Consider the following 144,179-nt stretch of genomic DNA (forward strand, 5'->3'; position numbering starts at 1 on the left):
TCACGGACGCGATCAGAATACAATCAGAATACGACCTACATATCAGAAGCACCGTGTGATGAAACCAACTTACGAAACGAAAACATGGAAGACTAAAAATCGAGCAATAAGAAAGCGGTTTGATAAACTTGTAGCGCTCCAGGTGGCCTGGCAGCGTATCGAGGTGGTATTACGGGAAGTCCCTATATGTTTCACCTCTGTACCTTCCAACACGTTTATTAGTAAACATCACTGTGAAGTAGAAACGAGATCGCAGTCGTAACAAAACATGGTTCGACTTCACTATCGATGTGTCGATGCTGGTACTGCCTGTAACTTCGTAATATCTTCTGCACATTTGGCCGAAGCATTTTTGATTTAGTACGCGAAATGCACTACGACACGAGAGAATATAAAATATTTGATATAACTAATGACAAGACAAAGCAGCTTGTCACAGCATCGTAAAAACGTAAATGCATCACGAGAAGATTAGCAGACTGAGTGATTACTTACTTTTTTTCTACCAACGAACCAGTAAACGATCTTCTCTGTTTTTTGCAGGCATGTCACAACATATGCCAAGCCAGAAACCTGCTACTTCAACTTCTGTGCGAATTCACGTTAATTTTTTTCCTACAGCCACTTGTTGCCTGATGATAAAGTTTACTTCGAAAATGCTGGACAATTAAATAATTTAAGCACGTGGCTGGTAGAAGTCTCTAAAACCTGTTTATAAACGTAATGAAATTCATATACCCTCTGATGTCTGGTGAGTTAGACCAGCTGAATATTTAATTTCTCTCTCTCTCTCTCTCTCCCTCTCTCTCACACACACACATACACACACGCAGATACCGGTACCCATATACATAAATTTGAAATGCTGGGTAGAGAGAGAACCGGAACAGGAGAGATAAAAATCGTTTAAAAACCAGAGTAACTGAACTGAATAAAGCATCACAAACAGACACTGTTTTTTAAATGTTTGTCACCACATTAACCACATGATCCTAACATACTTCAGCAAGCTCATCATCAAATGGTGATATTTTTACTAAATATTTATAGCTGGTTGCGTTTACTTCCACGTACACAATCCATGTACAGAGTCCACGTGTCAGTGTACAGCGCATGGCGGAGGTAACGTTGTACTAGGATGAGCCACTCCCTGTTTCATACCAATAGCGTCTTAAGTGAGGGTAGAACGATTGTCTGCCCCCGTATGCTCTAATATGTCACGTTACGTTCGTGATTCCTATGCGATATTAATAAGATAAACGGCAGACTTCGATGTGTTGGTATGCTACTGGGAAATTGCAATTTTTTTCTGTGAGAGAATTGCTTACAAAGCTCTTGTGCGTCATCTATTGTTATAGTGTGCGAAATAATATCAAGTTGGGCAACAAACATCGGCCACATACAAATAAGACGACAGGCTTACATGTCTCTTCATGAAGTTTAACAGACGCGGCGCAAAATCTCAATCGGTAGGCAGCCAGTAGGAGGACGCAGAAATCACAGAAACCTACTTACAGAATCCTAGGAACCTATTTTCAGGCTTAATAAATACGTATTTGTAAATAACTATCCTGAAGTGAAAACTCGCTGTCTGTCTGAAGACAAAATTATCCCTTTAAATTTTTTTTAAAAAACTTGAGACAAGTGAGTTTCTACAGGCAACAGCTAAACAAGTAATTACAATTCCTTGTAAATGATGCTTTTATATAAGACGATAAAGAATATACCTATACAAAGGATATGAGTATACCTGTGAGAGCCGTGCAAGAACTGACCATCATTGACACACTTTGTTGGGTGTTTAGAATAGAAATAAGCCAAGCTCTTAAAAGAAATCGCCTCTTGCCAAAAAGTGCGGAGGTACTGGAAACCTCTGTTCGCAAAATGTAGCATTCCTGCTACGTGTATCCTCGAAAAATGCGCATCACAATAAACAGATTTTGAAAACACTCGAATGATATTCGATAAAAATTTTCAGTCCGTCCTTTATACTCTGTAACCAGTTTGCTGAAAAGATTAGTTCCACCGTACGTTTCCCTATTCTGTAATACTGGACTTAACCACTATAATAGTTTTTCTTAAATAACTGTGCCGCGCAGTAAGCGAAGCACCTGCATTTATGGCTCACTCCGTCTTCGATCGTGCTCGCTGGCCAAATGGAACCAGCTGGCGCGTCAGGTGTCACCTGCCGCCGCTCTGCAAGGTATTCGACGTGTGGCTCTGGTAACCGTTATGCCCGATCACGCCACAGTCGCTAATTAGTTACTTGTTCCCATAAATGGTTCAAATGGCTCTGAGCACTACGGGACTTAACATCAGAGGTCATCAGTCCCCTAGAACGTAGAACTACTTAAACCTAACTAACCTAAGGACATCACACACATCCATGCTCGAGGCAGGATTGGAACCTGCGACCGTAGCGGTCGCGCGGTTCCAGACTGAAGCGCCTAGAACCGCTCGGCCACAATGGCCGGCTGTTCCCATGAATCATATTCACGATGAAATTTATGATATTAAATGTTTCAAGACAACAAACATAAAAATATACATGTACTTATAAAAATAGCAAAATGAATTAAATATTCATATGGCTACATGTTGCTCATTTACAGTTTTCTGTGAAAATGTCTAATATTTCTATTCAAGAATTCCTCTATAGCACGGAATGAGTTGTTAAGGAGAAACATCTTTAATCCATATTTGAAAACATTCAGACCCTATGCTATCTGTCAGACATTGTATTTCTGTGGATAGATTGTCAAAGAGTTTTATAGCTACATATTTCAACACTTTCAGTGGTAAAGTTAGATCCATTAAAGGATAATGCTGTCAATTTTAACTTCTACTGTTGTTCTTGGGAATATCTCTGTTACTCTCCGGTCTGTTCATAGGAAAACGTTCGTAAGTGCATGAATGTATTGTGAGACTGGGGTTAATATTCCCATGTGCTTACAGAGATGCCTGCGAGATGTACGTGTTTGAACCCCACACGTAATTCTAATTAATTTCTTTTGTTCAATGAATACTTTTCACATGTGTGAAGAGTAACTCCAAAGTATGAATGAAAATTTGCAGACATGTTACATTTCCCGAAATCGGCTATTATTCTTACGACAATATTAGCTCACCTAAAGTTTTTAGGTCTGCTATATGGTTCTTCCGCTTACAGTTTTCATCAGTATGTACACCTAAGAAATTTCTACCAAGTTTATTATTTTTTGTGGGTATTCTAGGTTAATAGGAGGTAGGATCTTTTTGACAGTACAAAACTGGATTAGCTAGGAGTCTTCGAAGTCTCAGTTAGCTCACTTGTGCAAAACCAGTCATTTACTATTTTCCCTGTTGACGCTTCTTTGCACGGCTTCACAACAATGCTTGTGTCATCTGCGGATAGGACTAATTCTGCCTCCTGATTCAAATAAAAATTAGTTCATTAACATATAGCAAAAGCGCTATGGGACTCCTGTTGTAATTTCTTCCCAACCAGATGATGTGGCGTTCCTTTTTGTTTTACTTGAGCGGTCTAGGATTATTCAGTATTATTCAGTATGAACCACTTGTCAGTGCACTTTTGATAGATGGAGGGTTTGGTAGGCTATTGCCCTGGGAAGGTGAGGTAGGCCTTCGAGTCCAAAATGGTTCAAATGGCTCTGAGCACTATGGGACTTAACTGCTGTGGTCATCAGTCCCCTAGAACTTAGAACTACGTAAACATAACTAACCTAAGGACATCACACACATCCATGCCCGAGGCAGGAGTCGAAGCAGCGACCGTAGCGGTCACGCGGCTCCAGACTGAAGCGCCTAGAAGCGCACGGCCACTCCGCCCGGCTTTCGAGTCCAGGTTCGACCATATTTTTAACCCATTATAAATGCTCTTTCCATCCAGTTCACCAGGCTACGGCGAGACATTTCATTCTAAGGAAAATTCTGGCTACAGCTGTTGTAAAGATGTATGGACTCCTATTTATTACAAAGCATGTGTTCTACATATGATCGTTGTTGTGTTTTAATTACAGTTTGCTCAGCCACATAAGTTGTGTATTGTGTTGTGTACTGTGCTTGTGCAGTAAAGTAAGTATTCACTCGTTTTATCTCTCGAAGACTTTCGTCTACATAGTGGTTAGAACTATTCACGTACATGATTACTCAACATAGTGGAAACAGGTTTTGCGTAATATACGTATAAATACCGGGATAAAGTCTTGCAGATCGTTATTACTGTGTAAAACAAGTTCAGTCAGAGGAAAAAAGTAAGTATGAGCAATGAAACACGCGTGACGCATTCACCAGGCTGCAACTAACAGCTCGGCGTCAAACCTTCGGTACTCGTCCCTTCTCAAAGTCTGTTATTACGAGATGCATTTCCTGTTGATGGAGCGTAACTGAACGCGATTAGACTTCTCCGCAACGCAATACGGCGACGAAACAATACCTGGCGTCTGACGAAGTTACGAGAATGTGTCTTCGAGCGGCATCTCGCGGAATAGGCAAAATTATCTGAAAATGTTTCATTGCATCCCGACATAATGTTCAAATAATTTTATCCCCTTGTCACAAAACGCAATTGCAACTGGCATCGAAGTACCCATTGAAACCTTATACCTTTTTGTAGTTCAGATTGCCGTAATAACAGCCTGGGAACGGAAAAATGCCAGTGTTTCCTATGGACGACTACGATTAGTATCTGAGAGATGTAATGTTATGTTTTCACTAACATGTTCGATTTGGCTTTCCTGTCCTGTTCTGCATAAGTAAAACATAGTGTTCATGATTATTGCATTGACGGTAACGCAGAGATCGTTGGGAGGAAAAGGCGGTTCCTGAGGTCGATGACGACAGAATTCACGAAGTGAACGGATAGCCAAAAACGACGTCCGGAGCGTGGCGAAGTCGTTGCTAGAGTGCACAAACAAGCCAGTGAGCAAACGTAAAGCAGGCAAGATTAGGCTTAACAGAATATCGAAAACTGACAGAAAAGCATCAGGCCGAGGTATTTACAGGTACTCTCGCATCAGTGGATGGCCCGAAACGAGATGCCAGTGACTGCTCGGTGCCCCTGTGAGAGGAAGAGAGGGCAGGAGTATGGAGCTCCAGTATCTCCGACCTATCCTCCATATCGAAACTCGTTCTGTGGAATGGTCCGGCGATATCAACATGCACTATGTCAGGTACTAAATCTCTCCCCCCTTTAATGGCACGTAGGGCCAGAAATGGTCAGGCCTGTGCCAACTTCTTCGACGAAAGGATGAAGTGGAGAGAGAGGTGCCGGAATATCCACCAGGGGCTTGCACGGTAGTGCCTCAAAGTGGTGGACCAAGGTGGATGCAGACTTTGCCCGTGGGAGTCCCAGTTGATCAGTGGGCTCTGGGGCTCAACTTGGTCGTGGCTTCAGGGCAGTGAATGCCAGCCATGGCCGTGATGAGGACAACGGTTCATCCTCTACGGGGAACTCAGTCCAAAAACGCTCCATCTCCGTCTATTCTGGGGTGGGGGCACTTCCAGCGTTGGATGTGCCAGAAGTGCCTTACGGGGTTCCATATCCGTCAGCTCCTATCATTGGTCATCGCCAGCCCCTATTGACGCCTAACACAAGGGAAGAGGTTGTAGTGGTAGTAAGCAGACCTGCACCTTGCATGTTTGCGTGGGTCGCGCTCCGTCGGCGGCTGAAGGGAAGGAGGGGCCGGTAGATCTCCTGGTGCCTGGAGCTCATTTCGATGCCTGACTACATACTTGAAGCAAACTGCAACCTTAAACGTTAGCCACCCCCTATTGCCAACAACGACGCCTTGGGTCGACCTGGGATTCCGGCTGTGCATGGTTATATGGCTATATGCATGGGTGGTGGGCCCTGAGATCGGACACAGCAGATCGAAAAGAGTATGTGGTCTGCACCTGGTGTAAAAATTCGTCTGAGCTATGTCCATTTACGGGGATGGACCGGTAAGGTTCAAATGGTTCAAATGGCTCTGAGCACTATGGGACTTAACATCTATGGTCATCAGTCCCCTAGAACTTAGAACTACTTAAATCTAACTAACCTAAGGACATCACACAACAGCCAGTCCTCACGAGGCAGAGAAAATCCCTGACCCCGCCGGGAATCGAGCCCGGGAACCCGGGCGTGGGAAGCGAGAACGCTACCGCACGACCACGAGCTGCAGACGGACCGGTAAGTGGCGAGGAGGCTAATGAGTGCTTCCCCAGAGTCGAATGTCATTGTTATGTCGTACATCTGTGTTTTGGAGGTTCTGACCATCTACTTGGCCTCTGAATTTGATGCGGAGAGGAAAGGGGCTGTGGTGACGTGCTCAGTGCTGTTACATTTACAAAAAGGCTGTAACACAGACGCTGTGAACTGAGGGCCATTCTCGGTAACCAGAGTGGAAGGTGTCCCCTATGTTGCAAATATGATGGCGGGAGCATGGGTTAGCTGCTGTGGCAGTGGTAGTCATTTGTTACAGAGAAAATCAGAGAGAAGGTCGGCAACTAACAACCACATTGCTCTGTGGAATGGTCCGGCGATATCAATATGCTCTCTTTGCTTAGCTCAAACTAGATTTATCGATGCGACAATGCAGACCACGGGTTTGGAACCATTCAGACAACATCTGTAGATCGCGGAGGTGCTACTTCCACGTGGTCCTTGTAATTATCAAGTCGTCTAAATAATTAACACAGTTGGGGATACCTTAGATGAGACGCTGAAGGTATTTATGAAATACCGTGGGAGTACTTGCGACCCAAAATGGCAACCTGTTATAATGATATACACCGAATGGCATATTAATAGCTAAAACTGTTTCATCAGATCATCTTCAGACAACTGCAAGGAGGAGTCAGCGAGAACTATCTTTGAAATATAATAGTCCTAGTCAATTTTACCACCTCCTCCACCCTACGAAATGTATATAGACGGACATTTGCTTGAACCTTAATGGTAGACTCAAAATCACCACAAATTCTAAGGGATCCATTTGGCTTCTTAACTACGACTAAGGACTTTGCCCGCTGGCTAGACGATACTGAGGATGCTACTCTTACACTTCACAAACTATATAGTTTCACTTTAACTTGGTTGTGCATAGCAAAAGGTGATGGACGTTCTCTACAAAACTTACGCTCCGTTGATTGCTTTAAGAAGATGTAGACTTGGAAAACTCTTGCATAACCTATTATAGGTCCAAACAGTCCCTAACACTGCGCACATATTGTATCAAATACTGTGAATGGTCTCGCAGCTGAAACTGGTTTCAGTTGGTACTGAATCTGAAGACGAAAAAGCGCAAGAGCATCTAAGCCAAAAAAGTTAGCTTTCCAAGAGTTTTCTGCTAGCAGTGTTAGTTGTCCAGCTGTATTGTTATACTTAGCTTGGACTGCAATGTGACCCTACAACAGGACCCACTGGCCATTGTGCATCACCACGCTGCACTGTGGGTACCATGCTGTGGAGTCCTGGTGCTCCGCTACGTGTCCAGAGCAATCAGGGACACGGTCACGCCAGTGTCCACCTGGAGTTCTGCCAGTATTCCTTTAAGTTCTGTATCTCATTTACTGCTGCTACTTGGCCACCGGCAAGGTAGCGTGCAGACAGTAGTAGCCGACCGAGACAGACGCTGCAACAGGCAATTAACCGCCTTTGTGTAATTTACGAGCTCCTAACCAGGAGCGAATTTTATTGTATCATCTGTGCGCTTTAATAGTTTAGTTTCTCGAGTTTCTGCGTGTGAATTTAATATCTAATAGTCACAGTTCTCGCGTTTTCGTTTGCGTCAGAAAGTAAACCGATTTTGTGACATATTAGAAGTTCCTAATCAGGGGCAAATTATTTAGTTTCACTTGAGTACATCGGTAGTTAGGTTTTTGAGTGTATGCATATTACTAGACACAGTTCGTGCGTTTTCGTCAGGGTCTACAGTAGAGTTGCGCTGCACGTTCCGAATGTCCGTTTATCTGAATAGTTTAGTTTTCCACGGTCTTTACTATGGACAGGGACTGTGATTGTTATGTGCGGATGCGAGTCGAGTTGGTGACACTTCGCTCTCAGCTTCAGGCTGTGATGGCACAGTTACACAGCTTAAGGCTTCAGTGGATGGGCGCTACTGTTGTGGGCCGGCTGTGGGGATCCAACGGACGTTCAGCACGTCAGTGTCCTCCGATCGGTTCCCACTGGTGGCAAACCCAGTTACTGCTCGCACTGAGGCGACCCCTCACCTATGGTCGAGTGGGAGGTCGCTCCGGAGCGAAGCAGGTGGCGAAAGACTTGCCAGGCGCCCACTCGTGAGGCCTCCCCGGTTTGTCTGACAAACAGGTTCCAGGTGCTGTCTGTGGCTGACACTGTCGCTGAGCCGGACGCTGTCGCCTGTCCTGTCTCAGAGGAAACCACTCAGCCTGCAAGATCCGGGCAATCACAGAGAGTGGGATTATTTGTAATTGGGAGGTCCTACGTTAGGCGCGTTATGGGGCCCCTTAGGGACTTGGCTGACAAGGAGGGTAAGAAAACCAATGTGCAGTCCGTGTGCATACCGGGTGGAGTCATTCCAGATGTGGAAAGGGTCCTCCCGGATGCCATGAAGAGCACAGGGTGCAGCCAACTGCAGGTGATTGCTCACTTCGGTACCAATGACGTGTGTCACTTTGGATCAGAAGAGATTCTGGTTTTGAGCGACTAACAGAAGTGGTAAAGGCTGCCAGTCTTGCTTGCAATATGAAAGCATAGCTGACCATTTGCACCATAGTTGATAGGACAGACTATGTACCTCTGATACAGAGCCGAGTGGAGGGTCTGAATCAGAGGCTCAGACGGTTCTGCGACCGTGTAGGCTGCAGATTCCTCGACTTGCGCCAAAGGGTAGTTGGGTTTCGGGTTCCGCTGAATAGGTCAGGTGTCCACAATACGCAGGAGGCGGCTACACGGGTAGCAGGGGCTATGTGGCGTGGACTGGGCGGTTTTTTAGGTTAAAGGGTCTCAGGAAAACATAAGAAAGGCTTCAGTCACAAAGGGTGCAGGCTGAACACAGGAAGAACGTAGATACAGGAACCATTGGTATAACAGTTGTAAATTGTCGTAGCTGTGTTGGGAAAGTACTATAGGTCCAAGCGCTAATAGAAAGCACTGATGCTCAAATCGTTATAGGCACTGAAAGCTGGCTATAGCGAGTATAAACTCAGCCGAAATTTTTGCGAAGAACCTAACGGTGTTCCGAAAAGATAGGCTAAACACGATTGGTGGTGGAGTGTTTGTTGCTGTCAGAAGTAGTTTAATTGTCACGAAATTGACGTAGATACTTCCTATGAGTCAGTATGGGCGGAGGTCATTGTTGGCAACCGGAATAAAATAATTGTATCCTTTTACCGACCTCCCAGTTCAGATGATACAGACCTACTACAGACCTACTAAGGACACTGCCTACACTACGCTTGTCCGTCCTCTTTTAGAATACTGCTGCAGATAAGACTGGTGGAGTACATCGGAAAAGTTCAAAGAAAGGCAGCACGTTTTGTATTATCGCGAAAGGTTCAAAGAAAACTTGAGTTTGATTTCAAACACGTACCCGATTCATACGATAATAGTTGGGAGTGACTTTAATTTACCCTCGATATGTTGGCGAAAATACATGTTTAATTCCGTAAGTACGCATAAAATATCATCCGAAATTGCGCTAAACACATTCTCTGAAAATTATTTCGAGCATTTAGTCCATGAGCCCACGCGAATAGTAAACGGTTGTGAAAACACACTTGACCTCTTAGCAACAAATAATCCTAAGTTACTAACGAGCATCAAAACCCATATAGGGATTAGTGAACACAGGGTTGTCGTAGCGAGATTGATTATTTTTATCCCCAAATCCTCTAAAAATAAGAGAAAAATATACCTATTCAAAAAAGCAGATAAAAATTCACTTGACGCCTTTCTGAGAGACAGTCTCCACTCAATCCAAATTAATAAGTGTAGACCAGATGTGGCTTAAATTCAAAGGAATAGTATCGGCAGCAATTGAGAGATTTATACCAAATAAATTAACAAACGACGGAGCTGATCCTCCATGGTACACAAAACGTTGCAGAAACAACGAAACAAACATGCCAAATTTAAACAGACGCAAAATCCCCAAGATTGGCGATCCTTTACAGAAGCTCAGAATTTAGTGCGGAGTTCATTGCGAGACGCTTATAACAGTTTCCACAACGAAACTTTCTCTCGAAACCTGGCAGAACATGCAAAGAGATTCTGGTCGTATGTGAAGTATGTTAGCGGCAAGAAACAATCAATGCCTTCTCTGCGCGATAATAATGGAGATACGATCGAAGACAGTGCTGCCAAAGCAGTTACTAAACACAGCCTTCCGAAATGCCTTCACAAAAGAAGAGGAAGTAAATATTCCAGAATTCGAATCGAGAACAGTTGTCAACATGAGTAACGTATCCTCGGAGTAATGAAGCAACTCAAATCACTTAATCCAGACAGTATACCAATTAGATTCCTTTCCGAGTATGCTGATGCATTAGCTCCATACTTAACAATCATATACGACCGTTCGCTCGACTAAAGATCCGTACCCAAAGTCTGGAAAGTTGCACAGGTCACACCAATATTCTTTCTGTATTAGTCTTTTGTTATATTCACATTTGTTGTTTATTAATACTGTTAATAATAGTAGTTGCTTCCCTTGTAGAGTAAGTTTGTGATTATTGTAGTCAGGTTTTTAACATCTTCTTATTGTAGTAGCGGAACTTAGAAAAAGTAAAATTTTACCATGAGTGAGAAGTGTGGGCTTTGCCGTAGGTTCGTGAGTAGTGGATTGCGGTGTGAGACTTGTTCGAAGTATTTTCACTGGGGGGAATGCAGTGGGGAAGCCAGTGGGCATTCTGGTGAGATCCTCTCCTGGAACTGCAGGTTATGTAGCAAGAGTAAATTGATAGAGGAGCAGGTGCGTAAGATCTGTGCCCTTCAGGTGCAGTTGAAAAACGCACAGGAGGAGCTAGATAGGATGAGGAGGGAGAAGGGGGTTGGGGAATGGAGCTGGCTGTTGGCAAGAGATCTGCTAGGAGAAGAAGATTTTCAGATAGTTTTACTACTGGTGTTTACAATAGATATGACCAACTGTCAGAGTCTAGTGGAGAGGAATCTCTAGTAGCTGGAGATGTAGGAAGTATGCAGCAGACCTCAGTAGTTACTGTGCCTAGAACAGTTGCAAAGTCGAAGAAGAAGAAGAAGGTTCTGCTGTTAGGTAGTTCTCATGGCAGAGGTGTAGGCCAGCAGTTGCAGGAAGTGCTGGGTAGTGAGTACCAGGTCACCAGCATTGTGAAGCCTAATGCAGGGTTGGCTCAGGTGACTGTTAACATAGGGGGGTTATGTAGGGATTTTACTAAAGAGGATCAGGTAGTGATTGTGGCTGGGGCTGGTAATAGTATTGATAGGGATGGGGAGTATAACATAGATGGTGACCTGGAAAAGATAGCCACTCAGACTGGCAACACGAATGTGCATTTCGTGGAACTGTTTCAGCGTCACGATCGACCTCATCTTAATACAGCCGTCAGGCGTAATAACATGAGACTTGGGGGTGCGCTGATGACAGAAAGCATGGGTCACATTTTAATGGTGTCGGTGGAGTCTATCAGCAGGACGGGTTTCACTAGACACGGCCTGCACCTCAACAGGTATGGGAAGGGGAGGTTGGCAAAGCTTATAGGTGACAGCATAGGTGGGGTTGGTGGGATCACTCATGGGAAAATTCCTGCAGTAGTGGGTGTTAGAGCTGCACATTTTTTAGATTGAAGTCAGCTGATAGGTATTCCTGCTTAAGGGAAGTCTCTCTAACAAGGGAATCACTTTTGACAAAGCTTAGGTATCCGAGTAATGAGGGAATTAGTATATTTCATCAAAATATACAAGGTATTAGAGATAAAGTTAGTGAACTGCTTATAGATGTTGACTCTGAAATTATTGGTATATCCGAACACTTCTTAAATAAGGAGATAATTCAGAGGCTTCCTTTACCAGGATACAGGTTGGATGGCTGCTTTTCGAGGAGCTCTTTGCGGTGTGGGGGAGTAGCCATGTATGTGAAAAACGGCATCGCATTTGAGTCAATTGATGTTTCAAAGTACTGCACTGAAAAGGTGTTTGAATGTTGTGCAGGTGTGGTTAAATTCAACGGAGCTAAACTTGTAACTGTTGTTATTTATAGATCCCCAGACTCCGATTTCACAACATTTTTGCTAAAGCTAGAGGAGGTTCTTGGTTCACTTTATAGGAAATACAAAAAGTTAGTTATATGTGGTGACTTCAATATTAATTGTATAAGTGATTGTGCAAGGAAGAGGATGCTGGTGGACCTATTTAATTCATATAATCTTATGCAAACCGTATTCTTTCCAACGAGAGTGCAAGGGAACAGTAGAACAACCATATACAACATTTTTGTTCATTCCGCATTACTAGAAGGGCATTCTGTTAGCAAAAAGGTGAATGGCCTTTCAGATCATGATGCGCAAATTTTAACTTTAAAAGATTTTTATGCTGCAACACGTGTTAAATATAGTCATCAGCTGTTCAGGAAAGCTGATCCAGTTGCTGTAGAGACCTTTGTAAACCTTATAAAGGAACAAGAGTGGCAAGATGTTTATAGCGCTGATACAGTAGACGATAAATATAATGCTTTTCTCAAGACTTTTCTCATGCTCTTTGAAAGTTACTTTCCGTTAGAACGTTTAAAACAGGGTACTAGCACAAACAGGCAGCCTGGGTGGCTGACTAGAGGGATAAGAATATCTTGTAGAACAAAGTGGCAATTATATCAAAACGTTAGAAACAGTCAAAATCTAAATGCAGCGGCCCATTACAAACAGTATTGTAAGGTGCTTAAAAATGTTATTAGGAAGGCAAAAAGTATGTGGTATGCAGATAGAATAGCTAAGTCTCAGGATAAAATTAAAACCATACGGTCAGTCGTAAAGGAAGTTGCTGGTCTGCAGAGACAGGTCGAGGATATAGAATCAGTGCGTAGTGGGAATGTCCGTGTTACTGATAAGTCGCATATATGTACAGTATTTAATAATCACTTTCTGAATATAGCAGGTGAACTAAATAGAAACCTAGTCCCAACAGGGAATCATATAGCGCTCTTAGAAAAACGTGTTCCGAGACTGTTACCTGAAATGCTCCTCCATGATACTGACAAGAGGGAGATTGAGTTAATAATTAAATCACTAAAGACCAAGAACTCTCATGGATATGACGAGGTATCTAGCAGAATACTGAAGTATTGTTCTATGTATGTTAGCCCAGTTCTCAGCCATATCTGTAACTTTTCCTTTAGGAGTGGTCGGTTTCCTGACCGATTAAAGTACTCGGTAGTGAAGCCACTTTATAAAAAGGGAGACATTGATAATGTTGACAATTTTAGACCTATTTCTATGCCATCGGTGTTTGCTAAAGTTATCGAGAAGGTTGTATATACAAGATTACTGGAGCATTTAAATTCACATAATTTGCTGTCAAATGTTCAGTTTGGTTTTAGAAATGGTTTAACAACTGAAAATGCTATATTCTCTTTTCTCTGTGAGGTTTTGGATGGATTAAATAAAAGGTTGCGAACGCTAGATGTTTTCTTTGATTTAACGAAGGCTTTTGACTGTGTTGACCACAAAATATTACTGCAGAAGTTGGACCATTATGGAGTAAGGGGAGTAGCTTACAATTGGTTCGCCTCTTACTTTAAGAACAGAAAGCAGAGGGTAATTCTCCGCAATATTGAGAGTGGTAGTGATGTTCAGTCCCAATGGGGCACTGTTAAGTGGGGCGTTCCCCAAGGGTAGGTGCTGAGGCCACTGCTATTTCTTATTTATATAAATGATATGCCTTCTAGTATTACAGCTGATTCAAAAATATTTCTGTTTGCTGATGACACCAGCTTGATAGTGAAGGATCTTGTGTGTAATATTGAAACAGTAACAAATAATGTAGATCATGAAATAAGTTCGTGGCTTGTGGAAAATAATTTGATGCTAAATCACAGTAAGACTCAGTTTTTACAGTTTCTAACTCACAATTCAACAAGAACCGATATTTTGATCAGACAGAATGGGCATATTATAAGCGAGACCGAACAGTTCAAATTCCTAGGCGTTCGGATAGATAGTAAGCTGTTGTGGAAAGCCCACGTCCAGGATCTTGTTCAAAAGCTAAATGCTGCTTTATTTACCATTAGAACAGTATCTGAAATAAGTGACACTTCAACACGAAAAGTAGTCTACTTCGCATATTTTCATACGCTTATGTCGTATGGTATTATTTTTTGGGGTAATTCTTCTGATTCAAAAAGGGTATTTTTGGCTCAAAAACGGGCTGCTCGAGCTATATGTGGTGTAAGTTCGAGGACCTCTTGTCGACCCCTATTCAAAAATCTGGGAATTCAGACATTGCCCTCACAGTATATATTTTCTTTAATGTCGTTTGTTGTTAGCAATATTAGCCTATTCCCAAGAGTTAGCAGCTTTCACTCAGTTAATGCTTGGCAGAAGTCAAATCTGCATGTAGAATGCACTTCCTTGATTCTTGTGCAGAAAGGAGTGAAGTATTCTGCTGCATCCATTTTCAATAAGCTACCACAAGAACTCAAAAATCTTAGCAGTAGCCCAAACTCTTTTAAGTCTAAACTGAAGAGTTTCCTCATGGCTCACTCCTTCTATTCTGTCGAGGAGCTCCTGGAAGAGCTAAAAAATGAAGCAAATTCCAGTGTTACATTGTTGATTGTCTTCATTTAAACTTACGACTTGTCACCTGAATATGTTTTTTTTTATATTTCATTTTATCTGTTTCTAATATAGTGTTATAATTTCATGTATTGACTCGTTCCATGACCATGGAGTCTTCTCCTTAATTTGGTCCCACGGAACAATAAATAAATAAAAAAATAAAAAGAAAGGTAGCAGGAGTAATCCACTGAATTACAAGCCCATGTCGTTAATGTCGGTATGCAGCAGGATTTTAGAACATATATTGTGTTCGAACGTTATGAATTACCACGAAGGAGACGGTCTATTGACACACAGTCAACATGGTTTTAGAAAACATCGTTCCTGTGAAATACAACTAGCTCTTTATTCACATGAAGTGCTGAGTGCTATTGACAAGGGATTTCAAATCGATTCCGTAATCCTGGATTTCCGGAAGGCTTTTGACATTGTACCACACAAGCGGCTCGTAGTGAAATTGCGTGCTTATGGAATATCGTCTGAATCATGTGACTGGATTTGCGATTTCCTGTCAGAGAGGTCACAGTTCGAATTGACGAAAAGTCATCGAGTAAAACAGAAGTGATTTCAGGCGTTCCCGCTGGTCGTTGTGGCCGTGCGGTTCTAGCCCCTTCAGTCTGGAAAAGCGTGACCGCTACGGTCGCAGGTTCGAATCCTGCATTGGGCATGGATGTGTGTGATGTCCTTAGGTTAGTTAGGTTTAAGTAGTTCTAAGTTCTAGGGGACTGATGACCACAGATGTTCAGTCCCATAGTGCTCAGAGCCATTTGAACCAATTGAACCATCAGGCGTTCCCCAAGGTAGTATTATAGGCCCTTTGCTGTTCCTAATCTATATAAACGATTTGGGAGACAATCTGAGCAGCCGTCTTCGGTTGTTTGCAGATGACGCTGTCGTTTATCGACTAATAAAGTCATCAGAGGATCAAAACAAACTGCAAAACGATTTAGAAAAAATATGTGAATGGTGCGAAAAGTGGCAGTTGACCCTAAATAACGAAAAGTATGGGGTCATCCTCATGAGTGCTAAAAGGAACTCGTTAAACTTCGGTTACACGATAAATCAGTCTAATCTAAAATCTTTAAATTCAGCTAAATACCTAGGTATTACACTTACGAACAACTTAAATTGGAAAGAACACACAGAAAATTTTGTGGGGAAGGCAAACCAAAGGCTGCGTTTTATTGGCAGGACACTTAGAAAATGTAACAGACCTACTAAGGACACTGTCTACACTACGATTGCCCGTCCTATTTTAGAATACTGCTACATGGTGTGGGATCCTTACCAGATAGGACTGATGGAGTGCATCGGAAAAGTTCAAAGAAAGGCAGCACGTTTTGTATTATCGCGAAATATGGGAGAGAGTGTCACAGCAATGATACTGGATTTGGGCTGGAAATCATTAAAAGAAAGGCGTTTTTCGGTGCGACGGAACCTTCTCACGAAATTCCAATCACCAAATTTCTCCTTCGAATGCGAAAATAGTTTGTTGACACCGAACTACATGGGGAGGAACGATCAGCACGATAAAATAAGGGAAATCAGAGCTCGTACGGAAAGATTATTTCCGCGCGCTATACGAGATTGGAATAATTAGAGAATTGTGAAGGTGGTCCGATGAACCCTCTGAAGGCACTTACATGTGATTTGCAGAGTATCCATGTAGATGTAGATGTAGAACACCGACGTCTGTTGTTGTAGCGTGCCAGCCGATGCAAACACTTGCTAGATCGCCCGGTTTGTGGCATGCAGAACGTGTGACATCGCGGGAAGTGGAGCGACGCCGTTGATGCCATTGGTATAATCTGAACATAATTTGATAGCTCGAACTTAACTCTTCTGGCACCCTCCAGCAATAATGGGGAGGAAACTGTTGTACGAGCTTCGGCTCGCCTTGGGACACGACAGCGGCGAACAAAACATTTCCGTTTATGTACAGCTACTAACGATGAGCTCTGTGGATTGCTGCTACTGCACTAACTACTAAATCCCATGTCACTGGGGTACCAGACAAAGGGGTGCTTGTTAAATTGGATGATGACGTTGACTGGATGTCATCAGTTGATTATAGAAAACAACAGCGACTAGTACTAAAGGAAATGAACATGAGAAGGATCATGAAACTTAGATTGGTCTGGTGCTGTTACTTCATGAGCTTTGGCCTTTTATCACATCATTCAGGTTTGGATCAGAGGACTCTAAAGCCTTAACAGTAATTGATGTATTCAGAAGCGAGACATGTAATAACAACATAGATTAATGATACCACATACAATGCACCACACTGTTTATGGGAAAAAATAACACTTTGGTGCCAAGCCTTGCAAGTAAGTAGCCCATACTGCTTAATATCGTTTACGTTGCTTGACACATGTTTAATTTGAGCCCAGTTGCCACTATGTGGGCTTGGTGACCGTAATAGCCAGTTAGAAAATCAGAATCACTATTAAAGCTCAAAGTACTGGGAGCTGAGAACGGGCATAGCTTTTGCACCACTCCGTATTGTTTATTACTGGAGTGGACCCTGACGACCTGGGTCAGTTATTTGGCTTGCCTTGTTGTGAAGAAAAAAATGACTCAAATAGACCTCCCAACCAATGTTTGCTTCCTCCAAGCAAGCGAATGGTGAAAGGGGAGGCGGTGAAGCTGCAGCTGCAGACACTTGCTGGTCTTACAGTAATTCTAGGATCAGTTTCTGCTGTTGCTGTTGAAATTTCCCACTGCTGTTTTTTCTGCCGTCATTGCTGCTGCTGGAAGGAGTATATAGAGGGTCTATACAAGGGCGATGTACTTGAGGACAATATTATGGAAATGGATGAGGATGTAGATGAAGATGAAATGGGAGATACGATACTGCGTGAAGAGTTTGACAGAGCAGTGAAAGACTTGAGTCGAAACAAAGCCGCCGGAGTAGACAACATTCCATTGGAACTACTGACGGCCTTGGGAGAGCCAGTCCTGACAAAACTCTACCATCTGGTGAGCAAGATGTGTGAAACAGGCGAAATACCCTCAGACTTCAGGAAGAATATAATAATTCCAATCCCAAAGAAAGCAGGTGTTGACAGAAGTGAAAATTACCGAACAATCAGTTTAATAAGCCACAGCTGCAAAATGCTAACACGACTTCTTTACAGACGAATGGAAAAACTAGTAGAAGCCAACGTCGGGGAAGATCAGTTTGGATTCCGTAGAAATGTTGGAACACGTGAGGCAATACTGACCCTACGACGTATCTTAGAAGAAAGATTAAGGAAAGGCAAACCTACATTTCTAGCATTTGTAGACTTAGAGAAAGCTTTTGACAATGTTGACTGGAATACTCTCTTTCAAATTCTAAAGGTGGCAGGGGTAAAATACAGGGAGCGAAAGGCTATTTATAATTTGTACAGAAACCAGATGGCAGCTATAAGAGTCGAGGGACATGAAAGGGAAGCAGTTGTTGGGAAGGGAGGAAGACAGGTTTGTAGCCTCTCCCTGATGTTATTCAATCTGTATATTGAGCAAGCAGTAAAGGAAACAAAAGAAAAATTTGGAGTAGGTATTAAAATCCATGGAGAAGAAATAAAAACTTTGAGGTTCGCTGATGACATTGTAATTCTGTCAGAGACAGCGAAGGACTTGGAAGAGCAGTTGAATGGAATGGATAGCGTCTTGAAAGGAGGATATAAGATGAACATCAACAAAAGCAAAACGAGGATAATGGAATGTAGTCGAATTAAGTCGGGTGATGCTGAGGGAATTAGATTAGGAAATGAGACACTTAAAGTAGTAAAGGAGTTTTGCTATTTGGGGAGCAAAATAACTGATGATGGTCGAAGTAGAGAGGATATAAAATGTAGACTGGCAATGGCAAGGAAAGCGTTTCTGAAGAAGAGAAATTTGTTAACATCCAGTATAGATTTAAGTGTCAGGAAGTCGTTGTTGGAAGTATTTGTATGGAGTGTAGCCATGTATGGTAGTGAAACATGGACGATAAATAGTTTGGACAGGAAGAGAATAGATGCTTTCGAACTGTGGTGCTACAGAAGAATGCTGAAGATTAGATGGGTAGATCACATAACTAATGATGAAGTATTTAATAGGATTGGGGAGAAGAGAAGTTTGTGGCGCAACTTGACCAGAAGAAGGGATCGGTTGGTAGGACATTTTCTGAGGCATCAAGGGATCACCAATTTAGTATTGGAGGGCAGCGTGGAGGGTAAAAATCGCAGAGGGAGACCAAGAGATGAATACACTAAGCAGACTCAGAAGGATGTAGGTTGCAGTAGGTACTGGGAGATGACGAAGCTTGCACAGGATAGAGTAGCATGGAGAGCTGCATCAAACCAGTCTCAGGACTGAAGACCACAACAACAACATTGCTGCTTCTGTAAATCCAACTGTTCTTCTTGTTATTACTGCTGTTTTCGTTGCTGTTGCAGCTGCAACTGCTGCAGCCACAGCTTTAGAAATCCAGGGTCGTTGCTTCACTGAAAAAAACTGGTATCCAAAATTAAAGCAACAAACCGCTATTTTTCCTTCCTGTCTCTAATTCAGAGTATAATCATACAAATTGTCAACAGATCTCCGTAGGATCGTGTTCTACACGGAAGACGGCATTCCGGTTGACGGACAACACGCCAGCGATGACGTCAGGGCACTCACCCATCCAACGGGATAGTATCGTCAAGTCAACATCCACCAACCGCTCCCCAGGACTTATTGCGTCAACATGAGATTGATGACATCATTCGCAGCATGCCCCGTCGTTGTCAGGCTTGTATAGCTGCCAGAGGTGATCACACCCGATAACGAGCACAGCAATCAGTTGTCGGAATGTGTGTGCAAATCTGTTCAGTTGGAGAAACGAAGAACGTTTTTATCTACCGTTATGCACTTTGCAGTCGTTTACGTTCTGTATTCTTTACACCGTTTCTACTTTACTATTACCTGTTCACACTGTTTTGTGGCAAAATGAAAGCAACCTTTCAAAATTTCCGATGGTTATTTTAATTTTGGATACTAGTGTAGCTGTCTGCGGAGAAAGTCGTCGTCGGCACCTTTCTGTCCAATTCTGTGTAAGTAGAACATAATTTATGATCACTCGCACTGGGAGTAATGCAAAGGACTAGACAGTTCCTGAAGTCGGTGATGGTGGAGTGCACGAAGTGAACCTGTACCCAAAAGCAAAGTCCAGAGCGTAGCGAAATTGTCGTAAGTGTGTACAAACAGTCCGACGAGCAATCCGATTCGAAAAGGTTAGACAGGCAAGGGCAGTTACCCTACTGACAAAATATGGGGCTGTAGTGTTTACAGGCTCTTTTACGTCAGCGGATGGCCCCGTGTGGCATGCCTACGGCTGTGGCGGCTACCCATTGGGAGCAAGATGCAGTCACAGTATGAAGCCCCGATGTCTCTGATCTGTCCCCCATGTCAGTGCTCAGGTTGGGCGGGTAAAACGAATCACTGTAGATACTAAAATGATCATAAGGGGGAGAGAGAAAATTAAAGCTGGGGTCAGTAAAGGGCCAAGTTCCCTGTGTCAAACTTGAGCTTTTACGGGCTTATCGAATGTTCAGGTAACCTATAGAAATGCAGCTAGGTACGTCAGTAGTAGGAATGGTTATCCCAGGCTGTATTGTTGTCAAATTTCTGATATCACCTGATTGTTCACATCCAGCTGCTCAACACTACAATAGCGAATATTACAACAATGCCACCCAGCCACAGACTGCACACAGGCCACAGCACAGCCAGTGATTTTCATACAGAGCGCTACGTGGCGTTACCAATATAAAAACCTAAACAGCCTACTTACAATCTGAGGTCATCAGTCCCCTAGAACTTAGAACTACTTAAACCTAACTAACCTAAGGACATCACACACATCCATGCCCGAGGCAGGATTCGAACCTGCGACCGTAGCAGTCGCGTGGTTCCGCACTGAAGCGCCTAGAACCGCTCGGCCACCACGGCCGGCTTACTTCGCCGTCAAATGAACCTACAATCCAAGACAACAGATATAGCCTAATTGCTCTATGTTTAAAATCGCGGGGCATTCAAAAAATGACAGTCGTGGAACTAGGCCAACTGTCCTAATGTAAAGAGGCTGGAAATTCAAAATAAACTACTGGCCATTAAATTTGCTCCACCAAGAAGAAATGCAGATGATAAACGGGTATTCATTGGACAAATATATTATACTAGAACTGACATGTGATTACATTTTCACGCAATTTGGGTGCATAGATCCTGAGAAATCAGTACCCAGAACAACCACCTCTGGCAGTAATAACGGCCTTGATACGCGTGGGAATTGAGTCAAACAGAGCTTGGATGGCGTGTACAGGTACAGCTGCCCATGCAGCTTCAACACGATACCACACTTCATCAAAAGTAGTGAGAGGCGTGTTGTGACGAGCCAGTTGCTCGGCCACCATTGACCAGACGTTTTCAGTTGGTGAGAGATCTGGAGAATGTGCTGGCCAGGGCAGTAGTCGAACATTTTCTGTATCCAGAAAGGCCCGTACAGGACTTGCAATATGCGGTCGTGCATTATCCTGCTGAAATGTAGGGTTTCGCAGGGATCGAATGAAGGGTAGAGCCACGGGTCGTAACATATCCGAAATGTAACGTGCACTGTTCAAAGTGCCGTCAGTGCGAACAAGAGTTGACCGAGACGTGTAACCAATGGCACCCCATACGATCACGCCGGGTGATACGCCAGTATGGCGATGACGAATACACGCTTCAAATGTACGTTCACCGCGATGTCGCCAAACACGGATGCGACTATCATGATGCTGTAAACAGAACCTGGATTCATCCGAAAAAATGACGTTTTGCCATTCGTGCACCCAGGTTCGTCGTTGAGTACAACTTCGCAGGCGCTCCTGTCTGTGATGCAGCGTCAAGGGAAACCGCAGCCATGGTCTCCGAGCTGATAGTCCGTGCTGCTGCAAACGTCGTCGAACTGTTCGTGCAGATGGTTGTTGTCTTGCAAACGTCCACATCTGTTGACTCGGGGATCGAGATGTGGCTGCACGATCCGTTACAGCCATGCGGATAAGATGCCTGTCATCTCGACTGGTAGTTATACGAGGCCGTTGGGATCCAGCACGGCGTTCCGTATTACCCTCCTGAACCCACCGATTCCATATACTGCCAACAGTTATTGGATCTCGACTAACGCGAGCAGCAATGTCGCGATACGATAAACCGCAATCGCGATAGGCTACAATCCGACCTTTATCAAAATCGGAAACGTGATGGTACGCATTTCTCCTCCTTTACACGAGGCATCACAACATCGTTTCACCAGGGAACGCCGGTCAACTGCTGTTTGTGTATGAGAAATCGGGTGGAAACTTTCCTCATGTCAGCACGTTGTCGGTGTCGCCACCGGCACCAACCTTGTGTGAATGCTCTGAAAAGCTAATCATTTGCATATCACAGCATCTTCTTCCTGTCGGCTAAATATCGCGTCTGTAGCAAGTCATCTTCTTGGTGTAGCAGTCTTAATGGCCAGTAGTGTAGTTCAATTGTGCTAAGTTTAAACTAGTTAGAAAATTAAAAAATCCCAGTTTAAAAATTGCTGCAGTCCACTTGTGCTATGCTTATGTTTAATTTTTAAACAATTTCTCCCTCACCAGTTGCCAGTCCATTTACGCTGTTTAAACAGTTGCCATCACTACTTAGATAGTATAGGCTAGAAAGTTGGCCTCCTCTGCACTGAGCTGGTTTCAGAAGCCACAAGGACTGCACACATGGTGTCTCAAGCTAGTGACGTCATGCTGGATCAGGCTGCTACTGTTGAGTGCTAGGACAGTGAGACGCTACCGCTGAAGCACATTATTCAAAAGTGAGTGCTTGGCAGTCCCCGGGCCACCTCCACCTCACTACACACTGCATGTTGTCACTGGTGCTCTGCAGGCTTCGTACAGAGTGACATTGGCTGCGTGCCACACCCGTTGCTGCTAAGTCAGATGTGACGTCTCTTCGGTCACCTGGAACGTTACAACTCGCGTGATGATGTTGCTTAAATTGCATGACATTTGTAAACATTCTAACACAAGAATGCGCTTAGGATATGCTATTTCCGAACCTACTTTCTCTGCTGTTTTCAGCTCATGCTATTAACAGTACAACACAGAAAAGCACTTATCAGAAGTGCGACATACGCTATTTCTAAGTAACGCTATATCTGACGTACTTTCTAACACCAGGATTTTTCCATACACACACACACACACACACACACACACACACACACACACACACACACATACAGCGTGTAAATTTGATACGAGGCGATCGAGGACAATTCGCCTAACTTTCCAAATAATAAATGAATCTCTATGCTTTGAAGGCTGCATTCTTTCGGATATTGGTTCAAATGGTTCAAATGGCTCTGAGCACTATGGGACTCAACTGCTGTGGTCATCAGTCCCCTAGAACTTAGAACTACTTAAACCTAACTAACCTAAGGACATCACACACACCCATACCCGAGGCAGGATTCGAACCTGCGACCGTAGCAGCAGCGCGGCTCCGGACTGGAGCGCATAGAACCGCACGGCCACCACGGCCGGCGGAAATTGGTGTAGCTGCAAATCTTGCAGACGTTGTAATGAAAGAATATATTGATTCAAAACTATTATGAGCTAATAAAGAAACCTGAAGCTGATAACCATACAGTAACTGCGTTCGTGTTAGATCATCACCCACTTTATCATCCCAATAAGATTTCATGAAGATGTGTGGTCATTGGTGTGCAGGTGATAGAGTAGTAGTAATAGTAGTAGTAGTAGTGCATCTACCCAAACTGCAACATGAAAAAAATATGTATAACCGGCAATAAAGAATGATTTAAGCCAAAAATTATCAATTGAAGAGTTACTACACCATAATGACAGAGTGTTAGCCTGCATCATCATGTAAGTATTTTCAGTGTGTGTATTATGCATATGTGTGTATGTCTGCATGTGTGTGTGTGTGTGTGTGTGTGTGTGTGTGTGTATGTGTGTGTGCGTGTGCATGGATGGTTTAACTTTTTTTTTTAATTTCCAGATGATTTGATGGAGTATCCACCAATGAAGATACCTTCACCAAACACGAGGATGTGTCAGTAATCAGTACCTTATCCACTTTAAATTCAAGCGAAAGTAAACTGCAGGTGTCAGGATGATGTCTGATCATGAATCCTACTCAACTGAAAATCTAAGATGTTGTGGCGATAAAATGGTATTGTCTCTGACAAAATGGTCTCAGTTATGAAATTCCTCAACGGGAATAGTGGGCATCTTTACTCAAAATAATAAAACTTCTACAGTGTTATTAAGTAATCATAAGATCATCACAGCCGATTTCCCACAAACTGTTAAACTTTATAATGCGTTGGAGACCACTCGTGTGAGGAGCAGACTTAGGTATTTCATGTACATTAGTTATACCATACAAAACGCACTCAATCAGAGGTTAAGTTGGCAGCCATATGTATACAGCATTTACGAAAATGTATGGACCACTTTAATATAACTATCTGGAAAACTCCACATCTCACTGAATTAGCTCATTGTAGCTCAATATTTCGACATGTGTTGCACAGCAACAAGCAGTGATACATAGGACTTCAGCAAATTAGATGTAGGTATATGCCTGCATTCGTAGTTGAGGATGTGCATATATCCAACTATACATAAGAGTTTGTAATGCAAATGAACCGGGTGGTAGATGCACATGCTTTTTTTCTCATTATGAAACTCCATGTATGTCGATGTAGTTTGTAGTCATCACCATAAGCATATGGATGAAACACCCACTTCACAAGGACTGTTAGTAACTGATTCCTCTAATAATACTAGAGGAAAAGAAAATAAGAAGAATGGTTTACTCCTGTCCGACAATATACACTGAAGAGCCAACGAAACTGATACACCTGCTTAATATCGTGTAGCCCCCCCCCCTCCCGAGCATGCAGTAAGAAGTGCCGCGACACGACGTGGCATGGACTTGACTAGTGGCTGAAGTAGTGCTGGAGGGAAGTGACACCATGAATCCCGCAGGGCTGTCCATAAATCCGTAAGAGTACGAGGGAGTGGAGATCTCTTCTGAACAGCACGTTGCAAGGTATTCCAGATGTACTCAATAATGTTCATGTCTTCATGTTAGGGGAGTCTTGTGGCCAGCGGATGTGTTTAAATTCGGAAGGGTGTTGCAGGTGCCACTCTGTAACATTTCTGGACGTATGGGTTGTTCCACTGTCTTATGTAGGAGTTCCCGACCGCAATGCCGTGTCCTGTCTGTTTACATATCTCTGTATTTGAACACGCATGCCTATACCAGTTTCTTTGGCGCTTCATTGCATGATCGATAATTGTAGGTCAATTGGAATACCACCGATATGCTCTGAACGTAGGTTTTAAATCACGGAATACATGAAACCAATGAAAACTCTAAAAAATACTTTATGTATAACAACAGTATTAAACAGACACTGCCCAGAAATCATGGAGAGCATTGCATTGTATCCAAAAGAACTTGTAACGCTCCGCCACTGCTGTTGTTTATGTTCGTCTTATCAGTAGATCAACATTGACGGCCTTCTGGTCGTGAATGTGGGTTTAGATTATTTTTTGTGTTGGAGAACAGCGTATAACTTACTGTCAACAGATTCAGAACTATCCTGTTGATCTGTTGCTAAGTCCCACGTGGCTTAGAGCAGAAATTCGTGGTAGATCCCACAATTTGGGTGTCAGACAGTGCCACAGTGATATTGTATATGTGAGTAATGGGGAGGAATTTTTTGTCATGTGAGCTACATGAGTTTTGATCATCACACTTGTAGCTCTGCATAACTGTGTAAGGTGGCAGAATACATGAAGGTCAATTTCGCACCTTACATAAGAGTCTTATACATCGTAACAGGAAGGTGAATATGACACCTAACTTACTTCGACGGTAAAGAGCAGATTTGCCTGTAAGTATGTAATGCAAAACGGATGACACTCAATCGACAGTATTAACACACTGATCCTATATAATGCATGCCAATGAGCAGAAGGTGAAACAAGCAGCGAGAGGAAACGCTTTTTATGGAAACTAGTGCAGGCAGATGCAGAGGCTGCGCCATGAAAGGCACCATGAAAAGCTCTTGAGGGGGGGGGGGGGGGTACCGCGAGGACTAAGGCGCTGCAGTCATGGACTGTGCGGCTGGTCCCGGCGGAGGTTCGAGTCCTCCCTCGGGCATGAGTGTGTGTGTTTGTCCTTAGGATAATTTAGGTTAAGTAGTGTGTAAGCTTAGGGACTGATGACCTAAGCAGTTAAGTCCCATAAGATTTCACACACATTTGAACATTTTATTTTGGTGTCCCGCGGCGGGAGTCAGCGACCGGACAGGTGACGCAGGCTGCAGAACAAGTAACGGGCCACCAGAAGTAGGAGGTCCGCAGCTCGTGGTCGTGCGGTAGCGTTCTCGCTTCCCACGCCCGGGTTCCCGGGTTCGATTCCCGGCGGGGTCAGGGACTTTCTCTGCCTCGTGATGACTGGGTGTTGTGTGATGTCCTTAGGTTAGTTAGGTTTAAGTAGTTCTAAGTTCTAGGGGACTGATGACCATAGATGTTAAGTCCCGTAGTGCTCAGAGCCACCAGAAGTAGGACAGAAAGAAGCTTTAGAAAACTGCGTTTCGGAGTTCCAAATGGATACGAACAAAATTAGTGATGCAGTTGATCACGTGAACAGTGAATAGTACACAGGTGAGAGGGCACGAGACGTCTGATTGGCGGAAACGTACTAGGAAAGAGTAAAGAGTCGAGATTTCAATGCAGTTCAATGGTAGGGCACTTGCGATTGTCAGAGAGAGGTTCCACAAAATAAGAGGAACGCTCCTATTGGTCGAAAAAAGCTGTGACGTGGAGAACGAAAGAACCCAGGTTGTGAGAATGTTCGGCAACGAGAAAGATGAGAGCGAAATTTTCGTGGACTCTTCTCTGAACTGGCGTCAAGTGCAGAACAGGGGTCATAATGCTCTTTACGGCACAGAGGAGAAATTTGAGTGAACGCTGCGTTCACTGTGGCTGACATTCAGCTAGGTATTAGGTGTAGCATCGTTGAGCTCCCACTGAGGAGAAACGAACCAGCCAGTTTGTTAATTGTCCTTGCGAGGACTGAGAGGGCATTTTAATATGCACGCTGCTCCAGCCATGCGCGTACATATCGCCATATTCCAAGACAAAGGATGAGTACATGTTTTCTTGCATAACGAGCAACATAGGGAGAGTTTCTGCTGAAAAAATCAGCAAAGGCTTAATTAGTTTTTATAGGAATTTCAGAGGACGAGAGCAGCCATGTAGACGACAACTCATCGCAGCTAAGGTAAATACCACGTGCAGAGACGTATACTTGTTGGTTCACCAGCTTGCGTCCACTGCAGACTCGAGCGACCTTGGGTAACCTTTTGCTCAGCTTGTCAGAAAACTAACCATCCTCCGTAGACTTGATGTGATCCTAAATAGTATCGGACTTTGAACTGTAATCGGATGCATTATCGTAGTACTGTCCAACATCATGACATGGTCATAAGAATAATTTTGTAAAGAAACTTCTAGTCAAAATTTACCATTGTGTGGTTGAGGATTATTTCACTTTCTGAGGACGAGATTCGTTCGTTTGACAAGTGCCGTAACATTGTCACATTGTAAACTGTGTAAATGAGTGTATTTCTGTGATAAGACTGCAACATTAAACCAAAGTTATTTACAGCTTACAAGTTGTTGTTCTGACCACCAAACCTTACAGAATGGCGAGCCTGCCAGGATGGCAATTGGTATGCCTGGATGGCAATTAGTCAAATTATAAAGGGAAATTAAAATTTTTGAATTGAAAAGAAAATTTTTGTTGTGTTGTTTTTGTGACGAAGTTACCCAATGTATGTGTATATATAGTGGTCAGAATACAGTGAATGTGTGATCCAAAGTTTAGAAAAGTTGTATTAATAAATAATACCATGTTTATGTTTGTGTAAAAATAGCTTGTGCACGACCTTGCTGGCGCGCGCGAAGTTTTTCACGGCGTTGTTGAGTGGGATGAAATGCTACGAACAGTGAACGGCGTTGTTTATGATGTGTCCATAGTCTAAGAAACTTTCTATGATTGTTTGGACATGTGTAAGATCATATAACTTGATGTTGACGAGAGCTCAGGCTCGCGCAATTCGAGGAAGACAGAGGTTTGTTAGACGATGTGAGAAGGCGGAAGAACGGAGATTATCGCAGATAGGGCAAACTGAAGTTCTTGACAGGACAGAGATTGATGTACAACAAAATATATCGAGTACGAGTCACGGTACGGAACGTAGTGGTAGTGCAGAGGGAATGGTGGTAATTTCGCGATTGGTATCAGTCTGAGAATTCACAAAAACAAATGACCGAGCTAGCGGGTCAGAAGTAGAATCAGAGAACGAACAACTTCAGTACGTTGAACCAAATATTGTGATTCAAAACCTTATGGGACAGTTTCCAACTGAAAGAATGTGTGTAAGTGCATCCGTACTACGAACCGAGTCGGTGAGACGCCACGTGAAAGACGCGAACGGCAAAATTTACATCAAATAGTGACAGGTGACAATAGCGAAGCGTCAGATAGTGTGTTCGCAATATTGAAGCTATGGTCGTAAAGCAGACAAATGCAGGGTTAGCAGACTTAAAATTTGAAACAAATGCGGGGTTAGCAGATCTGAAAACAGAGACAAATGCTGGCTTAAATAGTCTCAAAATTGATACCTAGGCTGGATTCGGAAAAGTCCGCGAAGATCAGCAAAAACTACGAACGGAAGTTAATGAACAGTTTACCAAAATCCGGAGAGAGGCGAATGACTCGCGCGAGCTTACACAATAGTTAATGGCTGACCAGAAAAAGATGCGTTCTGACGTTGACCAGGTGCAGGATGCAGTGTTTAATGTTAAGCAAAGAGTTGATAATTTAGCACGTAAGACGTCTGGTAAGGCGCAACAAATCGTGGAAGAGATCCATGTCAGAAAGCGTGTCACGCGGGCAGCATTAAAAAGATTCGAGACACGCACTGAAAACATCGTCTCGAAAAATCAGGAACAGTATGAACATCTTTGTACAGAACTGAAACAGTGTATCAACAGCCGTACAGAAAGCAGTAGTGAAGCAGCGGTATCGGTAGTATCATCCTACATAGTGATGGACAGAAATCCAGAAGTAAACAGGTCAGTTGTGGAGTCTTTCGTAGCAGTAGCGGAAACACACACACACAAAAAAGCTATGAGATTCCAGTCGTATATCCACAGGAGGTTGCGTCAATAATTACCGAAACGAAGCAAATAAATGGGAAGAGAACAGGTAACACAGGTGAGCGAAGCAGCTAATGTGCGGTCACAACAGACAATGCAGCGAGAAACGGTAAACGCGCGCATTCCAACAGAGCGGCAGCCGACCCTCCAAAAGTACGCGAGAACAGCAAGTTGCGACGATACATGTACCAATTTCTCAATTTCCAAATGATAGTACAACAGGTTATATACCGCAAGTCAATATGAATCATATAGGAAGACAAAACACTAACCAGTAACGGGAAATTTAGCCGAATCTTTCAGTCCGATACACGATGAACGGTACGGTTTAGATAACTGCAAACCACTGCGTAGATACGATGCTAGATAGGACGTAAATCTGTTATCTCAGGACCCAAATATGGTAGAACGAATACAAGAAAACATCACACAGTTGAAGGGAACGGAAAAGTTGAGAAAATACAAACGCTGTATAGTGGAACAGAAAAATTTGACAATGATCACTTTTTGACAGTCAGAAAATTCCAACATTACAAAGAAAGCGGGAACGGCTTACACCCACGCACGTTTATAAATTAATTCCTTATCGGTTTACCAGAGCATTGGCCACTTAGACATAAACTTGACTTCATTTGCGGGCATATGGACGGCGCAATAGCGGAAACCATGCAAAGAGCAGCTGCAATCTGTCAATCGTATGAGCAATTTAAATCCGCATTCTTGGAGCGATACTGGTCCACGGAAACCCAAAATAGAATAAAGTATGAATTGTCACAGGAAGAGTTATTCGAACATTCAGGAGAAAAGAAACCAGTTAGATTTTTCGAAGAAATAACAAAAAAGAATCAGTGTTTAAATAATCCATACAGTGATGGGGAACTCATACGCATGTGCACAATGACGTTACCGTTACGTTACCAGCAGTTATTGGTTGGTAGAGCAGGAGATAATACACAAGGATTTAAAGGGATGTTAAGAGAACTGAATTCATCTTCAGTGAAGATGACGCGATGAAACAACGTACAGTGAGAGAAAACAATGGTAGAGGGAATAATAGCAACCGAATAGGCTTTAATAATAGTTACAATGACAATAATAACGTAGGCTGGCTCTGAGCACTATGGGACTTAACATCTATGGTCATCAATCCCCTAGAACTTAGAACTACTTAATTCTAACTAACCTAAGGATATCAGTAATAACGTAGGAAGAGGTAATCGATTTGGAAAGAATGGTAATCGCCCATGGGATAACAACAATAACGATGGTTTTGGAAACTCACAGAGGGCGAATAATAATTATGGTTTTGGTGGACCGCAGAACTACAATAGTGGATTTGGTCCAAGAAACTACGGTGGTAACTATGATCCGAGATATAATCACCGTGCAAATGAGGCAGGAAGGTTTAGAGATTTTCAACAACAAAATCCAAGTTACTCAGGTGGAAATGGAATGGCCAGAACGCAGAACGGTTGGGAAAATCAAGCTTTAGTTGGACGAAACACGCGGAAAGAAGCGGTACAGGAAATCGAGTTGAGGCCACCAAACCCAGGTAAAAGACAGAATTGACGAGATGAACGATACGAAGACCAGTCACAAGTGATTTAATCGCGAAATGAAGTTAATTATATAATGAAACATGTAAATAGACCTAGTTTTGATCAGCAAGATTCTTAAGTAGGTTTAGCGAGTAATCGGATACAAATACCAGCATGCTGGGATTCAATTGACTGGGAATCGACCGATGATGAGGAACAGGAGCTATTACCGGTGAGTATAGACAGTACTACAAAAAGTGATGGTCACCAAATTGTAAAAGATGTAGCTCATTTATACGAAACGGAGAGAGAAATAGTATGCCAAGAGGACAGGGCCCCATTGATAACACCAATAGTGATACCCAAGTTAGAAGTGTATTCCCACCAGTACCCAGAGTACAACATCAGCATATAATAAAATAAACACTGAGCAATTTGAAGAATGCTGCGTTAAAGAGAAAGAACTGAACGGACAAAAGGGCAAACTAACGAGTGTTTTCACTAGGACAAAAGGTACTAGTAAAAAATCCACCCTCTCTCTAGCAGGAGGAAACACCAAAGCCACAAGTTATTTTCTATATACAAAGGCCCCATGGAAGTGAGTAAAGTAGTCCACGATAATGCATTTGAACTGATTAATCCAAAACCAGGAAAATCATTGGGTTTGCACCATGTGAGTCATTTGAAATAGTATAAAGGGTAAACACAAGAAAAAAAAGAGTAACTCTACACGAGAATTTAGTTGTATTTAAGGCACAGAAATTAAAGAAACATAATAAAATGCACACAAATAAAACTTTTAACTTGTACTTCTCCCAGTTGGATAAATAAAATAAAACAAATTGCATAGGAGGGTAAACGAATATTATGAAGACAGAAAAGTAACAACCAATGTAACTGTTCTACAAACGAAATGTGTTACAGGGAAAGAGTAGAAAGCAAGGAGGAAGACAGATATCAGCATGTGGATAGTTTGACGAAATAGTAGTAGATTCTCTCTTAAAGACGTAGTGTAAAGGAGAAGGAAGTTTATTTTTGTGGACGAAAGGAAGTAAACAAGTACAAAGGAAATAAAGAATTAGATAAGAAGGAGATAGTCATTTCTAATTTGTTCCGTCGACGACGGTGAACAAATAATTGAGGAAATATTCTGGGGGAATATTGCAAGCATTATGATTTGTGGAAGGTACCACAAACTGATATTGAAATAAAGATATGAGGGAAATAAATATAAGAAGTCGTTAGGAGGTAATAATTAGGAAAGAGAATTGAATTATTAAGCTAAGCAAGAAAAATGTTATTTCGTGGAAGGAGGTAAACAGTAGGAAGCGAGATTAACCCAGAAAAGATTTCAATAAGGAAGAGTATGATGGGGAAAGGAAGGAACATAAAAGTTTAGTATCGAGAAAAAGAAGGAAGGGGTAAGTACAGCAGAGAAAAGGACAACAGAGAAAATTTTTGAAAAGGAAAAAGCAAAGAGAAGAGATTTATTGTATTTTGAAGTTCTGGTACAGCTAATGCCAAAAAGAAGAGACTTCAGAGAAAAAGACGCGGGAGTCGGAGTCAAGGTGTTAAGTTTTCAAAATAAAATATGCTTGTAGTTAGAAAACTAAAATAAGGTAAAGGAAAGAATTCACTAACTTCCTAACTGTCATCACCATCAATTTCACTCTTACTACCCATCGTGATGAAGATGAGGAAACCATGACCTGTAGATTAAGAAAATCAAGTAGAATAGTATGGAAAGATGAATAAATAAAACAGTGATAAGAAAAACATTTTATAGAGTGAATGATAACTTGTGTAAAATTAAGTAAGAAAATTTTTATGTTTGTTAAGTTGTAAAGTAATTTAAGGGAGTAAGGGTTAGAATAAAATAGATAATGATGTCATGTGAAATAGAGAATAGGTGAGGATGTAAGAGGAGTAAGATAAGCAAATCAGGGAGAAACATTGTGCTGGATAGGAAGTCTGCAGACAAGGTGCACCATCATTACGGCAAGATCGACTGAGGAGAGCGGTTAGGCGTGAGACGAAGGGAAACTGAGTATGAGTGCCTGGTATGTCCCTTACAAGATGACGAATGAAGAGGCCTTGGTGGAAGCAACGGTCCAAGAGGATAACACCTCTGGGGGAAAAGTTTGGAGAGCTACAATGCATCCTGGATGCAATCAACATGTACCCTGACGTGAGCTTTATTCATACGAAAGCCACATACAAGCGTTATAACAATGGTTTTGCGAAAGTGTTAGATACTTTGCACTTCTATCGCTAACTGTTCAAAGCAGCATATGGAGAGATGATGGATGTCCTCCGAACCGGAATGGAGGTGGAAATATTACAGCGAGGAAGAGCAGGTGCTTAAATTCACCACAGGAAGAAGAAGAGACGTGTTTCTGTAACTCAACGTCCAGAATCGCTGAAACTGTTCTCAGACCATAAGGAATACAACAACTGCGAAACAACCCCTGAATACTCATGGGACGAAGCGGGAAAACGATGAACAACCGAATACAATAAAAAATACACAACAATTTCAAAGAAGACGCCATAAGAATGGATTAAACGATAACGAGGTTCAGCACGTCTTCAATCCCAATTCCGGGCCCAGAGAAGAACGAAGACACAAGTGAGAAGACAGCAAGATGCACCAAGAACAGAATATGCAACGCAGAAGATTTGGAAGAAAGAGGAGCCTGGACCAGAAGAGATCAAGAAACCTTTTCATATACCTTCTCATACAAGACCATTATTGCATTTAACTGTTCTGGCAGTACAAATATCCGATATTCCTTATGGCAAATTGTAACACCTTCAGATGTCATACCGAGAGATGGGAGATAACTACTCATATGAAAACCTGGAGACAAATAGACTATTGATGAACCGAAATAAAGATTCGTCAAATGAAGAAGATAAGTTTATGCTGCCAAGAATAGATCTCCAATACAACGACGTCATAGACACATGCCAAATCGAACAAAGTCAACCATACATTCATGACACGCACGGATCAACAGCAACCTTTCTCTCTGCCGACCGTCATTCCATGCTCAGCGGAGACGCGGCGAGACCCACGGCCGATCGTCATCCCATGTTCAACGGAGGCACGTTGAACCACATGAAAAACAAAGTGACGATTTCAATGAATCATGTTAAAGATGTAGGAGAAAGAACTGTCTGTGACAGACTAGTATCCGAACAAATGGAAATAAGAAAATTTTTGCGACTGTGTTTAAAAATATTTGCATTTGAAGTTTTTTATGTGTTAGCAACAGATACTTATTGGTGATACGTTTAAAATATTTCACACAACGATAGTATTTCCTTGTATTTCATATTTTTCAACATGTTTAAATTAAGAAAACCTAAAGTTAATATTTTTGGAGAGGTTAAGATTCTAATGTGTGACAGATTTTTCAAAAATAAAAGATAGATAAATATGAATGGGTTTAGGTATTCCATGATATCAGTTTAAATTTTGTAAAGTAATTAGTAGGATTAGAAATTTAATATATTTGTAAAAGTCAAATCTGAAAATTTTTGTAAACTTATAATGCATAGATTTAAGATTTTTGGGGAATATAAACATGTTCATGATTAGGATTATGCCTGTAAAGTCATGGGAATCATTTGGTTGATTTTAAAATAAATCATGAAGTTTTATTATAAGAAATGAAACTTTCTTAGATTATGATTCATATGAAAGCTGGAGATTTGAAATAAATTAGGTAATCAAAAAACAGATAAGTCTCAATGTTAAAATTTTTAGGGATGGTACAAATTTATAGATAAGCTCAAATTGTTAGAATTCAAATTAAAAGTAAAATGTAGACAACTATACTGAAAGAAAAGTATCTTAGCTTAATAAATAGAACCGTCCAAAAATCAGAAAATATTAAACTTTGAAAGAAAAAAGAACATTACTTAAGAGCTCAAATCTGTAAACATGAAATCAAATACAATTAATAATAACAAGGAGACTAGATCAAACCAATGTTTAAGGTATACAAAATATTAAAATAGGAAGTTGGTTAGTAAATATGTCAATTGCTATAGTTACCAGTTGCAAACAATTTTGCACTGACTCCAATCAATTTCTCAACAACTGATTGACCCACCATAAAACTGAACACAGAAGGAGAAGGATATGTAACATGGCAGAATAAATGAAGGTCAATTTCGCACCTTACATAAGAGTTTTGTACATTGTAATGGGAAGATGAATATGACACCTAACTTACTTCAGTGGTAATGAGCAGATTTGCCTATAAGTATGTAACACAAAAGGAATGACACTCAATCGACGGTTTTAACACACCGCTCCTATATAATGCATGCCAGTGAGCAGCGAGAGGAAACGTTTTGTGCGGAAGCCAGCGTGTACAGATGCAGAGGCCACACCACGGGAGGCACCACGAGAAGCTGTTAGGGAGGTGCCCTGCAGCTGGAGTCAGCGACTGGACGGGTGATGTACACTGCAGAACAAGTAACGGGACAGCAGAAGTAGGACAGAAAGAAGCTTTAGAAAACTGCGTTTCAGAATTCCAAATGGATACAAACAAAACCAGTGTCGAGTTGATCACGTGAACAGCGAATGGTACACATGTGAGCGGGCACGAGACATCCGATTGGCGGAAACGAACTAGGAAAGACTAAAGTGTTGAGATTTCAATGTACTTCAATGGTAGGGCTCTTGCGATTGGCAGAGAGAGTTTCCACAAAATAAGAGGAACGCTCCTATTGGTCGAAAAAACCAGTGACGTGGATGAGCCGTGCACGGCCCGTGTTCATGCCATTTATTGTTTGTCATCTCCTATTACGGTACTGCCACCTCGTTTTCTTATTCCATTTACTGGCGTTACTAACTTCCTGTCTTACTTGCCTGTGAGCGGCAGCAGCAGCTCGTATCAATAAGTGGACTGTTGGACCATCTCTGGAGCGACCGATAGTATTCCCAGGTCGTCGTATGTCTAGAAGTCAGTTGGAGACAGACCAGCAGTGCAGTCGGGATGCAGCAGCAGTGAAGTCGGGGACAGAGCGCTGGTGAGGCACGGCAGCCAGTGCTCGCCGATCGCCGGCGACACACATGAATTGTCCGATAGAGGGAGATTGGAGTAGGACGACCGTTGATTGGTCGTTCGGTTGGTCGTCGCATCGACCGACGTATATTTGGCCCTTTCACCGTTTCCGGGCCTGAGCAGTCGGTCGGTTGGCGTGGAGCAGCAAGGAAGTCTTAGTTGTGTGGACTCTGGCTGGGGCCACTGGCTGGTTGTTTGGAGTGGAACTGATTTTGTAGATTGATCGGTCGGCTGTCTGTCGGCTGGGTTGCCTTCAGATTAAGAAGTCGTTGGACAGACTGCCTGTCTCACCCAAATGGGAATTAGTGTTACAATCCCATGCCAACCCTTGGAAACTTCTGAGCGCCGTTCCTTGTGTGTTACATAGTAATTTCCCTGTTTGGGTTTTAGTTATTTGATTGATGTGTGGCCTTCAGTTGAGTATCAATATCTCTTAAATTAATGTTCTTGTCTTGCCCTTAAGGCATGAGATTGTTATTTTTTACAGGGGCCTTCAGCCGAATGTTTTTTGAAATGTTTTAAGATACGGCCTTCTGCCTTTTGATTGAAACACTTCTTATTGATTAATATGCGGCCTCCAGCCAAGTTCCATTAAACTTAAATTGCTAAGGCCTTCAGCCTGTTTAGATTGAAGATTTAGAAAATATTCTTGGGTGAAACCTCCAGAAGTACCTTGTATTTCAATGTCTTGCTTAGGCCTTGTGTTCTGGATTTTGAGTGTGGCCTGCAGCTGTTCTAAAGTTAATCAAAGGAGGTCGATTATAGTTTTGAGTATTTTGCATCCTTGTTGCGATATTGTGTATTGATGAATAAAGTTTGTATGTTGAGTGCAACTAACACCAACTTAATTTGGCCCCTTTCCACAACCTAATCTGCTCTGTCCTGCTAGCCCAGGCATTTCAGTGGAGAATGAAAGAACCCCGGTGGCGAGAAAGTTCGGCTACGAGAAAGACGAGAGCGAAATTTTCGTGGGATCTTCTCTGAACTGGCGTTAAGTGCAGAATGGGCTGCACAATGCTGTGTACGACGCAAAGGAGAAATTTGAGTGAACACTGCGATCACTGAGGATGACATTCAGCTAGATATTAGCTGAAGCGTCGTTGAGCTCACACTATGGAGACAGGAACCAGTCAGCTTGTTAATTGTCCCTGCGAGATCTGAGAGGGTATTTTAATATGCATGCTGCTCCAGCCATGCGCATCGATATCGCCATATTCCAAGACTAGGGATGAGTACATGTTTTCTTGCCTAACAAGAAATATACGGAGTGTTTCTGCTGAGACCGCTGCGGTCGCAGGTTCGAATCCTGCCTCGGGCATGGATGTGTGTGATGTCCTTAGGTTAGTTAGGTTTAATTAGTTCTAAGTTCTAGGGGACTGATGACCTTAGAAGTTAAGTCCCATAGTGCTCAGAGCCATTTGAACCATTTTTTGTTTCTGCTGAAAAAATCAGCAAAGGCTTAATTAGTTTTTATAGGAATTTCAGGCGATGAGAGCAGTCATATAGACGACAGCTCCTTGCAGATAAGGTAAATACCACGTGCAGACGCGTAAACTTGTTGGTTCACCTGCTTGCGTCCACTGCAAACTCTAGCGACCTTGGGTAATCTTTTGCTCAACTTGTCACAAAACTAACCATCGTCCGTAGACTTGAGTGTGATCCTAACTAGTACCGAACTTTGAACCGGAATCGGATGATTTATCGTAGTACTGGCCAACATCATGACATAGCCGTAACAATAATTTTGGAAAGAAACTTCTAGTTAAAATTTACCATTGCAGGGTTTAGGATTATATCACTTTATGAGGACGAGATGCGTTCGTTTGAAACTGTCACATTGTAAATGTGTAAATGCGTGTATTTCTATGATAATGTTGCAACATTAAACCAAAGTTATTTACAGCTTACACAGTTGTTGTTCTGACCACCAAACATTGCAACTGTGACATATGTATATAAGTGAAAGCGAAGTAACAGGGCCTAAACAATATATTCTGATTTTTCCAGTTCATTTGATGGTGTTCCATCCTCTTCCAGAGTATTGCAGTGTTAATGTTAAGTGGAATCACATTGTACATGTACGAGTCCAGTACGTGGAAAACTGCATAACATGTAAGGACAGGTACTACCTCTACTTCCCGACAGACCACTTACAAATATCTGCTTATAGTCATCAAAAAGATCTCAGTTCCAAGATTTAAGGGAATGTTTATGCAAGATATACTATCTAAGGCTATGTGGTAATCTAATGAAAATTTAATTGTAAATTTATATGTCAGGGAGGATCTGGATCTCTCTGGGTGGCATATGTTGTAAGACACTAAAGTAGCCAGGTGGCGCCTTCTCTCACTCCACTTTAGACACCTTATCTTCTCACCATCGTCGGCATAGTGGTTCCCAGAATACCGGCTTGCTGAAGGGTGCAGGGCATTCTGATACTTCACTCCCTGTCTTCACTCCCAGTTATTGTCAGCTCCTGATTCGTCTCGTTGGCAACAGCGGACTCCCCATGTTAAAAAAATACACAATCGCTTTCTGTCATTTATGGCGCAGAAACAGACGGTGCATCTTCAGCGGAGCTTGGCCCACACGCTGTACACTGATCCCAACTTCCACTTGGGTTCTCCTTTCACCCTCTGCAGTGGCCATACCAGTCCTTTGAAGAGAACACTGACTCGCTCTCCCCCGTTCATTTGGTCTCTCCTCAATATGCCGTTACTAGGGTTCTCAGCTACGGACTTAAACAATAGTACAGAATAAGAAATTACTTACAAATTTGGTAGTTAGATATACAGTTACTGACTTAACTTTAACTAAATTGTTCTCTAATTTATAGGTGGAAAGTAATTTAGATTAGCTGATAATTTTTACTTATGGACCGTCTGACAGCAACTGAATAAAACACAATTTTAGTGCCATACGCGTTTCGTCTTTATTTTCTGCAAGGCATCATCAGTGGCCTGGAATATGTACATATGTTAGCTATTTAATTTACATTTTTGTCATTGTGCCTATAGGTTATAAACAGTTCTGGTGGTTGGTATTTCCTATTAAGTAGTAATGTTTTGAATTGTACCTACAGGTTGCGTGGACAATTTCTTACATATTACGCTCCTGTTGCATTTTGTGTGTTGTTCTTCTTCTTATAAACGCCAATTTGCGTTTTTTTCACATTCGACAGCACTGTGAACTGATCGCTTGTTTTAATGCAATGTTTTGGTTTCTGTTGCCGACTGTCAAATGTTTTTGCCAAAGATCGAATGTAATAGCCAACCCTATGAGTGTAACTATTGAAGTATCTGTGGTCTGTTCGTGTATGCATATGTGTGTACGTTTCTGTGTGTGTGTGTCTGTCTGTTTTGGTGTGATATTAATTCTTTTTTGTGCTGTGTGTGTGTGTTTTGTTGTGATATATATTTTTCTGTGCTGTGCTGTGTGTGTGTCCAGATGGTGTGGGGAAGAGTCTTTTGGTTTTATGTTATCATTTCCTTTACTAAGTGTAGTAGGGAGCCTGTGCTGATGTGAGTTTGTTCATTTATCACATGTTTGTTTTCTGCTATGGCTTTCTGGATGTTGAAGTTTTCTTGCATTTGTATAAGATGTTTGTCATGGTTGCTTATTCTCAATATTTTCATTTCTTGTTCCATGTTTGTAGGATGATGGTTATAGTGTTTTAAATGCTCTGAAAATGTGGAATGGTTTGTTTCATACTTCCATCATCTGATATGTTCTTTGTATCTTGTTTCAAAATTCCTGCATGTCATGCCTATGTATACTGCATCACAACTTTGACATTCAAGTTTATATATTCCTGATTGTTGGAATTTGTCCCTCGTGGTAGCTGGCTGGCTTAGGTGTGATTGAAGGGTTTGCCCAGGCTTATATGCTATTTTGAAACCCTGTCTCTTTAGGATGTTTGCAACTCTGTGTGTTAGTTTATGTGTGTAGGTCATGGTGTACCACCTGGTTCTTTTCTGTGTGGTGTTGTCATTGTGTGTATTTGTTGAGTGTGTAAGTTTTCAGCTTGTGAGTTCATTTGTATTCTGGGAATGTTGTGTTTGTTTTGTATTTGTGTTTTTATTTTTTGATTGAGCCTGTGTACCACATCTGTGTCATACCTGTTGTTCCTAGAGATTTGTATGATTGTACTCATTTCTTGTTCATAGTTTCTCTTGCTGAGTGGGATTGTGTTTAATCTATGTAACATGTGTCTTAGTGCTGCAAATTTTTGGCTGTGGGGGTGGTTGGATGTGGAATGTATTATTGTGTCTGTGGCTGTTGGTTTTCTAAAGATGTTAAATGTATGTTTGCCATTTTCTTTTTTAATTGTAATGTCAAGAAAATTTATTTGATTTTCTTTTTCAAGTGTGCATTTTATGTTCTGATGAGCTTTGTTTATTTCTGGATGGAGTTCAAATTTAATAAAAATTAATATCATACCAAAACACACAGACACACACACACAGAAACGTACACACATATGCATACACGAACAGACCACAGATACTTCAATAGTTACACTCATAGGGTTGGCTATTACATTCGATCTTTGGCAAAAACAATTGACAATCGGCAACAGAAACCAAAACATTGCATTAAAACAAGCGATCAGTTCACAGTGCTGTCGAATGTGGAAAAAACCGCAAATTGGCGTTCATAAGAAGAAGAACAACACATAAAATGCAACAGGAGCGTAATATGTAAGAAATTGTCCACGCAACCTGTAAGTACAATTCAAAACATTACTACTTAATAGGAAATACCAACCACCAGAACTGTTTATAACCTATAGGCACAATGACAAAAATGTAAATTAAATAGCTAACATACGTACATCTTCCAGGCCACTGATGATGCCTTGCAGAAAATAAAGGCGAAACGCGTATGGCACTAAAATTGTTTTATTCAGTTGCTCTCAGACGGTCCATAAGTAAATTATCAATATACCGTAATATTACATGCAACTGAGGAAGACAGGACTACAAAAAGTTGAAAATGTAGATTAACTGAGTTTATTAACCCTAAAATACTGAAGTGGGGAAAATATTACATTGCTGCTAAACCATCGTAAACTGTATTATTCCGAATTTATTCAAAGGAAGTCATAATTTATAGGTTATACACTACTTAATTACAATTATTAAGATATCCAATGGTACCTTATATACCAAATTAAGTACAAAATGACCGGTTTTATGCCCTACTGTAACCGTAAATTTTACGAAGGTTTAGTAATGTAAGGTTAATTTAATGGAGTCTGACAATGGTAAGTGAAAGTTTTTACAAAAAGGTCACGTAACAGTATATGTGTATACATTTTCGATACCTATGGATTTTTGTGCTCTTTCAGAAGTGCTGAGGTAAGATGTAATAATTTTTGTTAATGCATTTCTATTACTTTTGGGTTTCGCTTCATATGACAAGTAGTTTATATCGTTATAGAAGATTTCACAGTGTATGGATTATGGGCAAAGATAATATTCCAAGATAAGACGGGTATAAACCAATATCAACTGTGCATGTGTTTACATGTTTAAGTAAGATCAAAGCAGCAAAGAGAACGGAGTTTCTAACGGGGCCCTCACAGGCTCAATTTTTTCTTTTTTTTTGTGTAGAATGCTAAGTATTGCGAAACAATATTGGCTGTCTTAGAGCCGTGTTGATGGTTTTCACAATATACTGAAAGAGACTGCAGAACTTTAAAAATATTGACTTTCGCTCAGTATATTGTGCAATATGTTGTACCGTTTAAGGGCGATATTGTGCAGTATATTGTACCGTTTAAGGGCGATATTGCGCAATATGCAGCAGTTCCTGGCGAGACTTCGGGATTGTAGACGTGTAAACAACGAATACACTGACGCCTATGAATATGAACGCCTAAGGAAACACAGATGAAAAGAAATCATCTGTTGAATTGTATTCAGGCGAGCAGTTCGATTATATTTTTAAAATTTATTTAGTAATTGCTGTAGAAACATTCGCCAACAACGTTTAAGTTTGGAGAAATAACAATGCAACTGTCTATTAGTTCGTTTCAGAAGCTTGAAATAGTTATTGCAGAAATATATGATTGCACTACCTAACGAACTTCTAAAAAAATCTTACTCTTCAGGTTTACAGGTCGCTTAGAGCATTGTTGAAAGTGAAATCCGACGAGTATATACAAGTGTACACAAGGTGTGACGAGGTTCACCAGTTCGCTTAAAGATTCTTCGTTCGTTATTAAAAATTCTGGTAGTCATCTGGTTATGCTGCAACTTTTATTGGCATGTTAGTATGATCGTGTATAGAACGCCTTCCAAACTACTTTTAGTTTACCGCCGGTTCTTCCTGCTTTTTTTCCGCAGCACGTAGCGATTGCAATCACAGTACATGCAAGTTCTACCTTATCGAGTGCTAACATTCGCAAAGAAGGCCGAGTTCCAACTGATGTGTCCCAGGCATAAATATTGCGCAGTAACATTGCGCCTTTCTTGGCGTTGAATATTCGCAGTATATGGACACAATATTATTGCGCAGTAAATACTGAGCGTATCAAGGTGTTTTAAGAAGGACGCAACGCTGATGACAACAGCTACTCTCCTGAGCTGTCTCTTAACGGGTTCCGGTTGAGAGAAAGTACCGCACCGACTGCTGGCTGAGTCATTCTGGTGGGAATTACAGTGACGAAACTTAACCAGTCAGCAGGTGAGGCACAATCGAACCCGCAGTTCTATTCAGCAGTTCTGTGGAAGGAGGTTTGAATACACGGGGCGTTATCTATGACGAACACAGACGTCAGTTCAAGCCAGTGGGCGTAGCAGTCCGCCAGCTTGGGGAGTCTTAGAAGTCTGTTTCTCCGTTTAAGCTCTGTGTTAAATTTACCCTAATATCGTTAACGCATTGAATTGACAGACGGTTCTGTGTATATGCTTTGAAACAGTATAGTTTCGTGAATGTGTAATCATAATCAGACAGTTGAAAATTAATTTTCTTAACGCCAACTTTCACTCATCAAGCCTGATGTACATCGTGGCAAAACTTACGATCGTTTTATTCCTGTTTCAACTGAGATCTAAGTGTCAGCACTACTAACTCTGAGCACACACAAAACAAGACCTTCTAATCATCTCCCTACCAGATGTACTATATGTAATAACATTTTCGGCACTAGGGTGTCGGTTTTTACGAGGAATAGGGCAGTATTGTATGAAAATTATTGATATACGTTCCAGAAGAAAAAGCATTTGAGTAACAGTTCTGAGTATGTGCTTCGAAATGGTTTGCTTTCGTGTGTGAATACTCACATCAGACAGCTGAAAAAAAAAGTAACACCAGTTCTCATTCGCCGAGCATTGGGTGCATCACGGCAAAAAAGCCGATCATTTTGTTCCTGGTTTAAGTAAGATCGAAATGTCCACAATAGTACCTCGCAGCATACACAAAACAAGACCATTTTAATCGTTTCACAGTCAGATTAGTAAGAATTTAAGCACTGCCGTTGCGGTTTCTGGGAGGAACAAGGCGAAATTGTATGAAAATTATTGGTTTAGCTTCCATACTAAGAAGCTTTCTCTCTAAAGTAAATTTTAAGGCAGTGTGACGTAAATCCTTTTTCTTTGTTTTTGCTGATTTTCCCACCTTGTGCTATCAACGTTTAGGCCATTTTTCTTCCGTTTTGCATAATCAGAATAAGAATTTCAGTTACAATTTTAACTGAACTTTACACTCATTACTGCATGTATGTTCACCTATTATATGTATAAAGATTAAATTTGAAGTACTAATGCAGGTAACAGAAATAGGCCACATTACACACCACAACTTTAGTTTTGCATTATTAGGAACGCACATATCAGCATATTTTGCTTAGTATTTATAGATATTCATATAATCAGCTATGAAATCCGTAAAAATAATTGCTGAAGTGTGCACATAGATGATTATTTCATTTAAAAAGACAAAAATATCTAGTACTTTGTCACCATATCTATATTTTACATTCTATGACAAAATTTTTGCAGCTGCAGAGATAAAATTTTTAGCATAATTTCAAGCCATATTCAAACAATATTAAAATTAGGAGCCAACTATTAGCTTTTTAGGCTATTTTAAATTCGCCGCGGTATTGTATTAGTAAGATGTTCTCACAAAACAAATGCGAACCTGTTAAAATTGTACATACAAGCCATTACACAGGAAGTAAATAAAACAGTAAAAGAGCTACAAAGATAACGAAATACAATAAATATTATGAGACAAACTGACCTTTACAATATGCAAATTCCACAATGATGCAGAGTAAAATCCTAATGTATTTTCAGTTCATATTAATCGCCAAAATTTCCGATTTGTTACGCACAAAGTCTCTAAAGAATGGTGGTGAAGACAGTATGTGCTATTCGTGTGTTGTCGAAGTACAGAACTGTATCATGATGTAAAAAACTAATGCTGCTGGAGAAAAACCAACGTTTCGGCCACTATTGCAGTGGCCTTCTTCTGGGTCTAAGAAGAAGGCCGTTGCAATCGTGACCGAAACGTTGGTTTTTCTCCAGCAGCAGTAGTTTTTTACATTATGACGCGGTACCAAACCCAGAAAACTTTTGTGTCGACTAATTCTGGCCGCGGAAGCCTACGCAATTGTATTACATAACTGTAGGCTAAAGATATGACTAAGAATTTGAATAATAAGAATTGTGTTCTGCTGCCGCAAGGAGAACAAAATCTCTTAACAGACTTCGCACTGAAAGACAAAATAATTGAGGTGTTGCAAAGGGATAGAAACGAATTGCTAGTGAGAGTGACTTACAGCAAAAACTAAGTAATATGTAACCAGTGAAATGTGGTGTACGCTACAGTAAATGCTGAATACATATAATCGCAACTGAATACAAACTCATTTGAGTCCAGTGCCAGCACAATACAGAAAATATGCTTCAGAACAAGTAAGTTTAGTTACTGACAATGAAACTCCTGTCAGACCACCTAGCAAAACAGCAGTGCCATACTTAAGTGTAACTAAAGACAGTGTTTACATGCGAACCATCGAAAAAAAATCGTGGTTACAGATACCAGGAATGTTCTGAAAGATAAAGCACCTAAACATATGAAACAATGGTACAAGTCAAGAAATATAGTATGGAAACCAAAAGTTTTAAGAGTGACAGTCACTATGGAAACATCCGGAGAAAGAAGTGCTAATCGGGTTGTTAAATTAATAGTTTTATTAAGCCTTTATTAAGCTCTATTCGCAAAGTATTTTATCGGAAGTGATAAATTGAAGACTTCACTGTGAGTGATACTGTTGTATTAATGGCTGAGTCAAACGATACTGAAGACTCACTCACACAACAGTATTCTTAAAAACACTGCTAATGTGTTACGAACTTTTCTGGACCTAAGTAATGAGATAAATGTTATATTACACCCATTTCCTAAAAGATTTCACATAGAATGTATGAGCAAGAAAACCAGCGTCGTTAATCATGTTCAGTGCAATCAATGAACTGTTCAAAATCACACACCAAAGCGGAATACCTGTAGATCTGAAATTGAAAGACTATCTCATGATAAATTCACATCACGATTTTCACTTAAATAGAAAGGGGAAGGAGCGAGTATGCAATAGACTATTTTCATTAATTAAAATTAGCAGTTGTACCGGATAAGTGCATTCCTCTTTGAACCACCAAGTCCGCCTGAAGACAGCAATGTGTCACCAAAATAAAAACTATGTTAAAGCACAGTGAGTATACAAACGAATGCTTAGCCAAGTACTATAAAGAAAAACAATGAAAATGGAAAATAATCAAATAAAGCCCAGGAACAAGACTTAAGCAACCTGGAATATCATCAAAAAAGAAACAAGTATAATTTCATTAGACCACAACTACTGCATGAAAATAGTAGTAAAATAACTGACCCCAAAGTAGTGGTTAGTAAATTTAACAGTTACTTTTCAAATACAGCACAATGCCTGATTACCGTACATAACAAGACACAACCAGATAGCTGTGGATAACAATCAGATTCAAAGCCTCATACAATAACACAGTTTTAAAGTAAGTGTAGTCTTTATTGTAGAACCATTAACAGACATTCACAATTCATCGTTCATAAGTCGTACATTCACAAAAAATTCTGAAAATGCAAAAGTTGCCCCACACCACCACTGCACAAAAAAGGCTGAAAACTATAGGCCCATATCACTTTTGCCAGGCTTTGGCAAAATTGTTGAGGAACTGTTTCTCAGGAGACGAACAGATTTCCCAAATAAATAAATAAAAATAATTCACAACATGGACTGAGAACTGGCATTTCAATCCAGCCAGTTATTTTGGCCTTTCTGGATGAAATACAAACTGCAGTAGATAACGAGAAACATGTTTCTGGCATATTCCTTGATCTTAGTTAAACTTTTGATGTAATTGTTAATGAAATTCTGTTGCAGAAGCTGAATAATTATGGAATAAAAGGTGTACTGAACAGGTGATCTCATTCTTACGTCCACGACCGTCAATAGGTAACTCAAATAAAATACAAAGATAAGTAGCAGAAAAACATTTAGACGACAGAAAGAGATTCTTACAATAATAAAAGTGGCTAAATCAGAGACTCCTGCAGACCAGTATTTAAAAGTCTCAATAAACTGATCCTTCCTTTTTCATATACCTATGAAGCAATGATCTTCATAAAATGGTAGTGCCTTAGAACAACAAAAATCTTCAAGCATATTTGTGATTTACACTCTTTTGATCCTAGACAGATTACATGGCATTACAGTAAATACAAATATCTGTAAAGGGGGAATGTCTCACATTGCCATTATGTTCTAGAACCACATGCCATTTTATTTTAAACAGATCCAAAATTTACAGAAGTTTAAAGTGAAACAGTGCTTGCATTTACTGACCTTCGATTGTTATTAGTTTAGTGTATTTGCACCTAATTTGGTCCTTGTGTGCAAAGTCATTTTTGCTGCATGGGCCATTCGTGTATGCAAATACCGTATTGAAATTGCTTTTAGCAGCAAAGCAAGGTGATTGTCGAGGGGCAACTGATCCCTCAAGTGTGCACTCAAATTCTGAAATAAGGGTTTGTTGATGCATTTGTTCAGAACTGTACTAACCATCAAGTCAATGAAGTTCTCAGGGCATACATGACTACCACCATTATTTTAGTGACAGAACACGTGTTCTGCACATATGCAAACTTCTGCTACATCACTTGGCAGGATATAGTCATCATCATGGCTAACAGAACTGTCAGTCCCATCTGAAAGCAGACACTTCCTGGCTATTGTCAGATTTATACACTGTGTGTGTGTGTAAGTACTTGGCACTGTTAGAATTGGTACATGCTCAGGGGCAGTACAGTTACATTTCCCAGTTTCTCGCATTTCATGCTTCACGAGTATCTTCTTTATGCACCTACAAATTTCTCTGCAGTGGGGTTGTGGTTCCAACCTCTACGAAACGTTATCATTCCAAACATTATTTCTAAATGGTCCTGCGAACATTGGTAAAGAGGCAGACACTTAAGCAGAGATGCACACACATAGCCCTGTACAAACAGCTCACATGGATGCGATAAACTTGATATGCATACTAAAAAGCCAACGAACCCAGCTTTCCTGTTCGGCTCATGACCTGTTCGTTACTGCCTTTTAGTTTTAGTGTGAGTACGTATTGCCCTGCTTTTCTGAAGAAATGCTGAATCTCGCCATAATTAGAAATACTGACTAGTTTCTTCCAGCCACAGCCAGATTGGCCAGGCTCCTTGAATTCATAATGTCAAATAGCCGATTCATTACTCAGAGGAACTTTACAGTAACACTGCACCTATCGAAAGCTGATATGCCTAGCGAAGATACTTCCTCTAAAGCATCAACTAATGAATCACTAAAGAGCTAAGTAGCAATTGCTACCTTCATTTTATTTTTAACCCATTTGATGTGACTTGTACATAACTTATTAGCTCGATGGATACCCTCATTTTCTTGAAGTTTCTGCAGTGCCTCAATGAAGCCCTATGATAGGGAATTGCCATCACTATCAAATAAATCCTTTTTATCCCCTAAAGTATTTCTTATCAGCTTGAGCATATATAGGGAATCTAACAAAAGTGAAACAGATTTGTATTTCTGGAAAGCACAGGAAGTAGTACGCAAAGCTGACCGTACCAAAGCACAACCAAGTGCATTTGGCATGGAAAGATTTGATGCAGTAGCATAATATGTTAAGCACATAACTTTAACGGCTGCAGACTCAGCGAGAGCAATCACTTCCTCACCAAGTTAGCTCTTTGGGCTGCGTTCATTCCTGCGATTAAAAAATACCCAGCTTCCATTTACAGCGACAAGCAAGAACACCATTGCCTCTTTCGCTATCTGAGTCAATATCAGACCCAGCATCAACGTAGCCAAAGTACCAACGCATCAAAATCTACATGTTGCCTTATTGACATATCATCCATTATAAGACTGCAGACGAGAGGATAATCTGACTCATTTGCAACAGCTTTCGCGTTTAAAGGTTCGAATGCCTCACTTGTAAAACCACGTGCCCCATTCAATCTCTGGTACCACTTGCTTATCGTTCTTGGGTGTGGTAAACACGTGTCAAATGTAGCTCTCACATAATCGTACGCTCTTGGAGAATAACATTGAGCAAAGGCTGTCAAGGCTGATCCAAACTTTTTTGGAGATGGAGTACCTGGATCTTTATCTTTTTTCTGTACTGCATGTTTGCCTCCGAGAGAGTGTCCAAATTCCCTCTTCATTGATACAACAGGCTCATGAGGTGGCGTGACTGAATTTCGTGGCAGTTTTGTTGGCAACATTAAAAATGCATTAAATTACAAAAGTAGTGTTTCACTAATTTTGGAAGCACAGAAATTATCGCTACTTAATGGAGCAATGGTTCTCAATCTATGATTCAAAGTCTGTTGCCACGGCAGTAACAATAACAAAAGCTTAAGCCCCTCTTACACCACTTGTTGTAGCACTATTTTGAAACACATTTAACAAGTAAAACATAAGGCAGACTGAGGGGGCTTTGCCATTGAAAGTTATTCTAAAAGCTTTACTATGAAAGTATAATGACACCTGGCATGTGTGGACTTGCAGATAACAAGAACTAATGTACGAGGTGCATTCAAGTTCTAAGGCCTCCGATTTTTTTTCTAATTAACCACTCACCCGAAATCGATGAAACTGGCGTTACTTCTCGACGTAATCGCCCTGCAGACGTACACATTTTTCACAGCGCTGACGCCATGATTCCATGGCAGCGGCGAAGGCTTCTTTAGGAGTCTTTTTTGACCACTGGAAAATCGCTGAGGCAGTAGCAGAGTGTCTTTCATTGTTGGAAAAAGCCAAAAGTCACTAGGAGCCAGGCCAGGTGAGTAGGGAGCATGAGGAATCACTTCAAAGTTGTTATCACGAAGAAACTGTTGCGTAACGTTAGCTCGATGTGCGCACGCGCGCAGCCCTTCCCGGACGTTTTTGTTGCAGTGCAGGAAGGAATTTGTTCTTCAAAACATTTTCGTAGGATGCACCTGTTACCGTAGTGCCCTTTGGAACGCAGTGGGTAAGGATTACGCCCTCGCTGTCCCAGAACATGGACACCATAATTTTTTCAGCACTGGCGGTTACCCGAAATTTTTTTGGTGGCGGTGAATCTGTATGCTTCCATTGAGCTGACTGGCGCTTTGTTTCTGGATTGAAAAATGGCATCCACGTCTCATCCATTGTCACAACCGACGAAAAGAAAGTCCCATTCATGCTGTCGTTGCACGTCAACATTGCCTGGCAACATGCCACACGGGCAGCCATGTGGTCGTCCGTCAGCATTCGTGGCACCCACCTGGATCACACTTTTCGCATTTTCAAGTCGTCATGCAGGATTGTGTGCACAGAACCCACAGAAATGCCAACTCTGGAGGCGATCTGTTCAACTCCTCGATCATGTCGTCAGACCAGCTTGTGCGAGCCCGAGGTTGTTTCGGTTTGTTGTCACACGATGTTCTGCCTTCATTAAACTGTCGCACCCATGAACGCACTTTCGACACATCCATAACTCCATCACCACATGTCTCCTTCAACTGTTGATGAATTTCAATTGGTTTCACACCACGCAAATTCAGAAAACGAATGATTGCACGCTGTTCAAGTAAGGAAAACGTCGCCATTTTAAGTATTTAAAACAGTTCTCATTCTCGCCGCTGGCGGAAAATTCCATCTGCCGTATGGTGCTGCCATCTCTGGGACGTATTGACAATGAACACGGCCTCATTATAAACAATGCGCATATTTCTATCTCTTTCCAGTCCGGAGAAAAAAAATCGGAGGCCTTAGAACTTGAATGCACCTCGTAGAGTACACTGAAGTAAAGATGTACTGAAAAAGTTCGAGAATCACTGCATTAATTGTTGTACAGTTAATGTGAGCCTTACTTTCTTGGAAACTTGATGGCTACTCGTCCTGCTCTACATTACATCTCACAGATGTCATTTCCTGTGTTGACCTCGGTAAAATAAGTCTCTGCTTTGGAACTTGGATTATTCAGAAAATGCAGCTTATGTTAAAACAAGCTGTGCTCAATATCCATACTCTGAACTGGCAGTGTTTCCGCCATAGGATGAACTTGTATACTTCGCACGGACACCAGTAGAATAGAAAACAAAACAATAATTCAAACAAATAATGCGAAGCAGACAATTTGAAAAGAGGCCACAATTATATATTATATTCGAGTCTAAAAACGGATCATCTACTTGAAGGAGCTATACAGTTAACGTGGAGACTTGCCTCCCGATGATGCATGTCTCAATAATCTTAAGCTAGAACCATCCATTTCTTCTTTTCTGCCCAACTCCATTTTAATTTGGCAGTAACAAGGCAGTTTCTTAATGTGTCAGGAGATACAGTTACGTTATCACATGAAATGAATTGTTACATGAAATAAGAGAGTAACTGTACTTGAGAGTGTTGAATCCAATTATGCTGTTTCATGAGTAGCCGTCACAACGCAGTAGGCCTCATGTCATTTAGGTACTGTAGACAATGATAGGACAGTATTTAGAAACCTGCACAAAACCAATTAAGAAGAGATTATGTACACCAATCGATTTACAACGCACAAGTACCTTAGTTTTTAAACCCTACCCTTTTTTCAACTATCCATCCATATTCCTAACAATCATAAATGTCCGCCTGCTTATTTGAGTGGTAACGTGATTGCCTCCCATGCAGCGGGCCCGGGTTCGATTCCCGACCGCTCATGGACTGGGTGTTGTGTTGTACTCATCATTTCATCTCATCACCGGTACGCAAGTCGCCCAGTGTGGCATCGACTGAAATAAGACTTGCACTCGGCGGTGGAACTTCCCCGGATGGGGCCTCCCGGTCAACAATACCATACGATCATTTCATTACCTTTCATAAAGTACAATGACTTTGAAGAAAGCAGAGGAATTTTCAGACATGTAATTACGTGCAGGAAGAAGAAGGACTAAAAATTTCTAAAGTTTTTAGTCAGGTCACAGTATTCACTCGCTGTATTAGCTCAAAACGCTAACTTTAAGTATGCAGTACAGTCACATTGGATACCATCACAACATGAGTAGTGACCAAACTACAAATTCCAAATTCTAAAACACACTGATTCACTTAAGACAGCGACCTTCGATCAATGTCAACTTCGCGGAAATGATCAGAACATACACTGCTATATTCAGATGGTTTCCAGTCTTTTCGTTGCAGCGAGTTGATCCCCAAGCTTCTTTCTTCATTGTCCTTCGGGATCTTACAAACAATCAGAAGTCGTTTAGTCGAAATGAATAGTCCATATTTTAACCATAAATATTAATTTAGCTAATGTACTTACCAGTGAAAAGTAACGCCTGAATTTTTATTGCTACATCCTTAGACCACACAGTAAACCATTCTTAACGAATTTATGATTCTCTTTCGAAAAGCAGCATAGCAATATCAGCACGTGATCAAGACTCAGTAATATTACGGACGTAGGCGGAGAAACGACTTCACTTTTTCGGCGTAAGGGCGTCTCCCTATTTCCTAACCTCTTTGGTTCTGTGCCAGTGCCAGTCACGTTCTGCTTAATAGTATCGAGCTAATGACTTCTGTCTGAGACACCACAAGTTCACCCACAAAGTGAGACAAAAACTGTTTCTTGCTGAATAAGAAGGTACCTCACCTGGTCGTAAAAAAATGGTTTCTTGTGAGCATTGTGTGGTTTTTGTGGACTCTAGAGATGACTTCTCGTGCTTAGTAGTGGGACCTTGCTATCTGTCTGAATTATATTCGTGTTACACTAACGAATTAGCACGGTAATGTTGTACAAACACATCGTGTCCGAGTAAAGACTATCTGCCGGCCGCGGTGGTCTCGCGGTTCTAGGCGCTCAGTCCGGAACCGCGCGACTGCTACGGTCGCAGGTTCGGATCCTGCCTCGGGCATGGATGTGTGCGATGTCCTTAGGTTAGTTAGGTTTAAGTAGTTCTAAGTTCTAGGGGACTGATGACCACTCATTGTGCTCAGAGCCATTTTAAAGACTATCTGTAGCGCAGAAAAAACAGCGCAGAAATAGTATACAAAAAATTGATAGACGCCGTACTTGTTCGAAAAGATAAATATTTCCGCGTTGTTTCTTATTTTATGTGCAGGACCACTCTGTCTTCATACAGAATCCAGCTGCTGGCAAGTTTTATACGCAGACAGTGTAACGACCATTTTTAAATATGCAAAAAGAAGAATATTTGGTCTCATTGAACCGATTAACCTAATGAGATAGTATTTAAGTACACTGTGGACTCAGATTTAATACGTATCAGCTACTATGATTCGTTAACTTATCAGGTAGTATGATTACTGGGTGTGGGAGACCACAAAACAACCTTCGAGATACAGAGCAACACCACACTTCTTACGCTGCCCTGCTCTTTCACTTCTTTTTCCTCTTGAGTAGCACGTAACAGACATTTTTCTGAGTTTTTTTCCTTCTCAGTCAGGGGTGCGTGTGTCGCGAAATGAGCCCATGTTTTTTCGTAAACTCTCGTAGGACAGGGTCGCCCGTCGGTTTCCAAGTCAGTGGGGGAGTACATGTGATTTAGCAACTTTAACGACATTGTTATCTGCTCATCATTTTCTCCTACTAGCATTTACAGGATACTTTCAATAACTGTTCATTGTTGTACAGGTAATCAAGCTAACAATCTAATTATAATGAAACCTGTTTTTACATTACCAGATTTGACATTTTTCCGACGTTTAGGTATTTTTGTTGCGACGATCACATTTTGTCCCGTCGTAAGCCCTGTTCTCAATTAATTGTTTTCCTGCCATTAAAAGTTCGTATGGATAAAATTTTGATATTTTGCTTTTAGAACCACTACTGCAAGCTTCAACATCGAGTTTCAAATCGATTTTTGTGGGAACTACTTTGTCTTCCTTTTCACGCATGACCTGTAGGATAATGTAGCCTATCTCTACCACAAGAACTAACCAATCATCGACCACACAGTATAAATGAACACCTCTTTGCAAGGGGTCCCATATTTTGGGTTTTGGACAACTACCACAAGCTTCAGCATCGAGTTCCAAATCGATTTATGTGGAAACTACATAGTCTTCCCTCCCACGCACGACCTGTACGATAATGTTGTCTATCTCTACCAATCAGCTGTCACACAGTATAAATAAACACCTCTTTGCAAGGGGTCTCTTGTTTTAATGATAAATATGTCTCGAAGTGATCCTAAAACTTATTATCTTAAAAAAGAAAGATATTCTCAACGGTCTTCAAATCATGTGCTAGAGCCTCCATTTTTATATATGGAATAAGTGAATTTACTCATGCCACTTTCGTTGCCTATGCCTGCTGTCACTTACAGAACTTGTAACACTTATATCGATTAGAAGTAGGTTTATATTATGTAACTGTGTATCTGCAATTCGTGAAGTAGGTATCTGTGTTGTTTAAACTCCTTGATCTATGGCAAGAAATTTAGAGTTTTGTAATGTATATATGAAAAAAGCAAAAGAATGTATTGAAATGATAAATTATTATAATATGAGCATGTTCATAAAAAGAAAATGTTTGTTAAAAGCTGGTTCATGCTTAGGGCAATTGTATTTGTAACATGTGAAAGCTATAGGGAAGTCCCTCTACAGCGGAAGTGGCATGGCGCGATGTAAAAGGTGGGTTTCGCTGTCGAACGGAGCGGATCCTCTGTGTGAACGACACGCAGTATGTGGCTAGCCTTAGCAGGGTACACTTCGACGGTGCTAAGAGAGGCATCTGGAAGCTGCATTATAAGGAATTTGCCTCGGATGTGGATCTGGCTATTATTTGGTATTTTTGGCATAATGGAATGGCTCTAATATGTTGAAAATCAGACGCCTAGAAGAGATTTTATAGAACATTCTTACATCAAGAACTGTGGTGCCACCAGCTTCACAAACTTTATACATTCAGTTAAGTAATTTAATGGGCATGGACCAGTTAATTTGTGTGTTGTTTCAATAGTAACCATATAAAACCTGAATTCGTGTTCGGAACCATGTTTTCAATCCTGATCATGAACCTACACGGAGTCCTCACCTAAGTGTTACTAAGACCGAGTAACCTGATTTAAATGAACAATTATTGCATTCAAGTATTTAAAAGTGATTTTTTGTCTAAAGTAAAAGGAGTAGTAAAAGTTAAACCAAAAACCACAAAAGTGAAGATGGATAGACTTTTGCTAAAGTATCCTCAGTTTATCATAAAGTATAGTTTTGTAGGACTACAGAGCAAGATTGTGTTAATATTATTGTCTAGAATACCTGTTTCACAGGTGATTAAAAGGCAAATACATACAAATCTTTAATGAACAGATGTACGATAGTAATTTTAGACATGAAGTCATGCTCATTTTAAAAACTAATGTGGTTTAGGGTTCTATCATGAATGATTCCTTTTTGAAGTTAATTAAGCCCAGTGTTGTATTTTATTGTCTTTCAAAGTAATTTATGAACTACTCCAAGTGAAGTGAATAATTAGCTTTTAGAGTTAGTCTGTAGTATTGTAATAATCAAAGAGTTTAAACTAGTGAAACTATTCTAGTATAAGGGTCCCCATCATGTCCTCCACCTGTTAAGAAAAATTTGAACTATTACTGTTACTAAGGGAAACTGATATATGTAGGGGAGCTTAAACAGTGTAGTTATGATGTTATTCATCTTTATTTGTGATTTTCATGTCAGTCAGGATAGAAGCCCCTTGTGTCCAAATTTAGTTCTGCACTTCATACAGTGACATTTCAGTATTTGATTAAGTAATCCTCTCGAGTATGAGCTTGGTGCAAATCTACTTCCCATAATTTACTGGTGTGTGTGTTATTGGTAACTGCTGCTGCACACAGTACGAAGTACACTGTGTCAGTTTGTATCCTATATGCTATTCAAATGGAAATCTCAACGAAAGTAACTTCAATAACTAATATTCAATTTTCCCAAATATATATTTCCAAATTAATGTGCCTAAGTGGGCTGGCGACCGTTCACGTTTTTCATTCATTTATGATTTTACCACTATCATTAACTGCCAAGGTTAAAGTCCGTTAGGTTTTTCTGTTAGTTTCACAAATTCGAAATTATAGTCCGATACCCTAGTCCATTATACACACGCGCCGTCAAACTTCGGAATCCTCTCAGAGGGTAACATTAGCGTGTTATATATGTGTCTTTCTTGTGACAGGACTAAAGGTTCGGTTGTTGGGGAAGAGTGAAATACGTTAGAGTGTTATAAACTCAAACTCATCATCAAATTAACCAATTTAATACAAGTAAATTTTGAATTGATGGTGTATCCATGTATCACCACAATAAAATAGAAACAGTGAGTGGTTGGAGGAGTATGAATGAGAACAGTGGCGTATTTAAGTTTACAGAATTACTGACAAGTTTTATTTACCCTTTCATAACTACAATCGAGCTGATAAATCTTACAAAAAAAAATGACAAACTTAAATCAGAAAAGGGATGGTGTTTGATTGGCAAAGCATTTATTAGGGTGGAAACTATACAAAATTTTCCCCTCAATTAATTGCTCTTACAAAGCAACCTGACTTTGTTTACATGAACCCACTGTGTGGCCGCCGGTCGGAGTGGCCGAGCGGTTCTAGGCGCTATAGTCTGGAACCGCGCGACCGATACGGTCGCAGGTTCAAATCCTGCCTCGGGCATGGATGTGTGTGATGTCCTAGGTTAGTTAGGTTTAAGCTGTTCTAAGTTCTAGGGGACTGATGACCTCAGATGTTAAGTCCCATAGTGCTCAGAGCCATTTTTTGAACCACTGTGTGGCCCAGTTCAATGATATTCACAGCTCCCTGTTCTCCGTGAACCATACTTTGTGGTGCACTTGGTCATAGCTGATCCACTTGACTAGAACTGGGCCAGCAATACTGGTGCAGCAATACTTTACTCTTTCACCTCGATTCAGGCGGCAGCAGAATCGCTGTTAACGATGAGCAGCGCACTGCGGCAGCTGCAATGTCTTGACACATCCACCAAAACTTGCAGACTACACAGACGGGAGTTCTGATTATTAGAATGCAGAACTACCAGAGCCCTGAAATCCCGGCAGATTGTAGTGTGAGGTGCACCTCCACTGGTCTGGCCGAACCAGTTTGACTCACACGTATAACGGTCCATGCTGGAATTGTCAAACGACATGCAGCCGACTCAGTTGGGACCACAGTCCGTCATTTACGAAGAGATCTAATCTTTCCAGACTGACCATTTCCAAGTTCTGAAGGAGGGCTGTTAAACTTCCCAGACAGTCATACCTATAAAATATATGTTTTTGCCACTCGTTAAAAGAACCTGGCAGCTTCCTGGCATCAGGGGAGTTACATTCTTGCCTCCACTAAACATGTGCACCAGCCGCTCTGTTCACATCGTGAATGCTTGTAATTTTATGACCGGCCCGCAGTTTGCACGAAAGCTTAGATTACAGCAGTCTCTCTTAAATGGCTTCCTCCACCCACCTTCCGCCAACTGACCACCTTCATGAGGGTCTGTCGCTTGGAACAGGTAACACGTTTTACGAGCCAGCGCTCCTGCTCTGACCCTAACCGGCCGCAGACCCTCTGCAGGTAAAATCCACAGAGCGCTGCTACACTGAATCACTCGCGCAGCCATTTAACTGGACAATACATTTATGACCTGCAAACCATCTTTCTCCCTGTGTGCACACACGGTACGGGACTACAAGTCCCACCGCCACACCTTCACCTGCCCATGTTAGGCAATAAATTCTGCCTGACTCATGTAGTACTATCACCGTCAGAGGGTGGTACGGGACTATAAGTCCCACCGCCACACCTCCTAAGTGAATTGCAGTGACTAGTCACTGCACAGTGGAAATTTACTGGCTCACCAACACAGTTAGACCGCAATAGACCGGTGATGCTGTATTGTAACATATCACCCCGGACTACAAGTCCAAAAAAAATTCTCCCTGTGATCCGTCACCTCCACCGTGGCCCCCCGGGTACAAGTTCTCTAGAGGCTACATGCGCAATTATATGAACACTAGAGAACATGGAGATCATGACCTGAAATAGGAATATTAATCTGACCGACAGTGTAGTAGAGTGAGACAGTGGCGTGCCACCCCTCATCTTCAGCAAATGAAAGTAACTGTAACACAATATGCTACTTTCAGTTAGGGCCTGACAGTTGTTAATTTTTTTAATTTGAAAGCAGTAAGCTTTTGTGGAGCGTGTTTTGTCATGCAACTGTTTTGTTACACCAACAGCCGTTTGATGTTTATGAATATATGTGCACCTAGTGATGTGGTGTCCGGAAGGGTGACTCGTTCCTTAGTTTCAAAAACATGTCTAAAAAACTCTCACCATTTATATTTTCTCAATGGGACTGTGTATACACGCAGTAGTTTCGTCACTCATTCTCAGTCGACCGGCAGTTTCATTTCATTATTAGTAATGCCCGGAATTTGTTGTTATGTAATCGTTCTTTCCTTATGGGCTAAGCATTGTTCACAAGTACTAAACACCTCAATATTCTGGCTAGGCACTTTTCTTAATATATGTAAGGTAATGTACTTACTTTTCAAGGACGATGCCATTTACTTAATTTATTTAAAATATATTTTTGTTTAACGTCCATTTATGACATTAATCTTTAGATGTGGGGAGGAACTAGTAATGCACATAGCTCATCTCTGACGAAAACGCAACAATGTTGCTCAAGAATGTCTTCGTAAGTGTTGAAAGTACATAAACTGATGATCATTTGCATGATGTCATTGCTGCGTCCCTTAGTGTTGTTAACTTGTACCAAATAAGTGGAACGAAACAAAAAAGTCGATATTTGTATCGACATTTTACCAAACGTAATGTTCAATGCGTAATATCGATATTCCTGTCTCGATTTCATAATGCTCGTTTTAAAAACTAAGGGAAAATTTCGAAGTACGGGCTCCTAATTAATTTAGCAGATGTTGGTGAGTATTCGAACTCCAAGCACGTCTTATCTGACAACAGACGTTCCATCGCTTTCAAGGACTTGTGCATGCTGTCTGTCATATACCCTAATAGTTACTGCAAGGGTTATACAACAAATTTCGCACGTCTTCAAGGAATAAGATTTTTAAATAAAAAATTGAGATTTTAAATTATACCTTTTGTAATTTCAGCTCCAACTTTCAACAAAAAATTTTCAGTATTCTACACTAATGGCCATCAAAATTGCTACACCAAGAAGAAATGCACATGGTAAACGGATATTCATTGGACAAATATATTATACTAGAAATGGCATGTGATTACATTTTCACCCAATTTGGGTGCATAGATCCTGAGACATCAGTACCCAGAACAACCACCTCTGGCCGTAATAACGGCCTTGATGCGCCTGGGCATTGAGTCAAACAGAGCTTGGATGGCGTGTACAGGTACAGCTGTCCATGCATCTTCAACACGATACCACAGTTTGTCAAGAGTAGTGACTGGCGTATTGTGACGAGCCAGTTGCTCGACCACCATTGACGAGATGTTTTCAGTTGGTGAGAGACCTGGAGAATGTGCTGCCCAGGGCAGCAGTCGAACATTTTCTGTATCCAGAAACGCCCGTACAGCACCTGCAACATGCGGTCGTGCATTATCCTGCTGAAATGTAGGGTTTCGCAGGGATCGAATGAAGGGTAGAGCCACGGGTCGTAACACATCTGAAATGTAACGTCCACTGTTCAAAGTGCCGTCAATGCGAACAAGAGGTGACCGAGACGTGTAACCAATGGCACCCCATACCATCACGCCGGGTGATACGCCAGTATGGCGATTACGAATACACGCTTCCAATGTGCGTTCACCGCAATGTAGCCAAACACGGATGCGACCATCATGATACTGTAAACAGAATCTGGATTTATCCGAAAAAATGACGTTTTGCCATTCGTGCACCGAGGTTCGTCGTTGAGTACACCATCGCAGACGCTCCTGTCTGTGATGCAGCGTCAGGGGTCAACGCACCCATGGTCTCCGAGCTGATAGTCCATGCTGCTGCAAACGTCGTCGAACTGTTCGTGCAGATGGTTGTTGTCTTGCATGTGTTGACTCAGGGATCGAGACGTGGCTGCACGATCCGTTACAGCCATGCGAATAAGATGCCTGTCATCGCGACTGCTAGTGATACGAGGCCTTCGGGATCCAGCACGGCGTTCCGTATTACCCTCCTGAACCCACCGATTCCATATTCTGCTAACAGTCATTGGATCTCGACCAACGCGAGCAGCAATGTCGCGATACGATAAACCGCAATCCGACCTACATCAAAGTCGGAAACGTGATGGTACGCATTTCTCCTCCTTACACGAGGCAGTACAACATCGTTTCACCAGGCAACGCCGGTCAACTGCTTTTTGTGTATGAGAAATCGGTTGGAAACTTTCCTCATGTCAGCACGTTGTAGGTGTCGCCACCGGCACCAACCTTGTGTGAATGCTCTGAAACGCTAATCATTTGCATATCACAGCATGTTCTTCCTGTCGGTTAAATTTGGCGTCTGTAGCACGTCATCTTCGTGGTGTAGCAATTTTAATGGCCAGTAGCGTATTCCATTTCATAACTGTGTGCTATGTTTTATTTCTTTTTGCGTCATTTTACCGATATTTTTCAAGTTACTTTACTGATAATTTTCTTGGTATTTTAGGACATACAAATTCCGACCCTGCCGTTATAGGTCGTTTCCATATTCATAAACAAAATAAATGCCGGCCGGAGTGGCCGTGCGGTTCTAGGCGCTACGGTCTGGAGCCGAGCGACCGCTACGGTCGCAGGTTCGAATCCTGCCTCGGGCATGGATGTGTGTGATGTCCTTAGGTTAGTTAGGTTTAATTAGTTCTAAGTTCTAGGCGACTGATGACCTCAGAAGTTAAGTAGCATAGTGCTCAGAGCCATTTGAACCATTTTGAACCAAACAAAATAAATTCTCGCTAATGCTCGCCCGCGAACAGAGTACTCAGGTAGATGAGCACTCTCCAGCAGCTGCTGTGCAACGTTGGCCGCGGGGTCAACCGTCGATGTTGCAGGGGTTTTTCTTTCCACTGATCTTACGACAAACGTGATAGAATAAGTTTAAGAGCCATGTGTTAGCTAGAAACTGAACACCGTGCATTCGTATAGAGAAGTGGGCGTTTGCTAGCTGAGCTTCCTTTATACGATTTAAATGCCATAGCAACTTCACGCGACTGCAGCTCGTCATTTGATGCAATGGGGTTAACAACTACTCGTAATTTATTTGGTTAACGTTCTGCTTGACAGAGTTTTGGTTTTGTAGCGCAATTGTGCTTTGTTAGCGCATTGCTGACTTCTCATTTGTTGTTTCTTAATGCATGCGGAGTGACAACATTACATCTTGAATGAAACTAACACACTTAAAGCGTTCCGTAACGAACAGCCGTGATCCAGCATTCTATCGTTCGAACTACCCTTTTCCTGAATGAGATTTTCACTCTGCAGCGGAGTGTGCGCTGATATGAAACTTCCTAGCAGATTAAAACTGTGTGCCCGACCGAGACTCGAACTCGGGACCTTTGCCTTTCGCGGGCAAGTGCTCTACCATCTGAGCTACCGAAGCACGACTCACGCCCGGTCCCCACAGCTTTACTTCTGCCAGTATCTCGTCTCCTACCTTCCAAACTTTACAGAAGCTCTCCTGCGAACCTTGCAGAACTAGCACTCCTGAAAGAAACGATACTGCAGAGACATGGCTTAGCCACAGCCTGGGGGATGTTTCCAGAATGAGATTTTCACTCTGCAGCGGAGTGTGCGCTGATATGAAATTTCCTGGCAGTTTTAATCTTTCCCTTTTCCTATACGTCAGCTCAGAATGTACTTCACAGTGTAATCCCGAGGTTCAAGGCGACTCCAAATCGATACCAAATAATTCAGTAGGCTTCTGTGGCAAACATAGAACGCCCGAAACCAATCTGTTAACACTATTAAAATTTTGAAAGCAAAAATTTTTAAATATAAAGAATAACTTTTGGTACTCAATGAAAACATAATACTCACATTTTACCGAAAGTGGTGAGGTTAGAGAATAACATAACTGAGAACTGCAGAACAACTGGATCACTTTTGTAATTCTAATTCGAATTACTTCTGTTTTAATTTGTTTCTGAGATTGACGCCTGATGTTTGTTGTTTTTGTTGTTGTGGTGGTGGTTTTCAGTCCGAAGACTGGTTTGGCGCAGCTCTGCCTGCTAGTCTATTCTGTGAAAGCCTCTTCATCTCCACGTAACTACCGCAATCTGCACCCATTTGAAGCGGCTGTGCAAATTATACCACCCACACTTCCTTCCATTACGGTATTGGCTATTTCTTGATGTCTCAGGATGCGTCCTCTCAACCGATACGTTCCCTGCTATTCGATCTACCAATCTTTCAGCATTCTTCTATTGCACCACATTTGGAAAGCTTTTATTCTCTTCTTATCTGAATTTCCTGTCGTTCACGTTTCAGTTCAAAATGGTTCAAATGGCTCTGAGCACTATGGGACTTAACTGCTGAGGTCATCATTCCCCTAGAACTTAGAACTACTTATACCTAATTAACCTAAGGGCGTCATACAGATCCATGTCCGAGGCAGGATTCGAACCTGCGACCGTAACGGTCACGCGGTTCCAGACTTTAGAGCCTAGAACCGCTCGGCCACCCCGGCCGGCTCACGTTTCAGTTCCGCGCAAGGCTTCAGTCCAGCCTACTTTCCAACACTTAAATTTATATTACATGTTAGCAAATTCTTTTTTTTCAAAAATGTTTTTCTTGTAACTGCCAGTCAACATTTTATATCTTCCCTATTTCGTCATCGATTAATTTGCTGCGCAAATAGCAAAATAAAGTTGCATACCACTGTTTTGAATTGTTTTCTGATGTTTCTTATGCAATTTAACGTTCCCAGTTTTTATCGTATTTGGTACAAACTTAGACTTTTCGATAAAATGTTACTCTTCTTTAATTTGGCCGGCAGGAGTGGCCGGCAGGTTCTAGGCGCTACAGTCTGGAACCACGCGACCGCTACAGTCGCAGGTTCGAATCCTGCCTCGGGCATGGATGTGTGTGATATCCTTAGGTTAGTTAGGTTTAAGTAGTTCTAAGTTCTAGGGGACTGATGACCTCAGCACATAAGTCCCATAGTGCTCAGAGCCATTTGAACCATCTTCTTTAATTTATGGAAACGAATGCACGAAAAAAAGAAAAAAGGCGGAGAAACTCTTTCGGATTTTAAGTGGGTGACTCTGTTTGATGTACTTTGTCTTTTAGACTTGATATTCGTTTTATATGGTTTGCTACCTCTTCTGACTCACGCATTGCTCGTAAATAGCCAAGTAACGTTTCGACTTGTCTGCTACCGGAAGCACACAAAATTTCGGACAACACCTCCCTGCACCCAAATTCGCACAGGACGGTGCTGCAAGAAAGTGAATACAACGCTTGTTAAAACGTATAGTGATGTGCTTTTGCCTCCCGGTTGCTGGAACGGATCAGTAATTTCCAGAGATAAAGCTACATGCTGGCAGGATAGTTTCCTGCTGCAGAGGATAGTTTCCTGCTGCAGATGCTGTAATTACTGCGCCACGAGAGGAGATATCCTAATCCAGGCTCAAGTTTACAGCCCATGTAGCGCTTAAAGGCCGGAGCGAGCAACAAGTGGAACGGTTAGGAACGCTGCCAAGGCGCTTTCTGCTCTTTTCATGCGGCCTGCGAACGCTGGGGCAGGATGGAGTTCACTTTCACTCCACACAAGATGTGTTTCGAGCAATTAAAACCTCTGCCCAACTGACTGCTTTGCCAAAGACCTCCAGCATGGTGTTAGTGACGAGCTTATAGCCCTTCTCGTCGGCAGGTGAGGTAGCCATTCAGTCACGCAATACACGTGATTAGAGTTGCAGTAAATAGGTATTTACGACAGTGTAAGCGAATAGAGGAAAACTGGTTTAGAGGTACACAAAATTTAACACGATTTTTTTTGTTTTACTTGATTTTTAAAGTGGAGGAAGAGGTACAAATATGAAATAGGCGTAGTAATATGAAATGCTGTGGTTTCTCGCCGTGCAAGTGCTGTTCTCTGATGAGCTGCTAGAATGCTTCATTCAGCAGCTGTAGACTGCTTCGGGATGCCCTCATATTGCACTCTGCAGCCATTGATAGTGAGTGAATCTATTTTAACGAAATCGCTAGGAACATTATTTGTACCGGGTTGATGGTTTTCAGTTTCATTCTTGTTACAATACGTAAACTGTTATTAATATATTTTCTATACAGACGTTTAGCTAAGTTGTAAAATGACGTGTTTGTTGTGTATTTAAATTTACTTTTCTATTTCATTTGCATTTTTGAATTTCAAGAGCGCTGTGTCACTAATATCGAATACTAATATTCCGTATTTGTGACGTGGTGTTATATATCTGTACCATACTATCGCAACCTGCTTTATTGATAGATGTTGCTTCAGAAATAATTTCATGAGCTCGAGTGAAATGGGATTAGTCTGCTATTCAATTGCAATTAAAAATGTTAGAGAGTAGTAGATGGACACCTTGAACGCAGCAAAGACGTTGCAAGTTCCCAGGGCCACTCTAATTAGGCTTGTAAAATCAGATTTGCCAGCTGATATAGCCACGGAGATCAACCTTGGGCTAAAAACTGTTCTGATTCCAGAACAAGAATCTGGTCCCTTCAATCCCACAAACCAACCAACCAACCAACCAGAACAAGAACAGCAGCTGATCGATTATAGTGTGATGATGGAGAGAAAAGTTTTTGGTGTTACCCGAAAGAATCTTCAACAGATGAGATTTCAAGTTGCCGCTTTGGATGCACTGGCTGGAAGAGGATGGTTACCTCTTTTATTGAAGTTGCACACAAAGGATGTTTCTGTTTATTCACATCTACAACGCGTTTCAAAGGTTATATCCCTAACCTCTGAATCGCATTGTAGATATAAACAAACGGTGACTGGTAACAGTAAACTTGTTGTTTCGTTCGAACCAATAACGGTCACACTGAAACCTAGCCTAAAATATTCGCGTGTAAAGGATATTTCGATTCGAAAAGCCACAGCAACCTCATTCAGTAGGTCCCTAGGTTTCACAAGAGAAAACAGGCAATATTTTCCTCTCAGCTGACACAGGAAATGGAGAAAAAAATATAACGTCGACGAACCTGGTCTAAGCATTGAGCAGAGCCAAGTTCCCCGCGTCAATGCGAGAAAGGGAAAGCGACAAGTAGCAGCCATCCCTTCTGCGGAGCGTGGATCACTTGTGGCCGTTGTCAGTTGCATCAGTGTTACATGAAATTTTGTCCCGCCCATGATGACACTCACTCTTAAAGACATCAACATTCAGCTAACTAGAGGAGCTCCACCTAAGTCCATTCCTAAGTGCCACCCTTCTTTATGGTTTCAAAGCCAGTTCCTCACTGACTGGTTTCAACATTTCCTGAGAAAGGTGAAGCCAACAGCAGATTCACCAGTGCTTCTCATTCTGGAGGGGCATTATAGCCACTCAAGAAATCTGAATGTTATAAATCTCGCACGCAAAAACCATGTGACCATCTTGTGTCTGTCTCCTCATGCATCCCACAAGATTCAACCGCTGTATAGAACTTTCACAACTCCTTGGAAAGCCTATTACTCTGAGCCAGTGCGAGTATGGATGAGGGAAAATGCACGTCCATTTACAAACGTGAATATCGCCGAACTGTTTGAGAAGGCCTATTTCAAATGATAGACGAGGGAGACAGCAGTAAATCGATTTAGGGTGACAGGAATATACCAGTTAAACCCTCGTATTTTCACGGATGCTGATTTCATTGCCAGAAATGAAGGAATAATTGAGGATTTACCCAAGAATCCAGGCAATGAACCATCTGAAGGAGCTGTGACTTCTAAAGACGGAAAGGTTAATGTCGAAGTAGAGACGGGACTATCCTCTGCCACATCTGAACTTACACCTTGGCAAATCTCGCCCGTTCCATAAATAAAGAACACGTCAGGCACCAGGGGAAGAAAAGATCTCTTGAAGAATCGACGATAGCAACAAATAAACCAGGGAAAAAGAAGGAGAGGCCACGAAAGCCTAGGAAACAAGAATCATATGATTCTGAGAATGATGTTTTTGCTGTGAGAGATGATTCTCCCGCCCTCAGTAGTGTTCTGGACAACAGTGTACCCACTAATGAAGATGACGATTGTCTCATTTGCTCAGGTAAATTTTCTCGTGACAAGCAGGGGGATCTGTCAATTTAAATTTCGTCCTGAAACGGCAGTTATCATAATCGTGCAACAGTCGAAAGAAATACTACGTTTCATACTTAGTTGCCTCCCATTCTCTGCGTCATCAAAACATTAAAAGCGATGTTGAATTTGATTGTCAGCCCTCATTAAAACAACATTCTTGAAATAAGTTTTCCACGAAACGCGTTAATGAACCAACCTGAAGCCATACATGATTGCTCACTGTTCTGGTGTGAGCGAGTCTGCTTGCGCGAACAGCTGTGCTCGGCTGCTACCTGTACCTGTGAAAAGCCGGTTAGAGACCCAGGCTCCGTGTAAGTGTCACTCTGTGCAAATGTCTCTCTGTGAAAGTGTTCTAACCCCGTTGAATCCCCCTGTATGTCAATTGAACGAACATGAATTACTTTGTTAGATGGCTGTGTGGGGAATACTCAAATGACAATACAAAAAATGCTGAGAACACCATCCGGTTAATAATACGAGTATTTAACAGAATAGTCACATACACACATTAAGTTACGCACAAATGAATTTCATTAAGAAACTGTCTGCCCCCAGTAGCTGAGTGGTCAGCGCGACAGAATCTCAATCCTAAGGTTCAAATGGCTCTGAGCACTATGGGACTTAACATCTGAGGTCATCAGTCCCCTAGAACTTAGAACTACTTAAACCTAACTAACCTAAGGACATCACACACATCCATGCCCGAGGCAGGATTCGAACCTGAGACCGTAGCAGTCGTGCGGTTCCGGACTGAAGGGCCTAGAGCCGCTCGGTCACCACGGCCGGCTCAATCCTAAGGGCCCGGGTTCGATTCCCAGCTGGGTCGGAGATTTTCTCCGCTTAAGGACTGGGTGTTGGGTTGTCCTAATCATCATCATTTCATCCCCATTGACGCGCAAGTCGCCGAAGTGGCGTCACATCAAAAGACTTGCAACCGGCGAACGGTCTACCCGACGGGAGGTCCTAGTCACACGACATTTACATTAAGAAACTGATCAATGATGTGTGTGCTTTCTGCTTATAGCGTTCAGCAGTGCACATGAAGCCTTTCACGCCTAGAATCAATGATTACATGTTTGAGAGGAACCATCAAAATCCACACATAAATTATCAATACGATTTCTCCCTAAAGTGTCAGTAAAATGCCAAATCACTCCGCAACAAATTTAAAAAGGAGTGATCGATATAACAGCATTTGTCGACCTGCCTTTCCGTATCTGAATCGTAACTTCGTGCTAATAGAGAATACTTATTTATAATGTTCTGCAGTTGCTAACTTAATTCAGTGAGTTGCATCTGATGCATCAGAATATACACGGACTGTGACTGAAGTCAACAAGTGAAAGCAATACGGCTGTGTAGCAGCATGACACTGTATCACGTACAAGTAGCAAATAAATGACTTGTTTTAGAGGCAAATAATCAAAGAAAGTTCCCACATGTGTCCCCAAATCAATACAAACAGGGGTGAATTTCTCAATGAACAATTGATATAAGTTCTCAGTACACAACTTTTAATAAGACAACGGCTCTTTCATAATTCAGTTGTGGTGCATAACTGAGAATCTACACCATGACAGATTAAAAAATAACATTCATGACTATAATTTAACCAAACATAAGCCAGCCATTAGGTACCATTTCGCCATGCTGAAGAATACTGTCGCAACACTCAAAGCGTAGCAATAACGAGTGAACTGTGCAGAAATGTAGAATGCAGTTCGTAAACAATCTAACCACAGCAACTAATTGAAATGATCTCACCCAATTTCATTATCAATGTAGAATGTCTAAATCATCTCAGATCCACACCAGACAAAGCCAGTCTTCCTCCTAAACTCAGAAACAGAACAGAACGTGACGAGATGATACACCAGAACAGCGTTAACTTTTTCAGACAAGGAGGAACTCACGGGTTCAAATCCACGAAGGCTTATCATTCGTTAATAGACAAACCGAACTGCAAAAAAGCGAAAGTGTCTCTACGGGCATTCGAAGGCGTTGCTTAAAGAGCTTATTTCGATCAATCAGAACTGAATAAAGCAGAGTTACGGGAAGTATTGCAAAATATAAGTTCGAGATCTACTAAAAGCAAAACATAATGGGTGAAAATGAAATCGGCGAATGAACAGGCAACTTTCAAATGCAATGTATTTCTTTAAACAAAATTGTAGTTTAAACCTGAAAACAAAATGTAATACATTCTTATTAAGAAGTCTTATAATACATAGGTGTCTGTATGGTCAATATAGTCAAGGTCAAAACGAAATTGACCGAAAACACAAGAAACCATTACTAGAGAGTCTAATGACGTGCGGATGACAGTTATCCACTAGTGTGAAAACTTTGTTGGCAACAAGTCATGCGGTGAAATCCATACATACCGGGTGCTTCAGTTGCCCCTACCGCTGTCGCTTTATGTAACCCGCAATGTTATAGCTGGCTTTCATATATCATGCGCGAGATTTTCATATGACCTCGCTCGCTAGGCGCAAACTATTAATAGAAAAAAAAGAACAGGACCCTATTGTAGGAAATTTAACGTAGTTAAATTTTGTTTCCGTATACGTATTCGCTGGAGTCCCTAGTATTCAAGTTATTAAAAAAAAAGAAAAAAAAACCTACAAAAGTGATCCCCCCTCCACACTCAGCCCCCAGCTGTCAGGATTTCTAGTATTTGTTCATAGCACTCTCTCCTAGCATGTAAACAAAATGTGGACTGCACGAGTTATTTCCCTCATTCGCCCTTTTTTGGTCTTGATTGACTGGCCTTATTACGACATCAGATTAGTCCACCGCATAAGAAATGTAAAATGGACATTTTGAAAATTTAGTGAATTTTAACAGCATAAAATAAACAATTAAATCGTTGTATTCGTCAGGCCTTATGACTGCCTGTGAGTGTTAAGTTTGGATCGAAGTGTCAACGTAATTACTTTTAGCGCAACGTTAACAAAAATCGTTTTTCATTCATTACCATAACAGGCACGTTTAAATTAATAATATGAACGAAGAAGCCGAATATGCTGGTGGCGTAACAGCACAATCAATAGAGACCAAAAAAGTCGAATATCGGGAATGGTTCGCGTAGTCGGAAATGTTTACAGAGTGGTAGGAGGGAGGGCCACGGATAACATACCAGAAATCCTGACTGGTGGAGGATGGGGTGGAAGTGCATTTGAATGTCACTTTTGTACGTTTTCCTTGAATAATTCGAAAACCGTGGCCTCCAGCGAAAAGGTATTCCAGTATAAAATTTAACTACACTAATTTTCCTACGAAAAGGTCCTGCTCAATTTTTTCTGTAGCTCATAACGAGCGAGAAAATGTGAAAATCTCTCATGTCGTTTATGAAGTCGAACTATAACAATGCGGGCTGCATAAAAAGACAGCAGTAGGGGCAGCTGAATGATACTGTATATTGAATTTCTCACATACGTGTGTATTTGTATTGTTTGACTAACTATTTTATGGCTTAGAGGATGGCTGAGTGAATGGCGTCTGGAGGCCAAAAACAGGCAGTAACAAATTCATCACGTATTGATTGCATCGGCACAGGCTCATGCACGCGAGGATTTCATCTCTATATATCAGCTTAGCTGCAGTTCTGCTTGGAAATACATGCAGATTGGCGCATCCACCTGAATGCGAACGACCTAGCACGCAGACGCTGTTTCCTCTAAAAGGAAATGCTATCACGCATCTTTGATGGACGATAACGGCTCGGTGCTTCTCACCAAATAGCACTGCGGCCGCTATTTCTCTGCGAGCTAGCGGGAGCCTGTAATCTTACCCTCCCGCACATCCCTATTAAACTTTTCTTAGTGTCTTCATTAGTTCCAAAAACTTCGAGGGGCGTAGGACATACAAAAGAAAAAAATTTTACTTATCTTCATTTTCTCTTGTTGTTGGCTCCAAGTCTTGCGTCTACGGCTACATTCTTGTGGCTGAATTTTTGATTTAACGTTATGCGTTCCTGATGACTAAATAACCGATGAAGAACTGTCTGTTGCTATGATTTTCTTTTATCTTATCCCATTCTTCTATATCACATTGACTTCTTAGTTTCCATTTTCATACAATCATCAATTACATTGTTGTAGACAAAATTAAAAAAACACGCGCGTTTCCATCAGAGGCATGCCCACTTCTACTACATTCTGCGATACTGACAATACTCCAAAGAGTTTACAAAACAACAGTGTTTACATACTTTCTTGACGAAAGACGAATCTTTACTAAGCCACATCATTATTTAATAAATGAATCCAGAAATAAAATTAATAATTAGCGTTAGATTGCGCAATTAATAACATAAATTTTAAGTATGCCAGGATTTCTAATTTCAATTATTTCTAAAACAAAATGATTTTAACCGTTAGTACATATCGATTATAACAAATTAACGTCTTTTTACACATTTTAGCCTGGAAGACAATACATGGTATACAAAATCAAATGAAATTCTATCAGTGAAGCAGTTGAGAATGTTCACATTTACAAGAATGGACAGTATTCGTCGTATCGATTATTTCTATAAAAAAAAGGCTTTGTTAGAAAAGGGTCTCCCATTACAAGCCGTACGACGCCGCTGCAGAGCAGGACGGCTGCCTGCAGCGAGCGGTGCGCTACGGGCGTGGGCGAGCTTCATGCATGACGAGGAACGCGGTCGGACCTCTTACAGTTCCTTTTCTTGCTGTGTAATCTCTGCGGCGCAGTGCACAGGTCGCAGCTTTCGCCACGCCGGTCGCTTCGGAGGTGGACTGCTGGACCCCACGGCTCACTGAACTCCGCGGGAATGGTCGCCAGGAAATCCCAGCAGATGGCTTCCGTCCGCTTACAGAGTTTCACTGGAAACCCGAAACCTCACATAAACGCCTATCTTCGGCCCCGCCATTGCGATCTGTCCAATGGAATATTCCTTGATACATCGTTGATAAGCATAAAACAGATTTTTGGCTAGTCACAAAGTTCTTCAGGTCAAAAATTAATTGTTGTCCATGTCACATGACAGAACCGAATCGTTCATCAAAGAACGTTGTAACTAACGAAACGACTGCTTTATGCTTACCTACTTGGGCTTTGTTTATGCAGGCAGTATACCGGCTCTCTCTCCTAAGAGTCTCCAGGGGAAGTTTCCCTGGTATCTTGGCAAATATTTCTTCTTCTTCTTGCGTTACGGCCTCTGTAGGACCACGGGTAGCCCCTTCGTGGACTGCATTTTCCTCTTCTTCTCCCAGCACCTCTTCATTCTTTCTATTCTTCTCTCAGGCTCTTCTTCCGAGATCTTCAGTATCCTTTTCTCCAGTCAGCTCCACTGGTGACTCTCTAATCTTTTCCTGTATCCTTCTCTGTCGTTGACCTCCGGCATATTGGTCGGTGTATATTTGTTCCTTCAATTTTCCTTTCCTTCGACCTTGATCCCCAATTCCAACCAGTTCTTCCGAAATTCAATAACCCACTTGGTTCTTATCTTTCCCCTTGTCCTCCCAGTTGTTTCCCACACGTTGTGTAGCTGAGTCAGTCCAGACAAATACTGCTAGTTACGTCTTTCATGTGACGCGCATTGTTAACAGAAGGCGACTGTTTGTTTCCGCTTACAAACAAAATTATTATTAAAGAGCAATTTTACCTGCCCACTCCATAGAGGGCTCCAAAATTAGTCGAGTCCGATATTCGTTTCATCAACATGTATTGGCAGGGACAGTAAGACGAAGTACATAAAGCAATCCAGCAGTGACTCGGAAGCGCCTCACGCTTGGCTACAGCAGTCAGCGCGTGCCAGGGCAGTGCTGTCGCTGCTAGAGTACTCCTTGCTCCCCGAGTTTTATTGTGGTCGTTAATACGTATTGATAAAAGAAATACCGCACTAGACTAATCTCGCTATCGAATGGGCATGTGAAATTCCGCTTTAAAACTCATTTTCTTTGGAATGGTAAATAAACCGATACTTTCCGTCGACAGTGGGCGTGATGAGCGCTAATTACTTGAGTTGACTCCAGCTACCCAATCTGAAAACGAAATTGCAAAAATCTACTGAAATACCAGAGAAAATGCGCTAGGCAGTTCTTGGGAGAGACACTTTTTATGTGAGATAAAACGCTATGCTGCATATGTTGCCATTGCAAAAATCGCACTAATTTAATTTTCCTGGACGAGACTGTTGTACGCGAAGGATAATGTACCCAAGAAAACATGATGTTCTCTGGTTGGTTGGTGTTTCAGTCTGATTTTAGAATCACACAAGGGAATGCGCAGTAAAAATCACCATAAGTAGTCTCCTACATTTCCTACTGTTTTTGTTGTTGTGAGATTCGAGGTTATATTTTGTGCGGAAATTCCAAATACACACATCAAGAAAAGTTTTGCGTCACCCCGGTTCCCAGAACACCTGAAGATAGACGTTGATTGGGGATATTGTTATCACAGACACACTCACTTTGACTGTTTAGAGATGTCATTAAAGCCACCTAAAGATGTAGACAACCATACAAGAGGAGCGCGTATTAGACGGAGGAGGTCCGACAGCCGGCAACCATACCGGCAGCTCATTGGCGAGGAATTGGTCTTCATGGATGACAATTCGCGCCTCCATCGTGCACGTCTTATGAATGACTTCCTTGAGGATAACGACATCGCTCGACCAGAGTGGCCAGCATGTTCTCCAGACATGAATCCTATCGAACATGCCTGGGATAGATTCAAAAGGTCTGTTTGTGGACGACGTGACCCACCAACCACTCCGAGGAATCTACACCGAATCGTCGTTGAGAGGTGGGACAATCAGGACCGAAAGTCCCTTGATGAACTTGTGGATAGTATGCCACGACGAACACTGGCATGCATCAAAGCAAGAGGATGTGCTTCTGGGTATTAGAGGTACCGGTATGTACAGCAATCTCGACCATCACCTCTGAAGGTCTCGCAGTATGGCGATATAACATGCAATGTGTGGTTTTCGTGGGCAATAAAAAGGGCGCAAATGTGTTTATGTTGATCTCTATTCCAATTTTCTGTACAGGTTTCGGAACTCTCGGAAGCGAGGTGATGCAAAACTTTTTTGATGTGTGTAGTTATGTACCGCATGGACGATTAAACCGTATTCCGTCGGTCGTTCACCACCTACCATGGAACCAGTGATATTTGCAAACGGATTTTCTTTAACGTCTGAACAATTTTCCCTGACTCGAAAATTGAAATTTGTTATAAAAAGTGGTTCAAATGGCTCTAAGCACTATGGGACTTAACATCTGAGGTCATCATCCCCTAAACTTAGAACTACTTAAACCTAAGTAACCTAAGGACAACAGACACATCCATGCCCGAGGCAGGATTCGAACCTGCGACCGTAGCAGCAGCAGGGTTCAGACTGAAGCGCCTAGAACCTTGAAATTTGTCTTAGTTGTCAACACCTTGCATTTCAAAATGTTTTTAACTTGCAATTGGTTTTTTACAATGCTCCTTCTTAACGCGATTTGTTTCACTGATTATTGGTGTACAGTAGATAAGTAATGCAACACTTACACGAATAAATTCTCTGTTGCCAAGACTTTCCCGAGTGGAACACTTTTAAATCTGAATAGAGCATTTGTTCCTAGGTACATGGCCGTGTAACTTGGAACAATTTTTCGCATTAGGAAGTATCTTACTTTCCCGGAGAAATTATTGTAATTTCAGAGAAAGACTACAGCACTCATAAAGTGAATGCTATCAGTTCAAAATAGAATAAGAAAATACAGTAAACTTCTATTTCACTAAAGGCAGAAATACAGTGGTCGACAAAAAATATGGAATCACCGCGAGAAATGTTTGCTTGAACATACCAGTACGTGCAGATGCTAGCCAGGCCCGCAGACTGCGGTGTTGTATTTCACCTGTGCAACGTCCTCAATACAAGAGTCAGTGGTGGTCAAAACAGTGTTCTGTGTATTTGTGAGTGCATCATGCCGCAGCTAAGTGAATTCGAACGTGGACAAATCGTTGGCGCTCGTATTGAGGGTGCTTCCATAACGAAGATAGCTGAAGTGTTTGGAGTTTCAAGAGGAACTGAATTGATGACTGATACCGCATACAGGAAAAGTGGAAAACATCATCCGCTAAGTCAGAATGCGGACGAAAAGTGTGTGTTGAATCGTCGTAACAGACAGCATTTGAAAAGGACTGTGACGAACAATAAGGAAAGGACACTTGCGAATGTCACTGTATAACTGAACGTCGCACTCCAGAACACCGTCAGCAACAAAGCAACACGAAGGGAGCTTCATAAAGCAGGACGAGCTGGAATTCCAAAACCACACATGAGTGATGCAAATACCCGTAACAGGAAAACGTATTTCCGAAGCCATAAAACGTGGAGCATGGAACAATGGAACAAAGGTTGGCTGGGTGAGTCTTATTTCACACACAAGTTTCCAACTTCTGGCAGAGTTTACGTCCCAAGAATGAAACACGGCTGAAGTTTGCTCATGTTTTGGGCAGCCAGTCGCAGTAATTCCGGGGTCCCCATGATTACTCTGCAAGGTCGCATTATTGCCAAAGTTTGTATAACCATGTTGGCTGATTAGATTCATTCCATGGTACAGAGTTTATTCCAAGACGACGGCTCCCCTGATCACACAGCTCCCATTATCCAGGACTGGTTTTGTGAGCACTGTTGTCGCATCTCCCCTGGCCACTACAGCCACCAGCTCTCGACATAACTGAGCCTTTGTGGTCTACTTTGGAAAGGAGGGTACGTGGTCGCTATCCACCTCCATCATGGTTGTAGAACTTGCCACTATTTCGCAGGAAGAATGGTACAAAATTCCCTTCAAAACCCTACAGGACCTTCTGAGACGACTGGAAGCTGTTTTGAATGCCTACAGGTTTCCTACACCGCGTTAGGCATGGTAATGCGTTTCGTTTTTGGTGTTGCCATATTTTTGTCTAACCCCCGTAGAAAGTTGATTTTCGGAAAGCACAACAAAAAAATGGTTCAAATGGCTCTGAGCACTATGGGACTTAACATCTATGGTCATCAGTCCCTAGAACTTAGAACTACTTAAACCTAACTAACCTAAGGACAGCACACAACACCCAGCCATCACGAGGCAGAGAATCCCTGACCCCGCCGGGAATCGAACCCGGGAACCCAGCGTGGGAAGCGAGAACGCTACCGCACGACCACGAGATGCGGGCGAAAGCACAACAACAAGACAGTTTCAAACATAGTAGAAGACATTGTTACTGACAAGTTTAACAATATTTCTGTTTCAATTATGTTAAACATGTACATTCAGCATTATACTTCCAGTCCTAAGTCAAACGGTTTTGCCAAACCGACGTGCAAATCCACTATTCACTTATTTGTTACTGTTAGAAATTCAGCTTTTCGGCCGTCATATACTGACAAGTCAAGAACTCTTTGTTCCTTGGCGTTGGCAGCAATGGAGCCTAATCATATGGGTAATATACATGAAATGATTTTGTGTTCCTCTCTGTAAGGGCAAAATCTCTATAACATGGTAAGAAACTATGCCCTATGTAAATCATCCGATAAAAGAGAGCTTCAATGTTTTTATCTTTTTGTAAGAGCTGATAAAATTGCTGAAGTAGGTTTCTTTCGAGTCTTAATTATTTGGAATCGAGATGTGTCTCAGTGACCACTGCAGCAATTAAATGTGAAAATCGTAACTGAACCTAGTAATATCGATTTATTACCACTTCTACTGCGAACAGTCTGTTATAATTAATTTTGTTACTTGCTTTGCTGGTTGTCAGGTTCCAGATCATTGTTGGCAAGCAGACAAGTTTGGTGACAGCGGACCATGTTTATATTAAATACAACGCAATAAATAATTTTGCGTTCCATTGAATAACATTGATCGGACTTCGCATGGTAAATTTAACTACAAAAGTTCGAATTTCCTGTAGTGTGCAGATCTCCAAGTAAGGGCGCGCAAATAGACACGTCACCAAACTGATCTTCTTCCAACTTCAGTAACACTGAAATACAGAATCTTTTTGTATCATTAGTGATAAATGGCTTCAACAGTGTTCCTTATATGAAACGTGGACAAAAAGTAAAGATTACTATCATTATTACCCAACTTCTTAGGCGCAATTAGAAGGACGCTTATATTCTAAGCTTCTGCAAGAGAGAAAGCAAAACAGAAATGGCAAAGTATAGAAGGCGAATCGTGCTTGTCATATTACAAAAGTGTGTCGTAATTCACCAGTTCAAACAGACCTTCACCACTGTATTAGGACTCTAAAAATATTTAATACATGTAACTTGTGGCTACGTGTATCACGAGGGTCATTGCAATCAGCTTTTTGCAACGTTGTGCTCGTACAATTCACCCCATCAGGTGGCATTTTCGCAGGAACAGGACCGTTTCTGCTCGATATATAAGGGCATCACTCTCCTTTGGTTTATTGTTCTTCGTCTCATAAATTTTAACTTTACGTTTTTTCCCATTAGTCAGGAGGTTTTTCGATTCGCTCGCTACAACATTCGGTGATTCAGCCATGATGGACTTGCAAGTTCTATCGTTGTACGCAGCACCAAGAATTTTGTGGGTTGACGATGGCACCAAAAATAAAAGAAGCAGAAATAATTTAACATGCAAATGAAGGACGTCAGATAAAACGGAATTCCAACTCTTTCGAACAACCCGTGAGCCTAGTCAATTCCCACGAGTAACTGCACAACAAGCATCGACCCTCAGTGTTTCTGTTGCCAGACATCGTAAAAGACTTCGATTGCAAATGGTATTTCACATTCCTGTTCAAATTCCACAAGTTATCTAGATCCGCTAAATGTCTTTTTTGACTACAAGAGTTCATTGCAGCAAACTATGAGCAACGCTCACACCAGCATTTTCTAATGTTGAATTCCATCATCTCTTACAGTGACATGCTGTGGGAAAACTTCAGATTTTGAGAAGCGGGAAAGGGCGTCTGGTTGACATCTGGTCTCTGTAAGAAACTGTGGATCTTCTCGTCGTTTGTGAGGGCAGTCTATCAAATGAGTCTTGCATGGACATTCTCGTTGAAGATTCTCGTGCAGGAAGTGAATATATGTGGGATAAAATATTGTAGCGGCATACTGATATTTAGTCTGATCACCTGTTTTGAGATGTGAGAAGATACAAAACGCGACGTAATCCCGGATTTGGTTTCTCAGTAGTAGCACGCAGAAGCTGTCGACTCTGTGACACAAAGTTCAATAACCCTTATAGTTTGTGGAAATATTTCTGAAGGAACAGCGCCGATAACTGGCATGGTATCGACGCAGCATCATCAAGTTATCCATCTCACACTCTAGATACCTCATTCGCTTGTCAAACCTTCATGACGTCGTCCGAAGTAGCTGGAGTCGCTCTGACGTGTTAAATAAATAAAACGTCGTGTGTTTCACGGTCTCGTACACGTCTTTCTGTATGACGCCACTTCTCCGGCTTGTGAGTCAAATTAGCTGCTTATTTCATCAGGCAGCTTCTCATCTGACCTTTCTATGGTGAGTAGACACTATTCTAGACATTTTCACGAAAGAAAGCGACTATAAACATACCTTTTTTTTTAAACGTCCTCTTTCCTTCACTTATACCTACACTACTTTGTCCAGTTTTGCCTTCCTCGGCTATGGCTATTTCACCACCACTTATGTACAGATATTTTTATTGTTTTTATATTATTTTTCCTCTCTTACAGAGGCATTTATTTGGCTACGGTCCTTGAATGGTGTGGCTAGTTTACAGTCTCACTGATACTTCACATCATGCAGTCTGTTCTCAGAGCATACTGAATACATAAATAAAGAGTTAAATAAACAAACAATACATATTATTGAGTTTTCTCTTACTTGGTATCACAAACCTTTCCTTTCCTTAATACACATCTATTTTGAAATGAAATTAAACTTAAAACTTCCTATTTAAAAGTTACAGCCTCCCACAATCTCAGCCCGAGACATCAGTTTTAGGGCATTGTCGCGAGAACTAAAAATACTGACAAGTGCCTCCACATTGAAGAAAGAAGAGAGAATACAGCAAGCAAATTCAGAGTTCCAAACTGCGTGAAAAGTTTCAGCTTTTGCCGAATTTCTCACCTTTTCATGGCAGAGCCACGTTAAAACCATGGCGCTGACGAATGGCCCAACCTTATATACGTGGAACAGGGGACCTGGCGCTCTGTGTGAGAGAAAGTTCTCATGGCACGCTTGGCCCTTATTCTCTCCGCCTGTTCCGCACCGCCCCTCAGACCGGTCACCGAAGCCTTACATTCAACCCACGCGGTAATGAGAACAAAGTCTTCGAGAAAGTCGCAACATTTCGAATTTCATCGACTTAAAATGCGAGAGCTTTGATTCTGGCAGTTGAAAGGCACTCACTGACGAACGTTTTCAGCATAATGGACAACTTTCTCTCATTGTAAGATCTTGCTCCTATTTCAGTGCAGTCGAGCTGTATTTCCAATGTGGTCATACTTACTTGTGTTTTATATTTTAGATGGATGTAAGATTCTTCACCCTGATCATACCAAAGTAAGTCAGTGCTTCATACCTATTGGACTCATCCGCATAGGATATTCAGTATGAAAAAGATAAAAAATATAACGAGGTTCAGAGGATTCTAGGAGGGAATCCCCGCTGATGAAAGATGAATTCTTTTCTAAGTGTAATCAGATCAAAAGTTGGTCAGATGTTTGTTCCGTTTCTTTGAATCTGTTATGCTACAACATTTTCGATGTGGGAATTTTGTTCAACAACAAGGTTTATCAGTTCCATAAATGTCGTGTATATTGAATGCAGCTAAACGCGAAATTCCTTATGCCTCTATTCTGAAAGTAAAAAAGTAAGTTTTTCACAGAAAAGACTTTTATATGTTTCATATTTATATATTGCATAAGACTGGCCGGTATACACTTGGTTGCCATAGGAAAACACAAAATTGTAAACTTCTTGGGGTGTGTATAAGACACTTTGTGTGTTAAACCTGATGACTTCCGTGTAGACGTGTCGTTAAATGAGACGCTACCGTTTGGTCCTCAAAGAAGAAACGTATTACAAGAGTACCAACATCCAGCGGGAACTCAACTTGTTAAATACACTGAAGCGCCAAAGAAACTGGTATAGGCATGCGTATTCAAGTACAGATATACGTAAACAGGCAGAATACGGCCCCGCGGTCGGCAACGCCTGTATAAGACAAGTGTCTGGCGCAGTTGTTAGACCGGTTATTGCTGCTACAATGGCAGATTATCAACATTTAAGTGAGTTTGAACGTGGTGTTATAGTCGGCACACGAACGATGGGACACGGCATCTTCCAGATAGCAATGAGCCGGCCGGAGTGGCCGAGCGGTTCTAGGTGCTACAGTCTGGAGGCGCGCAACCGCTACGGTCGCAAGTTGGAATCCTGCCTCGGGCATGGATTTGTGTGATGTCCTTTTAGTTAGGTTTAAGTAGTTCTAAGTTATAGGGGACTGATGACCTCAGCAGTTAAGTCCCATAACGCTCAGAGCCATTTGATCCACGTGATAGCGATGAAATGGGGATTTTTCCGTACGAACATTTCACGAGTGTACCGCGAATATCAGGAATACAGCAAAACATCAAATTTCCGACATCGCTGAGGCAGAATAAAGATCCAGCAAAAACGGGACCAACGACGACTGAAGAGAATCGTTCAACGTGGCAGAAGCCCAACACTTCCGCAAATTGCTGCAGATTTCAATGCTGGGCCGTCAGCAAGTGTCAGCGTGCGAACCATTCAACGAAACATCATCGATATGGGATTTCGGAGCCGAAGGCTCAATCTTGTACCCTTAATGACTGCACGACTCAAAGCTTTACGCCTCGCCCGGGCCCGTCACCACCGACATTGGACTTTTGATGACTGGAAACATTTACCTGGTCGGACGAGCCTCGTTTCAAATTGTTCCGAACGGATGGACGTGTACGGGTATGGAGACAACCTCATGAATCCATGGACCCTGGATGTCAGCACGGGACTGTTCAAGCTGGAGGAGGCTCTGTAATGGTGTGGGGCGTGAGCAGTTGGATTGATATGGGACCCCTGATACATCTAGATACGACTCTGATAGGTGACACATACGTAAGCATCCTGTCTGATCTCCTGCATCTATTCATGTCCAGTGTGCTTTCCGACCGACTTGGGCAATTCCAGCAGGACAATGCGACACCCCACACGTCCAGAATTGCTACAGAGCGGCTCCAGAAACAATCTTCTGCGTTTAAACACGTCCGCTGGCCGCCAAACTCCACAGACATGAACATTATTGAGCATATCTGGGATGCCTTGCAACGTGCTGTTCAGAAGAGATCTCAACCCCCTCGTACTCTTACGGATTTATGGACAGCCCTGTAGGATTAATGGTGTCAGTTCCTTTCAGCACTATTTCATACATTGGTCGAGTCCATGCCACGTCGTCTTGTGGCACTTCTGTGTGCTCGCGGGTGTCCTACACGATACTAGACAGGTGTACCAGTTTCTTTGGCTCTTCAGTACAGATCTTTTACAAGTCTTCAGTATTCAGCCTTTTTTTCTATTAATATATTAATTATCTGTTTGTGGCTATGTAATTTCTTCCTCAAAGGACTGGCGATGTCAAACGAACGACAAAGGTAGATTAAACATTAGGATAGTTAACGCAAAGGAAGCAGAATGGTATGGGCTGATTAGAAGTATGAACGGCGATACAATGCCTCAGACAGTGTGAGTATGGTCACCTCCTGAAATGAGGAAAAGAAGCAGACACGGGAAGGACTTTAATGCAGGGACTACAGAGGCCATGCAAAAAATAATGATATATCCAATTCCACTGAGATTTTAAGTAGTCTGTTTAGGTTTTTATGTTGGTAACGCCACGTAGCGCTCTGTATACAAATCACTGAGTGTGCTGTGTGCAGTCTGTGACTGGTTGGCATTGTTGGAATATTCGCTATTGTAGTGTTGGGCAGTTGGATGGGAAAAAGGAAATTTGTTTAATTGGATGTGACAAAATTTTATATATATATATATATATATATATATATATATATATATAACTCCACCTACTCAAACAGTTTTCTCTTTGATTTTGATAGAGAACAAACAATGCATTTACTTTAATAGTGTTCAAAAGTCACAATATGACTTTTGAACACTATTTTTATATATATATATATATATATATATATATATATATATATATATATATATTATGACTTTTGAACACTATTAAAGTAAATGCATTGTTTTATGTTATTGTGACTTTTGAACACTATTAAAGTAAATGCATTGTTTGTTCTCTATCAAAATCAAAGAGAAAACTGTTTGAGTAGGTGGAGTTTTACTCAGCTGTTTCTGTATCAAATAACGTAAGAGTATTTCCAGCACTGTCATTCATAACTTTCTAAAGGGACGTTTCAATATGTCCACTATAGCCAATGTAACAATTTTATTTCTTGAGCACAACTATAAGAAAGTCTTCAGTGCATTATGGCAGTAAAGCTCTTTTAAGTCCGAAATTAAACGAAGTTCTTCCACAAGTGAATGATAAACAATAGTTCTCCACGGGCAAACGAAATTAAAGTTCGTGAATCAAAGAGTAGTTAAGTTCTTCGAGACGTGAAAATAGTCAATTGACAACTGAGAACACAACACTCTATAAAGGTGAGCAAACTCGTGAAGAGTGAATAAAGTTTAAGTTCAACAAAAAACAAGTTCCTTAATTCTTGGGTTGAAAATGAACGAAATCTGCAGTTTAGCTTGAAAGACTCAAGCAAACGCTTTCAAAATACCTTACAGTAGTATTTTACAGAAGAAGTTCCGATGATCAAACCGTATAGAAAATTTCTAAATCCAGCAAGAACCTAAGCACAAAATTAAGTCTTGGCGCTATCTCGTCGCTCGTCGGTGAAATCGTAAGTTCAGCTAGCACGTCACTGATAACGCTTAGAGTTCAGACCACGGACGTATATAAGGGGGGGGGGGTCTAGGGGGTGCTGCCCCCCCCCCCTTCCTTACTTTACATAAAAAACGCCAATATTAGAAGAATACCCGCTTTTGAAGCCCCGTGCCACAAAATATTCGCGCACTGCGCTTGGTTGACGTAGTGACAAGTCATGGAGGAATGAGGCTGGAAAAAATAGCTGTGCCCTGCGGTGGGGTGTCTACCCCCACCCTCACTATGTGTGAAATGGAAGTGAGTGCAATCTTGCCAACCATAGCGGAATTCCGCTACGCGTATTGGAGTTTTTTGGCCTTCATGGCATAGCGACAAAATTCTGAAACTGTTAAAAATGTAGCGGAATTCAACTTTCTTTGGCGAAATGTAAAACCTTCGTAAATTTTCACTGGCAAGTACAAAACATGTAATATATGCACGGGAATGCAGATACCGAACAGTCTTTCTCTATGATAACAGACATTAAAACTAAAAGACTTATTAAGCTACTTGCAGAAACGTTAAGTAACTTGTTGAAAGTATGACTAGACATCCAAAACAAGAACCATTGTTGATCATTATAATATTTCGTACACAATTACGGTGGAACATTTCCTAAGTTTGAAAAACGTATCAATTATTATCTGAGAACTGAAGGTTATCGAACTACTGCTGCATCAACAAATTCATACATTTCACTGTGATTTTAAAAAACATTGAAACGTTTTGCACACGAAATGCTAAAAAAGACCTTGTAAATTAACTCCTTACGCCTTAGCCAGTTCAGATTCCATATAAAGGGGAAAATTACCTGTCGCATCAAACTTCAATTACTATATTAACAGCAACTATTTTAATGAAGCACGATATTCAGGCCCATCATTGGACACTGTCATCCTAGCTGTTGCTGATCGTTAAATGCCCCATCTGGAAAGATATGGAATATATTTGTCTATAGCTTAAATTATTTATTTAGCTTGTATATCGTCAGGAATTATGTAGACTATATCATAAATTACATTTTAAACTGTAGTGGAATTTGGATGTGCTCGTAGCGGAATTAACTTATTTGTGGCTGGCAACACTGAATGGAAGCAATCCAGTGTGTCCTGTTGCTTCCCCTTGGTCAGTCACAATTAGAGTGACGAAGTTTCGGTCGTCGTGTGTTAAGCCAGCTTAAACTGTGCATGCGTTGTAAGATGGCAAGAACCATGCCCCTTACATGAAGTCATTAAAGATCACCTAACTCATGTTGAGTGAACAGTAGGGCTGAACAAAATGACTGACAAGGCACAATGCATCTTGTAGATGGTATAGTATGGACATATTGGAATAATCATCGTCGGGTGATGGTTTTACAGTAATTCACACGACATGAAAACTTTGTGCAAATGCGTCGATTTACTGGAGGCTAGTTTATCCGAGGGAAGTACCCAGAAATGACCATGGCGCGCGGTTGGGGAGCAGCGTAGGGAAGCGACAATAGGCAGCTTAGGTGGCTCAAGCACTGAGAAAGCGGTAATGGGGAGCGGCCTCCAGCTGCCTTAAGATGACTGACAGAATGGGTGGTTGACCTCGACCCCATGCTGGTGTACCAGGAAGCAGACGGAGAACTTGTACGCCTGTTGATAAATGTCCGTCGTCCCGTTTCAAATCAGGTGAAGAGCGACAGAATGAAATACGTCGGCCTCCAATGGGAACGTAGGACCAAGGAATTTGAAGTACTCTCCTGGGAGTCAGAATTCCGTAAAAATTGGTGTTTGTGCAGACGCTAACCTTGATGGGTGGCCTGGGAGGAGCTAAATAGCAGAAGTTGAGAGGAAGGGAAATTTTGTGGGAATTTTTTCACTTCCCAGAGGATGCATTGGTTGGCTCTGGGAGGAGACACATAATTAACGCGACTTGCGCTGCAATTGGCTTAAGTGATTTTGCTGGAGGGGAAACCGAGGCGAAGAGCAGACTGTGAGAAGTCTCTGTAGTGGTCTTCCGTTCCCAGCTTGCCTAGAGTGTGGACGTGCCGTTCTTGACTCAGCTTTCCTGAGAAAGAGTGAGAATCTCTGCAGTTTAGGACTTAGCAAATGGAACGATTGAGCTTGGAGATAGGAAGTTTTGGTTCAGCTATGTACTGAGCAAGATAGCTAGGAGTGAATAGACGAGCGCAGCCTTGCAGCACCATGAGGTCGGCCGACGTTCACACAACGACGCCGCTCCGCCACGCTGTATTCGGTAATATTGCGCCCGCTCCGACCACTGATTAATTTGTTGGATCACGTCGGCAAAGTTTCCACGAGGGTTTCATGGGCCGCGTATTGTAGAATTCTTCTCGCACTTCGCATTACGCCTGGGTCAGTCGATAGGAATTACTTTTGAGTTATCGCGCTTTACTCCACGCAAACGCAATTTATTACCACTGCCTGACAGGAGAGTCTTGTAATGTGATGATTGAAAGTCTGGAGTTAAAATAAATTTGTGCTAATCGACTGCATCTGTTTTCAATCAAGTAGTTGAAATCCCAAGTCACTTTCTTGATTAATTTTATGTTCAGCAGTTGCATCTGGTGTTCAATAGCTGGATATAACATCAATGTGCACCCCTTTTTAATTAAAAGTGATCAATTCTGAATAAATTAATGTCAACACTGCCACCGCAGTTCAATCAGGAGTCACAGGGCCATATTACTTTTTTGCGTTATCCGATATTGCGGAAGTTTTGCACTCTCTGTTGATCTGTTAGTCAATTAGTTAGGGTGAAACACGCAAAAACCAGCTAAGTGACAAGTGGGGTGTTACAATAGTTATTAGCTGTTAAAGTGACAGTGCAAAACAAATTGTAAAATTTTATTATATGGAACTGAATAATAATTGTGGTCAGCCGCAGAGCTAAATGATACCATGGAATGAGATTATGATGAACAAATGTATAATTGTTAATATAATGAAAAATCAACAGTGTAAATAAGTCAACCATCTATTCCAAGGTAAATTTTATTATTTTCATTGACATGTGTGTAGTTAAGTCACTTGTCGGAGATGTTTATACGAATTTGTTTCAATGTTTTCTTTTGTGATTTGTCAGCACCAATTGACCCAGATTTGTAATATATTCAATCTCCCCGTGTAATGGATTGTAGATCTTTATCAATAACGTAATAAATTTTCAGAATATAAATGTTTTTACCAGTCAACTATAAAAGTATAATTTCCCCTTAAGTCATTGCCAGTCGCGATCCAGTCATTTATCTAAATTAAAATAATCCAGAATTTTTGTCAGATCATAGTCATATGTTCTTTAGTAATCAGACGACCAGCTGTGCAGCCGTGTCACTAAGTAAAGTCAGTTTTTCTTGTAATTCAGATCTCAGACAAATGTTATCCAGTATTAGTAAATAGGCCAGCATTGCACTAAGCTGTGCCATTAACGAGAAGATACACTCCTGAAAATTGAAATAAGAACACCGTGAATTCATTGTCCCAGGAAGGGGAAACTTTATTGACACATTCCTGGGGTCAGATACATCACATGATCACACTGACAGAACCACAGGCACATAGACACAGGCATGCACAATGTCGGCACTAGTACAGTGTATATCCACCTTTCGCAGCAATGCAGGCTGCTATTCTCCCATGGAGACGATCGTAGAGATGCTGGATGTAGTCCTGTGGAACGGCTTGCCATGCCATTTCCACCTGGCGCCTCAGTTGGACCAGCGTTCGTGCTGGACGTGCAGACCGCGTGAGACGACGCTTCATCCAGTCCCAAACATGCTCAATGGGGGACAGATCCGGAGATCTTGCTGGCCAGGGTAGTTGACTTACACCTTCTAGAGCACGTTGGGTGGCACGGGTATACACGCGGACGTGCATTGTCCTGTTGGAACAGCAAGTTCCCTTGCCGGTCTAGGAATGGTAGAACGATGGGTTCGATGACGGTTTGGATGTACCGTGCACTATTCAGTGTCCCCTCGACGATCACCAGTGGTGTACGGCCAGTGTAGGAGATCGCTCCCCACACCATGATGCCGGGTGTTGGCCCTGTGTGCCTCGGTCGTATGCAGTCCTGATTGTGGCGCTCACCTGCACGGCGCCAAACACGCATACGACCATCATTGGCACCAAGGCAGAAGCGACTCTCATCGCTGAAGACGGCACGTCTCCATTCGTCCCTCCATTCACGCCTGTCGCGACACCACTGGAGGCGGGCTGCACGATGTTGGGGCGTGAGCGGAAGACGGCCTAACGGTGTGCGGGACCGTAGCCCAACTTCATGGAGACGGTTGCGAATGGTCCTCGCCGATACCCCAGGAGCAACAGTGTCCCTAATTTGCTGGGAAGTGGCGGTGCGGTCCCCTACGGCACTGCGTAGGATCCTACGGTCTTGGCGTGCATCCGTGCGTCGCTGCGGTCCGGTCCCAGGTCGACGGGCACGTGCACCTTCCGCCGACCACTGGCGACAACATCGATGTACTGTGGAGACCTCACGCCCCACGTGTTGAGCAATTCGGCGGTACGTCCACCCGGCCTCCCGCATGCCCACTATACGCCCTCGCTCAAAGTCCGTCAACTGCACATACGGTTCACGTCCACGCTGTCGCGGCATGCTACCAGTGTTAAAGACTGCGATGGAGTTCCGTATGCCACGGCAAACTGGCTGACACTGACGGCGGCGGTGCACAAATGCTGCGCGGTTCCTGGTGTGTCCGCTGTGCCGTGCGTGTGATCATTGCTTGTACAGCCCCCTCTCCGGAGCAAGTATGGTGGGTCTGACACACCGGTGTCAGTGTGTTCTTTTTTCCATTTCCAGGAGTGTATATAGACAGCTTTATCCGGCGACACCATCACGAGGTAAGAATTCTTCAGTTTATTTCTCACGGACAGATTCAGATTGATTTCACAGGGCTATTTCGTGGCGCTGCTTACGTCAAAATTTATCAGTTTTTCAAGAGTTAAGATTTATCAGTTTTCATACGCCAAAATTTAATTATCCAAATTTCATTATTTTTTATTTTTATTTTTGTATACGGGAAGGTTACACAATATAATTCTGTATGCATTCTTTAAGAGTGGATACCTAGCTGAATCTCCTGCACAGTTTGTAACTTCGAAGGAGTTCACCGTAGATCTCGATGGTGCGCACCTTTGTGATCACTGTGGCACGCCGTTTATCATTTGGTGTTCATTGTTTCGAGTTAATGGTTTCTTTAGAACGTTTCTTGTATGTTGTCGATGTCTATTTTGTGAAACGAAAGATATACATCCCATAGAAGGGCGATCGCTACACCTCTCTGACACCAATTTTCTGTCGCCCTCCTGATGCACATGGTGAGTACTTTCAAATCAGCCTTACTAAAGACTGAACTTGCGATCTCTCACCGAGGCGTGCCTTGTCGGATCTCCTGCGGCGCCCGTTCCACAGGAGCGAAGCTCACAACAAACCAAACTACTTAGAGATCCCATCCCCCAGGCTGTGGCTAAGCCATGTCTCCGCAATATGCTTTCTTTCAGGGGTGCTAGTTCTGCAAGGTTCGCAGGAGAGCTTCTGTAAAGTTTGGAAGGTAGGAGACGAGGTACTGGCAGAAGTAAAGCTGTGAGTACCGGGCGTGAGTCGTGCTTCGGTAGCTCAGATGGTAGAGCACTTGCCCGCGAAAGGCAAAGGTCCCGAGTTCGAGTCTCGGTCGGGCACACAGTTTTAATCTGCCAGGAAGTTTCAAACTACTTAGAGTTGTGCGCAGTGCCATCGGCTGCTGATGTCTAAGGCGCTATGGCACAGATCATGTACACTGTGCAGACATTTTAATGTGACAACGTATCAGAAGCCTGAACAACCATCTTTTGCAGCCTGGACCTCTGCGGGACGTGCAGGAGAGAGTCAGTGAGGGTCTGTAAGATACCGACAAGGATGTGGCCCATACCGACTACAGTGCCATCGCCAGCTGCGTAGGGTTTCTCGGTTGAGGTTATATGGCACGAACAGATCTCGATTGGGTTCCAATCCAGGCAATGTGGCAGCCAGGGGAGTACGGGAAACTCATCCTGGTGCTCTTCGAACTACGCACGTGCACTGCGAGCTGTGCGACAAGTCGCATTGTCCTGCCCCAAAGACGGATGCATACTTGTGTCGACCTACTGTGCCTTCCAGAATGACGAGCTTACCAAATGAGTGCCACGAAAACATTCCCAAGACCATAACGCTCCCTCCTCAGACCTGGAAGCTTCTAATGACTGTTGCCGAGTTTCTACTTTATGTCTGTTGGAGTATAAAACGTGACTCATCTGAAAAGGTCGCCTGTCGCCATTCAGTGGGCGTCCAGTTACGCAGCTAGCATACAAATCCGGGCTTCGTCGCTGATGAACCGCAGTGAGCATGGGTACAGGGACCAGGCGCCTGCTGTGGAGGTCCATACGCAGCAACATTCAATGTCCGCAGGTCGTGGTCGTGCGGTAGCGTTCTCGCTTCCCGCGTCCGGGTTCCCGGGTTCGATTCCCGGCGGGGTCAGGGATTTTCTCTGCCTCGTGATGACTGGGTGTTGTGTGGTGTTCTTAGGTCAGTTAGGTTTAAGTAGTTCTAAGTTCTAGGGGACTGATGACCATAGATGTTAAGTCCCATAGTGCTCAGAGCTCAGCCCCCAGCAACATTCAATGAACAATCGTTGAGGAGACGCTGCTGGTATCCCTGTAGTTCATCTGGGCCGTCAGTTGCTCTACATTGCACGTCTCTTCGCCCATGCAGATTTCTGCAGCCGTCTTTCACCTGTGTCATCTATGGCACTGCAGTTGCCTCGGCGCCAGTTTTGGATAGCGCCATTTTGCAATGCAGTTTAACCATGGCGGCAGGCGAACAGTTTACAAACTTAGCCGTGTCAGAAATGCTTCCATCCTCGGCTCTAAAGCCAATGATCACACCCTCTTCGACGTCAGATAAATCGCTCCGTTTCACCTTTACGACAATGACTCCACTGTTTTCCGTGTCCCCCCGACGAGCTATATCTACCCTTCACTGCCAGTGCTGCTATCGATCGTCTGTGAGTGGTTTTTGCACATTGACGTCGAACATAGTCGGTGGTCACATTAATGCGACTGGACCGGGTATATTTGGCGGACCAATGGCGTTCTGATGTAACTTTCATCTGCTTAGTATAACCTGCATTTGGTCAACAGCGTTGGACTAGTCTGGCGCCTCTTTCGTTCGTGTACCTGTACCGTTTGTCAATTTCATCTAGTCCGTGTACTGCTGCAGCCAATGTTCTGAACATGTGTGGTTCGTATTGTAGTCTACTGTGTGTACTGATAATTTTTTGCCATAACGCTCCCAACTGGCAAATTAGCAAGTCCGTTGTAACTTACCATATTTCCCATCGTTGGAGTCGTATATGTTTTTCACGCAATTCATTGACTTTTTTCGTTTCCTATTTCTTCTGGTGCCTCTACACTCTGCACGTCATCAGTCCACTTAATTTTTGACGCTTTTCTTGAAACCTGCATCAAATGGTTCCAGTTCCTACACTTACCCTCAATGTCCATGCAGGGTTGTAGCCAGGATATTATTACACATATGTTTTCTTCATTTATTGCGGAATTTTTTAATTTCGAAGTAGTCTTCATCATTGCTCGTTTTTCTCCCTATACTTTGATAATATTCGTATTGTATAAATTCGCTTTTGGTCACTGACGTACACCTTTCACTTCTTCTACACTATTTTTGTGTTTCTGTTCTCGTTCTGCAGCTTTTATGCATACTGACTTTTACGTCACTCAAAATCTGTGTTAACAGTGTGTCCTTGCTGTCTAATAGTTTTCGAAGCCTTCATTGACTCCACTAGCATACAAGAATGTCATTCGAGCTTCTTAGTGCTCTATCTGTTTTTGTCCTATTAAATGTTCATGATTAATCCGCCTCTCTCTTTCCTTTTAAACCGTGTTATATGGTACACGTGACAGCACAAAAATTGGTTGGTGGAAATCGCCAGAGTTAAAGTCCGGTACAGCGCTGATGCAAATGAAATGCTAAATACCATATTTTTTCTATTTACACTGTTATATGACCTTCTCAAGTAGGGAGACAGGCGATCTGTAATGTTAAAATGTGTGGATAAGAATTTTAAGTCAAGAAACCAAAAATTTCTTTATTAGCAACTAGTATCTCCGGATCTAAAATAAAGAAACTTACATAAAAGAACTGAACAACAGCAAAATACATTTAACATTTAAATGTCCATTATAGTATTCATACCACCAAGAAGATGATGCATCATCATAATCTTTTGATCTGAATCGCTCTTGTTGTCGTATACATACTGAAAAATATAACGAATCGTGACAAAATAAAGACATACAAAGGTATATCTGGTAAGTGGTTTATAGCTATTATCTTACCAAAAGTATAACGTCGTGTGGTTACATAATTTACGTTAGCCGTCTTATGATAGATGGATTGTGTAACCACTGTCAATAGCCTTTATTAAAACACAAGTGTGGCAATATGATCAGTGTATGTATAGCTTAAAGTCTGTACACTGCTCATATTGTCACAGTTGTATTTTAATAAAGGCTGTTGACAGTGGTTATGTAATCCATGTGTGGATGTAAATAAGGCACATCACTCGCAGTGCTAGCTGCAGAAACAAGGAAGTACCGGTATCTGTACTATGACTGTCAGCGGACTGGTCACTAGGTAGCGCCACTGGTGCACGGGAACCCTGACTGCCAGATGACCAACAAATTTTTATGCAGTTGTTACTCTATAATAAGATAAAGAGTTGCAACAAATTTTCTATTAAGTGCAAGGAACTATGTTTAATTTCTACAAATTTGTAGTTACCATGTACCGAACGTAAGGTGTTAGTTAAGTGGTACGAAACCGGAAAAGAGGATGAAATAATATACGGTCACAACTGGAAAGCAGTACAATAATTTAAGATACAGGAAAGTAGGAAGGTACCAATGATCAGAACGCTACAAATCCATGATAGCTGATAATAAAGCGAAGCAATACTGTAACTCGAGGTCTAAGTGCAGCTGCAATCAGCATTATGACTGGATTTAATTACAAACCAGTAAACAGAGTTCAAAAACCTAAGTCTACAATTGAGCCGTTAGATGTTTAATCAAAGATGGTTCCAAAGAGCGATCTTGATGAATGTAATCATAGAGGCATGCCTAGGTGTTTGCTGTGTAATAATCATCAAACAAAAGCACATACGATACATGTCAACTTGCATGTTAAAAGGTGAACAATAAACTTTATTTACGTTTTTTTTGCAATATACATTCACGAAGACTGTTTCGCATTCGACTGCGTGCCATAACATTCCATCAGTTCTCATTACCCCATTGCACCAATTGTAAGGGGTTCAACTCTGCTGGAGCAAATGTAACTCGAAAATCAATATCCAGAAGACGTAGACAGGTATATAGGACCTAATCCACATTAAGCTTAACGTCTAGTTGTTAAATAGTTAATGCATACCAACTAAGGCAACTGAAAATTATAGCACTCCCTATAAAAGAAGCGAACAGCGGAAGTAACATACTGTTGTAACCGGAGGTCCAAGTGCCAAGTATAACAAGCATTATATGTGGTCACTAATACGAAACCCAACAAGTAAAATAATAACGTAAGTGACACACTGGAACTGTAAGTAGGCTGTTTAGGTTTTTATGTTGGTAATGCCACGTAGTGCTCTGTATGAAAATCGCTGACTGTGCTGTGTGCAGTATGCCGGTTGGACTCATTGTTGGAATATTCGCTTGTGTAGTGTTGGGCTATCGGATGTGAATAGCGCGTAGCGTTGTGCAGTTGGAGGTGAGCTGCCAGCAGTGGTGGATGTGGGGTGAGAGATAAGAGTTTTGAGCGGACGATCTGGACGTGTGTCCGTCAGAAAAAGGAAATTTGTTTAATAGTATGTGACAAAATTTTATATATATAATGACTTTTGAACGCTATTAAGATAAATACATTGTTTGTTCTCTATCAAAATCTTTCATTTGCTAACTATGCCTATTAGTAGTTAGTGGCTTGAGTAGTTAGAATCTTTTATTTAGCTGGCAGTATTTGCGCTCGCTGTATTGCAGTAGTTAGAGTAACGAAGATTTTTGTGAGGTATGTCATTTATGAAAGGTATAGGTTATTGTTAGTCAGGGCCATTCTTTTGTAGGGATTACTGAAAGTCATATTGTGTGTCAGTTTAGTGATGATCAGAATTAATAAAGAGACAACTGTCTGAGTGTGTTCAGTTTTACTCAGCTGTTTCTGTATCAAATAACGCAAGAGTTTTTGCAACGCTGTCATTAATTATTTTTCAAAGGGCGTTTGAGAATCATTAGATGTGAATTACAATCATAAATAGCCTTATGCTTATGTATGGTACAATCAAAATGTAACTCAAGGCCTAGGTTGCAGACACGCTATAATGTATCGAGTAATACAGCTCACCGTCATGTGTTTCATTTTAGAATGGTTCGAATGGCTCTAAGCACTATGGGGCTTAACATCTGAGGTCATCAGTCCCCTAGACTTAGAACTATGTAAACCTAACTAACCTAAGGACAACACAGACATCCATGCCCGAGGCAGGATCCGAACCTGCGACCGTAGCAGCCGCGTGGTGCCGAAGCGCCTCGAATCGCTCAGCCACAGCATCCAGCGTTTCATATTAGAAGACCGCTTATTAAGATTTAAGACAATTACAATATTTTCATAAAAACGTAATGAAACAATGGGGTATACAAAACAGAAAATGTCAGCTGTTCGCTTATTTTCTATGGAGCTCCAAAATTTGAGCTGCCTCACCTGGACTGGCATTGTGTGTGTAACACCTAGACTTTAAGCTACATTTGGATTATATTCCTTTCTGATTTCAGACGAAACAATTTTGAATGCCTCTTGACACTCTGTGCTTGGACTTAAGACTGCCTATTATTAATTTATACGCTTGGAATACAAAACAGTGCGCCCATATCGAAATTTACACGCGGTTAGCTGCAGTTTATTGTTATTTGCTGATTGAAGATTCAGTACGAAAATGTTGCTTGATGTTAAATGGCATTCCGCGGTCCTGATGCAGAACTATCTGGCCAGTCTTCGCATTGATACTGACGAACTCAAATCAAGCAATGAGAAATAACTTAAACAGCGCAGCTGTTTCACTATAGGTGACAGACTGAGTTTGTGCTTTTCTGAAACTTCACGATCAGTTCTTTATCAAATTGTTAATAGTAACTTGGGCTATAGAAAGGTGTGTGCCAGGTGTTCCTCGGCTAATGAACACAGAAAAGACATGGAATGGCGCTGCACTGGCTTTTCTCAGACGATACGACAAGGATAGCGAGGAGTTTTTCAGCCAGATTATCACTGGTGGTGAGACCTATGGTTCGCATAAAAGTCCAGAAACAAAGCACCAGACAATAGAATAGCATCATTCGCTATCCCTAAGAAACTCCCACCATCAAATATATATACCTTCAAGGTAAGAGGAAGATGACTGTCTACATAAGATTTCGTAATCTGACTTGAAACGTACATGGGGACAGGTTGTTGCCAATAATCTCTAAAAGTTCTTGGCCGATTTGCTTCAAATTTCTACACGATATCCTGATTAACGTTTGGGCGGACATAGGTTACATATTTTTCTAATATACACAATATTTAATATACATATATAAAGATACGAAGGAGAAATATTGTTACCAAACACATTGAAAAGTACCTGAACGATTTACTTCATAGTTAGTGGCTGATTTATTTCAAATTTCTACATTAAGATGAAATAATGAAGAAAATAAATGAAAAATTAAATGTCTAATAAACGAGATATCTCGTGGTAAACTGACTGTAATTCCTAACGCTAGAATAAATTTCAGTGGTAATGCCCGTCTTGCATATAATAACTTCAGACGTCACTAGATCTCGAGGCGAGCGAAAGCTCGAGAATTTGACACAAACATGGTTGAAAACTCTTGTTTATTGATTAGCAGCAGTTGTTACATGTGACATATACCATAGAAGATATTTTAGTCTGTGTGTCAAAGTTATTTTTGTTATTAAAATCTACAGTGCCAAACAAACTCCAACACAGGTCGTGGATGTAGTAGCAACAAACGTCACTAGATCCCAAGCCGATCAAAAGATCGAACAGAACCCGAGATTTCCCGAACTGTGACGTAAATTGTTCGAACAGTTAGAGTCGAGCTCAAACACAGCCCTACTTGAAACAGTGAAAACTGAGTGTAAAGAATAGAAGACGAATTTTCCAAACACACAATAAGACATTTGTCGGAAAATGTAACAGTCGTTGGCGCAATTGATCCCCTTTTCATACAGACGAAGGCGTTTTCATTAGTCGTATTCCGTTGACACCCAGGGATTCAAATATGCCCTTCGATTTAAAGCAATTTCAGTTTCCCAAGCGGCCTGCATTGGCTATGAGTATCAACAAGGCACAGAGCCAATCATTTTGTGTGGCAGATACTAAAACATCCTGCGCAACGCCGGATACTGGAGCTGTATATACAAATAAAATTCTGGTCATAGACTAGATTATGACCATAGTGTTTTGGGGTTGAAAGTGCACCCTACTCAAACATAAATGCAACGACATACTATAGGATCCATCACCGACTAGGCCGCGCCGTGCAAAACAGACGATGTGGGTTGGCACCCAGAGGTATTATACTTCTCATGGTAGCCCTCTATCGCATTTTGCTGCGTCGACGAGAGATATGCTCAGCCAGTATATGAGGGGAAATTTTGAAGCATCCACTTTATTGCTCAGACTCTGAGTAGTTACAATCCTTTTTTCCTAAATGAAGGATTTTTCGAGAGGAAAGCACTACGGATGAACAACGAAGGATAAAATGACGCTGGTAACTGGTTCAATTACTTGGCGACTACTGAATATGCAGAAGCCGTAGGAAAGCTCGTGAAGCGCTACAGAAAATTTTTAAATTTGAACGTCTAAGGTATCAAAATATGTTGTGAAAGAAGTTTTCTTTCATTCTGTGTAGATAAACATGTAAATGCTCGTTTGTTCAAAATCGTGACTCTCGAGAAGGTGCTTCGAAATTTTGACACAATGTTGAATACTAATATGAGCGTGCTTTTAGGTACCTAATTCATCTACATCTACATTCTACATTTATACTCCGCAAGCCACCCAACGGTGTGTGGCGGAGGGCAGTTTACGTGCCACTGTCATTACCTCCCTTTCCTGTTCCAGTCGCGTATGGTTCGCGGGAAGAACGACTATCTGAAAGCCTCCGTGCGCGCTCTAATCTCTCTAATTTTACATTCGTGATCTCCTCGGGAGGTATAAGTAGGGGGAAGCAATATATTCGATACCTCATCCAGAAACGCACCCTCTCGAAACCTGACAAGCAAGCTACACCGCGATGCAGAGCGCCTCTCTTGCAGAGTCTGCCACTTGAGTTTGTTAAACATCTCCGTAACGCTATCACGATTACCAAATAACCCTGTGACGAAACGCGCCGCTCTTCTTTGGATCTTCTCTATCTCCTCCGTTAACCCGATCTGGTACGGATCCCACACTGATGAGCAATACTCAGGTATAGGTCGAACGAGTGTTTTGTAAGCCACCTCCTTTGTTGATGGACTACATTTTCTAAGGACTCTACCAATTTTTTAATATAGGTATATTTTTAATACATATAATACATAGCACTAGAGGAGAAACCAAACACCAAACGCTCCATTGGATGACCAAGGCAGCGCTGGATGGACGACCTGGCGAAGGACGTAGCAGCTCTGGGGATTGAAGACACCTGGAGGAGCCGGGCACAAAACAGGAAGGAATGGAGGCAGTTCGTGGAAGCAGCTCGTGGTGTGCAGAGCCTGAGATCGCTGGATGTCTGTCTATCACATCTATCATAATACATAAAGATATATATGTAATGTATAAAGGGAAAACATTGCTACCAAAACACTCAAAATATGCGTTTCCGATTTGCTTCAGATTTTTACACGCTACTGAAATAAACGTTTAGACACATATAGACCATATACATTTTAATATATAAAATAACGAAACGTTGTTATCAAACAGAAAAGCTGCATTTATGGCTTACTGGTTGATTCTGAACAAGCAATAACAATAAACAAGGCTCAAGGCAAGAGAGAGGAGGGGAAGAAGAGACGGACATATGGATGTGAGGAAATGGGCATAGAAAACGTGAAGGGGAAGATGGACAGAGAGAAGCAGAAGGAGAAGGATATGGACAAAGAGGGGGGGAGGGGGAGGAGATGGACAGAGTCAGGGGTGAGGGGGACGTCAGGACGTACATCCAATTCCCATATACAGGTCTGTCCATTGGTAGCGACCGGGCGAAATACCTCAAGAAATAAACATCAAACGAAAAAACTACAAAGAACGAAACTCATCTAGCTTGAAGGGGAAAACCAGATGGCGCTATGGTTGGCCCGCTAGATGGCGCTGCCGTAGGTCAAACGGATATCAACTGCATTTTTTAAAAATAGGAATCCCCATTTTTATTACATATTCGTGTAGTACGTAAAGAAATATGAATGTTTTAGTTGGACTACTTTCTTCGCTTTGTGATAGATGGCGCTGTAATAGTCACAAACGTATAAGTACATGGTATCACGTAACATCCCACCAGTGCGGACGGTATTTGCTTCGTGATACATTACCCGTGTTAAAATTGACCGTTTACCAATTGCGGAAAAGGTCGACATCGTGTTGATGTATGGCTATTGTGATCAAAATGCCCAACGGGCGCGTGCTACGTATTCTGCTCGGTATCCTGGACGACATCATCGAAGTGTCCGGACCGTTCGCCGGATAGTAACGTTATTTAAGGAAACAGGAAGTGTTCAGCCACATGCGAAACGTCAACCACGACTTACAACAAATGATGATGCCTGAGTAGGTGTTTTAGCTGCTGCCGCGGCTAATCCGCACACCAGTAGCAGACAAATTGCGCGAGAATCGGGAATCTCAAAAACGTCGGTGTTTAGAATGCTACATCAACATCAATTGCACCCGTACCATATTTCTATGCACCAGGAATTGCATGGCGACGACTTTGAATGTCGTGTATAGTTCTGCCACAGGGCACAAGAGAAATTACGGGACGATGACGGATTTTTTGCCGCGTTCTGTTTAGCGACGAAGCGTCATTCACCAACAGGGGTAACGTAAAACGGCATAATATGCACTATTGGGCAACGGAAAATACACGATGGTTGCGACAAGTGGAACATCAGCGACCATGGCGGATTAATGTATGGTGCGGAATTATGAGAGGAAGGACAATTGGCGCCATTTTATCGATGACAATCTAAATGGTGCAATGTGTGCTGATTTCCTACGTAATGTTCTATCGATGTTACTACAAGAGGTTTCATTGCGTGACAGAATGGCGATGTACTTCCAACATGATGGATGTCCGGCACATAGCTCGCGTGTGGTTGAAACGGTATTGAATAGCATATTTCCTGACAGGCGGATGGTCGTCGAAGCATAGCCCGCACATTCATCGGATCTGACGCCCCCGGATTTCTTTTTGTGGGGAAAGTTGAAGGATATTTGCTATCGTGATCTACCGACAACGCCTGACAACATGCGTCAGTGCATTGTCAATGCATGTGCGAACATTACGGAAGGCAAACTACACGCTGTTGAGAGGAATGTCGTTACACGTATTGCCAAATGCATTGAGGTTGACGGACATCATTTTGAGCATTTACTGCATTAATGTGGTATTTGCAGGTAATCACGCTGTAACAGCATGCGTTCTCAGAAATGATAAGTTCACAAAGGTACATGTATCACATTAGAACAACCGAAATAAAATGTTCAAACGTACCTACGTTCTGTATTTTAATTTAAAAAGCGTACCTTTTACCAACTGTGTAAGTAGGCTGTTTAGGTTTTTATATTGGTAACGCCACGTAGCACTCTGTATGAAAATCACTCGCTGTGCTGTGTGCAGTCTGTGGCTGGTTTGCATTGTTGGAATTTGGTATTGTTGTGTTGGGCAGTTGGCTATTAACAGCACATAGCGTTGCGCAGTTGGAGGTGACCCGCCAGCAGTGGTGGATGTGGGGAGAGAGATGGCGGAATTTTGAGAGCGGACGATCTGGACGTGTGTCCATCAGAAAGAGAAAATTTGTAATATATATACAGAGTTATTACAAATGACTGAAGCGATTTCAGAGCTCTACAATAAATTTATTATTTGAGATATTTTCACAATGCTTTGCACACACATACAAAAACTCAAAAAGTTTTTTAGGCATTCACAAATGTTCGATATGTGCCCCTTTAGTGATTCGGCAGACATCAAGCCGATAATCAAGTTCCTCCCACACTCGGCGCAGCATGTCCCCATCAATGAGTTCGAAAGCATCGTTGATGCGAGCTCGCAGTTCTGGCACGTTTCTTGGTAGAGGAGGTTTAAATACTGAATCTTTCACGTAACCCCACAGAAAGAAATCGCATGGGGTTAAGTCGGGAGAGCGTGGAGGCCATGACATGAATTGCTGATCATGATCTCCACCACGACCGATCCATCGGTTTTCCAAACTCCTGTTTAAGAAATGCCGAACATCATGATGGAAGTGCGGTGGAGCACCATCCTGTTGAAAGATGAAGTCAGCGCTGTCGGTCTCCAGTTGTGGCATGAGCCAATTTTCCAGCATGTCCAGATACACGTGTCCTGTAACGTTTTTTTCGCAGAAGAAAAAGGGGCTGTAAACTTTAAACCGTGAGATTGCACAAAACACGTTAACTTTTCGTGAATTGCGAATTTGCTTCACGAATGCGTAAGGATTCTCTACCGCCCAGATTCGCACATTGTGTCTGTTCCTTTCACCATTAAGAAAAAATGTTGCTTCATCACTGAAAACAAGTTTCGCACTGAACGCATCCTCTTCCATGAGCTGTTGCAACCGCGCCGAAAATTCAAAGCGTTTGACTTTGTCATCGGGTGTCAGGGCTTGTAGCAATTGTAAACGGTAAGGCTTCTGGTTTAGCCTTTTCCGTAAGATTTTCCAAACCGTCGGCTGTGGTACGTTTAGCTCCCTGCTTGCTTTATTCGTCGACTTCCGCGGGCTACGCGTGAAACTTCCCCGCACGCTTTCAACTGTTTCTTCGCTCACTGCAGGCCGACCCGTTGATTTCCCCTTACAGAGGCATCCAGAAGCTTCAAACTGCGCATACCATCGCCGAATGGAGTTAGCAGTTGGTGGATCTTTGTTGAACTTCGTCCTGAAGTGTCGTTGCACTGTTATGACTGACTGATATGAGTGCATTTCAAGCACGACATACGCTTTCTCGGCTCCTGTCGCCATTTTGTCTCACTGCGGTCTCGAGCCCTGTATATATATATATATATATATATATATATATATATATATATATATATAATGACTTTTGAACACTATTAAGGCAAATACATTGTTTGTTCTCTATCAAAATCTTCCATTTGCTAACTATGCCTATCAGTAGTTAGTGCCTTCAGTAGTTTGAATCTTTTATTTAGCTGGCAGTAGTGGCGCTCCCTGTATTGCAGTAGTTCGAGTAACGAAGATTTTTGTGAGGTAAGTGATTTGTGAAACGTATAGGTAAATTTAGTCATGGCCATTCTCTTGTAGGGATTATTGAAAGTCAGATTGCGTTGCGCTAAAAAATATTGTGCGTCAGTTTAAGCAAAGTCATGTATAATTTTTCTAAGGGGAACGTTTGAGGTAGATGACACTATTGAAATGAGCAGAGAATTTTTTTAGGTTTCGAAATTATTGCAGAAAGCTACGACGTTTTTGAGATTTGACTGAGGTGTTATGATGTTATTATTACGATGACGATGTGTATTATGCTGTTGAGGTATATTTATGATCAATAAGCTGATACCATATGAGGAATTTGATTATGCTACGTATTTATTATGACGAAATATTGAAGAATTGTCGACGAATATGTATATGTGTAATAAGGTAAGGAATAATGAGTAGTGGTTAGGGACTCTGATTTGTGAAAAAGGATGCTGGAAACCAAGAATCGTACTTCAAGAGTTATGAAATGTGTGTAAATGCGTGAATGTATCACAATGTCGGCGAAAACTTTTGGACACTGTTATATTTATAGGATTTTATTTCTACTCATTTGTAACGCAAATTTTCGACCTGTGAAAATTTTTATATGAGACTGTCACTGTAGCGGAAACTGCTGTCGTAAATATTTCGGTAAGGAAGGTAGGTCACCTTGACGTAATGCACTGTAAGCACCCAGCTGTGCGAAAGTCGCCTGGAAAAAAGCCATTAGTGTTTGCCTTTCAGAGGCCATTATCCTCGTTATTGACATTTCTTTGTATAAAGCATCGCAAATAGGACACACTCAAACTTGAAAACATATGATTACACTGTGGAGCTCTTAATTTATGATATTTACTAAAATTCTTAATGAAATGATGAGAAACATTTTACATCTATTGTCTTTCTAGTTGAGACATTGCTCATTTTGTTTAATATCTAGTTTCTAGCTGCACTGCAGCATTGGTTAAAATAAAATTTAATAGATGTACTAATATAATTATTTTATGCCTACAGATCCAGTAAATAACAATTTTATGATCTACTTCCAAAAAAAACGAGGGAGCACAAAAAGACATTTCCTTTCACAGGAATTGCCATATCTTTACTGTTACATTTTTTCTGCTTGAGATTTGTCATGTTAAGACATAAGTTTTTGCATTTGCTGCTGCTGTTTGCCAGGCATAGTGCTACTGAATTTCACTTTGTATTACTCTGTTAAGGGGAGCCGGAGGTGGTCAAATCCAAAAAATCACGATTTTTTATTTGCTACCGAAAATTAATTGGAACATTCATCTTTAATGTAAACTTTGAATTATTGTTCTACTCGCCCTAGAAGTGGAGTTATTACCATTTTCCCCCCACGCCTGCAGAGGAAATCGGCGGCCGCTGAATGCATCTAACACCCTCTCGTGACTTCCTGGCGAACTGCTTGGGATTTTCTCGGCCTGTTATGCATACAGCGCCTTATGTTACGCATTCAGCGAGTGTGCAAGGGTTGGCTACATTGTTTTCTGTGACAAATGAAACGCTAAGAGCGCGGAACATCGTCTGTTTGCTGTTTATCGTTTCGATTTAGTTCAGTGTTGCTCTTGTTGTTGGTAGTATTATACTTCTTGTGTAAAGCGTTGTTCTGGTTACGATGCCACGTTTTAGTAACCGTGTATATAAGAAGAGGAAGAACGTAGGGAAAAGAAAATTAACACTAATACCAAGTTGCGATACTACAATTACTGAAACAGTGCGTTCTTCTGCTAAGCAACACATGGCCGGCCATAGCCCTGTAACATCTTCTAGCAAGAAGCTGACTGGTGGAAGTGACAGATTTCGTGAATATGTTAGTGACAGTGATGATATTAACGAAGTACTGAATATTGGATTATTATCTTCTGTTCTGAAAGAAAGTGTTCTGTGCAAAATGTGTTCAAGTGTAGGAGTGGGACTAGAGATAACAAAGCACTTTGGTTTAGCTTATGAGATGAAGATAATCTGTGCATGTTGCAAGTATCAAATGACTTTCTACAACTCACATGCCAGTCTCTTTAGTGAAAATGGACGATCTAGAGTGTTTGATGTGAATGTTCGACTTGTGTATGGTCTTCAATCCATTGGAAAAGGGTCTGCTGCTGGTAAACTGTTTTGTGGTATTATGAACTAGCCATCGCCTCCAAGCAAATTTGGGTACTACTGTGGTCTGTTAGGATCCTCTGTTGAAGATGTGGCTTTGAAAACCATGAAGGAAGCAGTGGAGGAATCTGTAGAAATGAATGGTGGTTCCAGGAATTTGGTAGTGGCATTAGATGGTTCCTGGCAAAAGAGGGGTCATAAATCCCTATATAGAGGAACTGAAACCATGTGGAAATGAATTTGTAGTTGAAAAGTGGGAATGCATTGGGCATGTGCAAAAGCGTATGGGTGCACGGCTTCGAAGGCTCAAACAAACTTTGGGTTCAAGTAAGCTCAATGATGGAAAGACAATAGAAGGGAGAGGCAGGCTTACTGATGAGGTGATTGAACATCTACAGAGATACTATGGGTTTGCTACAAGGCAAAATACTAGTAATGTTAGTGACATGCAAAAAGCAGTGTGGGTATTGTTCCTTCATACTGCTTCTTCCAATGAATACCCTCAACACAGCCTGTGCCCAAAAGATTCCTGATGCAAATATAATGCAAAAAAGGACTATGATCACAAACACGGTTTGCCAGCAGCTGTGATAAACGCAATTAAACCAATTTTTCATAACTTAGCACAGCCAGAATTGTTACACAAATGTCTACACGAAAAGACGCAGAATCCTAATGAGAGCATAAACAATTTGATTTGGAAAGTGATTCCTAAAAGGGTGTTTGTAAGCATAAAAACACTGCACTTTGGCAGTTATGATTCAATAGCAACCTACAACCAAGGGAACAGTGTGAAGTGTGAAGTTCTGAAGGTATTTGGATTTACAGCTGGGGTGAACACTGTACGAGCACTAAGAAATATTGACAGAGAAAGGAGAAGTGGAGCAGAAAGTAGAGAAAAGCATATGAAGTATGATGGAACAACAGGCCAGAAAAGAAGACAGAAGAGAAAGCTTTTGGAGGATGAAGAAGAAGACCCTGATAATCCATCCTATAGTGCAGGAATGTATTGAGAAACTTTGATAGCAATTTCCCGTAAATTAGAATTTTTCGAATATAAGGAACATTTTATCAAAATCCACTCAAGCTAGAGAGATGAAATTTTTATACAGCACTCCTAGTGGTCAAACTTACATTGTAACACAGTCATTTGGCAATATGTACAGTAGTTTCATTTCAGTTTAATTATAAAGCAATTATTTGAAAAAAATTTGGGTCATTAATAAAAAAAAATAATTGGAAGGAAACTAGAAAGGATACTCCAAAATCCCTCTGTCATGACTGCAATACTAAACCACTCTATATGTAAAAAAAATTCAAATTTTTCTATTTGGTTGTTTATTCATAAATGTTCCTCAAACTTAGTGATTTTAACATGGGCAGCATAGGCACCTCCGGCTTCCCTTAAACCAGTTTTACTACTGATTAATTTTTCTTGTTTGCTGCACATTGCCTTATATTAGTTGTAATATTGGATTTGCTCTGCTAATTTAGATATACTGCTGCTTGCTTTGCCAATTTGCATTTTTTTGTCATTGCTGTTTGTGTTAATTGTTTTGTGCTGCTGCATTGCCTAGTCCCTTAGTTTAGCATCTGAGCTCAGTAGATTTAAGTTAGCCTAAGATGGAGTGGGCTATATAAGAGAACGAGTTGTGATGAATTGGAAGAAATGCATTGAGAAGCTGTAAGAAAATGGTTTGGCCAAAAAAGTATTTTGAAAGAGGATATGAACAAAAAAGTAGGGTTTAGGGACAACAGGTTTAGGTAGGATTTTCTTGGAAATAAATGATGAGGTAATATAATGAAAAATAAATATTGAGGTAAGAAATATGTGAACATATAAATACAGAATGCATGCTTGGATAGGATTTTTTTGGTGGAAACAGATGTTGAAATAAGACGAAAGATCTAGGGAATGATGTTTTGGGTTGGACTGCAGTACCAAATGTTACACTGAAAACAAACCCTGTCCTTTCCTCCTGTGTTATTCTGCTATGTGTTTGTGTACTCTTGTGTATTTGTGTTTTTCCTGTCTTTATGTGTTTAGCTAATAAGATTTATGTTGTAGAATTTTTCTAGTACTAAGCTACATTCACTATGATGAGGAATACTGTTATCCTCAAATATAATTTGCATTAATAATATGTTATTTACTTTGTAAAGATGTTTATACATTATTAATTCTGTTCTGTTTCAATGCTCATGTGTGAAATTAATGTTTCGAAAACTATTCTCATTATTTTATATATTTACTTATGTCATAATTCCTGTAACACTGATGTATATGTTTATTTCTATTCTTTTGTAAAGCCTGTGTTACTACAAATGTTATCTGTACTGTTATGTTCTTTAATGATGTACTTTGTACCTTTGTAATTGTATTCTTATCTTGTAAATTTATAATTGTATAGACACCAGTTCTTCAAATTAAGTATCATTTCACTGCACACGTTTCTGTTGGTCATAATATATGCACAGTATGTGAGAAGTTGGGACTGTCAGTGCTTGTACGTGTGTTGATAATTCAGCAAGGGACTGGTTAACAGCATTGCTGGTTCTAAGGACAATTCCAAAAACTTTGTGAGTCACAAGTGGTGGTTCATGGACTTGCTATATTGTCCGCAAGACTCTTCAATGGTGATTGTGCACCTGCACAGTCGCAACAGATGGCTGCTGGCCGTCTCTACAAGGACTTCAGTGGGTCTGCACTCTGGTGGCCCACCAATACCATAATCTCTACCAGGACTACAGAGGGTCTGCTCTGTGATGACCTACCTACCAATATTCTTCAAAACTTCGACTGACTCTGCTGTGGGTTTGCTCTGTTGTGGCCCATTACCTCTTTGCATGTCAAGAGTCAACACTGTCTTTCCGTTGGAAGGACAACATTATTTCTTCAAGGATACATGGAAATCCACTACTTCCGTGTGCATTTTCTTTTACTGCTCAGACTTTGAGAACAACACTGCAATTTTACTGTGATGAACGATCAGGACTGTCTTTATGGACTGTGAGAAAATCTTTGATTTTGACCAACAATATATCAATAAGTGTGTGCATTTGATTTCTTTGTTATTATAATGATCTAAAATTTTTTCAAATCTGTATTGGCCACTGCCCAAAACAATTTGTAAAATTTTTTGTGGGGAGCATGGGGGCTATGTAAGTAGGCTGTTTAGGTTTTTATATTGGTAACGCCACGTAGCGCTCTGTATGAAAATCACTGGCTCTGCTGTGTGCAGTCTGTGGCTGGAATTTTGTATTGCAGTATTGGGCAGTTGGCTATTAATAGCGTGTAGCGTTGCGCAGTTGGAGGTGAGCCGCCAGCAGTGGTGGATGTGGGGAGAAAGATGGCGGAATTTTGAGAGCGGACGATCTGGACATGTGTCCATCAGAAAGAGCAAATTTGTAATATTGGATATCATGAACGGATATATATATATGGTTAGGTTAGGTTAGGTTAGGTTAGGTTAATATATATATATATATATATATATATATATATATATATATATATATATATATATATAAGGACTTTTGAACACTATTAAGGTAAATACATTGTTTGTAATATTGGATATCATGAACGGATATATATATATATATATATATATATATATATATATATATCCGTTCATGATATCCAATATATATATATATATATATATATATATATATATATATATATATATATATATATATATAAAAAAGGACTTTTGAACACTATTAAGGTAAATACATTGTTTGTTCTACATCAAAATCTAGCATTTGCTAACTATGCCTATCAGTAGTTAGTGCCTTCAGTAGTTTGAATCTTTTATTTACCTGGCAGTAGTGGCGCTCGCTGTATTGCAGTAGTTCGAGTATCGAAGATTTTTGTGAGGTAAGTGATTTGTGAAACGTATAGATAAATTTAGTCAGGGCCATTCTCTTGTAGGGATTATTGAAAGTCAGATTGCGTTGCGCTAAAAAATATTGTGTGTCAGCTTAAGTACAGTCATGTATAATTTTTCTAAGGGGACGTTTCAACTGTTGGACTAAAATTGTGAGTGATACGTTTGTGACTATTACAGCTCCATCTCTCACAAAGCGTAATAAGTGGTCCAACTAAAACATTCATATTTCCTTACATACTACACGAATATGTAATAAAAAAATGGGGTTTCCTATTTTAGAAAAACGCAGTTGATAACCGTTTGACCTATGGCAGTGCCATCTAGCGGGCCAACCATAGCGCTATCTGGTTTCCTCCTTCAAGCTAGACAAGTTTCATTCTTTGTAGTTTTTTCGTTTGACGCGTATTTCGTGAGATATTTGTCCCGGTCACGGTCAGTGGACCAGCCTGTATATCAGAAACGTGTGCTCTCTCCTATCTGTTTTTTCCATTTAAGCAGACTGAGCCAGAGCAAAGTGGGGCCGGGTACAGCCAGCCTCCAATAAAAAATAACAAACGTTCTTTACGTTCAGAATGACGCTCGTACTTCCTGTGTGCAGTGCCGTAATGGGGCGGCCCCACGGGGAAACGGGCGTCCGAGCTGAAGCGAGGTGAGCCGAGGTCGCCGCTGCAGATGGCGGCCACGCCGAACGCTGGCGTTTCCCATTCGCCGCTGCGGTGGCCGGAAATTTCCACAGCTCGCCCGCCGCGGCTGGCGAGCGAGGAGCGGCCGTTGTGATTGCGATGGCTTCGTGAAGACTCGGAAGGACTGGTTGCGAAGTAAACCTGCAAAACGAGGGACGCCCGTCCACAAATCACTGCAGTATTATCATCACCCCCAAGGTAAAGTTGATTCTTTACTAGTCGTTGTCCTGTTCGAGGCGCTGGTCCTCTGATTTCGTACGATCTGTTCCACCCAGCCAGTTATAGGGGAACTACAGTTTAACATGAACTACGACCCACAGTACACAGTAACAAATCATTGCCAAAGGCCAGATATTTGATAAATGACAAAAATATTCCTAGGGGCGACTAATGATTGAATCCCAGATTTTTAGATTTGTAATCTGACACTAACCTCTCACCCACAGAGTAACTCTCTGTAAAAGGCTTGAGGAAGATCGCATCTTGTACATGAAACAGGGGTAGAGACCGAAAGGGAAATAAAGCAGCTGGAACACCATTGTGTGATTATAAGCAAGAAGGAAAGGAAGAAGAAGAGGGAAGATTTAGACAGTGCGTAGGATCCGTAGGCGTCCGCAGTGGGGGTTGGGAGGCAAGAAGTAGCACCTGTCCCCTGACCTGTATTTGGAATACAGAGTTTATATTCATTATAGAATCCTCACATACATCTAGAAGTGATTTCCCTTGCTCCCGCTAAACCTCTTGTTTAGCTTATTTTAGCATTATCTATTAAATTGTAGTCTTGTGGCATGACACGTCTCGAAACGAGCAATTTATTGATAAAAAAATGACAATTTTGGAGTCTTGCCCCCTCCCCCTGTATAAATATCTGCGGACGCCAATTTACTACCCAACAAGCAACGATGAGCAGGAGATTATGAAATTAATTGGCATTTAGAGACTCGTTAAGATAATGAGGAGTTTTAGACAGATGATAGAGACAGATTCGTTGAAAGCTGCTCGGGAAAATAAGAAGGGAACGTCACAACTGCCGAGGGAAGTATTACAGGAAACGAACTTGTAGTTTGCTGTTAGTACCAGAGATAGCCGGCCGCGGTGGCCAAGCGGTTCTAGGCGCTTCAGTCCGGAACCGCGCGACTGCCACGGTCGCAGGTTGGAATCCTGCCTCGGGCATGGATGTGTGTGACGTCCTTAGGTTAGTTAGGTTTAAGTAGTTCTAAGTTTTAGAGAACTGATGACCTCAGATGTTAAGTCCCATAGTGCTCAGTGCCATTTTTTGAAGTACCAGAGATAAACGAGACTTACACAACTAGAAACCCGTAGGAAAGAGGTATATCAGTGAACACAATCCATTATTATAGCATTTGTTTTCGTTACATACTATGAATGCCACATGTCTTTGATAATATTAATGGTGTCTAAAATTGCATTCGCCAAAACATTGTTTACAGCATTTGGCGACAATGAAATACACGCAGCAAAGATATTATTAGAAAATTATCCGAAACAAATCACACACCACAAAATTTTGGTCAGATATAAGGTCTGGGGAATAAAAAGATCTTACAAAATCGCAACGCCGATTAGTTAAGCAACTGGAAATAAAAAGATCGTCGTGTCTACGCTTTGTCAGAATGGACCTGCAATGTATCCTTACAAACTGTTTATTTTGTGTGAGCTAGGGCTCTCATACCAACCCGTGGGTGTTCAGTTTCTTCGGTAGTTTTTGAATGAAATAGTATCAGGACATTTGGAGTCTCACATTTTTATTGTTTCAGATGACTTCTGATTAAGACAAACCGGACACCAGAAAGTCCTGATCAGACCGTTTCATAGCAGTTGCAAAATATTGAGATTGACGTTTGGTGCTCAATTTCCACGCCAGTTTCACTTTGACCATCCCACAGTTACTTCATTAAAACACAAATTCATACAGTTTTTCCATTATTTGCTTCGAAGTCAAAGATACTGTTAAACACTTTCTATAAACTGTGTAAATCATTGTCTTAAAAGTTTTCAAAACACATGTGGTTGGATGTTTGCCATAACTCTTCATTGGCCGCTAGACGTCAGAATACAAGAGCCCGGAATGCAAAGCAACACGCTCACAACCGAGTTTCTGGGCTGACCTGTCTTGATGGATAAGGATTTACTAGTCTGCATTTGAAAATACATATGTGTTCTGAAATAACTTTTTATGCTGTTCCTTCTATCACCTACAGTTTTTTCGTAATAGAATAAAGTTTACTTTCTTTTTAATCGCGGGAATCTTATTAGGGAAGCAAATATATTGGACGAAAACGCCCTGCTTTTTATGCCAGTTGGGTAGCTGGGCAAAGCAAAGTCGTAGAGTGTAAATATTTGGCATAGACCTTTGGTGCTGGGGAAGATAAAATCCTGCATGGACGGCAAGAAAAAGAAAAACAAACCTGCTTGCACAACAGCAAATCAAACTGGGATTGTTGAAGCAGTTTTTAAAGGCTCTCCTGGAAGATGAGTCCCGCTTTATGTACCTTTCTATGAAATTTCTCCTCCTCAATCAAGAAAAGCTGAAACTTGAAATTCTTGTTGATCCTTAAATTTACAAATTGAGGAATGATCACGAATTTGAGAATACAATAAAATGTTAGAAGAAAAAAAAACGCATCGACTACCAGCAGGTAAACTACTGAAAACTTGCAAGGGAATAAAAAAGCACCCACATTACAAGAACATTGTCATCATGTTGGAAAATTTCGAGAAACTGGGTTTTAGCACGAGTGTGAAGTTTCAATTTCTACACGCTCATATTGATTACTTCCCATAAAATCTGCGACCTCATAGTAAAGAGCAAGGAGCGCTTTATTCAGGCCTTTTAGGTGGTGGAGAGTAAGTACCCGGGAGAATGTAATGAAAATATGGTAGTGAAGTACTGTTGGTGTTGAAAAGAATCAGAAGAGATGCAGCTTCAATAAAGGAAATACAAATACCAAAGTTGGAATGTTAAACGTAAAGAGTATTCATAACGTTTGTAAAAACTATTTGTGGTATTTTTAGTATATATCTAAAACGATAAAGCGATAGTTAAATACATATGGATTAATAGTTTATTTCAATAATTGTGTTACGAGTACTTAAATCTTTAAAATATGAGATCTTATTTTGTGAAAAATCCTGACGTGGGACAGCGAAATGAAGGTAATTTTCAGAGACAAAGTTACAAATTGATCGTAGAATACCTACTTTTGACAAATCATCTGACAAAAATTTTTTAAATGCAGTCTTGTGGTATCATTATCCCTATCTGTCTTAAGGCTGAAGTAGTTAATGGGTAATAATTTGTGGGTAAGAGCGAAGACCATTATGTTGCTTTTCTGCTGTTGTCGGTGAATATAGAAGGAAAGCAAACGGAGTTAAACGAAAGTTGAGTGCTGCAACGCAGCCTGCTCCTCTGGACCATCGAGAACCCACGCCACGGACAAATCTGCCTAAAAGAGAAGTGTCTAAGACATTGGGAATGTAATCCATAACCTTTCTTAACACTAAGTTTGTGTGCCAATGTTTGTGCTTCTTTCGCCCATGAAAGTTTGGTGATATAACTTCTTACACCCACCAGAATTATGAACGAGTACCTCCACGTTGCTCGTTACTGTATAAACTCTGCCCAGCTATGTCGGCCACACAGGGTCTTGAGACTGCTCGTGCCATCGTCGAATGTTTTCAGCTGTAGGAGATGCCGGTGCCGCACTTGTTAGGAAAATCACGTCGCACGGCTGTAAGTGAATTCTATCCGCCGAAACGGAGAACGCAGAACATCTTTTGTTGCTGTTTTCTCGCCATCTCAACTGGACGGACATTGGGTCTTGAACGAGTTCAGGGGTTTCCAACATTTTATCTTACCTGCACGATACTGGAAGGAGACGAGCATCAACATATCAAATGACTTCGCAGTTGCGAATAAGGATAACCCTCGGCTGTAGAATGGAATGACGACAACGAAAATTTCTGCTGAACCGGGATTCTAACCCGGATTTCCTAGTTATTGCGAGCGGTCGCCTTACCATTTGGGTATCCGAGCAGTACTCACGGCCACATCCAGACTTCCATATCACATCAGCCATGCGCCTACGACCTGTGATCGTATATCAATTATGTATATTCCCGTACAGGTCAGAAAAAAATGGTTCAAATGGCTCTGAGCACTATCGGACTCAACTTCTGAGGTCATCAGTCCCCTAGAACTTAGAACTACTTAAACCTAAGTAACCTAAGGACATCACACACATCCATGCCCGAGGCAGGATTCGAACCTGCGACCGTAGCGGTCTCGCTGTTCTGTCTCGCGGTTCCAGACTGTAGCGCCTAGAACCGCACGGCCACTCCGGCCGGCCCGTACAGGTCAGACGTCGTACTTGAAAGTGCATGCATGCATGCATGCATGTCCAAAGGAACTTTGCATCGTAGTCAGAATAACACAGGCACTACAATACTGAAGACGAGTATTTTTGGGCCGCACATAACATACTTAACGTTAACAATAAACGCAGAGAGAGAAAAAATATAAATAAACACGATGACCAATGAGAGAACAGCATAGTGTGGCGGGAGTTACAAACTGAAAATATTCGATTTATCACAACTTTACGCAAAAGGAATTTTAAGGATTTTCTTTACCGATCGTGTGGTAGATGCTCACTTCTTGTGCCACATTGGTACTTAATTTAGGCCGAATGCGATCCGCGGGTTGCGGGTTGGACACCACTGGTCTAGCTGCACCAGGAAGACCCCTACCGGCAACCACAAGAACCAGCAACTTACAGCTGGAACCAAGATAAGCTTATAGTTTAAACTCACTCCAAGTTTTTATCTCTAGAGAAGAATAAGAACGGAAGTTATCCTAGACATAGTGCTCCCCAAGTTGTTCCTGTACGCAGCTCGATCCGTGCAACAAAGACTCCATTTGCTCGGGCAGACAGGTTGGTGCAAGGCCAATTAAAAGAATAGGAACTGGCGACTGCAGCTGAGGGCTCCCCCCTGTGGCAGATGCTAACAGCATCCAACTCCAACACAGTCAGTGCAGATTTTCGGTCTACGCTGTTGATATCGCCAACACGTTCTTTTGCTATAGCGGCACATCGCAATCTAGCCAGTTCGAATCGCGGTTATGGAAGACATTTCCATTATCACCAATCGTCAAAGTGTGCGTAAATGTTCTGGATTAATTTTCGTGAAGTGAGCACACGTGACAACGTTGTTCATCACGTGACTTGGCTGTTGGAGACCAGTCGGCTGCAGTCTTGATAGTATTAGAGGCGTACGCCAGTTTACAGCACTGGGCACACCACCATCGTTCCTTCTACACTGAAGTGCTTAAGAAACTGGTATAGGCGTGCATATTCAAGTACAGAGATATGTAAACAGGCAGAATGCTGAGCTGCGGTCGGCAACGCCTGTATCTGGCGCAGCTGTTAGAACTGTTACTGCTGCTACAATGGCAGGTTATCAAGATTTAAGTGCGTTTGAACGTGGTGTTATTGTTGGCCCTCGAGCGATGGGACACAGTACCTCCGAGGTAGCGATGAAGTGGGGATTTTCCCGTACGACCATTTTAAGAGTGTACCGTGAACGACAGGAATCGGGTAAAAAATCAAATTTCCGGTATCGCTGCGGCCGGGAAAAGATCCTGCAAGAACGGGGCCAACGACGACTGAAGACAATCGTTCAATGTGACAGAAGTGTAACCCTTTCACAAATTGCTGCAGATTTCAAATGTTCAAAAGTGTGTGAATTTCTCAGAGACCAAACTGCTGAGGTCATCGGTCCCTAGACTTACACATTACTTAAACTAACTTATGCTAAGAACAATACACACACCCATGCCCGAGGGAGGACTCGAACCTCCAGTGTGCCCGCATCTCGTGGTCGTGCGGTAGCGTTCTCGCTTCCCACGCCCGGGTTCCCGGGTTCGATTCCCGGCGGGGTCAGGGACTTTCTCTGCCTCGTGATGGCTGGGTGTTGTGTGCTGTCCTTAGGTTAGTTAGGTTTAAGTAGTTCTAAGTTCTAGGGGACTTATGACCGCAGCAGTTGAGTCCCATAGTGCTCAGAGCCATTTGAACCATTTTTTTTGAACCTCCAGTGGGAGGGGCTGCGCAATCCTCAACCACGCGGGCACTCCGCGCTGCTGCAGATTTCAGTTTCGGGCCATCAACAAATGTCAGCGTGCGAACCATTCAACGAAACATCATCGATATGATCTTTCGGTGCCGAATGCTCACTCGTGTAGCCTTGATAACTGCGCAACACAAAGGTTTACGCGTCGTCAGGGCCCGTAAACACCAAGACTGGACTGTTGATGACTGGAAACATGTTGTCTGGTCGAACGAGTCTCGTTTCAAATTGTATCGAGCGGATGGGCGTGTACGGATATGGAGACAACCTCATGAATCCTTGGACTCTGCATGTCACCAGGGGACTGTTCAAGCTGGTGGAGGCTCTGTAATGGTGTGGGGCGTGTGCAGTTGGAGTGATATGGGATCAAATGGCTTGGTTCAAATGGCTCTGAGCACTATGGGACTTAACTTCTGACGTCATCAGTCCCCTAGAACTTAGAACTACTTAAACGTAACTAACCTAAGGACATCACACACATCCATGCCCGAGGCAGGATTCGAACCTGCGACCGTAGCGGTCGCTTGGTTCCAGGCAGTAGCGCCTAGAACCGCTCGGCCACTCTGGACGGCGATATGGGATCACTGATGAGTCTAGATACGACTCTGCCAGGTGACACGTGCGTAAGCATGCTGTGTGATCACCTGCATCCTTTCGTGTCCATTGTGCATTCTGACGGACTTGGGCAATTCCAGCAGAACAATGCGACACCCCACACGTCCAGAATTGCTACAGTGCCTCCAGGAACACTCTTCTGAGTTTAAATACTTACGCTGGCCACCATATTCTACAGACGTGAACATTATTGAGCATATCTGGGATGCCTTGCTACGTGATGTTCAGAAGAGATCTCTCCCCCCTCATACTCTTACGGATTTATGGACAGCTCTGCAGGATTCATGGTGTCAGTTCCCTCCAGCACTACTTCGGACATTAGTCGAGTCCATGACACATCGTGTTACGCCACTTCTGCGTGCTGGCGGGGGCCCTACACGGTATTAGGCAGGTGTACCAGTCTCCTTGGTTCTTCAGTGTATTTCTATATTCAGCCGCAAGGACACAAACAGAACACTACTCACCCACAAGACACGAATACACGTGTGACACGAAGGGATAGGAAAGAGCAGGTACCTAACTTCAGAATCGCAGAGTAGTCCTCGAACACACAGAGCTCAGATTCATAATGATGGCCATGATTTTGGTCTTAAGGGAAATGTCAGGCGGCAGCTGCATACCTCACGTAATGTACGCCGATGAGGTAGCCGTGTATTTTCTTCACTGCTGTTTTCGATGCATGCCATTATACCAGTAAGATCTACGGTCCGGATTGTATACCAGTTAGATACCTTTTAGGGTATGCTGATACGATAGGTCCATACTTAACAATCACATACAAGCGCATGTTGGTCGAAAGATCCGTATCTAAAGAACAGAAAGTTGCCCATCTCACAAGAACGCTCAAGAAAAGAAATAGAAGTAATCCGCTGAATTGCAGACTTGTATCACCAACGTCGATCTGCAGTAGGATTTTGGAACGTATACTGTGTTCGATTTTTATGTAATATCTAGAGGAAAACGATTCATTAAGAAATAGTCAACATGGATTCAGAAAATATCGCTCTGAAACTGAACTAGTCTTTTCTCTCACTAAGCAATGAGAGCTATCGACAGGGAATGGCAAACTGATTCCACGTTTTTAGATTTACAGACGGCTTTTGACATCGTTCCTCAGAAGCGACTTCTAATCAAATTGCATGTGTACTGAGTTCGTCTCAGTTGTGCGACTGTTTACGTCATTTCCTGTCAGAAAGGTCACAGTTCGGAGTAACTGACGGACTGTCTTCGAGTAAAACACATGTAAAATCTGGCGTTCCCCATGGAAGTGTTAAGGCTCTCTGCTGTTCCTGATCTATATAAAAGATTTAGAAGAAAATCAGAGCAGCCCTCTTAGACCGTTTGCAGATGATGCTGTCACTTACCGTCTTGTACCCTAAGGTAACAAAAGTCATGGGATAGCAATAAGCACATATACAGCCGCATAGAGGTGTCTGTGCTAACAGATAAGCGACGCTGCGTGAAACTACGGCAGGAATCGATGTGGGAAGTATGACGAACGTATCCGTTATGACAGTGCGACGAAATTTTGCTTTAATGTGGTGTGACAGCAGACGACCGAGGCGAGTGCCATTGTTAACAGCACGACATCGCCTGCAGCGCCTCTCCTGGACTCGTGACGATATCGATTGGACCCTAGAAGACTGTGGTCTGGTGAGATGAGTCCCAATTTCAGTTGGCAAGAGGCGATGGTAGGGTTCGAGTGTGTCCAAGACGCTATGGAGCCATAGACCCAAGTAGACCAGAAGGCACTGTGCAGGCTTGTGGTGGCTCTGTAGTGGTGTGAGTCGTGTTCGATTTTGATGGACTGGGTCCTTTGGTCCAACTAGACCGATCATTGACTGGAAATGGCTGTGTTCTGCTACTTGGAGACCATCTGCAGTCATTCATGGACTTGCCAAATATGTTACTAGGCTACAGTTGTCCGTGATAGGTTTGAAGAACTTTCTGGACAATATGAAGGTATGATTTGGCCAACCAGATCGGCCGACATGAATCCCATCGAACATTTATGGGACGTAATAAAGAGGTCAGCTCGTGCACAAAATCCTGCACCGGCAGAACTTTCACAGTTATGGACGGCTGTAGGTTCAGCATGATTCATTATTTTTGCAGGAGATAACCAGTGACTTGCTGAGTCCATGCTAAGTAGTGTTGCTACACTACGCCGGGATAAAGGAGGTCCGGCACCATGTTCGGGGTATCCCGCGACATTTGACATCTCAGGGTATAGTCATCAGATGATTAAAGCCATTTTCAAAATGATTTAGACAAGATATCTGTATAGTGGGAAAAGTGGCAATTGACTCTAAATAATGAAAAATATGAGCTCATCCACATGAGTAAAGGAATCCGATAAATTTCGATAAATCACACAAATCTGAAGGCTGTGACTTCAACTAAATACTTAAAGGTTATAATTGCGAATAATTCAAATTGGAACGACCACACAGATAACGTTGCGGGATAAGCGAACTAAAGACTGCAGTTTATTGGCAGAATACTTATAAAATGCAACAGGTCGACTAAAAAGACTGCCTATACTATGCTTGTCTTTCCTCTTCCGTGGTACTGCTGGGCGGTATGGGCCGAACGACAGTTAGGAGTGAAGGAGGACAGTTAAAAAGTTCGAAGAAGGGCAGCTCTTTTTGTATTACCGCGAAGTATGGAAGAGAGTGTCACGCATACGATACTCGAATTGGAGTAGCAATCATTAAAACAAAGGCGTCTGTCTTGCGACAGGATCTTCTGACAATATCTGACTCACCAAGTTTCTCCTCCGAATGTGAAAATATTTGGTTGGTGCCCATCTACATAGGAAGAGATGGCGGCGATAATAAAATCAGAGAAATCAGAGCAAGCACGTAAATGTGTAAGTACTCGTTTTTCGCGTGCCGTTCGAGAGTAGAACGGCAGAGAAATACTTTGATGGTTTGATGAACCATCTGCCAGGCACTTAGTTGTGGATTGCAGAATAATCATGTAGATGTAGATGTAGAAGAGGAAGGACGTCAGCTAAATTTCACTTATTGTGCTTATACAATGTAGGAATAAGAATACGTGATTTAATTTGTAGGTGGTATAATACATAGAACTGCAACCTCTGCCAGCAACAATAGTACTAACCTGGCTAGTCATCAAATGGCTCTGAGCACTATGGGACTTAACATCTGAGGTCATCAATCCCATAGACTTAGAACTACTTAAACCTAACTAACCTAAGGATATCACACACATCCATGCCAGAGGCAGGATTCGAACCTGCGACCGTAGCAGCCGCGCGGTTCCGGATTGAAGCACCTAGAACCGCTCGGCCACAGAGGACGGCGGCTAGTCATCGAGTCGAAGTGAGCTTCGATGACTGAAGTGTGTACGTCATTCCGCGCTGCTTCAACTCTGTGCCAGTGTTACCTGTGGCTGGTGAATGGTGTAACTGTTGACCAGATGTTTTCAGTGGGGGAGATATTTCGAACACTGAAGAACGGGCAAAGTTTTAATTGGAGTCGGAGACAAAATGACTGATTATGATATTAGAATGGTGTAAAATTTCCCTCGGACATTGTGTAAGGTCGTGTGTTGTTAAGGGATTCCTGATGAAAGTTATATGACGGACATTCACTATGTCATGGCAACTATGGTATATCTTGTGACAATGCGATGAGAATTCCTTGATGTGCACGGAGCCGGTACAGAAATGTGTTCCTGAATGGCAGCATAAAATATGGTTCCAGTTCAGGAGGTCATGTTAAAGGTTGAAACCAAACACACGCATTGGAACACTATTTATTGTGCACCACCACATATGGAACAACAATGAATCAGGTTCAACTACTGTGCATCAACACAGTCCGCAGTGCACACATGCAGTGTTGCAGCGATGGGAAAGGCGTTGATCGCCATTGGTATTCCCTTGAAGGTGTTCCACCTGTCGCTGAAATAGCGTGAGGACATGCACCCTGTTTTCAAAGCGCGTCCCAGTCAGTTGTTTCGTCAGTTGTGGAATGAGATCGAATTCGCGTGGACGAAGGTCTGGTGAGTCCTGTGGTTGGGAGAAGATCCATCTTGTAGTATGGCCAACCTCTCACTAAAAGTTTCAGGCGCTGGTACCGAACTATCCTCTCATGAGCTCTCAATCTGTCGGTTGATTTCGGTAATGTCTGCCGCGAGATTTCAAGTGTATTACTACGAATGCAGTGATGGCACAGGTTCACATGATATACTATATTTGCCATGACTTATGGAATGACCCTAGTAGTAATTTGATTTAGTTCCAAAAATGTTGCTTCTCAGTCCTTATATGAGCATCAGACCATCTCTCTATCAGATTTTTGTCTGAAAACCCAGATAAGCAATTTTGTCATATGATGACATGTTGGAGACTGTGGCTGTTTTTGAAGACAAATGTGAAAGCATGTAAACCGTCTGATGATGAATCGCAACGATTCGAAACCGGTAACGGTTTCCTTTGAATAAAGGAACTCAAAGTAAATTTGTGGCTGGTTGCTGTCCTACCACCATCAACCCAGAGAAGCAGTTTTTACTTTGTTGATTATAACATTCTTGATTAAGCAGCCTTCTGGTTCTATTTCTTCATAGTCTAGGTCGTTAAACGGAATTATAAGACGCTGCGGTAAGGCCACGGTGCTCGCATTCGGCACTCAAACTTTCGTTTCATTATCTTTAGTTTAGTTTTCCTTGATTTTTGTAAACCACATCTGGCGAGTTGCGAATGGTTCTTTCAATAGGATCACAGCCGAAATTCTGCTACATTTTCATCGAACCGAGACACTGAGTTATCACTCCATTGTCGACGAAACTGAAACTCCACCAGTCTTCTCCGCATGAGGAATGGTCGAAATCCCGGGACTGTTAAACAGGTGTGAAGAATAGCTTTCATTTCAATAGTGACAAATGCAGAATCCAGAGTTCTATGCAGTGGTGTGCTGGCAGCAAGCTGATGGTCGTGTTGACATGCACGAGTAAGATTACAGCAGTTATTGAGGACACGGCCCCCCGGCCTTCTCGCAGACTGCGACTGTAGATTAGAGACGCAAACAGCCGCTACCAAGGCCGGTACCCGGTGCGCAGATAGTGACTCGTACGAAACTTCCTGTCAGGTTGAGGCTCTGTGCCTGACCCGTTGGTAATGTTCTTGCCAACTGAGCTATTGAGTCAGGGCTGAGACCCACCCTCACAACTTTACTTCCGTCAGTAGTCAGAAGTTAACCACGTAGCGTCTGCGGTCGGTGTCATGATGATTAAAATTGTTCTCGGTTTAGTACCGCGTTTTCGTATAAAATACTTTAATTATAAACTGTATAGCCAACATTTCGACCGCATTACAGCGGCCTTCCTCAGAGCAACACTGGTGTTTGGTGGAGTAAAAGTGTCTCTATTTATTGCAGACGATCGGTGACACTACGCCATATTTGTGAAACTTCATTGGCTTTAGTATGTAATAGGTTAGTCATGACGAAAGGGAGCGGATAGGAAAGGACCTGGACTAGCTGGCTTGTCAGTGATTGGTGACAGTCTGCAAAGCGGCGCTTGGCTTCCAATCGGCATGTTTTCTCCGTGGTGTACGCGGAAATACACTGACAGTTCCCGTACAGCGGTTTGCTTAGGCTGTCTCGTCCGTGACCGGTGAGGCTTCTGCACCGCGACTGCTCGCAATCCTTTGGACTGGGATAGCCGGCAGCGAAGACGCCTGGAGTTTTTAGCCGACCTCTTTACTGATGTTGTGAGACTGCTTAATAATGTATACCGCTTCTCGAATGTTGCGTTGGCGCGTCCACGACTCTCGTGGAACAAGACAGGCTGAACATAGTCACGGTGGTGTTCCCCTACCGCCCATTTATTGAGTTATGCTAGTCGCTACGAATGCTATGTATCCCAGAAGGAAGCATACTGAGGAGCGGAGCCTCGGCCACAGCTTACAGGTCTGCATTCAGAATCAGTTTTCACTCTGCAGCAGTGTGTGCGCTGATTTGAAACTAACTGGAAAATTATAACTGCGTGCTGGACTGGGACTCGGATGCAGAATTTTGCCTTCCATGGGAAATGTTCTTACCAAGTCAGCTACGAATGCTTTACTCGCTTGTGGAGACAGTGGCTGTAGCTCTTATTCTCCAGTACTGTTCCTTCTGAACCGGAAACGAAACAGCAGCCAATGGAGTGGCACAACACTATATCTTCACCGAAGGAAACGTTCGAAGCCGCCCCCTCAGCTGGTAAAGTTACTGCGACGGTCTTCTGGGAATCTGAAAGGGTTACTCTGTTCGCTGTCCTCCTTCATCGTGCACCGATCAACTATGAAGTGTATTGTGCTCCCCCCACGAAATTCGAGAAACGACTTCAGCGTGTTCGTCGCCACAAAAATGTAAACGAACTTCTCGTTCCTCATGACAAGGCAAGGCCTCAGACGAGTCTCCACACCCCAGAGAAGCTCATAAAATTTTATTGGCCCGTTTTTCCTCATCCACCGTGCACTCGGGTTCTCGCACCTTCCGACTTGCATCTGTCTGGCCCAATGGAGGACGTACTCTGCAGTATCCAGTACGTGGATGATGGGGAGGTTATTGATTCAGCAATTCAGCAAGACATTGGCTCTGACGTCAACCAATAGAGTGGTACCACCCATGCATACAGCCTCTCCCAGTAAGGTATCTTAGGCTCTCGCACTGAACGGAGGTTATGTTGAAAAATGGAGTTTTGTAACCATAAGAGTGGGGAATACTGTGGTGTACTGTAATCCTGAATAAAACCAACCTGCTTTCAGAAAAAAATGTGTTGCATTTCTTCTTGAATGCCTTTCGTAAATATAGATTGAGTTCCTATCTAAACAGAGTATCAGCAGTCCTTGTTAATTTTTTTATTTGATTTTCAGTTTGTAAACTCCATGAATGTTGGCTCCTAGCCTCAGCTCTGAGGCTGGATGCGGCCGGACGGGGTCTGGCGAAGGAATGATGACGCGTCAGCCAAGGGATCACGTCTCCGACCCCAGCTACCAACCGTCTGTAAGCAGTGCTCTCTGGGGCGGTCCTTGGGACGCCATCGGTGACAACAGCCACGAGTTCTACATTTGGATGCAGATGGGACTCGACTCAGATAATGGAAGGAGAAAGTCTCTGTGTAGTTCCGACACCAGGAATTTTGTAAGACAAGATCGAATTCCTACGCCAACTTGGCGCCCGACTTTGGGTGTCATAAACAAGCTCCCTCATTCATTATGGTCTTTGTCTTTCAGGTCTTACCTGGTAATTTTTCATCTGAGTTTTATAGGACGGAAGGTCAGGATTTCTGCTTGTCTCCACCCTGTCGGATGGACGCTAAATATTAACATGGAGGGAAGATAAAAGGCAAACTCTCAGTTATTCAATTGGTGCAGCAATAATTCTTTTTACGCCACTGACCAGCGAATGAACATATGCATTTCTTAGTCAGAGCCAAACTAGAAGTCAAACAGTACATGGAAACACACATTTGGATTTTAGGTTCGGAAGAGAGTTCGAAATCGGGCACGAGAACCGCAGGCAAAAGACTTTGGTGTGAGGCGCCATCTCATGGCCATAGCTGGACTTAGAATATCGTGCGTCCAGATGGGCGGCCACGCTAACGTCAGTGACGACCCCCACTACTTAGTGGTAAGTAGGTTTAATTAGGCTTTGCTCACTCTAATAGGCGAACTCTTCATTTGGTTAATTTGGGTAACAGCAGTAAATTATTTTTTACTTAATAAATGGATTGCAGATTAGTTTTACGAATCTTGATTCTTTTTCCACATGTGCTGCTCTTACAAACGCACCCTTTAATGCACGATTAACCGTCTGGTAGTCATAATATGAAGATCTGCAGATTTGTTTGTGGTATTATCTGACTATACGAGATTAGAGACTCAGCTATTGGAGCCTAATGCCTTTAGGTTTCCTTGTAAGTAGGCTGTTTAGGCTTTTATATTGGTAGCTCCACGTAGCGCTCTGTATGAAAATCACTGGCTGTGCTGTGTGCAGTCTGTGGCTGGGTGGCATTGTTGGAATAGTCGCTGTTGTAGTGTTGGACAGTTGGATGTGAACAGCGCGAAATATTGTGTGTCAGTTTAAGCACAGTCATTTACAATTTTTCTAAGGGAACGTATCATCCTTTGTCTCTCCCGCCATTGCCAAGGTCCACATACGTGAAAATTATTCAAATAATATTAACGATCCTGTAATGATCCATCGTTTGATACTGTGTTGTGCTTAGGTCACTATTAACTAAAGTGTCTCGATACTGTACATCCAGAAAACAACATTAAATGACTGTTTGTCATGTGGATTAATAGTCTCATTCCATAATCAATTATGAGAAGCCTTCAGTATGTAAATGCAATATACTTTTCTCTGGAAGCAGGTTGGTGTTATTCAGCACTCCGGTACACCACATTATCCCCCACTCTTTTGGCTACAGAACCCTGTTTTTCAACATAATGTCTGCTCAGTGCGACAGCCTTAGGTCACCTTACTGGGAGGGCATGTACCACTGTTACCACTGTACTGGTCGACATCGGAGCCAACGTCTTACTGCATCAGTAACCTCCCCATCATCCACGTACCGCTTCTTGCAGAGAGTATCCTTCATTGGGCCACACAGATGGAAGTAGGAAGGTGCGAGACCCGGGCTGAAGGATGGATGAGAAAGAACAGTCCAATGAAGTTTTGTGAGTTACTCTCAGGTGCGCAGACTTGTGTCAGGCACAAGTTTTGGTGCCGTACAATAATTGCACCCGACACTGGAACTGAGTGAATAGTGCACCTTAATTATAACCACCCAGTATTTGTAATTATACTTACAGTCATCGTAATAACGCACTCTCTAAAAACGTTTCAAGAAGATATTAGGTGAGAGTAAAGTAAGCTACGTTCGTATGAAAGTGTTCATGATAAACATGATTAGTGGGATGGACTGAACTATTCAAACTATTCAAAAGTATGTGCTGGATACTATTATCATACAACCGAAAATGTTTACTCCAATAGTGTTGCAGCACAACTAATTTACTTGGCTTTGCTGAATAAAATAAAGACTCTGCACTGTTAATGCAGGGGCCTCAAGGAAGAGGTGCAGTGTGGGGCCGACAAGGTCTTGACGTCAAGAGCGACTTGTGATACAACAAGTACTGCCATCATGGTCAACATAGTCCGGCCGAGAAGAGGGACCAGAGCAGAGAGCGGAGCAGCAGAAAAGCAGAGCTGCTCTGAAATGGTTGGCCTGATCGCTTCATGTCTGAGCCATGACTGTGTTGAGGCTTACATGATGGAAATCAATACCTTGACAAAACAAGGACGGGTCAAGTCCATTTCTAGACAGAAGTAAGCAGGACAGCTGCCAGCTTCGATGGGAGGTCCACGATGGGCTTCGAGTCAATTGAGTCTGCAAGCTACCACCACTGGATTCTGCTGCTGCTAGCTGCGGCCCTGCTACTCACACTGAATCTAATCCTGCTGGCTTAACACCGTCCAACCAGTGGGCTGCTTGTGGGTCGTATTCAGTCATTCCTGGCTTCTTACAAAAAAATGGTTCAAATGGCTCTGAGCACTATGGGACTTAACATCTGTGGTCATCAGTCCCCTAGAACTTAGAACTACTTAAACCTAACTAACATAAGGACATCACATACATCCATGCCCGAGGCAGGATTCGAACCTGTGACCGTAGCGGTCACGCGGTTCCAGACTGAAGCGCCTAGAACCGCAGCTTCTTACACTGGGCCAGATTACATTTAGAGCCTGAGATCGTGCAGACACTCAACCACCATCGCCCATGTAGACAAACTCGTTGCTTTCGACCTCTGCTTCTATGCGCAGGCACTGCTGGTGAAAGCCGCCTCACGATGAGTCCATGGTGTGGTGCTGCATGTCCTGGCTGGAGCCACGGGCCTGCGTCCAGTGTGTGTGGCTGCCATCAGCTGCTGCGGTCGTCGACGTCATTTCACCGGTCGAGTGACGCCGCGGGTGGCCACTGACGACAAGCCACTCGCTGAAAAAAAATGCTTCAAATGGCTCTGAGCACTATGGGACTTAACATCTATGGTCATCAGTCCCCTAGAACTTAGAACTACTTAAACCTAACTAACCTAAGGACAGCACACAACACCCAGTCATCACGAGGCAGAGAAAATCCCTGACCCCGCCGGGAATCGAACCCGGGAACCCGGGCGTGGGAAGCGAGAACGCTACCGCACGACCGCGAGCTGCGGACCCACTCGCTGACAGCACCACATTCTCTCCAACTATGTGCAGCTTATGTCTTGTGGACATTGCTTTGCTAGTCATTATCATTTCTGAGCAATAAATAAATGTTTTAAGAATGCTGTTTTCATGATGAAATTTCGGATGGAAATCAGGCATCCACTCACCGCTCCACCATTACCATGCCCAGGGTGGGAAACTACTGGTTTCTTAACCTCTGTAAGCCAACTCCATCACACATCGTAGAGGTCAACAACAGCTGGCCACTACAATAGATTTTTTGAATAAGCTGACTTAGGGATTACAAAGCACTAGTCATCCAACAACCGTCAAAAACTGAAATAAAATTTTCATGCCTAAAACATTCTTATCAGTATTCAACGAAAATTACAAGTAATCTTTTCATAATGTTTACATATTAGTAAAACAAGACAAACAGCGTAACACAAACTTACACATACGAATCCGACTAGTTTTCTCAGCGTGATTCATGACGATGGGGTTGTCGGCCTACAACCGAGTTGTTTTTCCAATTTTATGTTCAGCATTTCCATGACCGACACAATCGTCTTCTTCAGGTGCTGCGGGCTGTGTTGTCACACATTCTCGCTGCCTGATTGTGAAACATTCTTGGTGTTACGGTGCTACTTACAATTATTTGCAGCTCATTAGTGTTTCAGAGCTCATACTGTTATTCTGTGAAACACATATTCGTTCAGTTTTTTCCACCTCTCGTGCATTTAATAGCCTGGTAGATCTTAACAAACCGAGTGCCAGAGCCCAAGTTTTGTTTAAATTGAAACCTCCCTCACCGTTTATCAGGTATTCCAATGTCTTAATTGCAAAGGACTTTTTGAATACTCTGTCCTTGAAACTTGACGTTTGCACCTCGATATTTGCCTTGTCTTACTTCATCTCACTGTTATATTCGACTCGATGCACAGCAACAGTTGATTTGGCTGGTTGTTTTAGACAGGTTTGTCGCTGGTGTCCCTTGTACCTGTCCTCAACTGTTCTAATAGTATGTGCCACGTGACATATGGCTCATTCGCATGGAATATATTACGCACCTGACATTGGAAGAGATAGATCGTCTTTAATATTACAATGAAGACTTTTTTAATTTTGTTGACAGGGGTGAAATACAACTCTGTAGCGTCTGACGATCTTTCCGGCAATTGCGACGGCATAAGGCAAATAAGCGATTCTTGGCTCTACTTGAGACTGGGAAAGAAAGCCACACCGCATAAGTCACGAGATGCACAACAAGCATACGTCGACAGAAAAAAAAAACAAAGGTAGCCAGGTGTGTGAAACAAAAAAGTGAGGTGATGTGGATAAAAGAAGAGATCCACGACAAATATCGAAATGATGACTTATTAAAGACGAAATTATATTTACCACATTTAGAAATAGGAAGACCACTAGAAACTCGTATGTTTGATATAATAATGAATTCAATTAATAAATACAACAAAAATGAACATCAAAAAATTAAACTTAGGCATAAGATAAAAATTGATACAAAATTGTCATTACAATAGAACAGAAGTAGAATGTGGTACCAAATTTAAATTTTTCGATAGATTAAAAATATGTCAGTAATAATTTCATATTAATGAAATAGATTTATTACAGAAAGGCCTAGCATATAATGTACCAAGTAAAGCAGCTCATGCTATTATAGGAAACATTACTGCATATGAGAAGGTAGCTATTGATATGGATAGTCTTACTGTTACAAATCAAAACTACATTACTGGAGAGATATCCATAATAATTTGAAAAAACAATAAATGCCATGAAAAAACAGAAAATATTTTTACAGTTTGTGAAAAAAGTAGAAACAAGCAGTGCTACAATACTCAAAGCAGACAATGCAGGTACAGTAGTGGTCATATCCCAAAAAGATTACATAAAAAAACCTAAGAATTTTTCACCAAAAAGACATTGTTTTCAAGAAAAACAATATTACTTACATAAAAAAGCCAACCAATCGATTACAAGCCGTTATTTAAAAAAGCCTGAATAAAACTGTGTTTTAGTTGATAAAAGAGAAAAAGTGTACTGCATCATTATGAACACACCTGCACACAAATTACAATGCCGACCAAAACATCATAAACCAGACACCCCCTGTCAGACCAACAGTTAATTATATCAGAAGTCCAGCATACCGAAAAAAAAATTGAATCAGAACTATGTATATGATAATCCATTCACAGTAAAGAACTCAAGCGACCTGATACAACAAATTACAGATGTTCACATTGCACAGAATGCAAAATTTATTTTCGTAGATATAACCAAGGTGGGAACTTAAAGAGATGGGACCTGGATAAACTGAAAGAACCAAAGGTTGTACAGAGTTTCAGGGAGAGCGTAAGGGAACAATTGACAGGAATGGGGGAAAGAAATACAGCAGAAGAAGAATGGGTAGCTTTGAGGGATGAAGTAGTGAAGGCAGCAGAGGATGAAGTAGGTAAAAAGACGAGGGCTAGTAGAAATCCTTGGGTAACAGAAGAAATATTGAATTTAATTGATGAAAGGAGAAAATATAAAAATGCAGTAAATGAAGCAGGCAAAAAGGAATACAAACGTCTCAAAAATGAGATCGACAGGAAGTGCAAAATGGCTAAGCAGGGATGGCTAGAGGACAAAAGTAAGGATGTAGAGGCTTATCTCACTAGGGGTAAGACAGATACTGCCTACAGGAAAATTAAAGAGACATTTGGAGATAAGAGAACCACTTGTATGAACATCAAGAGCTCAGATGGAAACCCAGTTCTAAGCAAAGAAGGGAAAGCAGAAAGGTGGAAGGAGTATATAGAGGGTCTATACAAGGGCGATGTACTTGAGGACAATATTATGGAAATGGAAGAGGATGTAGATGAAGATGAAATGGGAGATACGATACTGCGTGAAGAGTTTGACAGAGCACTGAAAGACCTGAGTCGAAACAAGGCCCCCGGAGTAGACAACATTCCATTGGAACTACTGACGGCCTTGGAGAGCCAGTCGTGACATAACTCTACCATCTGGTGAGCAAGATGTATGAGACAGGCGAAATACCCTCAGACTTCAAGAAGAATATAATAATTCCAATCCCAAAGAAAGCAGGTGTTGACAGATGTGAAAATTACCGAACAATCAGTTTAATAAGCCACAGCTGCAAAATACTAACACGAATTCTTTACAGACGAATGGAAAAACTAGTAGAAGCCGACCTCGGGGAAGATCAGTTTGGATTCCGTAGAAATACTGGAACACGTGAGGCAATACTGACCTTACGACTTATCTTAGAAGAAAGATTAAGGAAAGGCAAACCTACGTTTCTAGCATTTGTAGACTTAGAGAAAGCTTTTGACAATGTTGACTGGAATACTCTCTTTCAAATTCTAAAGGTGGCAGGGGTAAAATACAGGGAGCGAAAGGCTATTTACAATTTGTAAAGAAACCAGATGGCAGTTATAAGAGTCGAGGGACATGAAAGGGAAGCAGCGGTTGGGAAGGGAGTGAGACAGGGGTGTATCCTCTCCCCGATGTTATTCAATCTGTATATTTATCAAGCAGTAAAGGAAACAAAAGAAAAATTCGGAGTAGGTATTAAAATCCATGGAGAAGAAATAGAAACTTTGAGGTTCGCCGATGACATTGTAATTCTGTCAGAGACAGCAAAGGACTTGGAAGAGCAGTTGAATGGAATGGATAGCGTCTTGAAAGGAGGATATAAGATGAACATCAACAAAAGCAAAACGAGGATAATGGAATGTAGTCGAATTAAGTCGGGTGATGCTGAGGGAATTAGATTAGAAAATGAGACACTTAAAGTAGTAAAGGAGTTTTGCTATTTGGGGAGCAAAATAACTGATTATGGTCGAAGTAGAGAGGATATAAAATGTAGACTGGCAATGGCAAGGAAAGCGTTTCTGAAGAAGAGAAATTTGTTAACATCGAGTATAGATTTAAGTGTCGGGAAGTCATTTATGAAAGTATTTGTATGGGGTGTAGCCATGTATGGAAGTGAAACATGGACGATAAATAGTTTGGACAAGAAGAAAATAGAAGCTTTCGAAATGTGGTGCTACAGAATAATGCTGAAGATTAGATGGGTAGATCACATAACTAATGAGGAAGTATTGAATAGGATTGGGGAGAAGAGAAGTTTGTGGCACAACTTGACCAGAAGAAGGGATCGGTTGGTAGGACATGTTCTGAGGCATCAAGGGATCACCAATTTAGTATCGGAGGGCAGCGTGGATGGTAAAAATCGCAGAGGGAGACCAAGAGATGAATACACTAAGCAGATTCAGAAGGATGTAGGTTGCAGTAGGTACTGGGAGATGAAGAAGCTTGCACAGGATAGAGTAGCTTGGAGAGCTGCATCAAACCAGTCTCAGGACTGAAGACCACAACAACAACAACAACAACCAAAATGTGCACTAACATGTCAGTTAATGAAACTACTGAAAGTATCGAACATAATTTACACAAACGTGGTAAAACGTACGCAATTCCAATACAAGAATATATTAGTTCATTGAAATTCACAGTGTTCCATAACTATTTTAACTTCAAGAATGGACTATACATACAAGAACACGTTTTAGAAATTGTAAATTGCCTTGCTGGTGCACTATGTAATATTTTTCTTCACCATAATGAGAAATTTAAAAAAAATCCAGAATGGACTAATAAAATTCAGCACTACTGCAGATACGTAGATTATAGGTTAATTTTATTTACAGGAACAGAAGAGGAAATAGACATCTTCCACTTCCAACGGAATAGCCTACACGTTTGCAATCGAAAATGGACAAGATAATAAAATAAATTTTCCTTAGCTCAAAATCACAATAAATGGAGCAATGCACAAATCGAACATCTACCAAAACAAACAATTACAGACTGTATAATACCTAATGAGTCCTTTCGTTTACAAGTACGCAAAGAAACATATTTTCGGATCTGTATAGAGAGACTAATACGATATCCATTGATTGGAGAAAAAATAGCGTCTGAATTAAAGACACTAAGAAGAGTAGCAAAAAGTAATGGTTACAACCCAACCATAGTCAACAAAATTTATACCAGACAACTACACGCGAATGAAAATAAAATAAAAGACAAAAAAAGAATGAAGACAAATTGTATCAAACACACACAATTCACTGTCACCATACTGGGGGAGAAAATTCAGATAACATCAGACTTGCACTCCTGAAAAGCAACCTAAATATAGGCTTCAGATCACGTGATCACAAATTTGACATGACATGGAACAATCCCGTCAGTTTGCACGTTCAGGTGTTTATAAGTTAAAATGCGGTAACTGTGAAACAATGTACACAGGAGGAACATTAACGTTTTTCCTGTTTCCTCAGTTTATATCTGTATATTTTGTTCAAGTTTTTAATTTTTAAAATGCAGTATCATTACACTCTCAAGGATAGCATTTGCTGTATGTTCCCTCACACTCCTCCATTTTCCTGCAGTTATTCATTTCTGTTGATCTTGTTGATGTTGCTAAAGTTCCTCAAATGGTTCAAATGGCTCTGAGTACTATGGGACTTAACATCTGAGGTCATCAGTCCCCTAGACTTAGAACTACTTAAACTTAACTAACCTAAGGACATCACACACATCCACACCCAAGGCAGGATTCGAACCTGCGACCGTAGCAGCAGCGAGGTAAAGTTACTCATATATTCTGTGGTTACGTTGCTAATTCTTTCTTGTAATTGGTTTGTGTATCATTTTCCATGTTTAATACCTCCTGAAGTAGCAGTCTCAGATACTAATTTTGTTTCATTTATTGGTTTTGTTTCTTAACATAAACTGTAATATAGGCTTGGTGTTCCAGTTTTGTGTTACAGTTTTGCCTGTTTACTCCATTTATACTTATTTATTGTTCACCTTTTTACTTTTTACATTGCTTTACCACGACATTGTTAAAGATTTTTTTTACCGTACGTTTCTGCTTCAGTCTAGATGTGTAACGTCTTTTCCAATGTCGTTTACAATCGTTGTAACTTCATTTCCGACAATAATCAGAACTTGGTAGCGCCACATCATGCGAAAGTTCGTACACAAGTCTTGACGTCAGTCATTGTATAAGATCAGCCACTATTTTACAACATGGTGTCTAGGCAGTGAACTTTACGTGAGCATAACGAAAGTGTGTGAACTGCAGGTATTGATGTTAGTGAGAACGCTCCGGGAGGCGAACTTTATTATGTTCAAAATGGCGTGCAAGTTGTTGAAAAGTGATTGTCACTGAATTTCACGTTTTCCACTGTTACCACGATTGTCATAAGTCAGTCTTCGAGTATCAGGGCCGACACTTCTCTTGAGATTCTCGGTTCTACACAGCGAGATGGTCCGCCACTTAGTTCATCGTCATTCAGTTTGTTTGAACATCCTGGAAGCGTCTGCGCTTCCTAACCACTGTGCCATATAATAATGTGGTGTTGCTGTGCACTCCAACGGATTCAGTAGGAACTGCTGCAGCTTTGTCCCCATTCAAATTCAGCAAACGAATTATCGCATGATACTCCGATTTATCAACGGGATGAGCCATTTTGTTTTGGCACCTCTAGCGGCGCGCTACTGTACTGTGGCGTAAGAGTGTCAGTGTGTACGGAAACTGTAAACATGTACCTCTAAGTAAACGAAAATTTAATTATGTGACTTTCTTAGTTTACATTTACGACAACTCCTCGTTTTCTGACACTATTCCATTGAAATTAACCAACTGTGCAGTGCATCTAAAAATGATTATGGTTCGATTAAACAGTTAATTATACGTGTTTGACCAGTGTTGTCATTGGATATTTATTTTTCAACATGTAAGCTCTGGATAATTTTGTGACGCAGTACCGAATTACAGATTATAATTAATAATGCAGGTGTACTGTCAGTTAACTAGTTTCTACGCCATAGGCACTATTCGGTCAGGCAATATTACTGAAGTGTCACAATAATATCGTTACTTACGTGCTCATAACGATTGATGATGCATTCACATGATCACTTCAGGCGACAGCACTTTTCAGTTATTACTACATCTAACATCGGTCTATAAACTACACTGACGGAAAAAAAACAATACCAAGAAGGAGTTATGCGACATAAACGAAACTCGGTAGCCGTGTTTGTACACCTGAAACTACTGTATATTCAGATTTGGCGCCAGTCGCATAAGAGTGGCTCTAGGAGCACCAGTACCAGGATACAAATCCGGTTTGGTTTATATGCATGCTGTCATGGTCGTGAGCGTTAGTTACCTTTGAGATTGGACGTCGTGAGTTGACGTTAGTCGAGAATGCCTAAAAGGTGATAAGGACACCTCCATCAACACCACACTGAGTTTGAACGAGGCCGTGTCATAGGGCTACGAGAAGCTGAATGTTCCCTCTGTAATAGTGCAGAAAGACTTGGCAGGAATGTAGCCATTGCACATGATTGTTGGCAGCAATGGTCACGAAAATGTACGGTCGCAAGAAAACCGGGCTCCGGAAGGCCATGTGTTACTACCAAGAGGAAACCCAATCGTGTTTGGTGTATGGTTGTGGCGCATAGTACTGTATCTCTAGCAGCCATTTTAGCCGCAGCTGGCATCACAGTAACACTACGAACTGGTTACTTCGAGGACAACTCCGAGTGAGGCGGCCTTTAGGTGCATTCCACTGACGCTAAACCACCCCATTTGCGAGTTCAGTGGTCTCAAGTGAGAGCTGATTCGAGGGCAGGGGTGTAGATCTCTTCTGTTTTCTAACGAAAGCTTGTTCTGCCTCCTCGTGCCAGTGATAGCCGTGTGTTGGTTAGAAGGAGGCTAGCTGAAGGCCTGCAACCAACCTGTCTGCGTGTTAGACGCACGGAATGTACCCCTGGAGTTATGGTCTGGGCTGCAATTCCGTATGACAGCAGGAGGACTCTTGTCGTTATCCCGTGCACCCTGACTGAAAATTTCTACATTAATCTGGAGATACGGCCTGTTGAGTTGCCATTCATCAACAGCTTTCTAAGGCGTGTTTTCCAACAGGGTAACGCTCGCTCACATGCCGCTGTTGTAACCCAACGTGCTCTACAGAGTGTCTACATGATGCCTTGTCCTCCTCGATCACTAGATCTGTCTCCAAAAGAGTACACGTGGCACATCATCGGACGACATCTCCAGCATCATCCACAAACAGCATTAACCGTCCCTATACTGACAGACTAAATGCATCAGGTATGGAACTCCGTCCCACAAACTGACATCTGACACCTATAGAACACAATGCATACACCTTTATGTGCTTGCATTTAACATACCTGTGGTTATACTGGTTATTCCTGTACGACCATTTCACATTTGCAATGGCTTATCTCGTGCTTACATTAACCATTGATCATGCAATGTTAATCACTTAAATATATTGCCGAGACAAATGTATTCCCGAAATTTCATTAGTCTACATTAATTTTTTTTGTGTTGTAATTTGTTCCGTCAGTGTACTTTCACACGATTCTTCACAGTGTTTAACGCACACAGCAACAAAAATTATAATATTAGCAGAGGGATTACGATATTTTCATGATGTGTTCTAGATTTCGATTGGGCACTGTATCGATACAGACTCTGACTGCAATCGACTGATCAGCAACCGTGCAAAGAAGACCAGATCGGGTGACAACGCTTCAGTGATGATTGCAAGTGCCAGTGCGCTACATTACAGGTTGCAACAGTAAGTAAAAATGAATAATACACACAATAGTCTTACCACTCAATTAATTAATGACATATGGTACTATATCACACTGATTAATGTGAGTGCCCTCTGGTTTTCTTCACTAGAAGATTACTAAGGATCCATTCCAAGACTGCTACGAGAAGCGCGGGAAATAACTTAGCTATCAACTTTTCAATAAACTAGACATACAGACACAAAAGGATAAAATAACTGCAAAAAATAACGCATGGAAACATCTCCTTTCTACGTTCCATTGATTACAACGTCACTCACCCCACACCCCCACTCCTGTTTCGTATCGCCGTCTGTCAGAGCTAAGGCCACATTTATCTTCGCTACCACTGTACTGAAAACGCATTTCCTTCGCTGCTCGCAAATTTCCAGACTTATTTCCATTAGAAAATTCTGCAATTAAACCCTTTTCAACGTTCCTACCAGGGCCCTCCGAAACCTACAGCTAAACTCTTTCCAGTCTGTTTGGCCGGCTGTTCCAGATCACTCGTGTCGCTCTCGACTCAGAGTCCACGTCGTCATCTCGTTCCCATTCCCGCTTCTCAGATTATCACGTTGAAACGTCCCCTTTGAACAATTTATACACGAGACTGTGCTTAAACTGACACACACTATTTTTAGCGCAACGCAATCTGACTTTCAAAAATCCCTACAAAACAATGGCCCTGAGTAACATTAAACTATACCTTTCACAAATCACTTACCTCACAAAAAAATCTTCGTTACTCGAACTACTGCAATACAGCGAGCGCCACTATTGCCAGCTAAATAAAAGATTCAAACTACGGAAGTCACTAACTACTGATAGGGATAGTTAGCAAATGAAAGATTTTCATAGAGAGCAAACACTGTATTTACCTTAATAATCATAATATATATAGCAGTTCAATTTCAAAACTTCCGCCATCTCTCTCCCCACATCCACCACTGCTGGCGGCTCACCTCCAACTGCGCAACGCTACGCGCTATTCACATCCAGCTGCCGCTGCCCAACACTACAATGGCAGACAACAATGCAAACTAGCCACAGACTGCACACAGCACAGCCAGTGATTTTCATACAGAGCGCTATGTAACGTTGCCAATAAGAAAACATAAACAGCCTACTTACAACGTGCCCCAAAATTCCCCATTTGTTGCTTCGAAGTTCTACTGACGATCGCCAGGTCCACTGCAACTATAGCCACCGACGTAGGTGGCGCGGTGCTGGAACAGTGGACAAACACGGAGGTGACAAAAGTCACGTAATACCGATGTCGTCACGAGTCCAGGAGAGGTGCTGCAGACGATGTTGTGTTGTTAGCAAAGGCACTCGCCTCGGTCGTCTGCTGTCATATCCCATTAACTCAAAATTTCGCCGCACTGTCCTAACGGATAACCAAAGGCCTTGCCTCAGTGGTAACACCGGTTTCAGTCAGATCACCGAAGTTAAGTGCTGTCGGGCATCGCTAGCATTTGGATGGGTGACCGTCCGGTCTGCCAGTTCCTGTTGTCAAGCGAGGTGCAGTCAGCCCTTGTGAGGCCAATTGAGGAGCTACTTTATTGGGAAGTAGCGGCTTCGGTAAAGAAAACTGACAACGAACGGCAGAGCCCCTTCAAATCCTCACCCAGTGATGCCTGTGGGCTGAGTACGACACGGCGGTCGGTCAGTACCGTTGAGCCTTGAAGTCCTGTTCGGACGCAGTTCGTCGTACGTCCCATATTGATTTCTGCGGTTATTTCAAGCAATGTATCTTGTATCATAACACTGCCAACTCTCTTACACGCTACTGCTCTCGGTCCTTACGTGAAGGCCGTTGGTCACTGCGTTGTCCATGGTGACGGTAATGCCTGAAATTTGGTATTCTTGGCATACTGTTGACACTGAGGATCTCGGAATATTAAATTCCCAAACGATTTCCGAAGTGGAATGTTCCATGCGTCTAGCTCCAACTACCATTCCGCTTTCAAAGTATGTTAATTCCAATTTTGCGGCCATAATGACGTCGGAAACCTTTTCACATGAACCACCTGAATACGAGTGACAGCTCCACCAACGCACTGGCCGTTTACTCCTCGTGTATACAGTCGCCTCAATGTCTATCCTGGAGGACAGCCTTTAAAATCTATTCAGAATTTGCTTTACGGATGTCTAAATGCCGAGAAGGTACAGTCATTTCCCTATCCTTCCCCAATTCCGGTCTGTTCTCCACTACAAATAATCTGGTCGAGGACAGCACGTTAAGTCCTAATCCCATTCTTCTTGATTGTAATCCTGCCTACATTATGACATTAAGTGATAATCTCCTTCTTTGTCCTTACAATTGCACCTACATTGTGCCTGGTCTTGGGCTTCTATCGTGGAGGTACGCTGCTGGCCAACTAAGTGTTTCTTTCGGCCGGATTTTGAGTTCAACCCTCGCCATCTGGTTACCCGTCCGCGCTCTTCTCCAGATATTTTTTCTGTATGAGGTCAAGCTTGCTATATGAGTGTCCCCTAAATCACGCGCTCAGGAAGGTGACACACAAAAGACGGTCTGAGCACCACCAATCGCTGTGGCTGAACGTAAGTCCCTGTACACGAGGGCACAGACGTTAGTATAGACTCACTAGCGGCGTGATACCTGCAGCTTCTGCTGACTCCTTCAGCTATCGTGTGTCCGTTAATTTCCGGGACATCAATCGATTTAGCTCGCCTATCGCTCCATTTAATGAGACTTTAAAGAGAATATCACCATCGACCTGAGCCGTAGCCGTAGTTCTGATGCACTCGCACAGTCCCAACATGTAACACCACTCATCCGGTAGGATAAGTGCACCTCTCTATCCTCTAACCTTCGATTAGCAATTTACTTAAATGGGGCGGTAACTCATTTACTTCATTATAGAAGTCTCTGACTTTGGTTGCTGCTCCACCGAGGGAAATTCTTCAAATTTTTTTCATATTATTATTTTCTTCAAAGAAAAAATCAACATTTGCAGTTGCAATAAGATACAGTTGTACAGAAAATTATTACATTTCACTTTAACTACAAGATACACCTGATCCTGACATCTGAAAGACAGTATATTAGGTTTTCAAATTTTCTATTTACGTTGCGTGTGGTTGCTGATGTATCGAGCGATGTGCAATGATCGCATCTATACATTCTGCTTGTCGAATTGACGGTTAGCAGACAAAATAATTTTTAATGTTGTAAGCCTCCATTCTATATTCGTTGAAAATTGATTTTGAAGAGGGCCGTGCCAAGTTGTCAACCGTCAAATCGGCAAACAATTTTCATACCACATAATCATAACTAAATCTCCACATGGAAGAAAAAGCATGGGCATTAAATATTCACTCTGCGCAACTAGATGAACACAAGTCGTTGTTTAACGTTGTTACTGAAAATCTCGGATAATATATGACGGATTTACTTCAAATTTTTCCATGAGATTCTAATTAAAGTTCAGAAGGACACAGGCTACATATATTTTAATGTGTATGGTGTACCAGGGTTGCTTCAAAAGTTCTCGGAATCACCACGAGATGTCAGCGCTAGCGCAACGAGTTGTTCACGTGATATTCATCGGTCTGTTGCCTGTAGAGATGTGCCATGTCCGTGCTTTTGGAAGAGAGCTGTGGCGTTGACGTGGGTCTGTCGTTGTTCCCGCGTACTGATTCGCGAAGATGGAAAAAAACGAGATTCGAGCAGTGATTAAGTACTTCGTAAAAAAAGGTATGAAAGCAAAGTACAGGGTTATTACAAATGATTGAAGCGATTTCACAGTTCTACAATAACTTTATTATTTGAGATATTGTCACAATGCTTTGCACACACATACAAAAACTCAAAAAGTTTTTTTAGGCATTCACAAATGTTCGATATGTGCCCCTTTAGTGATTCGGCAGACATCAAGCCGATAATCAACTTCCTACCACACTCGGCGCAGCATGTCCCCATCAATGAGTTTGAAAGCATCGTTGATGCGAGCTCGCAGTTCTGGCACGTTTCTTGGTAGAGGAGGTTTAAACACTGAATCTTTCACATAACCCCACAGAAAGAAATCGCATGGGGTTAAGTCGGAAGAGCGTAAAGGCCATGACATGAATTGCTGATCATGATCTCCACCACGACCGATCCATCGGTTTTCCAATCTCCTGTTTAAGAAATGCCGAACATCATGATGGAAGTGCGGTGGAGCACCATCCTGTTGAAAGATGAAGTCGGCGCTGGCGGTCTCCAGTTGTGGCATGAGCCAATTTTCCAGCATGTCCAGATACACGTGTCCTGTAACGTTTTTTTTTGCAGAAGAAAAAGGGGCCGTAAACTTTAAACCGTGAGATTGCACAAAACACGTTAACTTTTGGTGAATTGCGAATTTGCTGCACGAATGTGTGAGGATTCTCTACCGCCCAGATTCGCACATTGTGTCTGTTCACTTCACCATTAAGAAAAAAATGTTGCTTCATCACTGAAAACAAGTTTCGCACTGAACGCATCCTCTTCCATGAGCTGCTGCAACCGCGCCGAAAATTCAAAGCGTTTGACTTTGTCATCGGGTTTCAGAGCTTATAGCAATTGTAAACGGTAAGGCTTCTGCTTTAGCCTTTTCCGTAAGATTTTCCAAACCGTCGGCTGTGGTACGTTTAGCTCCCTGCTTGCTTTATTCGTCGACTTCCGCGGGCTACGCGTGAAACAGAGGCATCCAGAAGCTTTAAACTGCGCATACCATCGCCGAATGGAGTTAGCAGTTGGTGGATCTTTGTTGAACTTCATCCTGAAGTGTCGTTGCACTGTTATGACTGACTGATGTGAGTGCATTTCAAGCACGACATACGCTTTCTCGGCTCCTGTCGCCATTTTGTTCCACTGCGCTCTCGAGCGCTCTGGCGGCAGAAAGCTGGAGTGCGGCTTCAGCCGAACAAAACTTTATGAGTTTTTCTACGTATCTGTAGTGTGTCGTGACCATATGTCAATGAATGGAGCTACAGTGAATTTATGAAATCGCTTCAATCATTTGTAATAACCCTGTACATTCATGCCGATTTCCAGAATACGCTGGGGACTCTGCTCCTTCATATTCAACTGTTACCAAGAGGACAGACGATCCGCGCAGTGGGCGGCGGAGATGTGTCCAGAAATCATTGCAAAAGTGCAGAAAATGGTCAAAGAGGAACACCAATTGAAAGTGCATGAAATTGCTCACGTTTGCCAGATGTCATCTGAAAGGGCATATCACATTTTAACTGAAGAATAGAAAATGAAAAACTTACCTGCAAGATGAGTGACGCGACTCTTGACGCTGGATCAAAAACGCATGAGAATGAACATATCGGAACAATGTTTGGCCCGTTTTAGAAGAAACGAACAAGATTTTTTGCGCCAGTTTGTGACCACAGATGAAACCTGGGTGGACTACTATACCCCAGAGACAAAACAACAGAGCAGTGGAAACATGCTGATTCTCCGCCACCATAGAAAGCAAAGACAATTTCTTCGGCGGGAATGGTCATGGCATCAGTGTCCTGGGATACTCTGTTTGTGTAATATCTCCCCACTGGCCAAACAATTACTGGAGAATACTATGCTGCCCTCCTGGACAAATTGCAACAAAATATACGCGAAAAAAGGCCAGGTTTAGCAAGGAATAAAGTCATCTGTCTCAAGACAAAGCGCCCGCATGCATGTGCCGTCGCCATGGCAAATTTACACGAACTAAGGTATGAATTGTTGTCACACCCGCCTTATTCACCTGATATGGCTCCATCAGACTTCCATCTCTTCCCAAAACTGAAAATTTTTGTTGGTGGACCAAGATTCACTTCAAACGAAGAACTGATAGCCAGAATTGACAACTATTTTGCAGGTCTGGAGGAAACTCATTTTCGAGATGGGATCAAGGCACTGGAACATCGTTGGACCAAGGGCATTAATCTACAAGGAGACTACATTGAAAAATAAAAAAAAGTTTCAGTGATGTAAGTACTTTTTTTCTATTCCTTTCCGAGAACTTTTCAAACCACCCTCATATAAGTACATATATACTATATAAAGTTTTTAGCAAAAATCTCGGAGAGTTCTTGACCGATTTACTTCAGATTTTTACACAGTACTCTAATAAACTCACGGACGAACATAGACTGCGTAGTTTTTAATATATATATATATATATATATATATATATATATATATATATATATATATTTAAAATTTTTTCTATTATATGCAGGCACGTTGATGTTCAAAGCTATTACTAAAAATCTCAAAAAGTTATAGACCGGTCTACTTCAAGTTTTTACACGATATCCTAATAAATGTTCGGGCGAACGAAGGGCAACGTTTTTACAAAATATCTCGGAAAGCTCTCGACCAATTTACTTCACATTTTTACGCAATACACTAGTTAACACTCGGACGAAAATAGGCTACAAATTCTTAAATATATATGGTACATAAATGTATATTTAAAATCTATACTGCTACAAAAGGAGGTCGACGTTCACAGTTGTTACCAAGAAAACGTATTTACCGATCTACTTCAAATTTTTACACGATGCTATAATAAATCTTCAGACAGACACAAGCTGTTCATTTTTCAGTGGATCTGGCGTATAAAAATATACTACCACATAAAGACAAGTCGATGTTTAACACTGTTACTAAAAATCTCGGTAAATTATTGAGCATTTTGTTTCAGATTTTTACACAATTCTCAGATTAAGATTCGGTCGGATAAAGGCGACATGATTTTTTAATACATATAATACACAAATATGTATTTGATGTATAAAGGGGAAAGATGTTACCAAAAGTCTCGAAAAGTAGGTCACCAATGTACTCGTACATCAGATTTTTACATGATACACGAATGAACGTTCAGCCGGACGCGGGATGTATATTTTTAATATATATAATGTAAAACTTTATTCCTAATATACAGGGTGGTCCATTAATACTGACCGGGCCAAATATCTCACGAAATAAGCATCAAACGAAAAAACTATAAAGAACCAAACTCGTCTAGCTTGAAGGAGGAAACCACGTGGTAAGAGACCGATGACCGTAGCAGTCTGGTCCCTTTAATCCCCCAAACCAACCAACCAGAACCACATGGCGCTATGGTTCACCCGCTAGATGGCGCTGCTATAGATCATACGGATATCGACTGCTTTTTTTAAATAGGAACCCCCATTTTTATTACATATTCATGTAGTGCGTAAAGAAATATGAATGTTTTAGTTGGACCACTTTTTTCGCTTTGCAATAGATGGCGCTGTAATAGTCACAAACGTATAAGTACGTGGTATCACGTAACATTCCGCCAGTGCGGACGGTATTTGCTTCGTGATACATTACCCGTGTTAAAATAGACCGTTTACCAATTGCGGAAGAGGTCGATATCGTGTTAATGTATGGCTACTGTGATGAAAACGCCCAACGGGCGTGTGCTGTGTATGCTGCTCGGTATCCTGGACGACATCATCCAAGCGTCCGGACCGTTCGCCGGACAGTTACGTTATTTAAGGAAACAGGAAGTGTTCAGCCACATGTGAAACGTCAACCACGACCTGCAACAAATGATGATGCCCAAGTAGGTGTTTTAGCTGCTGTTGCGGCTAATCCGCACATCAGTAGCAGACAAATTGCGCGAGAATCGGGAATCTCAAAAATGTCGGTGCTGAGAATGCTACATCAACATCGATTGCACCCGTATCATATTTCTATGCACCAGGAATTGCATGACTATGACTTTGAAAGTCATGTACAGTTCTGCCACTGGGCACAAGAGAAATTACGCGACGATGACAGATTTTTTGCACGCGTTCTATTTAGCGTCGCAGCGTCATTCACCAACAGTGGTAACGCAAACCGGCATAATATGCACTATTGGGCAACGGAAAATCCACGATGGCTGCGACAAGTGGAACATCAGCGACCTTGGTGGTTTAATGTATGGTGCGGCGTTATGGGAGAAAGGATAATTGGCCCGCATTTTATCGATGGCAATCTAAATGGTGCAATGTATGCTGATTTCCTACGTAGTGTTCTACCGATGTTACTACAAGATGTTTCACTGTATGACAGAATGGCGATGTACTCCCAACATGATGAATGTCAGGCACATAGCTCGCGTGTGGTTGAAGCGGTATTGAATAGCATATTTCATGACTGGTGGATTGGTCGTCGAAGCGCCATACCATGGCCCGAACGTTCACTGGATCTGACGTCCCAGGATTTCTTTCTGTGGGGAAAGTTGAAGGATATTTGCTATCGTGATCCACCGACAACGCCTGACAACATGCGACAGCGCATTGTCAATGCATGTGCTAACATTACGGAAGGCGAACTACTCTCTTTAGAGAGGAATGTCGTTCACGTATTGCCAAATGCATTGAGGTTGACGGACATCATTTTGAGCATTTATTGCGTTAATGTGGTATTTACAGGTAATCACGCTGTAACAACATGCGTTCTCGGAAATGATAAGTTCACAGAGGTACATGTATCACTTTGGCACAACCGAAATAAAATGTTCAAACGTACCTACGTTCCGTATTTTAATTTAAAAATCCTACCTATTACCAACTGTTCGTCTAAAATCGTGAGCCATATGTTTGTGACTATTACAGCGCCATTTATCACAAAGCGAAAAAAGTGGTGCAACTAAAACATTCATATTTCTTTACGTGCTACACGAATATGTAATAAAAACGGGGGTTCTTATTTGAAAAACGCAGATGATATGCGTTTGACCTATGGCAGCGCCATCTAGCGGGCCAACCATAGCGCCATCTGGCTTCCCCATTCAAGCTAGAAAAGTTTCATTCTTTGTAGTTTTTCCGTTTGACGCTTATTTCGTGAGATGTTTGGCCCGGTCACGATCAATGGACCACCTATATATAAATGTTTAACAAAGTATCGTATATATATATATATATATATATATATATATATATATATATATATATATTGTTTTAAAAGAAATATATAGCAAGAACGTCCCGAGATTCATGAAAAAAACTTCACCCACTTAATTACATATATATTTACATATTACATCACTCTAAAAAGTATTAGTCGATCTTCGTCCAAATGTTTAACAAAGTATCGTATATATATATATATATATAGTTGATCTTTGTCCAAAGTATCGTATATATATATATATATATACGATACTTTGTTAAGCATTTGGACAAAGATCGAGTAATACTTTTTAGAGAGATGTAATATGTAAATATATATGTAATTAATTGGGTGAAGTTTTTTTCATGAATCTCGGGACGTTCTTGCTATATATTTCTTTTAAAACAATATATATAGGTTTTCTGTTAAATCAGACTACGAGGAAGAAAATTATGTTCAGTGTGGTGAAAATGTGCGGTTTCAGTTTCTTCCTCGCAGTTAGTTTCAGTTGCATTAGGAAGAGATGTAAACCGTTGACAAACTTCTAACGTGCGCGTGTGACACACAATACTCATTAAAGCCTGTACTATGGTAAGTGAGCGGGTTTCACCTTATGAGAAAGGATTTTCATATAGATATCGACCGCGTGTATCTGAATGGTGGCAAATCAGACTTACACACACTCTGTAATAACAATGATCCGTCAAGTAAGTTCGAAATGCAATTACACGTCAGGATGGACCAAAAGCAACACTGAAGATGCTACCAATTTGATAACAATACGGTCGCCAGCCTAATAAGGCATTAACTGAGTTTCTTCCCTGTACAAGTTGGTAGATATTCATGCAAAACAATAAGTAGTAACACTGCATAATATAGTAGAATTTTAGAACCAGAAAATCTATTGAACTGATAGTTTCACGTTCCATACTGATATGGAAAAACCATGAATACACGGGACTGCTACGGTCGCAGGTTCGAATCCTGCCTCGGGCATGGTTGTGTGTGATGTCCTTAGGTTAGTTAGGTTTAAGTAGTTCTAGGTTCTAGGGGCCTTATGACCTAAGATGTTGAGTCCCATAGTGCTCAGAGCCATTTGAACCATTTTTTTGAACCATGAATACATAACACTACACTATAATGTATACTACGAAACTTCCTAGTGTCTATTGATCTGATTAAAATCGGGCATAGGTTACCCTAGAAATAGCACTTTCGAGCCACACACAAAATGTCAATTTTGATAGAGATAAAACACTGATATTGTCTTTTATATTGACTTTAACTTTTGCTGGTCAAACCAATTTAGAACACTTCAGAATTCAAATGAATAAAAAGGGGGGGGGGAGGACACTGAAACTGTTATGATCACTATATTAAAAAAAAATTGATTACTGAAATTATCATGCGTTCAAGATTTCCAGTATATGAGTTACTACTCTTTTTATCTTATTTACTTCTTATTTAAATACCTTTATATATGTCTCGAAATAATTAAACTTCATTACTATATCAATATTAAAGTTATCTTTCAACTTCGTTAGACCTTCATTATTCATTTACTGGTTCATTAACAAAACAGTTCTTTAAACACAATTCTAACATTGTTAGGTCAGCAAGAAATTATTATTAACACAAAATTTAATTTTTCATTTCAGGACACTCGGATTGCACAACATTTGGAAAGGACCCTGTCTAGGTTAGTTGTGAGGATAATTAAATGATGGGAAAGCGGTTGGCGAGCAGCTAGACGGCGAGGCACAGAGCACGCATACAACCACAGCTATGGCTCTTGACGTATCGGCACTTTAATTCTTCTTAGCGTCGCGATACTTGTCCATTTAGTGCCTATGGAATTTTGCCATGCTGTGTGGGATTTGGAACGGCATACCCGAGGCTCAGTGAAACTACGTCTTCCAGGAGAGCCTCCTCGCTCCAGAAGGTGTTGCTCAAACCAGTGCCAGACTCCAACTACTACTACTTAGCCCGTTGTGCCGTGCAGTGCTCGCGTGCATTTTCCCGCGCTCGCCTGCCATCCACCTTTTACCGCTCCCTGACACGCCGGGTATTCACCCGAGGTTTTGCATTCTACATATTCTAAAACATTGCCTACGTATGGACCAGACGGACAGTTACAATTTTAAACATCTTACAACAGTTTCAACATTTCTTTTCTATCACAATATTACTTGACATTTTACATAAACATTAATATATGCATTGAAACTTGTTTACAGTTTTCTTAACATAATGACATGAAACAAAAAAGAAATGAAATCAGAACATCAATTACACTAGTTTATCGAAAAATCAGATGGAAAAAAATTTACTTATATGTACAATAGTACAGCGTCGTTGTTGTTACACATGCCCCTGTTTCCAGTAAATTTCACTAAGTGCAAATTTGATGGGAACACTAAACTTTATATTTATACAGGGGTTCTGAATCTTTGCGTGAATGTGCCATCATAAAATTTTATATCACAAAACTTCCTTTCACTCACATCATACAGGTCTACACTTTTTAATGTATCGAGAAGCTTTACCTATCATTTACTTAAGTACCTTTGGCACAGTCCAACCTCTTATCACAACATGATTTAAATAGCAAATTACTTATCATTATTAAATTTCTCAGAGAAATAAAATCATAATGTGGAACACAAACACTTAACTACAAAGCATATACAAATACCTATATACACTATAAAACAATTTGTTGCTGCTTGCATTGAATGGCAGTCCATTTCCTTATTTACTAATAAACACAAAATACTATTTAGAAAAATCACTACATATATTTGCTGCCTATTATTCAGATTTGGGCAGTCCATTTCGCATCATTTTATCACATCACCTATAACACACTTACAATTCTCCTTGGACTATTTATCTGCCCTCTTTGGTGTTTGGCAGTCCTTTACATCACGACTCACGTACTGCCCCCTTTGATTTTTGGCAGTCCACTCTTTTATTTGGCTTGCAGCATTTGCTTTTCTTTTCAGCCCTTTTTTCCATCGTTTTTACATTTATAGTACATTTGGTAATCTGAAACTTACGTAAGTACTTTAGCACACTGACAATGGTATACATACATTTACAAATACTTGTTACATTTAGAATAAAATAATTTCATCATTAGATACAGCATATTTACTGCAGATTGTTTTCTGAGTGTACTTAGGTCACTCACTCCTAGGAATATACAGTTTCAGGTCCACAATGTTTCTTACACCTAAAGGTCTCTTGGATTTTGGGTAGATCAGGTAGTAAGCATTATCGTGTGGAATGTTCTGTATTGTATATGGTCAATTATAAATATATTTAAATTTGGAAATATCATGGTTCCGTTCACTAGATTTTTCGTGGGTTTTTAAAAGAACATAATCCCCAATTTTAAATTTTGAAACTTTCAGGTTTTTATCATGTCTTTTAGATCTAGATTCAACTTTTTGCTTTGCCCTTTTTCTGACTAATTCTTTCTTTTGACTCATCCCCAAGGTGGAAACTCTAGTTTTTCCTCAATTAAAGTTTTACTTCTGCTGCCTAACAAAATTTCTTCCGGTGGGATCCCAGTAGTTTCATGATGTAAGGTGTTCATGACATTCTCAAAGTCCAATATAAATCTGCCCAAGGCTCTAAATCATACCCCTTCCTGTGTTTTTCCACAACGCACCTTGGTCGACTGTGACATCGTCCCAAGATACGTCCCTGACCTGTGAACCATTTATATCTGGTGTGTTTCTCGGTTTCTGGAGTTCAATGTCTTTGCTTACCTGAACTCTTTACAAAACAGACACTGAGTCGTCAGGTGGCTCTTTCTTTCTGTGTTCAGTCTCAACATCTGGGTTTTGTTTTGAAACTTCGTCATCAG

Source organism: Schistocerca cancellata, chromosome 1 (assembly GCF_023864275.1).
Source record: "Schistocerca cancellata isolate TAMUIC-IGC-003103 chromosome 1, iqSchCanc2.1, whole genome shotgun sequence".
NCBI lineage: Eukaryota > Metazoa > Arthropoda > Insecta > Orthoptera > Acrididae > Schistocerca > Schistocerca cancellata.